General features: G+C 45.6%; 4 protein-coding genes across 14 annotated transcripts; 2 read left to right on the top strand and 2 right to left on the bottom strand.

Annotated features, from left to right (window-relative positions):
* The first annotated feature begins 3,962 nt into the window (after nucleotides 1-3,962).
* On the top strand, nucleotides 3,963-26,327 carry SLC26A2 (solute carrier family 26 member 2). 4 transcript variants are annotated; one of them, XM_047874063.1, is made up of 4 exons: nucleotides 3,963-3,974; nucleotides 15,922-15,998; nucleotides 17,076-17,805; nucleotides 19,295-26,327. In XM_047874063.1, the coding sequence occupies exons 3-4, from the start codon at nucleotides 17,101-17,103 to the stop codon at nucleotides 20,813-20,815; spliced, it is 2,226 nt and encodes a 741-aa protein (XP_047730019.1). In that variant the 5' UTR covers nucleotides 3,963-3,974; nucleotides 15,922-15,998; nucleotides 17,076-17,100; the 3' UTR covers nucleotides 20,816-26,327. The 4 variants fall into 4 exon arrangements, with proteins under 4 accessions (XP_047730019.1, XP_047730012.1, XP_047730004.1 ...); XM_047874056.1 differs by lacking the exon at nucleotides 3,963-3,974 and adding an exon at nucleotides 5,606-5,711 and having other exon boundaries at nucleotides 15,821-15,998; XM_047874048.1 differs by lacking the exon at nucleotides 3,963-3,974 and adding an exon at nucleotides 6,323-6,566 and having other exon boundaries at nucleotides 15,821-15,998.
* Nucleotides 26,328-31,671: 5,344 nt separating this feature from the next.
* TIGD6 (tigger transposable element derived 6) lies at nucleotides 31,672-38,090 on the bottom strand. Of its 2 annotated transcripts, none has more exons than XM_047874070.1 (2): nucleotides 37,981-38,090; nucleotides 31,672-35,117 (listed from the first exon to the last, which is right to left on the bottom strand). In XM_047874070.1, exon 2 carries the CDS (start codon nucleotides 35,032-35,034, stop codon nucleotides 33,460-33,462), a length of 1,575 nt encoding a protein of 524 aa, XP_047730026.1. In that variant the 5' UTR covers nucleotides 35,035-35,117; nucleotides 37,981-38,090; the 3' UTR covers nucleotides 31,672-33,459. The 2 variants fall into 2 exon arrangements, with proteins under 2 accessions (XP_047730026.1, XP_047730034.1); XM_047874078.1 differs by having other exon boundaries at nucleotides 31,672-35,139; nucleotides 37,981-38,070.
* Nucleotides 38,091-38,212: 122 nt separating this feature from the next.
* On the top strand, nucleotides 38,213-85,550 carry HMGXB3 (HMG-box containing 3). 7 transcript variants are annotated; one of them, XM_047874010.1, is made up of 20 exons: nucleotides 38,213-38,692; nucleotides 41,337-41,475; nucleotides 42,351-42,525; nucleotides 46,092-46,589; nucleotides 47,635-47,733; nucleotides 53,671-53,802; nucleotides 58,184-58,602; nucleotides 60,218-60,393; nucleotides 60,534-60,631; nucleotides 62,823-62,921; nucleotides 65,315-65,464; nucleotides 69,372-69,673; nucleotides 70,190-70,317; nucleotides 74,686-74,817; nucleotides 75,724-75,908; nucleotides 79,161-79,380; nucleotides 80,229-80,362; nucleotides 81,182-81,298; nucleotides 82,913-83,122; nucleotides 84,135-85,550. In XM_047874010.1, the coding sequence occupies exons 2-20, from the start codon at nucleotides 41,339-41,341 to the stop codon at nucleotides 84,600-84,602; spliced, it is 3,879 nt and encodes a 1,292-aa protein (XP_047729966.1). In that variant the 5' UTR covers nucleotides 38,213-38,692; nucleotides 41,337-41,338; the 3' UTR covers nucleotides 84,603-85,550. The 7 variants fall into 7 exon arrangements, with proteins under 7 accessions (XP_047729966.1, XP_047729974.1, XP_047729982.1 ...); XM_047874018.1 differs by having other exon boundaries at nucleotides 38,222-38,692; nucleotides 40,752-41,475; XM_047874015.1 differs by lacking the exon at nucleotides 38,213-38,692 and adding an exon at nucleotides 38,711-40,879.
* Nucleotides 85,551-85,709: 159 nt separating this feature from the next.
* Nucleotides 85,710-115,373, bottom strand: CSF1R (colony stimulating factor 1 receptor). Its single transcript, XM_047874046.1, has 21 exons — nucleotides 115,153-115,373; nucleotides 111,035-111,292; nucleotides 110,312-110,596; nucleotides 108,523-108,659; nucleotides 107,714-107,873; nucleotides 103,510-103,696; nucleotides 101,074-101,189; nucleotides 100,800-100,920; nucleotides 100,519-100,706; nucleotides 98,672-98,787; nucleotides 93,577-93,703; nucleotides 93,355-93,459; nucleotides 92,756-92,866; nucleotides 91,998-92,160; nucleotides 89,827-89,918; nucleotides 89,631-89,728; nucleotides 88,588-88,710; nucleotides 88,396-88,507; nucleotides 87,754-87,853; nucleotides 86,780-86,888; nucleotides 85,710-86,681 (listed from the first exon to the last, which is right to left on the bottom strand). The coding sequence occupies exons 1-21, from the start codon at nucleotides 115,298-115,300 to the stop codon at nucleotides 86,493-86,495; spliced, it is 3,045 nt and encodes a 1,014-aa protein (XP_047730002.1). The 5' UTR covers nucleotides 115,301-115,373; the 3' UTR covers nucleotides 85,710-86,492.
* Between the last annotated feature and the right edge of the window lie 9,275 nt (nucleotides 115,374-124,648).

The raw sequence follows: 124,648 nt of genomic DNA, 5'->3' as shown, positions 1-124,648 counted from the left end.
TTGTGACCACAGCAGTAGACAAGGCAACAGGCAGGAGAGTGCACCCGGGCTTTGGGTCCAACGTGGGTTGAGTTTGAATCCTCTTTCTATCATTCACAAACTTTGACATTTGGCAAAATACTTAACATTTGGTCCCAGTTTTCTCATTTGAAAATTGTGGATAACAATAATACTTATTTTATAGAGCTGTTGTGAGGATTGGAGGTAGTGTATCTATTGAACTTCATTGACGGCCAGTTCTCAATAAACGTAACCTTTAATAATAATAATATAAGCTAAGTATGAGGCAGTGGTATTTGTAGAAAGCAGAAGCAATGCAAATATGTCTATTTCCCTATTATTTTTTTAAACAAAAAGTTTTATTATTTTTCTCTTTATAATGTTATACATTTGGTGTTGTAGAAAATTGAGAAAATACAGGCAAATAAAAAGAATGTAAGAGTTACCACCCAGAGAAAACATTTCGATGTACATCTTTCTTTTATAATTATATAAATATAATTTTTATGACAAAGCTGACTATGTAATATGTATTTTTTTGTGTAATAACATATGTAAATAGCTTTCTGCGCCATTGAATATTCTTCTTTAATGGCTCATAGACTTCCATTGTGCGGCTGTACCATAATTTGTTTAACGTATTTCCAACCGTTGGTTATTTAGGCTATTTCTAATTTTTTGGTACTCCCAGTGACTATTTGCATAGTGAAATCTTTGCATACTTTCTTGGTTATTTTCTTACCTTGTTAAGAAAAAACTTTCCCAGAAAGACAAAACAACCTCACTGTTAATCCTTGAAGATATTGTCTTGGCTATCCAAAAATTCAAGAGTTTAAGTAAAGATACAATGGAAAAGTCAATATTTTAATGCAAAGATCATGTTCTATTTTGAATGATCCTCTCCCATAGCACCTAGCACATATCCCCGGAAGAATAAATCTGGGATTCTGGGGCTTGTGCTCACTGTAAAAAGTCAAATAACAGATCATTTTCTGTACCTAAATATTTGTACTAAGAGTGACTTGTGCTCCTTCATCCTGGTTAAGAATCACATTTCTTGTCTTTCTCCAAATCAAATGGTATACGTTCCAAGTCCCCATCCCACAGTGCTGGCAAGATATTAAATCCTGGTAACTATTGTGACTGCTGTCCCACCCCAGGTTCATGTGAAGGTATGTTGTTCTAACTCGATACAGACAGAAAACAACCCTCTGGCCTTTTGTTCACCCTGATACCATAAATGTACCCTTTGTTCAAGTTGGTATGGCCCCTGAAAGGCCAACCATTCTGCTCTTCACAAGGGTTCAGGAGTCCTTGCTATGACGTTAGCCTCCCAGGGCAACCCATATGGGAGGCTTCCCTACCTGCCCAGGGCAGAGAGAGGCCCAGATTCTTGCCACTCAAGCATCCTGCAAACCCTAGCCCATGTCTCAGCTGTGGGGAGGCTTTCAAATCTCCCTTCCCCCGGCCACTTGGTTCTCCATTCTTTCCTCATCTGGGACAGTTTAGCATAATTTTCCTCAGAGGCCCAAAGTGGGAAGGGATCTCTTCCTGAGCCTGAGAATGGTTACTTCGTGTTGTACCACACAGTGGCCCTGAGGGGCAAGTGATCAAAAGACCAAGCCCCTTCTAGGGAGTGGGGATAGAGGGCACAGGGAAAGCATTATAATAGGTCAAAGCACCATTTGTACAATTAGAAGAATGGAAACAACAAAAATGTCCCTCATTGCTTAAATTAACGACAGTGAACGAAACATTGAAATACTGTTCAACTGCTGTGACCAAACACAGCCACGATGATATTTCCCATCCCGCATGTCCTTCGTACAATGTGACTTTGACACTTCTCTCATGGAGACTTGGGGTCTATTGCCCACCCCCCTTGAAATTGGCCAGGCTTTTATGACTTTCAACCAACCAAGTGCAATAAAAGTGAAGCTATGTGGCTTTCGAGGCTAGATTGTAAAAGGCTGTACAGCATTCTCTTTATTAGCTGTAACACTGGCTCTTGAAGCCTTTAGCTGTCATTTAAGCACAGACTGCCCTGAGACCGCTGTGGTGTGAAGAAACCCAGGCTAGCCCACACAGAGAGCCCACAAGGAGAGGCCCTGAGACTCCATGAAGACGTCCAGACGTCCTTCATTTGCTTCATCCCCATGCACTTTCTCCAATCTGGCCGCCATCTGACTATAGGTCCATAAGAGACCATCCAGTTCAGCTCTTACCAAATTCCTGATCCACAGCAACTGTATGATTTAACAAAACAATTATTATTTTAAGCCACTAAGTTTTGAGCGATTTGTTACTCAGCAATCGACAGCCAGAAAGCATCTCTTGACATAAGGGAAAGGAAGCAAAAATAATATAAAAACAGGGAGGGGAACAAAACATAAGAGACTCTTAAATATGGAGAACAAACAGAGGGTTACTATTGGAGGGGCTTTGGGGGGGTGGGCTAAATGGGTAAGGGGCATTAAGGAATCTACTCCTGAAATCATTGTTGCACTATATGCTAACTAACTTGGATGTAAATTAAAAAAATAGAAAAGAAAAAAAAAGAAAGGATCTCTTGATGCACTGATACGGAATAGTCTTCAATGTATCATATTAATTTCTAAAAAGTGCAAAATGTGTATATTGTAGGCCCCTTTTGTTTAAAGAGATTTGGTCTTGAAAATGCATAGATCACTGGTTTGCCAACCCTCTGTGTGCATTAGAATCTCCTGGAATCCAAACATTGTTATCTTTTATTATTTTTTTATTTTTATTTTTTTAATATAATTTATTGTCCAATTGGCTAACATACAGTGTATAAAGTGTGCTCTTGGTTTTTGGGATAGATTCCCATGGTTCATCCCTTACGTAGAACAGCCAGTGCTCATCCCAACAAGTGCCCTCCTCAATGCCCATCACCCATTTTCCCTTCTCCCCACCCCCATCCACCCTCAGTTTGTTCTCTGTGTTTAAGAGTCTCTTATGGTTTCCCTCCCTTCCTCTCTGTAATTATTTTCCCCTTCCCTTCCCCCATGGTCTTCTGTTAAGTTTCTTAAGATCCACAAATGAGTGAAAATATATGATATCTGTCTTTCTCTGATTGACTTATTTCACTTAGCATAATACCTTCCAGTTCCATCCACATTGCTGCAAATGGCATGATTTCATTCTTTCTCACTGCCAAGTAGTGTGGAATACTACTTGTTATCTTTTAAAAGTTCTCCAGGAGATTCTGATGTGCAGCCAGAATTGGAAACTGCTGCTATAGAATAAACAGAAGGTAACACAGGAAACTGGTGCCGTGTCTGCCCCCAGAAGGAACAGCGGGGTAAAGAATGGCTAGTGTGGGAGAATTACTTTTCATTGAAAACTCTTTGATTTTTTGAATTTATTTATGTGTACATGTTACCTGTTTCCAAGGACAATCAAATTAAAAAAAAAAAAAAAAGGTACAACACCCATCGCAGTGAAAATAAATCAGAATAGCAAATCGGGAATAGCCTCTCCAATGATGGGAGTCAGTTTGGGGCCCACTAGGGCAAGGCCTCAGAGCAAGTGACCTGTCCCACCTGGGAAGTGTGGCTGGTCAGAAAGCACTGAGGAGGCAAATCCTCAAGTGGCCGCTGACCGGAAATGACTTATTTGCTGGCCCACAACAACCCCCACTTTAGTTACTCTTTGGAAAGCAGTTTGGGATAGAATAATGGCTATTACACGTGACCTTCCAGCTGCTAGCACCTCTGTGAACCCTGAGACCAACAGGAGGGGAAATGCCCAGACTCACATGGGAGGGGTAAAGAGACCTGGGTTCTGGCTGCCTGGGCGGCTGAACTGCTGTTACTGAGGAAAAGCAGATTAGTAGGGATTTGGTGATCTGTTTCACTTCTTAGACTCCTGCTGCAGAGAAGTAGAGCACTGATGAACTATGGTAGGAGTAGCAGACCAAAGTCTAGTTCCATGGAGCCCCTGGGGATGTGTATGTGGGGAGGCAGAGAGGGCCACAACATTAAATAGCAGTGTGAGATGCTGAACTGGAAGGGAGAGAGGCACCAATGACTGTCCCAAAGCTTCCTCTCTAGCATCTTCTCCTTGCACTGGGTCATAGCCATATGTTCTTGGGTTTTGGCATCAGGCAGCTCTCGGTTCGGAAATCCCCCACCGTTCCACCTCAAAATCCACTACTTGTCAGTTGCATGACCTTGCTGAGTAACCTAATACTGCGATCCTCAGTTTCCTCACCTGTAATGTAGATTAAAATGGATGGAATGTGGGGTGCCTGGGTGGTTTAGCTGGTTGAGTGTTGACTCTTGATTTCAGCTCAGGTCACGATCTCATGTAACATGAGATTAAGCCCTGCACTGGGCTCTGTACTGACAGCTCGGATCTTGCTTGGATTCTCTCTCTCTCTCTCCTTCTGTGCCCCTCCTCCCCCCCAAAACAAATAAATAAACTTAAAAAAGAAACATATACTGTTTTAGGGGCACCTGGGTGGCTCAGTCGGTTGAGCATCTGACTTCAGCTCAGATCATGATCTCACGGTTCATGACTTTGAGCCCTGCATCCGGCTCTCAGCTGTCAGCCCAGAGTCCGATTCAGATCCTCTGTCCCCTCTCTCTCTGCCCCTCCCCGGCTTGCATGCTCTGTCTCTCTCAAAAATAAATAAACATTAAAAAAAAAAGAAAAAAAATGTATACTATTTAAAAACTAAAATGTATGGAATAAGAGAAAGAAAATGATAGCTGTTGTTATATTAAACCAGGTTTTACTGGTGTCTGTTACATGCAAGGATGCAAGGTGTACTCTTACGTTTGACAATACGGTGGATGTAGGGGTTAAGAGTGGGCTTTGCAGTCAGGTGTAACCGGGACAAAATCATATTACTGTCACTTATTAACTGGGACCTTGGGCTAGTCACCTAACATCTCTGAGTCTAGTTTCCTTACCTATAAAGGGAGAATCATAATATAGCACCTCCTTGAAAGCTGCTCTAAGGATTAAGTAATGAATGTGAAGAGTTTTGTGCATCCAGAAATATACATCCAGAAATCAGCATCTGTTGCCATCGTATGTTCTGCAGCCTATAGGGAGTGACAAAGTACCTTACACCCACTGTCTTACTTGACCCTCTCCACGACTGGGAAGGAAGGACACATCAGGTGCGTCTGGCAGGAAGGGGGCAGGCATTAACTACCTTTGATGCCCATTGACTTATCTCCAGTCACAAGGGACAGCATCAGGAGTAAACCCAGGTGTTCTGATTCCCCATATGACTTGTGACTTCTGGAAGCTCTGAATCTGATGGTTGACAGAAACTTGAGGATCATCTCTAGGCAAGAAAGGGAGTTCCTTAAAATTAGTGTGAAGAGGTTCATTGGAAAGGGAAGGAAAGGAAGTTAACCGTTTTTGCTTCTTTCACAGGTGCTCTTGACCTTCCACTCCTGTCCAGCGAACCCCCGCAGGCTATAAACAAGAGAGAATGAATAAACATATATGTGACGTCAGATAGCGCCCAGTTACGGGGCAGATAATTAAATCAGGATGACACGTTCAGATGTGACTGGAAGGGTAGGGGAGAGAGGGTGGGAATTTAAACTGAGACCTGAGACAAGAAAGAAACCAGTCAGCAGAAACCAGTGGTCGGTCCCGAAAGAGAACAAGCTTGGCTGGCAAAGGAGGCCAGGATGGGTGGAGAGCGGAGAGAGAGGGACGGATGCCAGGTAAGAAAGGCGCCGGTCCAGAACATTCAGATCCTCGAAAGCATTGGGAGGAATTTAATTTTATCTATAAACGTCAAGAAAAGCCACTGAGGATTTTAAGCGAAGTTGGAATTACGTCTCATATTTATTTTTACATTTTTATTCACATCTTGAAAGGCGTCTCTGGCTACTTGGGGCCTTCAGTGGAGAGTAGGTTACACTAATGGTAAAGCCCCTAACTTTCCAGCTGACCTTTCCCCATTTAGGATCTTCATTCCACATCTACAAAGGGAGAGTGGGAGGGGACAGGGTCCCAAGGGATCAGTGATAAAGACCTTCCAGCTCGAAAAGGCAGAACACTTAGCCGCTCTAGACCGAAAGCTTCCGGGTCTCTCCGGACACCTTTTCCTTGCTACGCTTTCAGGGTTCAGGTGCAAAACCGCTGATAATTCCTCACAGCCCCCAGCGGAGAAGGAACCTCCCGAAGAACCAGGGACTCGCGGCCCTGCCGGGCAGCCAATCGTGAGGAGGAAAACAGCCAGGGGGCGGCACCCCCGCGGTCCGGGCCGCGTCATTGGCTGGCGGCCGCGTCGCTCGCCCGCGGGGCCACGTGACTGCCACCGTCCGGGCCGTCGTACTGGCTGGGGCTTCCGCACCTCTCCGCCGGTGCTTCCAGGCCGCTCTCCGCGGTCCCGCCCGGTGGGGCCCCGCCTTCCTCGGGGGCCGGGCGATGGGCGGGGAAGGGGACGGGCCGGTTAAAGGGAGGCCGGGCCGGGACCGGGCTACCTCTGCCGGCGCTGCTGTGTCCCCTCAGCCTCGCCACGGCGCAGGACGTGCCGCGGGGCCTCGTCGCACGGGGAGGCCAGGGACCTAGAGGTGAGAAGAGGGGAGGGGACGCGAGAAGGGGGAACCGAGCGGTGCCGGCCTCCATGCGGTCGGCGGGCCCCTCTTAGGGTCGTTCTGGCCTGTGCCGGAGACGTGGTGGCAGGAAGCCCGGACCAACGGTCGACGTGGGCGTCGTGGCCAGGCCGTTGTAGGTGGGTGTGCGTCAGGGTTGTACCCTCGGTCCGCAGACCCGGAGCAGGGTGAAAGCCCCCGTCTCTCGCTGCGGCGATTCCGACCCCACTCCTCGGCCTCAGGGCTACCCACCTTCCACCCCACATCACGCGGATGCCCCGCACCTCGTAGATAGCGGTGCTGCTCTGGTGTTGGAGCCCTCGTCTAGGCGTCTCAAACTCGGAAAACTGGGAGAAAGACCTGGGAGATAGGAGCCGCCGCCACCACCCACCGTCCCACCCTTGGACAGATGGGGAACCAGGCTTGGACACGCGAGAGGACCTCTTTCTCTTGGTTTTTAAAACCACACATCTGGTTAAGTACAAATCAGGGACTGTACTTCGAGACTCATAGACTAAGTTGTAATCTTTCACTGGATAGTTGGGAACACTGAAAGGACACAGAGAGGGAGGGCCAGGTCCTCTCCTGAAATTATACAGCATGTCATTTGCAGAGCTGGGACTTGCACCCACCTCTCCCAAACTCATAGAATATAAGACTGAGTTCCCCCCCCCTTTTTTTTTTTTTTTGCACGGATTGGGGACCACATGAGTTGGGAGCATTCAGGACTTAAACTTTCTGGCACCCATTCTAGTACCTTTTTCTCCGCCCCCCTCCTTTTCTCTAGGGCTCTTTATGTCAAATCTGGAACCAGTGTGATATCCAGTATTGGGTTAAGCAGAAGTTCTTTGTTTTTGAAAATCAAGAGAGAAAAGGAAAGCCAAACCTACTGGAAGACAGGAGCCCATTTTTTTTCCCCATCAAGAATCTCGAAGGACGGACTAGTAACTGTCGTTTATTGAACAAATGCTATGTGCCAGGCACTGTGCTGGGTGCTTGTGCTAGCTTTACAACAGCCCTGCAAGTTAGATAATGTTATCCCCATTTTACAGGTGAGAAAATGATGCTGAGTAAAAGGAGGAAGTTTTTCACCCGTGCCATACAGTTGTTGAATAGTGTGGCTGGGATCTGAATAGAGATCTGTTCAACTCCAGGACATATCCAGTGATTCTCCTAGTAGGGGCCTTACCTCACTGGCTCCGAGTCTCCAGGGATTCAGTCTTGGATCTCATCCCTGGATTTGCCTGAGAAACCGCACTTGAATATCACTGTACTATAATATGCTGCCTCCCAGGGGTAGATCTAGAGATAACACATTCAGGGCTGGGGAGAGGTCCACATTGGATTCACGAGGGGTGAGGATTTTGATCATTGACTTCACTTTTTTTTTTTTTTTAATTTTTTTTTCAACGTTTATTTATTTTTGGGACAGAGAGAGACAGAGCATGAATGGGGGAGGGGCAGAGAGAGAGGGAGACACAGAATCGGAAGCAGGCTCCAGGCTCTGAGCCATCAGCCCAGAGCCCGACGCGGGGCTCGAACTCACGGACCGCGAGATCGTGACCTGGCTGAAGTCGGACACTTAACCGACTGCGCCACCCAGGTGCCCCTGACTTCACTTTTAGTGAGCATAGACCCCCCCCCCCCCCCCCCACGCAGATGCTTGCCACACTGAAATTTCATGACATAAACTTAGTTATGGCGCATGGAGGCAGAGAGAGAGAGAGGTCACTCCTTTTTCTTTACTACATGGCTGTTCAACTGTCATTTCTCCATTCACTCAACAAATATTTGTTAAGCACTTATTAGGTGCTAGCATGGTTCAAGACCCTGGAGATAACAGCTGTGAACCAAAGAGCAAATTACTGCACTGATGAGAAAGACAATTAACCGAAAGTTAAATAAATAAATAAATAAATAAATAAATAAATAAAGTATGAGGTGGTAAGAAGGGCCATGGAGAAAAATAAAGCAAAGTAAGGGGGACAGGAGTACAGGGCAGGAATGAGGGAGGGAGGCGTGGTGGCGGCAGTGATGCTGTTTTACGTGTTGTGTCTGGGAAGGAACTGCCTAGGGTAGTATTCGAGCGGAAACCTAAAAGAAGCAAGAGGGAAAGCTATGAACACAGCCCCGAGCACCATTCTAGTTAGAGGGCCAGCAAAAGGAGACGGAGGTAGGAACAACCTGCTTGGCCTGTTTGACTCTTCGCTGGGATCTGAATTATTATTCTGGCCAAAGTACAGTTACAGAGATAAATTTTACATTGTTGCCGCTGACAGAAAAAAGAAAATGAAAACGTTACCAGCGCACGTGTGTAATGTGAAAGATAAAATTGATTTCATTCTTCATCCTCTACCAAACCCGCTTCAATAATGTTGTGCCAACAGCTTGCAAGAGTTTTGCCACCTTCACTGATTAACATTAATAAGACTCAGAACTGTGAGTTGAGCACTTGGCCACAAAATGGCAATTTGAACTAGCCCCGAAGACTTCTTAGCAAGGAAACAAATCTGGGGGGTCAGGTGGTATTTTGGAAAGAGAGGGGACCTTGGAAATTGGAAAACGAGGGTTGAGACTTTGGTCCTCCTAGTTGAGGCAGTGACTACAACTTTGGTTTTTCTCATATTGGAGGAGAGGACTCATAATCTGTTCTCAGATCTGTTGAGGAGGCAAGTGGGAGGTGTATATGAAATCTTTTTGAAAGCTGTGACTTACTCTTCAAGGAACTATTATTTGATCGTGGTTTTACATGAAGTTATTTTCCTCTTTGGTATTTTAATTTTTCGTCTTACATTGATTGGGCTTTATACCAGAAACAATACGTCATAGTGGCGTTTGAGGTGGGCCTTCAAGGATTAGGAAAAGGACCAAGATAGATGGAGATAGAAAGGAAAGGCATTCCAGACTGAGTGAACAACATGAGCAAAGGCCCAGAGGAACCAGGGATGCTTAATATTTTCCTAGATTGGTGACTAGAACACCAGAGCATGGAAGGAAGCAAAAGTAAGGCAGGTTCAGCTCGTTCAGAGAGAGAAGCCTGTGCTAAACTTTGTAGACCGTATGCAGGAGGAGGTGGGGTGCCATTGCAGATTTTCGAAGAGTGATCCAAATGGTTTGATCTCTTGTTAATGAATGCTTCTTTTGAAAAAGAGGCAACACAGCATGGTGGTTAAAAAAAACGACGGGTTCAGTTAGGTGTTTAAGGCTGAAGTACGTCTGGGGACAAAACTCCAAACCAACCAACCGGTGTGGATGGAGAGGTGCAAAAGTGCAGACGTAGCAAAACATTGACAATTGGTGAGTTGTGAAATTGTTTAATAGGTGAACTGTGAATATACCAGTGCTGCATGTATCATTCTTTCAACTTTTCTGAAGATTTGAGAAGTTTCAAAAGAAGCAGTCGAGAGACAGAGTGCGTGTGAATCACACAGGCTTTGCTTCCCGTCACAGTTCCACTACTTGCCAGCAGTGTGAGTACAGGAAAATTATTCCCAACCGCACAGTCCACACCTGTTACAGCCTAGTTGTACCTGAGATTTTTCCACGTAAGTGAAGAGAGAGAGTCTTTTGGTAGGTGACTTGTTCACATTCGTATGAGGTTAATGTTAAGACTTCAAGTTCCCCACAAACTTTAGATCTCGGTTACTTTATGGAGTCGCGATTTATTTTCCCTTCTCTGTTTTCTTTTGGATTGTTTAGTATTATTTTCTGTGATTCCGTTTTATCTCCTCTGTTGGTTTATTAGCCGTAGCTCTGTGATTAATGGAGTTGTATTAGGGTTTATAGTATGCATCCTTAATTTATCACACCCTACCTTCGCCGTTATTATACCATTTTGTGTATAAGAGCCTTTTAATACTCTGCTTCCTCTCCTCCTGGTTCTATGTTCAAATATATATTAAAAATGTAAAATAGACCACTTGAACCGTTTTCAATTTGCAGTTCAGTGCATTAGGTACGATTCACTGTGTTGTGCAACTGTCACTACTTTTATTTTTAAAACTTAAGGAGCGCCTGGGAGGCTCAGTCAGTTGAGTGTCCAATTCTTGATTTCGGCTCAAGTCATTATCTCCCGATTTGTGAGTTCGAGCCCCTTGCCAGGCTCTGCGCTGATGGTGCGGAGCCTGCTCAGGATTCTCTCTCTCTCCCTCTCTCTCTCTCTGCCTGTGCACTTTCTCTCTCTCTTAAAATAAACTTAAAAAAAAAAAACTCGGGACACCTGGGTGGCTCAGTAGGTGTTCTTCAGCTCAGGTCATGATTTCATGGTTCGTGAGTTCGAGCCCCGCATTCAACTGCGCACCGACAGTGCGGAGCCTGCTTGGGATTCTCTCTCCCTCTCTCTCTGCCCCTCCCCCACTTGTGCTCTCTTTTTTAAAATAAATGAATGGGGGCACCTGGGTGGCTCAGTTGGTTGAGCAGCTGACTTCGGCTCAGGTCACGATCTCGCGGTCCGTGAGTTCGAGCCCCGCGTCGGGCTCTGTGCTGACAGCTCAGAGCCTGGAGCCTGTTTCCGATTCTGTGTCTCCCTCTCTCTCTGCCCCTCCCCCACTTGTGCACATGCTCTTGCTTGCTCTCTCAAAAATAAATAAACATTAAAATGATAATAATAAAAACCAATCCACCCATTAACAACTTATTAAGTGCCTTCTGTGTGCCAGATTTTATGCTAGGTATTGTGAGAATACACGAAAAGTAGAAAACATCTCCTTGAACAATTCTTAATCTAGTTGGGAAGATAAAGCATCTCCCCAACAAATGTTTATTGAACATCTAAACAATGGGAGTTCAGAGAAAAAAATGAGGTACCATTTATGTGCTAATATGTTCCTTTATGTGCAATATGTTCCTCCTCTCCCCATTTACTTTTCCAGTTTTGGCTTCTCTCTTGGGCCTGATACCCCCATTTCCAGTTGCTCACTGGACGTCCTCATGTGGACATCTGATAGAAATTCCAAACCTGTGAAACCTAAAGTCAAACTTTTGTTGTCTCCTATCTTTTCGTTTCCTCCTCCGTGTTCCTATACATCATTCTTCCTTGTGCGTGTCGCACCTCACGATCCGTCTTGGATTTGTCCATCTCCTTTAGTGTCTCCGGTCTTGTCCTACCACTGAAATGTCAAGCCTCTCCCATCCCTGCCCTGCCTTGGAGTTTATGCCTTTGTCAGCCGTAGCTTACAGGATGAAATCTAGGCTTCTTGGGATCAAATACGAAACCAGTCTTTCACTCTAGTCTTAACCTCCTGCAGCTTCACCCTAGGAATTGGCATTCTAGGTGACTTTTTCCTGGGTCTTGGATTAAACTGTGACCTTTTACTTGCCTGAGTTTCCTTTCCTTTCTTGTTTACAACTTGTTCACATTGGCCCACAGCTCATCCTCCACTCTCAGAATACGCCAAACCTCTGTTAATGGCACGTAGAGTGTTATAGCTTATCTGTTTATAATTGTCTTAGTCCTTTGATTGTTGGTAGAAACTGGGTTTCTTATTCATTTTAGCAAGAACTTACTGATCTATTATGTGCTAAGTATTGTTCTTGGTACTGTGGATACGAGAAAGACTATAAATAATAGTATTTTTTATGTATAAATACTTTATATAATTTCAAAAGTCCCTGTGAAAGTGCTATGAAGAAATAAAGCCAGGTAAGGATTTAGAGAATGATGGAGTGGAGGAGTATTTTATTTGGAATGGCCAAGGAATATCTCTCTAAGGGGATGATACACCGGCTGAGCCCTGAAGGATGAGAAAAAGCCTGCAAAGGTCTGGGAGTGATTATTACAGGCAAAGAGAACTTGAGCAAGTGCAAAGACCTTAGAAAGGGAATCAACTTGGCGTGTTCCAGAACGGCAAGAAGGCCAGTAGGAAATGAGGGTAGAGAGGTAGGCAGGGTTCAGGTATTGTAGGCCACTAGAGTAGCCCAGATAAGATGTGATGGTAGAGGGGAGTGAAAAGTGATTAGGTTCAGGTACTTTGGACAGTAGGGAGCAGGTGGATATCATATTTGAGGTAGCACAGACAGGACTTACTGACGGATGATATATACGATTAGTAGGTTAGAGGAAAGAAAGATTGACCCCTTGGTTTCGGGTCTAGATTCTGAGGCAGTGTGTCTAGCACAGTGGTTAGCTTATGATGCTTAGAAGGGGCGCCTGGGTGGCTCAGTCGGTGAAGTGTCCGACTTCGGCTCAGGTCATGATTTCACGGTTTGTGGGTTCGAGCCCTGTGTTGGGCTCTGTGCTGACAGCTTGGAGCCTGGAGCCTGCTTCGGATTCTGTGTCTCCTTCTCTCTCTGCTTCTCTCTCTCTCTCTCTCTCTCTCTCTCTCTCTCTCTCTCAAAAATAAGCATTAAAAACAATAAAAATTAAAAAGAAAAAGATTGTCCTCTGAAAAGGCACTTCAGTTTCACAAATTACAGAACTGTTATACATGCATTGTTAGTTAAAAGTATGTGCTGTAATTACCAACAGCAGACATTGGTTTGCTTCTATCCAAATCTTCAAAAAGAAGTTGGCTGACTGCTATCAGGCTCATACAGAAAGGATGTAACCTCTCTTCTAGTCCAGTGCTCTAGCCTGTCAGTAATTCACACGGGAATTGTGTCAATGCTGCCTGTCTGCCACCTGGATCACACCGCTTTCTAGGTGTCACAGCTGCATGTGTGCAGCTAAAGAATAAAGTGAAGAAATGTCGTTCCTTTTTGTGTTACTCAGACTACCATTGTACTTTAATGTATGCGTAGGTAAATGCACTGTTCAGACGTTTTGTTTTTTTCTTCCCCTGTGATTCCTGCAAGGTAATGTGGAAGGTTCAAGTATTTTCCTCTTGAACCTTTCCTTTTCTCACTCTCGATTATCAATGTTAATAAAGGGAGAAACTGGCCCAGATGATACGGTAGACTTGTGTTTTATTGAACTTCATGGAAAGTATAGTTTGTATTCCAGCCTCCTTAAAATGGAAGTCTGGCTGTAGGCTCTATTCCAAGGATAAACACTGTCATGTCTTAATTTCCATGAAGCAGTTGATGAATACTATAATTGAAAGCCGTAACTGGCTTAAGGAAGTGAGAGGATTTTTGTGCAAAAAGGGGTATTTGGAAAGTATGTTCCAAAGGAGATATTTCCACTTGAAAATAAATATTGCTTTGCATTCTACTTTTCCTGTACTTGAGTTATTTGCTTAGCAAATATTTTAGCTCCTATTTTGGAAAGCATATACCTGGACATGTTGGGGGATACAAAGATGAATTAGACTGGAGCTTGCTCTCAAGGAGCTTACTGTGTGTGAAGGTCACACCTACCATTTAGTGTAAAATAATTTGTAATGTAGTTTTATGTTGCTTTGTGTTTTAAAATCTGTGTGAAAAAGGAAAAAAAAATAGTGTTGAGAGTTTTAGGAGGTGAGTAGAATAGATAAAGGAGACTATACGTGGCTTTTGGATTCAGACTGATGGCTATATCAGTTCTACTTCTAGGACTGTTTGTGAATGAATACCTAAGTTTTTGAGAGTTAGAGGTGGAAAAGGGCCACGGCCAAGAGTATAGTAAAAGGAGAGTTGGGTACACATTTGTAGGTATCAGTCCAGGTCATTTGGGGTAGCAGGTAGGTGAAACTGGGATGTGTAGAGCAGCTGAATTCTAAAGTATTTGGAATTATCTGAGGTTAGAGAAAGCTAATTAGATAGGTGATAGGAATAGTGCCTTGCTCAAAAAGAGCTATACTTAGAGTCCTAAAATCTGGATTTTATTAGCTGACTCAGTCACTTGCAAGCTAAATAAATTACTGCATTGGACAAGTCCTTTCACTTTTATAATCTATCTATATTTACAGTGGGTTTCTTATAGATAGCATATAGTTGGGTCTTAATTTTTAATCTAATCTGACACTTGCTACCTTTTCATTGGCATGTTTAGAACATTCACATTTGATGTGATTATTTTTATGTTTGTTTTAAACTCTACCATCCTGCCAGCTATTTTCAGTGTGTTCCATCTACTTTTGGTCTCTTTTTCCCCCCTCTTTTTTTTGTTTTCTTTTGGATTGAGAATTTTTTACGATCTCATTTTATCTCCACAATTAACTTACCGTTTATGCCTTTCAAAAAATTTAGTGGTTCCTCTTGGATTTACAAATACATCGTTAATCAGAGCCTACCTTCAAATAATAATGAATCACTTCACATCTAGTTTAAGACTTTACAATTCCCAATTACCCATTTTTTTGTGCTATTTTTATACATTTTATTTTCGTATGCTATAAACAAAATACATTTCTACCGTTGCTTAGATGTTTACCTTTTAGAGCAGTTTAAGATATTTTAAATTAAAACATGGATTTGACTTGATTTTCATTTGTTCCATTCCTTGACTTTATTTCTTTGTTGTGTTTTGTGTAGCCCTAGTTTCTGTCTGGTATATGTATACATGGTAGTGCTGGTCTGCTGGATATTCTTAGTGTTTGAGAAAGTCTTTGTTTCTCCTTCATCTTCTAAAAGATATTTTCTCTAGGTATAGAATTCTGGGTTGACAGCTATTTTACTGTGATAAAGGTATTACGCAGTCACCATCTGATGTTTCTAATAAGTCCACTGTAATTTTTGTCTTTATTCCTCTGTATGTAATGTATGTTTTTAATTTGGCCGTTTTTAGGCTGTTATCTTTGTTTTCAGCAGCTTGAATATGATATGTGTAGGTGTGGGATTTTGTTTGGTTTTTCTTTCTATATTTGTCGTTTTTGGTATTCTCTGAGATTCTTGGATCTATACTTTGGTGTCTGCCTTTAATTTGGGAAAATTCTTGGCCATTATGTCTTCAAATATTTCTTCTGTCCATTCTTTGTCCTCTCCTTTTGGGATTCCAAGTACACATGAGTTAGATTGTTTACTATCTTCCATAGCTCTTGGATGTTCTCTTACATTGTTGTTACTGATTTAAAAAAAAAAATCTGTTTTTCTCTTTCTTTTTAAATTTGGGTAATTTCTATTGACCTATCCTCAATTTCATGGATTCTTTCTTTGGCTCTGTCGAGTCTGTTGATGATCCTGTCAGAGGCATTCTTCATCTCTATTACTGTGTTTTTTCACTTTTAGTATTTCAATTCAATTATTTCTTATAGTTTCCATCACTCTTGTACTTTCTAGTATTAATTTTTATCTTTTTCCTTCCCGGATAGCAGCCGTGTAGGGCAAGATTTGGATTTTCTTAGTTTTTTTTCTTATGCCTCTTTTGCATATCTTAGGTTTGGAAAAGCCCTTTGACCCAGGAATCACCAAGAGCTGTTCCAAAATAAAAGGACCTAAGAAATGTACTCCAACTAGGTTGACCTAAGTAGGAAGTAAGAAGAGAGTTACAGACCAGTTGCATTGAGGAATGAAGACCTGCTGTGTGTATCCACCAATCTGATTGACTTGCTCAGGGTAAGTTGTGATCGAAATCTGTTCTTTTCTTCTTTTTCTACTTCCTGAGACCATCAAGTAACTATTATTTTACTCTTGTTCATTGGGAGGATCAGCTATAGCCCCTTCATCCAAACAAAATTAATGTGGATTACTTTGCAAGGGTGTATTTTTCTGTCAGTTCCCAAACAGGAAACTTTCTGAGTCTTCTGTCTAGTATATTTTGTCTCTGTTTGGCCACAGTCATAAAGTGTGTATTCATTTGTTCTTTGATCCATTCAAACATTTTGTAAGCCTGCTATCTCGGAATTACTATACACCTGTTGGTGATTACAATGATGAGCGAGATATCCTTTCCTCCAAGAGCTGGAGAGACTCTTACTTAACTAACACAAGAGTATTATCAGTACTATAATGAAAGTGAAAAATACTATGGGATATAGAAGTATAGTGATTCAGTTGGGCTAGGGGATTGGTCGGTGCTTTGTAGAAAGGGTAGTGTTGTTTAACTGGTATAAAAATGATTAGAATCTTGATGGGCAGAGAGGTTGATGGCCATTCTAAGCTAAGCAAACAGCTAACACAAAGACACTGATTTGTGACGTATCTGGTAAACAGTTTATGATGTATTCAAAAAGAAAAAAAAAAAAGACCATCTTCTTTGCTTCAGGGACTTGCAGGTAGCAGCAAAGTTTTGAGACTAGATCCTGTTTTGCAGTATACCTGGGGGTGAAAAACCTGGAAAGAAGATAGTGATAGTAGGAGACAGGCCACCCTGATACCTTTTCTGGAGGGAAAAACTGCAGAGGAAGCCAGGCAGAGATGGGGAAGAATCCTTGATGGTTTTTACTTTGGGGAAGTCCTATACCCAATCAATTATTTGCTCTGACTTGGCTATTTTTGGTCTATATTTGGTGTTTGTTTTTGTTTACCCTGATCAAGGCATATGAGGCTCAACTAACTAAAGAAAGTGAATATAAGACACCTACCCCCGAACTGAACTCGTCTTCACTCTCATGGATGACAAGTAGGACTGTTAAAATGTGTGAGCACTGAGAATTACTTAACCAGTTAATCCCGGTTTTTTCTTTGGGGTAGGAGGCTGAAGCATCTATCTCCAGAAATGTCTTTGGAAAGTAAAGAGCAACATGATCTGTCACTCACTGACTCATCTGAAGGAAATGACCAACACGGCCCTCTGTGTAACATCCCTCCGGAGTCTGCAAATGAATCAAGTACCGACTTCAAGCAGTTTGAAGCCAATGATCAATGCACACCTTATCGTAGGATCCATATGGAGCCTCAAGAGAAATCAAATACTAACTTCAAGAAATTTGTCATTAAAAAATTGCGGAGGACTTGCCAGTGCAGTCCAACCAAAGCCAAAAATGTGATTTTTGGTTTCCTTCCCGTTTTGCGATGGCTCCCAAAGTATGATCTGAAGAAAAACATTTTAGGGGATGTGATGTCTGGCTTGATTGTGGGCATCTTATTAGTACCCCAATCCATTGCTTATTCCCTCTTGGCTGGCCAAGAACCTATCTATGGTCTGTACACCTCTTTTTTTGCCAGCATCATTTATTTCCTATTGGGTACCTCCCGTCACATCTCTGTGGGCATTTTTGGAATATTGTGCCTTATGATTGGTGAGGTAGTTGACCGAGAACTACACAAAGCCGGCTATGACACTGCCCATACTCCTCCTTCTTTAGGGATGGTTTCAAATGGGAGCACATTATTAAACCAGACATCAGACTGGATATGTGACAGAAGTTGCTATGCAATTGCAGTTGGCAGCACTGTGACCTTTATGGCTGGAGTTTATCAGGTAAGAAACAATGGAACGGGTGGTTGCTTCTACCAAAAGAAATCACCGTACATGAAATCGCAAATCTGTAAGGGATCTCAGAGATCATAGTAGTTAAAGCTGTCATTTACTGAATGCTTAGGATATGTGAGGGATAGAGCCAAAATTCAGACCATAGTTTGACTCCACATGGAAGATAAGGCTGCTTCTCTTTTCTCAACCTTAGGCTGCCTCTGAACCAGTGAATTTCAGTCAGCCAGATTGTAATTATTTGGTTGCAAAATGTAGACCAGAAAGGGACCTCACATCACCTAGTACAACTCCTTAATTTTACATGTTGAGAAACACTGGGTTTTCTTGAGATTGTGTGTGGTTCCTTACTGGCAGAGTCAGCACTAACAAGCAGGAAGAGGGTAACAGGATGAGGGTTGGCAGAGGGAGGAGTGCAGGAGGTTTCAAACTATAGATGCCCCCCCCCCCCACCGCCACCAACCCCACTTTAGAATTGTTGCTCTAGTAAGTGACTCTCACTAAAGACAGCACTTCCCGTGGACTGCTAGGGAACAAGTTGAGAACCACTATTTCATATGATTAGCCAGAAGAAAGGATTACAAATTAAATTCTCCTTAGGTGTCCCATAGAATCCGCAAACCTACCATTATCATCACACCCCTGTCTTTTAGCATCTGGGAGTCGATGCCAGCATTAAACCTTTTCTCCATTATAGGCATCTGGTTCCAATATGGGAAAGGGAAGAGTAGCTCACTTAGTTTGGTGCCTGGGAAAGAGGAAGAGAAGGGGCTGCTGTGCAGAGTGGTGCTCTTCAGGGTCCAGTTTTGCTTTTTTGTTATTATGTCTCACCAAGAATGAGGAAGGGCTCAGGGAAATTCTGAGGAATTATTGGGAAGAGGAAAAAAATAAAGAAGTAAAAATATTGTATCTTTGACGATGCAGAATTAATATGGGAAGCAGTTTGGCATAAGCACATACACACTGAATGAGAATAGTTTCTCAGCGTGAGGTTAAAGACTGTTCTATAATTTAAATGTGATTCTATTTTGATGTGAATCAAAATTTTTTTATTAATTAAAACTTTACTTTTATGGTAACGATTTATAATTTAATGGAAATACATGCCCTTGTCGTTAGAAGAATTTTTCCAATTTGAGTTTTTGTAATTTTTTGTGGATCCTTGGAAATTGTTTTCTTGAGGTCTGAACTTTATTCACATATCAGAAACATTGTACAAGAAGGTAGGAATCCTAAGTTCTTGTCTTATCCAGGCTGAGGAACAGTGGGACTTTGGACCAGTTGCTTAACCCTCTGAGTGTCAGTAAAATGAACCCTCTCTTTGTAAAATGAGAGGGCTGATGTATGATTGTGTTTTTTTCTACCTCTGACATTTTGTGATGCTCTGATGTATGTCTCCATGCAAGGCAGTGCCGGGATATTAGAGGATTTAGAAGCTCTTTTCCATTTATATTTAACACTTGTATATCCTTCCTTCCAGGTAGCGATGGGCTTCTTTCAAGTGGGCTTTGTTTCTGTCTACCTCTCAGATGCCTTGCTGAGTGGATTTGTCACTGGTGCCTCCTTCACTATTCTTACATCTCAGGCCAAGTACCTCCTTGGGCTCAGCCTTCCTCGGAGTAATGGTGTGGGCTCACTCATCACTACTTGGATACATATCTTCAGAAACATCCATAGGACCAATATCTGTGATCTCATCACCAGCCTTTTGTGCCTTTTGGTTCTTTTGCCAACCAAAGAACTCAATGAGCACTTCAAGTCCAAGCTTAAGGCACCAATTCCTACTGAACTCATTGTCGTCGTGGCAGCCACATTAGCTTCTCATTTTGGGAAACTCCACGAGAAATACAACAGCAGTATTGCTGGACATATTCCCACGGGGTTTATGCCACCCAAAGCACCGGACTGGAACTTAATTCCCAGTTTGGCTGTAGACGCAATAGCTATTTCTATCATTGGTTTTGCTATTACTGTATCACTTTCTGAGATGTTTGCCAAGAAACATGGCTACACAGTCAGAGCTAATCAGGAAATGTATGCCATTGGCTTTTGCAATATCATCCCTTCCTTCTTCCACTGCTTTACTACTAGCGCGGCTCTTGCGAAGACTTTGGTTAAAGAATCAACAGGCTGCCAAACTCAGCTTTCTGCTGTGGTGACAGCTTTGGTTCTTTTGTTGGTCCTCCTGGTAATTGCTCCTTTATTCTATTCTCTTCAGAAAAGTGTCCTTGGTGTGATCACTATTGTAAATCTCCGGGGAGCCCTACGTAAATTTAAGGATCTACCCAAAATGTGGAAGGTTAGCAGAATGGATACAGTTATCTGGTTTGTCACTATGCTGTCCTCTGCACTGATAAGTACTGAAATAGGCCTGCTTATTGGGGTTTGTTTTTCTATGTTTTGTGTCATTCTCCGCACACAGAAGCCAAAGATTTCATTGCTTGGCTGGGTGGAAGAGTCCGAAATCTTTGAATCCATGTCTGCTTATAAGAATCTTCAGACAAAGCCGGGCGTCAAGATATTCCGTTTTGTAGCCCCTCTCTACTACGTAAACAAAGAATGTTTTAAATCTGCTTTATACAAAAAAACTCTCAACCCAGTCTTAGTAAAGGCAGCTCAGAAAAAGGCTGCCAAGACAAAGATCACAAAAGAGACAGTGATTTTCAGTGGAATCCAGGATGAAGTTTCACTGCAACTTTCCCATGATCCTTTGGATCTCCATACCATAGTAATTGACTGCAGTGCAATACAGTTTTTAGATACAGCAGGGATCCACACCCTGAAAGAAGTTCGTAGAGATTATGAAGCCATTGGCATCCAGGTTCTGTTGGCTCAGTGCAATCCCTCTGTGAGGGATTCCCTGGCCTGCGGAGAGTATTGCAAAAAGGAAGAAGAAAACCTTCTCTTTTATAGTGTGTATGAAGCAATGGCTTTTGCAGAAGAATATCAGAATCAGAAAGGACTATGTATTCCCAATGGTCTAAGTCCTTCCAGTGATTGAGAAAGTAGATGGAAAGAATACTTATGTCTAGCCAGTAGGTTAGTTTGAAGTCTGTAACACTTTCCAGTTCCACAGCAGAAAATGTTGCACACTTGAAATTTTAACCTGATGATTAGGTATTATTCCTTTGAAGCTGATGGCCTTTGTAGATATCTACACATATGCAGCAGATTAGAGCTTATAGTCAACCAGAATCAAAAAGAAGAAAATACCATGGTTTCAAGCTTTCTTGCAGATATGAGGTATTCTTGGAGTTAAATGTCTATTGAATTGAACTGTAAAGTGACCCCCAAACTTAATTACCATCGTGTGTTTTAGAAGATTCGCATTTGGATTCTTCCTTCTCCAGGAAGTAAAGCAGTCGTTGACATTCTGAGAGGTGCTGGAGCCTGCTTGATAATGGCTCTTTGGAGAGGGAGTAGAAAGGAGGCAGGGAAACAGTGCTGTGCCTGCTCTTACACCAGCAGGTCGGGAGACTTCTGGAGCACCAGGTTCGTTCTTACTTGTGTTTCTCCATTCCCAGTCTTTACTCCCTAGACAGCAGTAAGATCTCTGGCTTTTAATACGAGAGCACCATTCCTTGCCTTAAGGCAAGGAACCACGGGCACTATCTTATTAGGAGCTGGATGGCTGGGCAGGCTTGTGAAATCCTACCAGCCAGCCTCATATTACTTACAGCATTCTCTGCAATACACTTGATGTTTTTATTCATGCCTTTTTGTTTAGGGTAAGTAGATAAGCAAAGGGCTCTTGCTCATAATCAGCCAAAATAATGGGAATCTGCCCTGTCTTTTCTGTGACCTCAATCAATCCCTGTTTCTGAGTATTTCTCTACCATTAAGCTCTGGTGTAGCTTTCATTCATCCATTGTTTCCCATGGAATCTGTCTTACACTGTTGTGGATTACCAGCAACTAGCTTGCCAGGTGGAAGGCAGAATGCCAACTCCACAAGTCTAGACGGCATTTTTAATGAGCTCGAAGCAAACTGTTGGATGGATTGCAAAAAGGAATGATTGACAGTTTCCCTTAAGAATTTGTATACTTAGCAGTGAATTTTTTTCCCCTTCCCTTGGCATTTTAGTGACGGTCCACTGCGGATTGACAGTCTTTCTCAAGTAGGAGGTACTGTTCATCTTTACTCTGCAAGAATATTTTATTGTAACCAATGGAAAAGAATGCATGGAAGTGATAGCGTGCTTCCAGAAGAACATCAATAATTAATTGGTGGATGTTTTAGTGAAAACAAAGCTAATGCTTACTGTCAGGCACCCTATTGATGTCCAGTAAATATGGATGACAGTGACAGCTTTTAACTCTTTGGGCCACCTAAAGCTGTTATGCAAGAGGATTTAGAAACATCCCAAATTCTGTGGGTATATTATTTATGACAGCTGGCCACAGGTTGTGGCTCCAGGAATAGTTCCTTTTGAAAAGCAAGAATGTCTGGCATTGAAAGCTTATTGTCCTGTATGTGGACCTTGATAGACAAGGAAAAATACAGGTTTTCCAAAGTTAGGACGAGGAGACTAATGTAGAGGATGTTAAAACATTTAGCTACAGTATTTAAAGCAAGAAAAATAATTGCAAAACCACAAATCATTTTTTAACCTGCACTACATTCTAAACAATTTAAATGTGAGACCCAAACCCTATGGGTAGGGCATCTATTAGAGTGGGACACTTTAAAACATATTTAGCTTTCTTTTGGGCTCCATAAATTTCAAGTATTGCTTTTCTATTGGTGGAGCTCTGTCCATCTATTTACATGGAAAATGCCTTTCAGTTGTTAAAACAAAGCAGTTTCTCAGTAAAAAAGTTGGATTTCTGTCTTTGAGGTGATTGATTTCATGATTAAATATAATAGTACTAAATTTTGACATCCTTTTAGAACTTCAGTCTAGAATTTCAGAAATGTTAACTACCGTTTGTATTCGCGGGGTTTTTTGGTTTGCTTTCAGCCAATATTTGCCCTTTCTACCCAGTTTTAGGGATAGAAATAGTAAAATTCCAGTGTCTTCGTTGGTTATTTGTTTTTAATCCCTGTTCTCCCTCCCGCAAGGCAGGTTTGAATCCCGACCATTATAGATGTCTACTGTCATGTGAGAGAGTAAATAAGTACATGTTCAAGACGACCCTGTCTGTAATTTAGCAGACACTAGCACAGCAAAGAGAAGTGTCCACAGAATTTGGAGAATCCCTTAGGAGTAACAGGGTCTGATTTTTACCTGGCATTTCTGTCCACATGTGGATATAAGCAATTAATGGAGCTGTATGCAATTAGCAAATTCTCGAATTGTGTTCTGGTTTGTTCCTCTCCTACCCAAACAAACAAACAAACAAAGAGATTCTGCTTTTGGTAGCTACTTACAAAAACACTTCAGATTTCACTAGAATTTATAGCTCCATCCTCTGCTTTGGTTGAGGTCCACCTATACTTACACATTGTTGATGGCTAGTGTTTAAAAAAATCAAATCCGAAACCAAAATCTAGTTCACCAACAAAACTATTGTTTTCATTTTCTTTCTTGCTCAAGGGCTTAGACCTTGAGTTCAATAACTGATACTTTACATACTTTATTGATACAAAAATATCTTGCATACCTTAAACTTTAGAGTCTAAATGAAGTGTTTTCTCATTGCTTATTGACAAATGTATAAAATTCTAAATATCTTAAAATGGTCATTTAATTGAAACGTAATGTGTACATTCTTGATGGTAAAAACTGGAAGGGGAGAGTATGCCAAAAACAGAAAGAGTGAGGGTAACTGTCAAGAGGAGTGAAGGGAATACACCATCGAAAAAAGACTATCTCTGACCAAATGGGGGAGAAAGGAGAGGGACTCAGTTGAATGGAGTCCAATCCCTGGTTGGTCCTGACTTTGGGAGATCAGGATTAGGAGCCACACCTTAGTTTTGACAGCAAGGTCAGAACTGGGTTCTGTTACGAGAAAGGGAGGGTAGATTCACCAAAGCAGAAAGAGCTGAGGAGCATGTGGTACCCCGGGGCTGGGGCAAAGGCCCAGTGGACCTGCTCCGGAGCCCTAGACTGAGTGGCTATAGCCTCTGATGGTGGTAGAAGTGACAGATGTCTAGTTCACAAGTTTTGTTTAATAGGACCAAAGGAAAACAAATTTTGATAGTCTGACTTAGCTTTCAAACAGTAGTAGTCATTGAAGCCAAAATTTGTTGGTAAATTTACAGTATGGTACATGGTAATCTTTAAACATGTATCAAGAAGTTAGATGAGTTTATTAGACTAGTCTAATGCTAATGAAAATGTTTTAACCAGAACAATAATTCTCTGTAAGGGGATTTTTCTTAGCAGTGGGTCACTGAAGAATGCATTGTCTGGCTTTTAGCCCTGATCTTAATATGAAACTGAGAAAAACACCATGAATTTCTTGGGAACTTAAATTAGTCTAGAAGTTACAGTGATAAATTTGAGCTTTGTGATGCTTGTTATTGTTCTTAAGGATTGTTTTCCTTTGTGTATTGCTACAGATGAGCTATAGGGTTTTGTTTTGCTTTTTCAGCAATGTAGATAATATCTCAGTACTTACTGAGGATCCGTGCTGGAGTCTAGGGTCCTGCACCAAGTACTAGAACTATGGTACTAAATCTCGTAGATGGGCTATAATGGTAACCCTCCTAGGATAACACCCAGGACACTTGGAGGGGTTTATGGAGGGGCTAAGCTGAGCCTGGACTGAGGTCTGAGCAGAAGACCGGCAACTGAGGCAAACAAGGAGGCATTAACACTCCTGGTCTATTCAGGGAATGATTCCAGTGACATGGCAAAAATCCCATGAATAGGATTTAGACTTCGTTTAGTTTTTCTGTTCTTTGATGTTTTTCATTTTTTGCATCTGTTTTCTTTCTCTATTTTAGTGATGCCTTAATTTGAAGCTGGGTTTAAAAAACTGCAAAGAAGAGGAAATCAGATCTAGAAAGCTTTTAGCCTTTGAACTAATTTGGCTTTTTTTTCCTTTTGTACTAAGATTTTATTAGATAATCATGATTGGAATCATCAGGTGCTAATAACAAGAATGAAAATTATAATGGAACAGGCCCAAATAATAAGCCTACTGGTTTGTTATCACAGCCTATGATTAAAGTAAAACACTATTGAAATATTGTAAGTTAAAGGTACATTTTAGTTTTTAAAAAACAAACATTAGTAACTTTAGGGATGGAGAATTTAGATGTGGGAGTAGGAGAAGATTTATTTTTGTAAGGTAATTTTTATCCTGACAAGGACTATTTTTGAAAAGTGTTTTGCACCTAAAATTTTTAAGTGAACATATTAAATACAGTTGGGAAAGTTAAATAAGCAATATACTAAATAGTGAATTTTTTTGATATGAATTTTATTTTTCTCGTAATGACATAAGATAAGGAGATACTGAATTACGAAAACTAGAATAATGAAGGACACCAAATGCGTTCATTGGAGATACGATGTTTACAAGTCTGCACTGGAGCATTGTACCTTTTTTGGACTTGAATTATAGCTCTTAAAAAGGCCAAATACTTACAATGTAATTAGTATAATCTAATCCAATATAAACAAAATACCGACGGCAAAATTTCTAACTGAAGGTTTTTTAGTTGGCAAATAGACAAGCAGACTTAGCCAGAAAGGATTTTTAACTGCAGCTTTAATGGACTTATTTTATGGGGCACGTGGGTGGCTCAGTCAGTTAAGCTCTGACTTTTGATTTCGGCTCAGGTCATGATCTCATGGTTTGTGGGATCGAGCCCTGCATTGGGCTCTGCACTGACAGCACAGAGCCTGCTTGGGATTCTCTCTCTCTCTTCCTCTCTCTCTACCCCTCCCCCCACTCACAATCTTTCTGTCTCTCAAATAAACTTAGAAAAAAATTTGTTTACATTAACTTATTTTAGGGAAGTTCACACCCCCTTTTTCCCATCTCCCATCCCCCCGTCCCTCACCCCTAAAATAATAAGATGCTGGGAATCAAAAAGTTCTTGACTTTTCCATTCAAATCAGTTGGGGAATTAGTATTTGAATTCTGATGCTACCATGATTTCTCAAAAATTAGTGGGAACAAATCAATCTATATACAACGCTACCTTTTTTTGTCTCCTTTGCAATGTTATATACAAATCAAGACAATATCAGGGTGACAGGTGAATGAACGTAAATTCTCAGTTTTGTCTATCCCCTAAAAAAGTATTCTGCCCTTTTTTTCCCCAATTGTTCAAGGCTAATGACTTTTGGGAACATGTTTTATACCACATATATCTTTTTTTAATTAAAGCAAGTGCCTTGATGCCATTCTATATAAATCATGCTTAACCCTCTATGGGATGAGAATGAGTTGATGGATTGCAGTCTATTGCAGGAGGGGGGGGTGGGTAGTTGGTTAATAGCAGATGTTTTTCTTCTGGAAGGATATGTTCATGTTGTTTATTATGTAAGATCCTGTACGTGTTGAGATCTAGAGGTGTCATTTCATTCTGCTAATAAATTGTTAATGCTAATAAAATATTACTCTGTGTCTAAATTATTTAAGTGCTTCACTAAGAAATACATTTAGGTCACCAGTGATATTTAAAATACCATCTCTTTACATTTGGAGAGGGATCCGGTCATTAATTTTTCCCAACTATGACAAGAGGATCTGTCCTTACAGAAAGCCATAATGCATAAAGAAACCCAGTTCTTTTGTCTTTTCTTTGTGATCCTGAGTGAGTACATTAACCCCTTGGGGACTCAATTCTTTCATCAGTGAAGAGGGGAGGAGCACTGGATTGCTTGAGGAACCTTCTTCCAGTTCTCATGTTGCCTGACAACTACTACTCTGTACCATGTTGGAATCCAAAAATCCCAAACTGGCTAATGTCTCACTAGTCCTAACTCTGAATTTCAGTAAGTGAATTTTGCACCACATTTTCCCCGTCAGTAAGTGAAGGCTAACACCTTATACACAGAATGAAGGAGTTGGACTGAATGGTCGTCTGAGGGCCCTTCCAATCTTGCTGTCCTGTGTACTCACCCTGTCTGCACGCAGCACCTGGCATGCAGAGCCTTGTGAAGTGCCTCACACACTCTGTAGCATCTCTGCAGGTGCCTTGGAGGGCTCTGCTTCACCATCTGTCCTTTCAGTGCTCATGTTCTTGGTCTCTTCTCTCCTCATTTAGTATCATTGCTCGTTTTTAATTTTCAGATCTGATTGAGACCCATGAAAGTATGACTCTTGGAGAAATACCACATGTGCATGTAAAAATATCCACATTATTAAAAAGGTTGGTTCACAGACCCCACGTCATGACCATTTTACATTATAAACTCTCTCCAGATGACTACATCCACGTCTATGGCTTCCGTTGCTTTATTATCTGCATGCTCGTGGCAGCCAAACATGATTTCCAGCCTTTCTAGATAGAACACCAATCAGCCTGTCTATATATAAATCTCCAGAGCTGTTATTGGGCAACTGTGCCTGGGTGCCCAGAGGCACATCACATGCAACACATCCTCAAACTCCTCTTTTCCCGTTGACCTAGCTTGATCATGGCATGACCCAGCAACTCAAGCCAGAAACCTGGGAAATCCTAGAATATTCCTCTTCAATTCAATCACCAAATCCATCTCTTTCAACATCTCTTTCTTGCCCTGAATGTTCATTTATCTTCAGGACTATGCCACAGCCTGACTAGCTAATCTGTTTCTCCACCACTCAGCCTCCACACTAGTTATCAATTATTTTCTTAAAAAAAAAAAGAAAGAGGGGCGCCTGGGTGGCGCAGTCGGTTAAGCGTCCGACTTCAGCCAGGTCACGATCTCGCGGTCCGGGAGTTCGAGCCCCGCGTCAGGCTCTGGGCTGATGGCTCAGAGCCTGGAGCCTGTTTCCGATTCTGTGTCTCCCTCTCTCTCTGCCCCTCCCCCGTTCATGCTCTGTCTCTCTCTGTCCCAAAAATAAATAAACGTTGAAAAAAAAAATTAAAAAAAAAAAAAAAGAGGGGCACCTGGGTGGCGCAGTCGGTTGGGCATCCGACTTCAGCCAGGTCACGATCTCGCGGTCCGGGAGTTCGAGCCCCGCGTCAGGCTCTGGGCTGATGGCTCAGAGCCTGGAGCCTGTTTCCGATTCTGTGTCTCCCTCTCTCTCTGCCCCTCCCCCGTTCATGCTCTGTCTCTCTCTGTCCCAAAAATAAATAAACGTTGAAAAAAAAAATTAAAAAAAAAAAAAAAGAGGGGCACCTGGGTGGCGCAGTCGGTTGGGCATCCGACTTCAGCCAGGTCACGATCTTGCGGTCCGTGAGTTCGAGCCCCGCGTCAGGCTCTGGGCTGATGGCTCGGAGCCTGGAGCCTGTTTCCGATTCTGTGTCTCCCTCTCTCTCTGCCCCTCCCCCGCTCATGCTCTGTCTCTCTCTGTCCCAAAAATAAATAAAAACGTGGAAAAAAAATTTAAAAAAAAAAAAAAAAAGAAAGAAAGAAAGGACCTTTGCTATTTCTAAGTGGTTCTCTAGTGTTTTCAGAATAAGTTTAGAACTAATGCTATAGCCAACAAGGCCTTAAAAACTTTGCCCTTGGGGCACCTGGGTGGTTAGTCCGTTAAGCATCTATCGCTCAGGTCATGATCTCATGGCTCGTGGGTTCAAGCTCCACGTCGTGCTCTGTGCTGACAGCTCAGAGCCTAGAGCCTGATTCAGATTCTGTGTCTCCCTCTCTCTCTACCCCTTCCCCACTCATGCTCTGTCTCTCTCTCTAAAAAATAAACATTAAAAAAAAAAAACTTTGCCCTTGCTTACATCTTCAACCTCTTGTCCTGCCATACATCCCTTTGCTTGACATAACCTCTGACCTTAGGTGATCCCAAATGGGCCGTTTAAAAATACTGTTATATACACTCTTGTTATGCTGTTCCTTCCACCAGGAGTTGCCTCCCAGCCCCATATGCCTAGCTTTTTACTAGTCTTTCCAAATACTTCTTACTAAATGTCCCTTGCTCTTGGCAAAATTTCCCATTGAATTCCTCTTCTCTCATGCAGGGTCTCCCTTTGGGCTTCATCTCTGTATATTCTCTAAAATGGCATTTACCATTCTGTTGTTTTTTCCTCTCTCCTCTCCTAACTGGACTCCTTGAAGATAGGGCCATGTATTTCATCCTTAAAGACTTCATGGCCAGCAGTGGGTATAAGGTCCAATGTATGACTATTACAAGCATGGATATGTTTGGTGGATAGTCAATTCTCTAACATTGCCTCATTTGCAGAGCATGTCTATCTGTCCAGGGTCAATTACACGGCCTGTGGTTATCAATGGTTGGAAAAAGTCCCTGGTGAAGGGGTAGATGTGCAATGGGGTGGATCACAAGGTGGTCCAAGTCACAGTTATTTCTTAGTTGCCCGAACAAGTCTCACATCCTGTGTCTTTTCTCTCCTTGTCGTCCTTTTCAATCTCTGCCATGTCAGAGAAATTACACATGGCCGCTTCTAAGGATTCTTCGATTGGCCAAATTTTTCCATTATGTAGTCTTCCTCTGCCCTCTGGTGGCTAGAATATGCTACAACATTCCACTTCAAAGAACTATGGCCTCTGGTAGTAGGAACAATTAAGAGGTATGCAACTTTGGAATACATTATCTGAGCCTATTTGTCCTTTTGCATTGCAATTTTCTGGAAAGATTAAATGATAAGGAGTAAAACGGTTCTTGGTATATAATAGGCAATAATTCTTAGCTTCTTTCCTTTTTAATGAAAGAACCCATCTTAAGAACAGGACAAAGAAAACTTGAATTTTATCTAATGATTAGGCTGGGTGGTTCCAGAACACTAAACCCCAAGATCTGTTAGTGAAAAAAAGGTCTGGCAAGGGAGGTCCCTGCCTCTAAAAAGTACCTGTAAAGTTCCGAATAGGGATGGAAACTAATGACCATAGATAGCATTTATAAAATACATAGTCTGGGCCAGGTATACTTTATCCTCTTAACAGCTCAGCTGAGGTAGGTGCCTAGTTCCAGAATATTGGCCTACAGAGTGGATTGGTCAACTGGGGTAAAATAAATCCTCAAGTTGGGGACGAGGGACAGGAGGGTCAGGGAGAAATCATGGCCTGATAAAGACAGCAGACTCAAAAGGGATAATATTAGATTCTTTTAGTTTAAAAAGCAAAGCATCAAACAAAAACCCTAATGTCCAACAGGATCAAAGGTTTATCCAGTGTAAACCAGACCGCAAAAGTTCTGCTTTAGATATGATTTCTATCTAATAGGATCTAATTCATATGATACATTAGAGTCAAGAATGTGAGATTTAAAAAAAATGTTTATTTTTGAGAGAGAGAGAGAGTGGGGGAGAGGCAGAGAGAGAGGGAGACAGAGGATCCAAAGCAGGCTCTACACTGACAGCAGAAAGCCCGATGTGGTGTTTGAACCCACAAACCATGAGATCATGACTGATCTGAAGTCAGACACTTAACCAGTTGAGCCACCCAGGTGCCCTCTCTCTCTCTTATTTTTTAAAACAAGTTTAAGCACATATTTACTCAATACTACTATATGCAAGGCACTTAAATAAAGCCTTTCATACCAAAGTCTTGTGTGTGTAAATTCTGCAATACCTTTGTATGGAAGGAAACAGTTGAAATTCTTCATTATCAAAGAACAGATGATAACCTGGAATAATATATTTGAGGCAAAGATACTCATGGAAAACCTTTGCAAATTCTTTTAAATAGACGACAGCCCCACCCTATCTTCAAGTCATTTTCTGGTAGAATCAATGCTTCAAACAGCTTTTTTTAAAGGTGGCATTGACACATTACACGTGTATATCAATTTATACACAAATGTTTATTGAAGTGCCTATGAATGCCCAGCACAGTGCTAGGCACCATTAAGGTTACAAGGGTCCCTGCTCCCATGGAGCTTACAGTCTAGTCAAAGAGCCACAGAACATTGATAAACATTTAAGTGTTTGAGTGGTAGAGACAAAAATTGCCAAGGACCTGAGAGACAGAAGGGTGCTTAATTCCTCAAGAAAGGCTGGGAGAAAGAGGACTCCAGTTAGTTCTTGAAGGGCCTTATGTTCAGGGCCTACCTAGGGAGCAGGGCAAGACATTCAGGTAAAGGCACACCAGCAGACATGGGGTTGGAGTGGAAGAAAACGGCCTATCCAGGAGCAGCACATACACTGAATTGTAGGGAACAAGCAAGCTAGAAACGTAGGTTGTAGCTAACTCTAGAGGGTGCTAAAACTCAACTGAATGATCTAGTCTTTTTTTTTTTTTTTTTTTTTTAAGGCATTTAGGAGACACCAAAGACACGTGGGCAGGGGCCATCGCATGATGTCAATAGATCTGACATGTGCAAAGTGGACTTCAGGAGAAGAAACGTGAGGGAAGAAACTCAAAATCATGTCAGTAACCCTGACACAAAATGGTGACCACAGGTAAGGTGCTGACAGTGAGATGGAACCCCAAGACTCAGCCAGAGGGCACTGTTTTCCTCTCCTAAGTATTAAGGATTTAAAAAGATGTATAGTGCTTTTGGGGCGCCTGGATGGTTCAGTTGGTTAAGCGTCCAACTCCTGGTCTTGGCTCAGGTCATGATCTCGTGGTTCATGTGACTGAGCCCCATGTCAGGCTCTGTTCTGACAGCATGGACCTGCATGGGATTCTCTCTCCCTCTGTCTCTAAAAATAAATAAACTTTAAAAAAATTTTAAATAACGGGGCACCTGGGTGGTTCAGTTGGTTAAGCGTCCAACTTCGGCTCAGGTCATGATTTCACAGTTTGTGAGTTCAAGCCCCGCAACAGGCTCTGTGCTGACAGCTCGGAGCCTAGAGCCTGCTCCAGATTCTGTCTCCCTTTCTTTCTGCCGCTTCCCCATTCACACTCTCTGTCTTTCTCAAAAATAAATAAACATTAAAAAAAAATTTTAAATTATGTATAGTACTTTTAATTATACTAGTTTGTTGAGAAGAAAAATATCCAAAACCAGGTTTTAAAAATCCATTTAAGCATTTTTTTTTGTGATTGTTGTTGTTTTGTTCAACATGGAAGCAATACTTTCTATAATTAATCTGCTTTATGTGTGTTTCGATTAAAATGACTACAGAAATAAAAATTACTGAATTGCCATGGGTTTTTGAAGTAACCACAAAATTAAGCTGTGTGTGTAGGCCGGGGGAGGGGGTGGGCACGGGGGGGAATCTACCCGACAACACTGACAGGTATTGTACATACCTTCTAAAAATGAAACAGATGTCTCACATATTAGGAATAGATACCAGGGTTATAAAGGGTATCAAGGATATTAATAATATCCTCCTTTATGGGAAAGCAACTTTAATATTATAAATGTGGTCATAAGTTTATACAGTCCTAAATCACTTAAAATCAACTCAGCTCTAGCAGATATCTCTGAAGAACAAACATAAAGGCATAAAAGTGAAGTAATTTCAGTAAAGGTAAACATAGTGTGCCTTCATCTTAATCATAAAGTCCAGGCTGGATTATCCACAGGTGTGGAGAACAGTGCAAATGATCCAAATAGAGGATGAGCCAAACCCTGTCACACATGTTCTCGCTCCCACAAACTTCCCTCTCACTTTGTCTGGAAAGTGAGAGGTACACTGGGCCGTATGTTCTCTCCCGTGATCCTGATTAGCAGGATTTTCTGATATTATACCATGCCTCCTGCTTTGTATCGTATCTCCTCTTTAATGCACCTCGTATTCCCCTGTGCCCCAGCTCCCTATAAGCAATAAGCCTCAAGTATTACAAGATGTGTCAATATGCTAGGTGACTCCTGTTAATTCTTTGGGCACAGACAGATGTACCTCTACTGAATACCTGGCTAACTTGTGGGGCATATAGGAGAAAAGCTAGGAAGGTTGTAGATTACCAAATCAGCAGAAAGGAGTCAACAGATCTGGAATAAGAACAGCTAAGGCTTTTCTTTTTTTTCTTTTTTGCTAGTTAGTGAGTGGGAGTTTTCAGATGGCCAGACGAAAAGAGAAGTACTAGAATCCAGCTAAACCAGTGGTTCTCAAAGTATGGATCCTGGACCACATCAATATCAGCATAACCTAGGAACTTGTTAGGATTGCAAATTTGGGGGCCCCACCTAAGACCCACTGAATCAGAAAATATGGAGGTGGAACCCAGCAATCTGGGTTTTAGCAAGCCTTCCACGTGATTCTAAAGGGAGCTAGCATTTGGAAAACACTGAGCTAGACTTACTGGGAAAAGGTTGGCTCTAGCCCCACAGCGTGTTTGACTTTCCTGTGGCCAATCCAATAATCTTTTCTGCACATCGGAATTACCTGGGGAGCTCCACAAACTAATGCCTGTGACCCACCACCAGTGATTGTGATTTAATTGGTTTGGGATAAGGCCTGGGCTTTGCAAATTTCTTTGAAGATCCTCAAGAGACCCTAAGGTGCAGACAACTTGGGGAACCATCTGATGAATCAAAAGATAACACACATAGTAGTCAAATTTCATTTCCAAATACCATTCAAGGAAGTTTCCTGATTATTTCAGAGGACTGGAACGTTGTCATCAAAATCTTAAAATTTAAGTTCCGTATCCTATCTTTAAAAAAAAACCAAAACTCACTTTATTCTTGTAAACTACATTTTCTAAATTAAAAGGGACAGTTAATTCCTACATTATTTTGTTTGGAGAAAATCTGTAAGTTTGGAGTCAACAAGAGTTTGTGTCACTTTTCTCATTAAATATTCATCTATGCCATTTAGTTGTCCAAAAACGGCATCAGGAACACCTGCACAAGTGGAAAGGAACTGTCTGAGTTTCTGTACACTTGAGATGGCCTCTGTGATGGTGATTTTTGGCTGCTGTGGTGAAGATGCCTCTCCCTCATCCTCACTTCCAGCTTCATCTGTATTTTCACCAGCCTCCGTGCCCTGGATGACCTCTGTGTCCATCAGATCTTGAGAGATGATAAGGTCATCATCTGCAGTGACAAAGTCCTGGAAATTTATTTCATTTGGGACACAGGTGGCAATAGCCACGGAGTGCCACAACTCTTCAGTGGCTATCTCTGGTTCACTGGCTGCTGCTTCTGGGCCGGAATCTGTCAGTTCCATAGGGATGATGCCCGCCTTCTGCCAGCATCTCACCACCGTGGACTGCTTGACTGACCACCATGCTGCAGCGATCATGTCAATGGCCTGCCTCATGTCCACTTTTTCTTGATCCTCACTGTTGTGGCGCTTGAGGAGGATCTGTTTCAGGAGGTGGCTTCTATATAGCACTTTCATGGTGTGAATTATGCCAAGATTCAGGGGCTGCAGAACGGCAGTACAGTTGGAGGGCAGGTACCCCACCTGAATCCTTTCCAAGCGTGGCAGCATATTGTGAGCCGAGCAGTTGTCAATCAGCAGGAGGATGCGGCGTTCTGCCCGCTTCATCCTGGCATCCACTTGCATCAGCCACTCGTTAAACAGGTCCTGCGTCATCCATGCCCACCGGTTGGCTCGGTAATCACAAGGGAGGGAATGGACATTCTTGAGACAGCGTGGGTTGGCTGACCTACCAACAATCAATGGTTTCATTTTTTCAGTCCCCGAAGCATTGCAACAAAAGAGTGCTGTCAACCGCTGCTTTGCTTTCTTGCCCCCTCTACAATGGTCCCCTTTAGCAGCAAGCGTGTGCTGGGGAAGCAACTGGAAAAACACTCCTGTCTCGTCAGCATTAAAGATATCATCTGGGCTGTAGTCAGCAATCAGTTTTATAATTTCCCCTGCATGCCACTCATTAACCTTATCTATTCCTAGACCATTCATTAATCTGTCACTATCCTCTCTACAGACTGCTTTCAAAGCAATTCCGTGGCGATCCCTAAATCTGTTCAGCCAGCCCACACTTGCTTGAAAGTTGTCATAGCCAAGCATGTTGGCCAAGTTTAGTGCTTTTTTCCGAATGACAGAACCAGTCACAAGAATGTTTTTGGCATGGATTTCTCGAAACCAAGCAAAAACAGCCTTATCGATGTCGTCATAGAGAGCGTTTCTCATCCTTTTCCGCTGGGGTCCTACGGATGCCTCCCGGACCTTCTCTTCAAACTTGGCGCGGTCCTTTAAGAATGTAGACAAGGTGGAAGGAGTGATACCGAATTCTTTTGCCACGTCGCCTTTCCTCTTTCCCGAGTCTACAGCTTCCACGACTTTCATTTTCTCCTCCAGGGAGAACTGCCGACGTTTCTTGTTCCCCTTGTTTGCCATGTCCGCAGAATGAGGGCCGGGCCACGATTACCAGGGCTGTGTGTGTCCCTCCTCCTGGCTTGTATTCTCACAAGTGTAGAAAGCTGAGGAGACAAAATGGAGGACCTGTCGGGAACCAAAGATCACAGATTGCCCCTAAACGATGGGTCAGATTTTTCAAAATCCTACTAGGAAATGATAACATAAGGCCCAAATCAAGAGAAAACGGGATTCATACTACTGCTTTTGGTAGGGATTACTTATTTAGACTCGTAGCGTGTTTGAAATAGAAGAGATCTTACAGAGGATCTAGTTCACTTACACTTTCCGAGCTTCTGTAGAAATAATAATGTCTGCTCTGATATGAGAGTAGATTGAAATAATAGACGGTGAAGAGGTTTGCAAATAGCAGTGTGCCGTATAAATTCAACGGATTATTTTCTGACTCATTTTAAAAACAGAAACTAAGGCCAAGAGAAGGGCCTACCCAAGTTCATACAGCTCAGATTTCTTGATTCCGAATTCGTGGCATTTCTTCTACTCCATAGTCCTGCTTGAAATGCCAACAAAATGAGATCTTCAAAGCTCTACCCCTGTTTGGCTTGGAAGGATTTTCACTGTGAGGATGTTTGTGGTAGCCACACATTCATTTAGTGAATATTTATCGGTGCCAAGTGGCAAGGATATCGGGAAGAACAACACAGTCAAGGTCCCCGCCCTTATGGAATATACAGTATGGTGGAGGAAGATCAACAGTAACTGAACAGATAAATAAGAGAATGATAGAGTGTGATATGGCTATGAAAAAAATAAACATGATCAGGCAGTAGCAGTTTTGCTAATTGCCTGTGCAGACAGTTTATCATGAGAGGCCTCACAAGACAGGGGGCTGTGACCTTCTACTGTGACTGCAACTTTCCAAGCGCTGACTTCTATCACCACCTCCACACTTATCTATTCATTCTTGGCATCCTCTACGTGCTAAGCACTGTGCTCGATGCCAGCCATACAGAGATGGATGGAACATAGTGCTCACCATTGAGGAGCGCATCAGGGACTCAGAGAAGACAAGCACTACAGTGTATGGAAAACTATAAAAGAGGTTACAGAGTACTATGAGCTAGAACACAGAAGTGGGGATGATCAACTGGGTGGGGCATGGGCAGTGCACTTCAAAGAGGAAACCACTGATGTTGGGTCTGAAAGTATAAACAACTAGGAATTCATGAAATAGAAGGAAATGGGTGTAAAGGCAATGAAGTACTATATAAAACAAGATGGCATGGTCAGGAAAAAAAGTCTCTGGAGAAGAAAGCAAGAGCCAAATCATAGAAATTCTAGCTTGATCCTGGGACAATAAGAGGCCAGAGAGGTCTGTTTATTTGAATGACATGATCATATTTGCATTTTTTAAATGTTTATTTATTTTTAGAGAGAGAGCCAGTGTGAGCGGGGGATGGCAGAAAGAGAGAGAGAGAGAGAGAGAGAGAGAGAGAGAGAATCCCAAGCAGGCTCCATGCTGTCAGCACAGAGCCCTACGCAAGGCTTGATCCCACAAACTGTGAGATCATGACCTGAGCCAAAATCAAGAGTCAGACGCTTAACCGGCTGAGCCACCCAGGTGCCCCAGATTTGCGCTTTAGAGAGTCCTTTGGTTGCAAAGTGGAGAACCTGATGGTTAAAATCATTTCCCCAAGAGGTGGCCCTAACTCTGAAGATGAAAGCAAGCTAGTCTAATAGGCCATAGACGGTTGGGATATGTTAATTTGAATGTAAAGGGAAGCTACTGAAGGATTTTAAGTGAGGAGAAAGATGACTGTTAGGTAAAGAATGGAACTGAAGGGGGTCAGAGAAAAGGCAGGGGAGACTAGTTAGGAGGCTGCTGTGTGAGTCCCAAAGTGAGAGAATGGTGACTGGGATTACAGGAATAGTGGATATGGTGAGAAATAGTCAGTTTGGGTCTATGTTTTTGTAGATCTTGCTGATGGACTGCATGTGAGGTGCAGGGGGAGTCAAAAGGTAACTCCCAGATTTCTGGCTGGAGCACTGAGCAATCCCATGGATGGTGGTACCATTTACTGAGATGAGAACTGATTACCGAGGAGATGGAAACCAATTACTGACGATCTACTTCATAAACGTAACTTGTTACTTTGCATGCTTTACACAGCTTACACACGACAGGACTGGGATTCAACTCCTGGGAGACTCAGCACGAAGTCAGTGTTCTGAACACTTACAGAGTGCTACATACCCTGTTCTGGGAACTACCAGTATCGAGAGGAGACACGGAAAGAGAATGAAGCAAGAGCCAAGCCAAAGTCTCGTAGGTCAAGCTAAGTGTGAATTTTATTCTAAGTGAATGAAAAGACACTAAGTGATCTTAAGCAGAAAGTGACCGAATCAGACTTAACAGTGCAAAAAGATCACTCCGCCTGTTGTGTGGAGAGCAGATGGCAGAGCTACAGGAGAGGAGGTGCGAAGAGACTGCATCAGTCCAGGAGGAAACAATGGTGACCAGGATGTTGGTGACAGTGGTACATGGAGAAAAGTATGCAGATTGGAAATACATTTGCAAGACAGTGAGGGTCGTGCAGGGACTTGTACAAATGTGGAACATTCTGTGACACTGGCGGGAAAGTAGTATACCATTCTTGTCTGATTCCAGACCGTCTCCACTTGGGTCATTCGGCTAGGTTTCACTTCAGGAATTCACTATCATAACTGTGTGTGGGGCAGAAGGACGGATTGGGGGCAGATCACCCGGGTGAGAAGGACAGCTTGATGCGGCACTAACAAGTAAGCATCCTATCCTGAAAAAGCAGGGACAGACTGGGCAAGGCTGGGGTCAGGCCTTGAACACCGTGCTGAAAGGGAGGTGCTGGGGCTCCGGAGGGCCCGACGTGGCTTTGAGAGGTGAGGCGTGGCCTCGACCTCTCACGCTCGGCACAGCCCCGCCCCAGTTACCTGAGCACCCTACGGCAACGCCCGAGGGCTAAGCGGCCCCGGCGTCCCACCGCGGGCGGCCGCAGCTTCCTCCTCCTCCCGGAACTTCTAGCCGGAAGCAGTCCGTCCGCCTTACCAAGCCCCCTCTAAGCATCTAAGGAGTTCCTATGGGCCCGCCTCTCGACTAGGGCTGGACTGTTGCGCTTGCGCAAAGGATCGCACGCAGTCACGCGCAGGTGGCCGCTTCCGGCGCGCCGCGAGGGCCGCCGGGAAGGGTCTCCCTGGCGATCCGAGGTGTGCTGCTGCCGCTGCTGCCGCCGCCGCCGCGGAACCGGTGCTGCGGCGACGCCCGCGTCCCTGCTGTCTTCCTCGGGTTCCCCGGGGCTTGACCCCCGGGGCCCTCGGCAGGCGTCGGTGAAGAGCCTGCGGAGCGAACCTGTGCTCCCGTACCCGCCTTCCACGACCTCATATCGCGACTCCGAGGAGGGGGAGCGAGAGGAGCTGTCGCGACTCCGCGCCGTGTGTCGCCGGGCGGGGCCGCGGGGCCGGGGCTCCTCCAGCCCCCGGGATGCGCGCGCGAGCCCTCGCCTCCACTTCCTTGTTGCCGCTGTCACGACTGGAGCCGCTTCTCGCCGACAGCGGGGAGCGCGAGTGCGCCGGCCAGCCCCCTCGTCGAGCCCTCGGGCCGGACGCCTCCGGGAATGTGAGCCGCGCGGCGTGCACGCTCCTCCGGGTAAGTCCCGCCCTCGGGCACCTCGCTGCACTGTGCCACCGACCCGCTGGGCCACCTCGAGTCGGGTCCTGCGGCTCTCGGAGCCCTGTTGCCACTTCCACAGAATAGGTGCAGTAAGCCTTAGTGTTCTTCCGCATTCGGAAGGGACGTCTGAGACCCCGAGAGGGGAAAGAACTAGCTCAAAGGCAAGCCATGGCCCCTAGTCGAACCGTCAAAGGCCATCTCGTGAGGTTATGAGGAGCATCTGAAAGAACAAAGTGTCTCAGATTTCACGTATTGCCCTTAATCCTGTTTTACAGATGAGAACAGTGAGGCTGAGAGAGTAAGTAGGTTTCTCAAGGTCATAGAGCTCTGTGTGGATGCCGTTAAAATGGGTAACTTAGAATCCTGATCTTTTGCCTTCTAGAGCCCTTGGTTTTAACCTTTATATTATCCTGCCTTTTTTTGCACTGGTGTATTGAGGCCTAGGGTCTGAAAATCATCTTAGACCCAGGTTAAAATGGGGTAGTCAAACAAGCAAAAACCCAGGGCAATCTATTCCTGCCCCCACCCCAAGGTGGTTGTAATGACTCTGTTTCCTAAATTGTTTTTGCTCTGGGTGCTAAAACCTTATATGGCATTCTCTACAGATGCTTTCCTGCAGTTACTGCTTTTCTTTGCAAGACTCTCAAGGGCTGAAAAGTCAATTGATGAAGGGCAAAAAAAGGACAGTACCTACATAGCCTTGATTTGAATTCTAGCTACCCTTACCCTGTGAAGGCACTGGTCTGTTAACTTACCCAACCAAGTTGTGGGTTATATTCTCTTCCTGGGTTGCACTGTGACAGAATGCAGGGTTTATTTGTTTTAATGGGAAGGGAAATCATTAAAGTGACACAGAATGAGAAAGAACCTTGGGAATAATGTGTTTTTGACTGGGGGTGTCTTTAAAGTTATAGGTGACACATTGTTTGTCTGCATTTTCTAGGGGAGGGTTTTTAGCTTTCATAGCATTCTCAAAGGTATTCTTGCCTTCCCCAAATTTAGCAGCTTACCTGTTTCAGCTTTTTCATCGCACATAAGGAACAACTGAAATTCGGGGTGGAGTATCGACTTGTCTGAGATCACATGGTTAGAGTTGAGCCTTGAAGCCAGGTCTTCGTGCGCTGCTCAACATGCAGTGCTCTTTTTCTCGTTATACCTTAACCAGGTAACCTCGTCATTTGCTGAGTGAGGTTTAAATGAGATGTGAGTGGGCTTTGTAATACACAGATGTCTCCTGTGTTTTCTGCTCTGACTCCCTCCTCCCAGAAACCTAAGTTCTCTTCTGACAGATTTTCAGGAGCAACAACAGTGTATCATTTCTGTCTCATAAAATTGAAGTGGTTTCTGGAAACCTTTCTCCCTCTAAGGATGGAGTCTTTTGGGTAAAACTCCTACTAAGAACGTAGCCACAGATATACTAGCTCTTGTGGCCACAAATATACTAGCTCTTCTTGAACTCGTCATTCAGGTTTTTTTGTGCCTTTCTTTTTCTAGCAAAATCTGTTCATAGATTTTCTGTTTCTTAGGCCGGACAGTAATGTTGGTCTGTCAGATTGCCGTTTAAACCTAAGCTGTCCAATACTCTAGCCATATATGTGGCTAATTTCAATTCATTACAGTTAAACAAAACCAAATTAATTTGGTTCCTCAATCATACTAGTCATATTTCAGGTGCTTAGTAGCCGTATTGGAGAGCACAGATACAGAACATTCCCATCATTTGCAGAAAGTGTACTGAACAGTGCTGGTTTAGAGGATTGCCAGTGGAGATGGGGAGCGGTGTAGTATAATGAAAGAAGGCTCGGAGAGTTGGCTTTTTCAATTAAAAAAAAAAATCTGTTAAGTCCCTATTTGGGTGTGGTGGCCTTAGGCATGTCATGAAACCACAGATTATTAATCTTTACTAATGAACCCTTTATTTTGTGTAGCACTTGACTATTCTCAAATAGACTTACTTCTATGGTATCCTTTGAGCCTTATCACTGTAAATCTATAGCAAAGGTGGATGAGACATCTTTCTTTTTATATGTGAAAGACTCGAACCTGAACTAGCTGAAGGACCTACCTGCTCAAAGTCACACAAGCTGGCAGAGTGTAAAGAAATCTATTACATACAGCCACTTACTGCGTGTCTGAATGAATCATTGAAGCAGTTTGCTTAAGGTAATGAAACATGAGAGAGGGTCCAGAACTTCTGACTCCTGGCTAAGTATTCTTTTTACCTGTTACCATATGGAATTCTTATAATGTGGGGGCTATTCTTTGAGTTGAAGAATTATTACGTCCCATGAATGATTATAAGCAAATGGGCTGTCTAAGCTAGTGATCCTAAATTTGCCTAGTCAAAGGAATCACCTGGGACACTTGTTAAGCATGCAGATTTCCATACCCTCTTGGAGATTTCGGATTCTGAAAAGCTGAGGTGGAACCCTGGAATCTGTATGTTTGTTAAGTACTCCGCCCGCCCCCCCTCCTCCTCCCAGTGCTTCCTAGGATCTGCTGAGTTTGGGAAATGACTGAACCTTAAGGCCTGGCAGAGATAGGGGATCACTGGATCAAGTGCCTGCTGTCCTTTTTAGGATAGATTCTTGAAACTTGTTTGTGTTTGCCTTTGCTCTAGCCATGGATGCATCATATGATGGTACTGAGGTAACTGTCGTGATGGAGGAAATTGAGGAAGCCTACTGTTATACCTCTCCTGGGCCACCCAAGAAGAAGAAAAAGTATAAAATACATGGAGAAAAGGCCAAGAAACCCAGGTTAGCCAACACGTTTAGGTAGCTGACATTTATAAACACAAGCTGCTTGGAAAACTGTGTTGAGGAAGACCTTGGGCTGTGTCCAGATTCTTTGAGAGTGCCATGTCTGTTATTGAACGGGTGTGGTGTTGTGGGGAGAAGGGGATGGGAAGTAGGAAGTGATACCAGCAATTGCCATTCCTGGCCAGATTATGATCATGTTTTCCTGTCACTGGAAATTGTACTATACAAATGGTGGAAGCTATGTACAAATGAACTGTGTTATTTATTATTGTCATTGTCGATACTGAAGCATTTAAAATGGGGCATTAATAAAAATACAGAATCATAAACAGTATCAGCGATGTCTATAAAGACTATCCATACTGTAGCTCTAATCTCCCTCTTAACTAAACACTCCAAACTTCTTGCTGAAGTTACCAGTTTCAGGTTACTTTGGTAGTTCATTTACTTCCCTTTCTCAACTCTGGGGAGGTGCTGTTCACCAGTGAGATGGCCAGAGGCTGTGTAGAGGAGTAAAGCATGTGAGTGATAACCAGATTGCGATCAGCCCCCTAAGTAACCTTTCCCTGAGAGAGGAGTGACAGGGCACTTGTATATCTTTGCTCATACTGGCCTTTAAAGCCAGTCATTCCTGTAGAAAATGCGGTCCATTGAAAAGTGAATCAGACAAGCTTCTGCTTCCAGCTTTCTGGAGGGAGAAACCTGTACACCATCTGGGGCTGTTATTTAAATGTTTGTTTGCTTCAGTCCCTGTTTGGTTAAATCCTTTGAAATAAAAAGCTAGGTTTTTGCCTCCTTACTGTCAAACCCTAACACTGCAGTATTTACTGGTTGAATGAGGGAAAATCTGAAGAAGTCACTGCTTCCTTTAGGTCGGCTTACCTTCTCTACTATTACGACATCTACTTGAAAGTGCAGCAGGAGCTCCCCCACCTCCCTCAATCCGAGATCAATAAGAAGATTAGTGAAAGTTGGAGGCTCCTGAGTGTGGCTGAGAGGAGTTATTATCTGGAGAAAGCCAAACTAGAGAAAGAAGGTTTGGATCCTGTAAGTAATTTTGTTTTCCAACTAATTTCTCCACTGGGGCAATGGTGAAGGGCTTGGGAAGACCAGCCTCCTATTCTCTTGTTTCCTTTTCTTGGGAAAACTTTGAGTCCGTTTTAGCTTTTTTTAGTTTTTCTTTTTTAAGGTCTATTCATTTATTTTGAGAGAGAGAGCATGCACGTGCAAGGGAGGGGCTGGGGGGGGGGGGTGCGGAATGAATCCCAAGCAGACTTTGTGCTGTCAGTGCAGAGCTCAGCACAGGGCTCAGTCCCATGAACAGTGAGATCAAGACCTGAGCTGAAACCAAGAGTTGGATGCTTAACCGACTGAGCCACCCGGGTGCCCCAAGTTTTGTCTTCATGTAGTAGCTTATATAGGCATTTCTCCTGCACAGTGTTCATGTTACTCATTGAACGTAATGAATATGTGTCGTGCTGGTTGCTATCAGTTATAACATAATCAGCAGTTGGGCTTGCAGAGTTTAGAAGTAGATATAGCTGCTTTGTATAATGTCACATTCTTCTGTTACCCGCTGGTGGTTGTGCACTGTGCCAGAAGCAGAAATGCAAGGTTAAAGCTGAAGATGATGGAGGAGACTGAGGCTTGAATTAAAGAATACTCTAGAGTGCCTTCCAGTTTGTGCCTGTCAGCCATTGTGTATTTCTAGTTCATAGTAACAAAACACACTGGCAACTATTAATAGGGCTGGCTTATTTTTGTTTGTTTTTACTCTTTTTTAAGAGAAAGAGCTAGAGAGCACGAGTAGGTGAGAGGGGCAAAGGGAGAAAGAAAGAAAGGAAAGAGAAAATCTTAAGCAGGCTCAAAAGAAAAGAAAAGCGAAAATCTTAAGCAAGCTCCATGCTCAGTGTGGAGCCCAATGTGGGGCTTGATCCCATGACCTACGCCAAAATTAGAGTCTGGATGTTCAACCAACTGAGCCATCCGGGTGCCCCAGGGCTGTTTTTTGTTCTGTTCTGTTTGTTTTTAACAAATTCCTGCAGGAAAAATATCCTTGTTACTGCAGGGTTAACCTTAACTCTTTTTTTCAGTTGAAACATTGTTTCTGCTTTCTATTTCAGTAATATAGAGCAAAGGTTCTTCAGGAATGCAACAACTGTGTTACAGCAGAAGAGGTTGTGTTTTCCCTTAGTGGAGCCGTCTGCCAATGCCATTTAGATTATATTGTCCTTATTGGCTTGGCATTCTTCTTCTGGAAGAGTTTTGTGCTGTCTACGGTCTTGGAGATACCACTTTGTATCCCCTCCTTTAGATGATTTGTTTATAAATGATCTGGGAGACAATTCCTGTTGGAGATGGAAAGTGGAATTTAGGAATTAAGTGCATATACCCCTGTGGTTTCCCCATTATAAATTCAGCAACCTTTTGCCCTGATACGAGAAAATTTTCCCTATTCCCAGAGTGATAATAGCATTTAAAGGTAGACAGTAATATAGGTCCTTATTAAGACTTTAAAAAAAATTTTGTTTTTGAATGTTTGTTTATTTATTTTGAGAGAGAGAGAGATGGAGAGCGAGCAGGGCAGAGCCACAGAGAGAAGGAGACAGAGAATCCGAAGCAGGTTCTGCACTGTCAGGGCAGAGCCCAACGTGGAGCTCAAACTCACAAACTGTGAGATCATGACCTGAGCTGAAATCGAGTTGGACTGAGCCATCCAGGCACCCCTTGTCCTTATTAAGACTTTAAATTTTTTTTTTTTAAGTAAATCATCTGCAGTATCCACATGGGATTTTATATATTTACCGTCATCTCTGCCACTACTGCCAAGAACATGAATAGATTATCTCTGATATTAACTAGCTGTGACCTTGGAAGAATCACTTAATCTTTGAGTCTTAGTTTCCTCATTTATAAAGTGGGGAGTAATAGTAACTGCTGACAGTGTTTAAAATAGATAACATAAAGCATCTAGCTGAGTCCTTGGCACACACTGCCTTGGTCAATAAATATCACTCTTTACTAGGTTAAGTGTCCAGTGGCCACATAATAAGAAAAGGTGGTATTTCATGAGCATCTGAACGTGCCAAGACTGGGGAAGGCTTTAGGTGCTGTGTTTGAACTCTCCCATGTTGCCTGGTGTGAAGGTGAGACCCTCCTGCCTGCATACTTTGAAAGCCTGTCAGAGACTTTGTGGCAGCTCGTCGTCTCGGCAGCCCTTCCTGTGTATTGCCAAGTGGCAAGACCCGTGGTTCCAGCGTCATTCAGGCCGGCCTGGTTTCTCTGTGCTCGGATTTGTTGATTAAGTCCAGATCATTCTTTGCATTTGCTACCACTTAATCTTGTTCTCCTGACCTGTCTGCTTCAAAGGGTGACTTGAGAATGTCATTTCTCCATTATCTCTCCAGTAAAGGCTCCATAAAGGATTTGGCCTGTCTGCTTTTATGTTTCATCTGAGTGCTTCTTTTAACTTTCATCTCTGAGTGCTTCCTTTGTACCTTAAGTAGTCTCATCGACTTCTTGCTTTTGATTTATTTAAGGATCCTTTTGTAATGGACTTAGTGTTCCTTTTAAAAGATGCATCTGAAATTATTTCCATTTAATTTCAGTTCTCACTTAACTGTTGACTTTGAACTTTTCTGTTTTACTTATTGGGTAACTTTCAGTTTAATTTGAAAAAAGAAAACAAAAGCACCTTTTTCTTGGGTACCAATTAGCCATGAAGGGTTGTGCTTTTAATACCTGGTTTCCTTGCTCCTTAGAAGAGCTGGCTTAGAGTCCTAGCTTTATTACTTTCTAATTTTGTATTTTAAGAAAATTTACCTCCCTAAGTTTTGGTAGGAATAATAATAGTACCCAACTTGATAGTGTTGTTTTTAAGGTCGGGAAAGTGTTTTCTAAACTTTAAGATCCTAGTCAGTGTTCATATTTCTATCTGGCCCACTCCCCCACCCCCACCAGTATATTCAGGTCCTTGTCAGATATCCCCATCCACACACACTTTGTCTCATGATGTGATCGGTTCATCTTTGTAAGTCTGGGAGAAACCAGTGTTATCAGAATCCTTGCTTGCTGCCTTGAGTTCCAGTTTGACCTGTTGACTTGTATTTTAGGCTTTTTGGGATTTTACTGAACATTGTACATTCTCATGTTTCAATCTTCTGCCACTTTGGAATCCTAAAGTACCAGAGCTGGGAAGAACTCATAAATAGCTAAATTCCGCTTCTTCATTTTATAGATGGGGCAGCAAGACCTAAAAAGTGGAAAGTATTTGCTCAAAACTCTGCAGATCTGGGATTCCAGCTCACAGTTGCAAATGCCAAGATCAGTGCCCTTTCAGAGTCTGATCTATTTTATCTGTCTGTCTCCTGTGTGACTGAGCAAGTAAGCTACATTGGTAGCTTCAGATGAGGGTTTCATCTGAATCTGTGATTCAGATGAGGGTGACATTGCTGTTGACGGAGGCTGACCCTAACTAAGTCTTGGGGTCAAGAGAGGAGTCTTTCTGGTACCCTTTTACAGGGGGGAAAAAAAATCATCATACATGTATGTCCATGCGGTCTCATGCCATTTATCTCTGCTTGTCTTCCCCTTCCTGGCTTACTCATCCTCAGAACTCTAAGCTCTCTGCACTGACTGCTGTGGTTCCGGACATCCCAGGTTTCCGCAAGATCCTCCCCCGCTCAGATTACATCATCATCCCCAAGAGCAGCCTACAGGAGGATCGGAACTGCCCTCAGCTAGAGCTTTGTGTGGCCCAGAACCAGATATCCCCTAAAGGGCCATCTCTTGTGTCCAGTGCTGCCCCGGAGGCAGTGCCCAGCCATGCAGGCATGGCAGAGCAGTGCCTGGCTGTGGAGGCCCTAGCTGAGGAGGTGGGAGCCCTTGCCCAGCCAGGTGCTGTACAAGAGATCGCTACCTCAGAGATCCTCAGCCAGGATGTGCTCCTGGAGGAGGCTTCCCTGGAGGTAGGAGAGAGCCACCAACCGTACCAGACAAGCCTGGTGATTGAAGAGACCTTAGTGAATGGCTCACCAGACCTCCCCACCGGAAGCCTGGCTGTGCCCCACCCCCAGGTTGGGGAGAGCATGTCAGTGGTAACTGTCATGAGGGTAAGTGACTTTGGTATTGATGTCTCTATTGCTTTATCTGAAATTCCTCCAAAGGCAGCAAGTGCCATGCGGTGGTAATTAAGAGTACTGGTGTGGACTTATAGTAGGACTACAGTCCTCTTGAACCTTTTTGCCCCCGGGCTTACTCTAAAGTTCTCTTCAGTTTCTTAGGCACTCTTACCAACTCCTCTTGCCCAATGTAGTTAGGGTTTTCTTCACATGAGATAGTCCAGAGGTACATTAACAGCATTTAAATGATATGGGCTATCCATGAATCGAAGCCAGGATCTGTCAAGCTGTTAGGATTTTATGTTCCCTGAAGATTGTTTTGGCAAACACAACAGTACCTTGAACTGTTGAGGAGAGTTTTCAGATGGTCTTCCTGGGCATAGAGTGTGTAGGAAAAAGGAAGCTCTACTTAAGGCCAGATCGATGGGACTTACAGTTAAGAGGAGTCTCTCCAGTGGCATAAGTGTCATGCCCAGCTGAGGGGAAAGAGCAGCTTCAGTGATCCCACTGCGTGGCTCCCCTCTATTACCCTGGGTAGTGTTGCATCCTTAGAGAGTAGGAGTTCTGCTTAGGCTGAGAGGAATGTAGGATGGCCTACATGTATGAGAGGAGAGCAGGTACCCCCTTGCGGAGGAATCTATGGTAGGCCTAAGTCCATTTTGTTTGTTGCCTCCCTGCTATTTATGATAATGAAGCATGCCACCTGCCTGCTTAAGGCAGATTGATAGGGTGTTAAGAACATGTGACAGGGTCAGAAGAGTTGGATTCTTTCACTAAGTGCTTATGTGATTTTAGGAATCCTAAGTCTGTTAGAACCTCAGTTTTCTCATCTGTGAAATGAGGATAGCACATTCTCTGCAGTAACAGTTTTCTCTTTATTCTAAATTAAAGTTTTGAGATGATCATAGATTCGTTTTTTTGGGCAAGCACATTGTTGTTATTGGACTTGATCAGTCTTTCAGTGTTGTGGGTGGCCCTGGGTGTTTGTTCTTTATTCCATCTCAGTAAAACCGTCCTTCTCTCCGTGTGCCCACAGGATCCCAGTGAGAGTAGCTCCTCTGCGCCAGCCACGCAATTCATCATGTTGCCTCTTCCTGCCTACTCAGTTGTGGAGAACCCCACCTCCATCAAACTGGTCAGTGTGTGGGGAGCTGATGGAGATTAGGGCTCCGTAAGAATTCTCTTCCAGGTAGTTTTGTAAAAGTCCTAGTAACGTTAAGACAGTAGTACCACTGGCAAACTCAAATTATCTGGTCCAGGTATTTACTGGGCAGAGGGGTATGGGGAGGGTCTGTGAATGGGGTGCTGCAGGACCCTTAAACTCCTCAAGTTACATACGAACTTTTCTTCTTAAGAGCATTTACCTAGGATAGGTTCAGTACCTCTTTCCAAATTCTCAGAAGCATACATGATATAGAAAAATTGAGGGGCCACTGATCTGATTCAATCTTATTACTGTACCGATTAGAAAAAAGGGCCAGAGAAGAGAAAGGACTTGTTCTCCTAAGTATTCAAAACCACTGGGCTGCAAAACAAGCCAGAACCAGGACCCTAGTCTTTTGATTCTCAGTTAATGTTATTTTCCATCACATACTGCAGCATATGGGCTGAGATTTATCCCTAAATATTTCATGTTTTTTTATGCTATTGTAATGTTATTCCAAAGCTTTTTTCTTTTTTTTTTTTAAGTTTACCTATTTATTTTGAGAGAGACAGCGAGAGTGAGGGAGGAGCAGAGAGAAGGAGAGAGAGAATCCCAAGCAGGCTCTGTGCTGTCAGCACAGAGCCCAATGTGGGGTTCAAGCTCACAAAACTGCAAGATCATGACCTGAGCCAAAATCAAGAGTCAGACACTTAACTGACTGAGCCACCCAGGCACCCCAAAACTGTTTTCAGTATCTGATTGTTCACTACTAGTATATGATAATATAATTGATTTTTTTTGTATTTTGCAACTTTGTTAAACTCATGTTTCCAGGTAGCCTTTTTGTAGTTTCTGTTGCATTTTCTACATAGATGATCATGTTGTCTGTGAATAAGGACAGTTTTATTTCCTCCTTTCTGATCTGGATTCCTTATTTCTTATCACCCTGTCTAGGACCTCCAGTATAATTGAATAGAAATGGTGAGAGCAGATATCTTTGTCTTGTTCCTTGTCTTATGAGGAAAGCATTCAGTCTTTCACCACTAGGTGTAATATTAGTTATAGGTTTTTCAAAGATACCCTAATCAAATTTAAGAAGTTCTCTTATATTCCTAATTTGCTGGGAGCTTTTATCGGGAATGGATGTTGGATTGTGTCAAATGTTTTTCCTATGTTTGTTGAGATGGTTGTAGGAATTTTCTTTTTTAGTTTGTTAACGTGGTTAATTTCATTGTTTTTCAAATGTTAAACCAACCCTACATTCCTGGAATAAACCCCACTTGGCATTGAGGTGTTATTCTTCCAGCATATCGTTGGATTTGTTTTGCTGAAGTTTTGCGCAGAAATTTTGTGTCTATATTCATGAAGGATGTTCTCTAATTTTCTTGTATATTGCTTATCTGGCTTTAGTATCAGGGTAATGCTTACCTAATAGAGCTAGGAAGTACTTTTTCCTCTTCATTTTTCTGGAAGAGTTTGTATAGTATTGGCATTATTTCTTCTTTAAACATTTGGTAATTGCTGGTGAAGTCATTCTGGACCTGGAGACTTCTTTGTGGGAAGATTTTTAACTGCAAGTCCAATTTTTAAAATATGTATTGGACTATTTCGATTATTTTTTTTAAATGTTTGTTTATTTTGATAGCGCGTCCATGAGTGGGGAAGAGGGGCAGAGAGAGAGAGGAAGAGAGAGAATCCCAGACAGGCCCCATGCTCAGTGCAGAGTCTGATTTGGGCTCTGAGGTCGTGACCTGAGCGGAAATCAAGAGTCGGATGCTCACCCGACTGAGCCACCCAGGCACCCCTAAATTATCTGTTTTTGAGTGAGCTTTGGTAGTTCGTCTTTCAGGGAATTTGTTCATCTCAAAAAAGTTGTGAAATTTATTGATGTAAAATTGTTCGAAACATTCCTTTATTTTTTTTTTAAACTGTGGTAAAGTAGGCATAACATAAAATTTATCATTTTATCCATTTTTAAGGGTATAATTCGGTGTCATTAAGTATATTGACATTGTTGTGGAGTCATTACCAGTATCTATTTCCAGAAGTTTCATCATCCCAAACAGAAACCTTGTACCTATTAAACTATAACTCTCCTTTCTTCCCTCCCGCGACCCCTGGTAACCTCTATTTTATTTTCTGTCTCTGAATTTGCATGGTTTAGGTACCTCATATAATTGGAGTCATGCAAATATTGTCCTCATGGTCTCTCCTTTTTTCACTTAGCATAATGTTGTCAAGGTTCACCTATCTTGTACCATGTATCAGAATTTCATTCCTTTTTATGGCTGAATGATATTCCATTGTGTGTATATGCTATATTTATCCATTCTTAAACATTGATGGACATCTAGTGTGTTTTCACCTTTCGGCTGTTGTGAATATTGCTCCTATGAACTTTAGTGGATAAGTGTCTGCTTGAGTCCTTGATTTCAGTTGTTTTGGGTATATACCTAAGAGTGGAATTGCTGGATCATGTGGTAATTCTGTGTTTAAAATGCTGAAGAATGCTTATCCTTCTAATATCTATAGACTCTACTGCTTTTACTTCTCTCATCACTGGTAGCAGAAATTTGGGTCTCTCTCTCTCCGCCCCGCCCCCCCCCCCAACAAGCCTGACTAGAGGTTATCAATTTTATTGACCTTCGAAGAACCAGCTTTTAGTTTCATTGATTTTCTCTATTGTTTTTTCTATGTTCTGTTTCACTGATTTTTGCCCAGGTCTTTATTATCTTTCTTCTTACTTTGGGTTTCATTTATTCTTTTCTAGTTTCTTAAGATAGAAGCTGAGGTCATTGATTTGAGACCTTTTTTTTCTAATATAGGTGCTTAGTGTTATAAGTTTCCCTCTAAGCACTACTTTAGTGGCATCCCACAAATTTTGATATACTTTCATTTTCATTTTGTTCAAAATACTTCTAACTTATTCTTTGACCCAGAAGTTACTTAAAAGTTTTTTTAATGTTTATTTATTTTTGAGACAGAGACAGAGCATGAGCGGGGGAGGGGCAGAGAAAGGGCGACACAGAATCTGAAGCAGGCTCCAGGCTCCGAGCTGTCAACACAGAGCCCGACGCGGGGCTCGAACTCGCCAACTGCGAGATCATGACCTGAGCCGAAGTCAGACGCTCAACCGACTGAGCGACCCAGGTGCCCTGACCCAGAAGTTATTTAAAAGTATATTATTTGCTTTCCAAATATTTGGGAGTTTTCAGATATCTTGTCTTTTATTGATTTCTGATTTAATTCCATTATAGTCAGAACTTTGTAGTTTGTAAGACAATCCTTTTAAATTTATTGAGACTTATTTTATGGCCCAGGTTATGGTTTGTCTTGATAAATGTTCTGTGTGCACTTGAAAAGAATGCGTATTTTGCTTTTGAGTGGAATATTATACACAGATTAGGTCACATTGATTGATAGTATTCAACTCTTACATCCTTAATGATTTTCTGTTGCCTTGTTTCATCAGTTATTAAGAGAAGACATCCACCTATCACTATAAATAGTATTTATTTCTTTTTCCATCTTTATTAATTTTTGTGTCATATGTTGACTCTTTTATTAAGTACTTAAACTTTTAGGATTGTTATGTCTTCTTGGTAAATTGACCCCTTCATCATTATGAAATGACCTTCTTTATCTCTGGCAATATTGTCTGCTATGAAATTTACTTTTTTTTAATGTTTGTTTATTTTGAGAGAGAGAGAGAGAGAGAGTGTGTGTGTGTGTGTGTGTGTGTGTGTGTGCACACATGAGCAGTGGTGGGTAGGGAGGAAGAGGGGGAGGGAGAGAATCCCAAGCAGGCCCCACACTGTCAGTGTGAAGCCCGACAGAGGGCTCGATCTCAGGAACCATGGGGTCATGACCTGAGCTGAAATCAAGAGTCAGATGCTTAACTGAGCCACCCAGATGCCTTGTCAGTCTGAAATTTGAATATTGAGCTTTCTTTGCATTGTTGTTATTAGCAAGTTTTACCTTTTTCCAGCATTTTACTTTTAACCTATTTATCTTTGTATTTAAAGTACTTTTTTTTTTTTGCAGCAGTATATAGTTTGGCTCTAAGAGCAAGACTTTATGACAACCTTCTATTTTTTAATTGTGGTATTTGGGCCATATACATTTAATGTGATTAATTATATGTTTAAGTTTAAATTTGTCATTTTACTGTTTTTTTATTCTGTTTAATTTTGCTTTATTTTGAATTGGATGTTTTTGATGAATCCATTTTATCTCCTTTATTGGCTTACTAGCCGTTAACTTTGTATTAGTTATTATGGTGGCTTTTTAGGATTAATATTGTACATTGTAACTTATCACGGTCTATCTTCTAAAACCTTGGATAAACAATATATTTTTAGATGAGAAAGTTGTATCTTAAACAGGAACAACCCCTGCAACCCAATTCAAAGGCCTGAGCCTTTGCTTTCCTGGAAATTGTTATTCTCTCATAATTTAATAAGTGTCAGCCAGACTCTTCCAGAAAAGCTTTTATAGATAATACTTAAGAATGAAACACCAGCCTTGAAAACTAGCATTTTTTTCCTAAAGTTCTTTCTATAAGCTGCTGTTTAGGAGTCTTTCCAAGTTCATGGGAATTTATTTATAGAACTGACCTAACTTAGATTTTTACTCTGCTTTCTGGTGGTATTCAGAATGAATATTCTGTATGGAGCCACAGTCGGAGTGAAGATCAGAGAAGTTTTATATCCCAGTAATAATAATTTCTCACAAACCTATAGAATCTTCTACAGTTTACTGAGCGACATGTTTCCTTATTTCTTACCTCATTTGTTTTTCAAGAGATATCCATGAAATAGGAAGAATAGGAAGGGCTGGTGATTTTACAGAAGAGGGGATAAGGTGACTTACCCCCAGGTCATCCCGTGTGTCAGTAGTGGAGTTGGAACTTGAAACCCGGTCTCTTTCCCTCTTACCACACTACTTCACCCTCAGCCTTGACTTGCTACTATTAGAATCACCTTTTCCCTAGGCATTCTGGCACAGGTAGCCTAGTGGCAGCTTGGTGTTTCTCCAAGGGAGGTTTTTGCTTTTTGGCCAGGCTAGGAAAAATGGGATTAATATCTTGAGTAAACATCTGTAAGACACAACAAATCTGACAGGAAAATGTCTCCTTTGCGGCATTAATCAAGAAATGGAGCTTGGCTAATTTCTATTTGTAGCCGAAAATAAAAACCCATTGTAAGCATTCTGTTCAAAGGGAAATCATTGGAGATGGTGAGAGCCAGTAGCTGAATATATTCGTATGCCGATAATTAAATTCAGTTGCATATCAAAGGACTTGATTTCTGTTGGAATTCCCTTTTTTTTTTTTTAAGTGGCCATACTCTATTTTTATATCTCTGAACCCTAAGTCCTAGGTTCTCTGATTTTTAACTAACAGGAACGAAGAGGAAGCAAATTCTTCGAAGTATTTAGGGCTGTAGTGTGCAGCCAAGTGCGTGGAAGGAATCTAGGACCAAGAATCAAAGACCTCTGGGTTCTAAGTCTAGGTGTGCCCTAGATTCACTATACAACTTGAGGTAAAGCATTTAACTGCTCTGAACCTCAGTAGTTACAAATACCTACTTCATAGAATTGCTGAAAGCGTTAAATGAGATATTGGTAAAGTGTTCAGCGCTGTGTGGTGCTTCATTAATTAGTAGCAGTTATTGCTGTGTCTATTCTTCTGATACCTGTGTAATCCTAGGCAGCTGTCTTTCCTCATTTGAACCCAGTTTCTTCATTTCTCAAAAGTGAACTAATTGTATCTTAGAGCCTTTCCAATTCTGACCTTTTAAGATACCACGAATTGGCTATTCTTCTACAAACTGGTATCCTCCTGGCAGTTTTGTGCTTATAATGGTCTTCAGGATCTGAGAGGGCTTGCACTGTGGTGTTGATTCTGACCCACTCTTTTCCTTACAGACCACTACATACACCCGCCGGGGCCATGGGACATGCACCAGCCCAGGTTGCTCCTTTACCTATGTCACCAGGCACAAACCACCCAAGTGCCCTATCTGTGGTAACTTCCTAGGAGGGAAGTGGATCCCAAAGGTAAGGTCCATTGGCCATTGCTGCTTTGGAAACCCCATAAAGTAGGCTCCCTGTTCCCCTTTAGAGCAAAGGACTTAAAAAATAAATATTTGTTTTTACTTTCTGACTATACAAGTAAGTCATTTTCATAAAATGTCATCCATAATCTTACACCATCCAAAGAAAAGTCATTATTAACATTTTGTTGTATCTTCTTCTAGTCTTTTTTCTGTGAATACACAAGTTCTGTAGCTTGACCTTTTTTTTTTTTTTACTTCACATATCATGCCATTAAATATTCAAGACCATTATCTTTAATTGCTTTATAACTTCCTATGAATGACTACACTATGTCAGTTTATTCATTTCCTGTTAAATTTTTAACAATCCACCCTCCACACTGACTGCTTAGTTACTCAGATGCGTAGCTCACATCTGCTCACTTTTTAGCTCAAAGTCCTTTCAGTATCCTATAGCTGCTATTAAAAGTAGAGGTCCTTAACCAGATATCTAGGTCTTTCATAGTTAACTCTCCAAATGTATACTTCTGTCTCTGTTTCTAAGTAATTGATGCTTGATAAATAAATGAGCATCAGAGCTATGCCCCTGTGAAGTTCAGTTCAACACATTGTTACTTGTTTTATACTTCACATTGACTATATAAATCATACATAACTTGTCACATTTTTGTATGAGACTGTAAATTGTTTAGGGTCAAAAGAACTAGAATCGTCCAGGATGGGATATAGAGGAGATGGTCTTGAAGGATCAGTGGAATTTGGGTAGGTAGAAAAGGAAAGAGAGATCATTGTTTTTGTGACAATAACTTAGGCTAGGTTTGTGTTTGTTAGGTGTCTAGCTCAGCAGGGTCCACGTTTATCTGTATAGAGAAAACTTCTATAGTGCCATACCTTTTAAGTTCCTTGGGGGCAGTTTCCATAGAACATCTCTGAAAAATACTGGGATGGTGACTTTTGCCCTCTGGCTGAATGTTGGGAGTTCAGGGCATCACTAATTCCAGGAGACAGAATAAGTTAATACTTAAAAATACACTTCTGGGGGTGCCTGGCTGGCTCATTTGGGAGAGCATGAGACTCTTGATCTCGGGGTCGTGAGTTTGAGCCCTACATTGGGTGTGGAGACTATGTATGTATGTATATACATACATAAATACATAAGTAAACGCATAAATACATAAACTTCTAAAGGGAAAGAAAGAAAGAGGTATTTGATCTCTGTACCGGATTCCTGGCACTGAGTTCCTAAAACCCTAGAAATTTCCAGAGTGTTAGGAGAGAGAAGAGTGTCTTTGGGAGGATAAGAAAAAAAAAGTACACTTCTGGAGTCTGCTTTTCTCCGTTTGAACTTCTGTCTCTCAAGGATTTTAGCTATATAATCTTGGGCAAGTCATTTTATGTCTATTCTTGATTTGGTTTTTCTTTCATTTGTAAATGGAAATGAACAATAGTGCCTACCTCATTAGGGCTTTTGGATGGATCAAATGAGATTATCCCTGTAAAGTGGATGGTGCATTCCTAGTATAGATTAAATCCTCAGCGAGAGGTCACTGCTATCATTATTGGCAGTAATAGAATTACAGTCTCTATGACTGCTTTTTACACTACCAGTTCTCAGGGCAGGAAGGGCCCAGTGCTTGTGTGTTTCAGATTTTGTTGAGTTTCTTGTGCTCACCATCTGTCTTGTGCTGCTGTGCAGCCATTCAGTTTCCTCCCATCCTAATTATCCTCCCCAAAATGTACTTCCTCATCTGCAGTAGGGAGATTGAATAGGGTAGTTGGACTCCTCCTTGACCCTTCTTTACAGATGCACAGCAGGTTTGTCACATGACCTTATTTCTGATGCTTTTTTATGGAAGAGTCTAACTCATTCTGTAGCCTTGTCTCCTTCAGGTTCTCTTTTTACTTTGGCTTTCTTTTTTTCTTTTTCATTTATGTCTTTTTCCCTCCTTTGATTGAAATAACTTGAGCCATGGTTCTCTTTCTGAGAGCAAATTCACGTTGTGAAATCAAATTTTTTTTATTAGCTACTTGTCCCCCATCTTTAAAAAAAAAATTTTTTTTAATGGTTATTTTTGAGAGAGAGAGACAGAGACAGAGTGTGAGCAGGGGAGGAGCAGAGAGAAAGGGAGACTCAGAATCTGAAGCAGGTTTCAGGCTCTGAACCATCAGTACAGAGCCTGATGCAGGGCTCAAACCCACGAACTGTGAAATCATGACCTGAGTCGAGGTTGGACGCTTAACCGATTGAGCCACCCGGGCGCCCGTAGGTACTTGTCCCCCATCTTGATTTGTTAAGTCAGATTCTTTTCTCCAGAGGTTTTTATAGAATTGCCATGTAAAGAGTAAATACTATGATTTCAGAATTTCATAGGATCAGAGTGAGTGAGTGTAAGAAAAAAAAGGGTAACATTTTAGCATCAGTGCACTTGGAATTTTAGGGAAAAAAGTGACTTTGGTTATCAGGCAGTTCAATTTCCAAGTCTCTAGTTCAGGAAAGATAGATTCAAGAGAAGTGACTTGTTAAGTTCATGTAGCTAATTATGTCAGTGCTTTTCCACTAAATCACATTTCTCAGGCATTGCTATGCTGTTTAGCTGCAGAATTTTAAGATTTCTGGAGTTCTGATTTTTGAAGCTGCAAGTATAAATAGTTTCTAAAAGCTCCAAATGTGTTCATGCCTGTCAGGAAATGACTCACCTTTTCTTGTATTGTTCCAGAGTTTCATACTGGCTAAAATTAGCCCAAGAAACGTTTGGCACAGTTCCCAATGAGTTGGATGGAACAAAAGATAGTATATAAAGCTCTGTAGCCCAAGGCCTCACTCCTTTGGCTCTCTGATGGTGGTAATTGAGGTCTCTGAGCAGGCAACTGGTGGTATTTACCTTCTATCTTGAAAGAAAGTGAAATCTCAAAAGGGTAGGCTGAGTTAAGGAAATGTGAGCTCATTAGCTAGTTATTTTGCTCTGATTCCTTAAATTATTCAGTCTCCCTGAAGAGAATTTTTATCTGCAACAGCCTACTTAGTGGGCAGTGTTTTGCTCAGAGATTTCATTGCAGAGATTTAGCTTGTCTCCTGTTTTTCTACCAACTTTTCCCTCTCCAACAGTCAGTAAGCTCAGTGCAGTTTACTAGGAATTTTTCTCTGTATTTAACTTGTCTTCACGGACTTATTAAAGTCTAATAAGTCTAATAAAGTCACACTTATTGTGTATTAGAATCGGAGAATGCTTTACAGGAGATTTCTTAGGTCATCTATGTTGGTTCTTAACCAGAGGCAGTGTGCTGCCCAGGCCCCTTTGGAAGTGAAGGCGTTTTGGTAGTCTGTGACTGGGAGAGAATACTAAACGGTAATAACATCAGCCACAGATGCTAGACTTCTGCAGCATGCAGGGGAATCCTGCACCATGAATTGAGCCCCCCGAAAGACTGTTGTACTGCTGTTGACGAATGGTGAGAGGCCGACCCTCTTGTTTCTTGGTAGCAAAGTGAGAGTTCAGGTGAAGGTTGTCTGAGGTGACATAAGTCATTAGATGTGGAGCACAACCTAGATAGAACCCAGCTTCTATGTTTATATCTCTTCATTTATAGCACTTTTCACTATTCACATGGAGTTAAAAGAACCTTCCTGAGACAATCGCGGTTTTAAAAAAATTGCTTGTGTATGTAGGTAAATGTATGTGTATGTACGTACGTGTGTGTATAAATAATAGTATATTTCCACAGCATAAAAGCTAAGGCACCAAGGAATTTTTAAAGTAGGCTGACCTGAAATAGTGGCTGGGACTTATAGTGAGTTTGAATATTTTCTAGTAAGTAATTAATATACGTATGAGTTAATTTGACTGAGTGAGAAGTTTGTGGCGTGTGTGTAAGCCAGCCTTAAGACTCACCTGAAAGAATCTGGGACAAAAGATAGAGTTTTCCCTAACAGAATTGGAATTTTTGAGTCTCATCACGTGAGATGTGACTGCATTGGGATAAAGGGAACACCAAGATAAAGAGCTTGGGACTTCTGGGCCCAAATATGGCAACATATCAGCTTCTTTCTAGACCTAGAGAAGCAGGCTTTGAACAAAGGTCAGGTTCAAAATGCCAACTTCATTTGCTGAAACCTAAAGAGGCTATCAATGAGAAATTTGTTAGAACAGCTGTGTGCTAACCTGGGTGTTGAATACTATAGTGAAGGGGACCTGAAGTCTGAAGACTTGGATTCTGGCCAGCTTTGTCTTGACACCTGACATTAGCCTGTTCCTGCCTCTGGGTCTCAGTTTCCTAGTCTGTTGCCCATACGTTGTTGTTGTGAGGAGCGAACGAGAAAAGATTTGTGATGTGTTGTCCATTGTAAAATGCCAGATGCCTACAGGCATTCTTATTTTTTTTAGGAAAAGCCAGCCAAAGTCAAAGTGGAATTGGCTCCTGGTGTCTCCTCCAAAGGTTCGGTGGTTAAAAGAAATCAGCAGCCTGTCACCACTGAGCAAAACTCCTCTAAGGAAAATGCCTCCAAACTGACTCTGGAGAACTCAGAAGCTGTAAGCCAGCTCCTAAGTGTAGCTCCTCCGAGAGAAGTGGGTGAGGAGAATGAGTGGGAGGAAGTGATCATCTCAGATGCCCATGTTTTGGTCAAGGAAGCTCCTGGGAATCGTGGTACGGCAGCCACGAAGACGCCGGTGGTCAAGAATGGTGTGCCGCCTGAGGTCTCTCTGGGGACAACTGAGAATGACAGTCCAGGACCAGACATACCACCACCAGCTGAGAGGACCAGCACCTCCAGTCCTCTCCCTGCTCCCAAAAAGCCTGCAGGGTAAATGTGTTTATATGTTACAGGATTGTTTTTAGAATAGCAGGTTGGGAAATGTTCCTTGTTTTGTTTTATGTCGTTATTAGCATTACTGAGAGAGGCAGCAGAGCCCAATTAATGTTTCCTATTTTAGAGATATGGAAACTAAGGCCCAGAGCCACAGAATGATTTGCCTTTCCTCTTACACTCTGCTGTCTGTGCGTTGCTGGCACATTCCTGTGCATCCCTTCTTGTCATTTTCCCAGAAGCACTTGCTAGGATCCTGTTGGTACAGGCTGAGGCCAGTGTTAGAAGCTAGTATCCAATCCTGGATAGTAGATTTGGAAAGAGAAGCCTTATCAAGGTATAGAAAGATTCTTGTCCTGGTGATCAGAGAATTCAGTTCTGGTTGTAATCTGTCTCTGACTTCTGTTTGACCTTGCGCATAGTCACCTCATGCCCGTTCTTTCCTCTGAAAAATCTTGAGTTGGATATTAGAAAAATCTAATCCTTAATGGCTGACCTCATAGACTTTAGATTGTGTGTGAAGCATGCATAGCCCAGTGCATTGCAGATAGGAGGTGGTCCATAAATATGGGCTATTTTTCCTCCCCATGCCCTCCCTAAAGGCTTGACTGCATTTTTCATGTGGCCCCTTCCCAGAGGCAGTTGTGGTCTTGTAACTAAAGGTCCTTATTTGTTTATATTAGTGGTTCTCAGTGGGGAGCAGTTTGCCCCCAGGGGACATTGTGGCAATGTTTAGAGACATTTTTGGTTGTTAACAACTGTGGGGGAGAAGGGTGCTGCAGGCATCTAGTTGGTAGAGGCCAGAGATACTGCTAAACATTCACAGGACAGGCTCCTACAAAGAATTACCCAGCCCAAAATGTCGATAGTGCCAAGGCTTAGAAATTCTGGTTTCTGTTATTTGATTTAAAATTGTTTATTGTTGAATAGGAGATATATTCACGTGATTCAAACTCAAAGGGTGTAAGGAATATACACTGAAAAAAAATCTCTTCTAGCCTATCCTTAAGTCATCCATTTCCATTTTCCAGACAATCCGTTTTCTCAAATTTCTGTTTTCAGAGATAATTTTAGACATATACTACAAATATGTGTATGTGTATATATATTTTTTCCTACCTTTTTTTATACAAATGGTAGCATAACTTATGTATCTCTACATCTTGCCTGTTTTTATTTATAGTATACTTTGGGATGGTTCTGTATCTTTAGAGCATGAAGCTGTGTAGTGTCGACTGTTCGTTTTAGGCAAGCGTGTCACTTGACAAGAGCCTTCTGTGATGTAGGCTCTCTGCTCAGCATTGGAGCTGCAAGAAAATGTGGATTTTGTTCTGCGGGTGTTTTAGCCTCCCTCATCTGGGAGACTGATATACTTTAAATACTAATTAGAGGCAGATCAGATATTATAACTACACTAGCTGTTTGTATTCCTCACAGTGGGCGCTATTTTGTATTTATCTTCGTAATGACCCCTGAAATAATCTACCCTGAGTTTACTACACTATCCCTCTGCTAAAATGCTATTTGGAGATTGTGCTTTGGTTTCTTCCACTTGGTCCAGAATTTTTAGGTTTCCCTTCTTTTTTTTTTTTTTTTTTTTTTTTTTTTCCAGAGTTGACCCGCTCACCCCTGGGCTCAGAGCCCCTGAGCTTAAGGGCAAAGCTCGGGGCAAGCCCTCATTACTGGCTGCGGCAAGACCCATGAGAGCAATTCTCCCAGCCCCATCTAATGTGGGCCGAGGCAACAGCATGGGACTGTCCAGGGCCAGGCAGGCCTTTCCCCTGAGTGGTAAGGGCTGGGACAAACCCGGGAGCGGGGAGCTGTCAGATAGGAAGGGGACAGCAGTGGGGTTGTTGAGAACGGAGATGAGAGAATGAGGGGGACTCTGAATGCATTTAAGTCACCAGTTTGACTTCTGATTGTCTCAGATAAAACGCCCTCTGTGAGGACTTGTGGCCTGAAGCCAAGCACGCTGAAGCAGCTGGGCCAGCCAATCCAACAGTCATCACACAGCAACGAAGTGAAGGTAAGACCCGTTTTCCAGAGGTAGGGCATCCTGGGGGCAGGCCTGCTGCTCCGAGAACAGGGCTTCTATTTAGTGTCTCAGAGCCATAGGCAGAAGCCTATTACATTGGAAAGTGACCTCTGGAATGAAGTTGAGCATGAATGAGTTACTTATTTTTACTTACTTTTTTTCTTATTATAAAATGAATGCACGTTTAAACTTTTGACTTGGAAATAATTTTTTTAAGTTTATTTTGTGAGAGAGTGTGCAGAAGGGATAGAAAGAGAAGGACAGAGAGAGAGGGGGAGAGAGAATCCCAAGGAGGCTCTGCACCCTCAGCAAGGAGTCCAATGTAAGGCTCTAACTCATGAACTGTGAGATCATGACCTGAGTTGAAGTTGGATACTTAACCCACTGAGCCACCCAGGCGTCCCTTAATTTAGAAACAATTTAAAATTTAGGAAAATAATTGCAAGAGTGAAGACAGTACAAAGAAAGTACCCATGTACTTTTCACTCATAGTTGCTTATTGGTAAGGTATCACCCATTTTGCTTCATCATTTGTGCTCATGTATGTTTCAAAAGTACATGTAATTTAAGGGAAAGTTACATGGCCTTTTGCTTCTTAATACTTCAGTGTGCATTTTCTAAGAATAAGGATATTCTGTTACTGAAACATTGATACAATACTTAAGTCTGTCATTTGTATTCCAGTTTTGACAATTTTACCCAGTTATGTTCTTTATAGCATTTTTGCACTCCAGTACAGGGTTCATTGTAGGATTAGATACTGCATTTAGTTGTCTTGTTTTTTTAGCCTCTTGAGAAAATGAACGCGCAGTTGTTGTAGAAAATACAGAGAATTCAGTAAGGCAGAAAGAAAGTCAGTCTCTTGTAATCCTGCCACCCAGAACTATTATTTGCGTTCTGTGCCCATTCAGCCTCTGAGGCTTTTCCTAGGTTTGTGGGCATTTTTTTAATATAATTTTTTAAAACCAAAACCATGGCTCTTCACGTTCTAGTTTGTAGCCAGTACAGTCCATTCATATTAATGACAGAGGGGTTTTTTTGGTTTTTTATCGATATGTGACCAGAATAGTTACTATCAAAATTCCCTAAATCAGCATTTTTTTACTAGACCTCTTTTTTTGGGCCATGACCCTCAATAACACATTTTTACATCACAGCCCAGTAAACATCCATACCTGTATACATGAAAAGAATAAGGAAGCTATGCCCTTACTATATGTGGTTATTTTGGTATTTTCCATTTTGCAAATGGAAATGGTTTCAACTCATTAAATTAATTTCATGACCTGTCAGTGGATTTTGTGGCCTGTAGTTCAAAAACCCTGTTAGACCAAAATGGAATAGGAAACTCGGGCTGCCTTCTCCCTTGCAGGGTGTTCTGCCAGGCAACTCCCTTTGTTCCAAATTTGCCCCAAATAGAGTATCAACTGGCTTTTACTTTGAAGGCTGATCTGTCACCCAGATGTGGTGTCAGCACTGGATGCATGTGTGATTTAGATCTAGAAGGATCTAGTCTGCTTTTCTGCTTTGTAGATTTCCAGCCTTTAGAGTCCCTTTACTTGGGTAAACTCCCAGTCTTCTCTGTAAATAGTTTCCTTTTGACTGGTAACATTGGGTATTTGTTAAAAGTTGCAAGTCCTTTTGCTAGTCTTAGGCCGGTTAAGTTACATGAAATTTTATGTTCTGAATATCAACTTAAATTCGGTATTACAGAATAATTACTAATGCTGTCTTCATCTTTTTTTTCTTTAATAGTATAGAACATTTGAAAAGTTCATAGATAGTGGTGAAAGGGGAAAAAGTCACGATCTTCCTCTCAACCTGTGACATTTTAGTGAACAATCTTTTCGAGTTCTTTCTATGCCAACATTATTCAACCACATATTTGTGTGGTATATGACTATTATAAGTTTTTCTCACTTGGTAGCAGTTGTAAATCTGATTCAGTGTTTCTGGTATGCAGTGTTAGAAGCTGCACAGAAGAATGTGGCAACCCTGGACTTGAAAGTGACATTTAAACTTTTGGCGGGCTGGTGACTGCTGACTAGCATCCTAGAGCTCACATGGAGTGTGGCTCTACAAAGTCCCTGGGAAACTGTTTCCTCAAGCTCTTTCAGGACACAGGCCCTCAGGAGTGTGAGGTTTTATAGAAAAGCACTAAATCACTGGTTCTGATCCACAGCTAACAAATGGCCCGGGCAGTCGGACGTCACAAGTAAAAGTTGTAGAAGTCAAGCCTGATCTGTTTCCTCCATACAAGTACAGCTGCACTGTAACGCTGGTAAGTGTGGCCAGGTGATGGGTTGACAGGGACATGGGTTTTGGTTTTAGGTGGAGGGCGAGTAGAAGTCTGAGGGAGGTGGGGAGTGGTAGTTAGGAGTGAGAGTAGGGTCAGGGATAGATCATTGGTTCTGAAGATCCCTTCACTGATCCAGATGGTAGCCGCTGGGTGAATTAGCTAGGTGTTTTGCAGGTGAGATCTATAGTGTGTAGGCCAGCTGAGACCTGGATGTTTCTTGGAGTAATTGGACATGAGAATCCAGTCCAGCTGTAGCATTCAACAGTCTTTGGACCTTTTAGCCTCAAAAGTCTGTTATCCACTGGTAAGTGTGAGAAAGGTCTATTTTTCCTCCTCAAAATAGAGTCACAGTCAGTACTGGCCTCTTAAAGGATTTGAGAAATGCTTTGGTAAAGCATCTTTGTTTAGCCTCGCATTTCCCACAAACCTTTTCCCTCCCCACCCACCTTTTATTTTTATCCTTATTTACTTATTTTATATATCTTTTTAAAAAAAAATTTTTTTTTTAACGTTTATTTATTTTTGAGACAGAGAGACAAAGCATGAACGGGGGAGGGTCAGAGAGAGGGAGACACAGAATCCGAAACAGGCTCCAGGCTCTGAGCTGTCAGCACAGAGCCCGACACGGGGCTTGAATTCACGGACCGCGAGACCATGACCCGAGCCGAAGTCGGCTGCTTAACCGACTGAGCCACCCAGGCGCCCCTTATATATCTTTTAATGCTTGTTTGTTTTTGACAGAGACAGAGCAGGAGTGGGGGAGGGGCAGAGAGAGGGAGGGATAGAGAATCCCAAGCAGGCTCCAGGCTCTGAGCTGTCAGCACAGCGCCGCAGGGGCTCGAACTCACGGACTGCGAGATCATGACCTGAGCCGAAGTTGGACACCTAACCGTCTGAGCGACCCAGGCACCTCATCACCTTTTATTTTTAACACAGCATATATTAACATCCCAATAAACATCCCAGTAAACAAACAGAGTGGGACTCTGGAGTCATCCTTTTACAGGGGAAGCCACATGGAGCAGTGGAATAAGCACTCAAAGGACTTAGTCCCAAAGTGGTTCTGGCTCTGCTGCCAGCATGCACATGACTTGGGGCAAGTAGGCATCTTTGCTTCTCTGGTCCTCAGTTTTCACCGTCTGTAAAATGCTGCATCAGTTTAGATATCATGTTGGGGCTCTTTTTTTGCTTCTAGCATTCTCTAATTTTATTGATCCTTAGATACCGATTAACCAGGTAACTTTTGGCAGGTTCTCTGCCTGAATTGAGTAAGATACACAGATTTTGAGAGAGCAGCTGGATTTTTAAAAACTCTTACCTGATAAAGGCAGACAGGTACAGAACCATTCATTCCTTCATTCAGAAAATATTTACTGAGAGCCTGCTCTGGCCAGACCCTCTGCTAGGGATTCTGTAGTAACAAGACAGGACAGTATGGTGGACTAGTGCATAGACTGGCCTGATCCTTAAGGAGAATATCTCCTTTATCCTGAATATCTGCTCAGGTTTCTTTTCTCGGAGACTAATTACTACCTTCTCCATGCCATCTATACCGTCACCTCCCTGTCCCTTTGACTACAGAAGGCCACTAGGGTTACTATCTGGGGGGAGCTTCCCAGGACCTTCTCTTTTTTGATTAGATAGCAGCATGTCACAGGAGCCTAGATGCCAGAGATTTGAGCTTAGGTAGTCCAGAGGTCCTGATTGCCTTCAGGAAGGGTGTGGATGCTTGTTCACCACAGTCTTCAGCCTTCTGCTAGAATAGGCCTGCTTCTCTCTGCCAGTAGTCTGGACCCTGAGGGCATTTGAATTTCTAACATTTTTTAAAAATATTGATTTATTTATTTTTTTGAGAGAGTGAGTGAATGTATAGGAGCATGTGTGAAATTGTGTGGGGGGGGGGGGCGGGGGGAGAGAGAGAGAGAGACAGAGACAGAGAGAGAGAGAGAGAGAAAGGGAGGGAGAGAGAAAGAGAAATCAGTCCCAAGCAGGCTCGGCACTGACAGCACAGAGCTGGACCCGGGGCTTGAACTCACAAACCATGAGATCATGACTTGAACTGAAACCGGGAGTCAGACACTTAGCTGACTGAGCCACCCAGGTGTTCCATGGCATTTGAATTTCTGACACTAAAGAGTCAGCTCACTTGTTTCACAGATGGGGAGGGACTTGCCAAAATTATACAGGCTGTATTAAGATTGAAAGGAGGTAACCGCAGAGTAAGGATCTTGCATCAAGGCTCTTTGGAAGTTAGTCTAAATCTGGTTTTGCCATTGTCACTTTCTTCTCTGGTTTACTGATAGCTGGTCATCCTGGTTTTTGACTCTGCCCAGGTGTAACTTTTGTGGAATTGAATATTGGTTTTCCTTTTTTAGGATTTGGGCCTCGCTACTTCAAGAGGCCGGGGAAAGTGCAAGAATCCCTCTTGTAACTACGTCTACACCAACCGACATAAACCGCGGATTTGTCCCAGCTGTGGTTTTAACCTTGCTAAAGACCGGACTGAGAAAACCACCAAGGCTCTTGTGAGTTCCTCCCCTAAACACATCCCCTAGCCTTGTGTTGGGCTTTGTTAGTGGACCTATTTTAGTAGAAATAAAATGATTTCTTGGTACATGATCATAATTAGAATACCACAACTGGAACCAGTTTTAAATTCTGGACCTCCCCTTCTCTTTGGGCTTCCTTGTCCTCATTATTAAGTTGAGAGAATTGGAGAACGTTCTAGCCCAGTGGATCAAGAGTTCATTCACCAAAGAGAATGGGAATACAGGCTTTACAGAGGATTCTTAAGGGGTGCCTCGTGGCTCAGTTGGTTAAGCATCCCCTCTTGATTTCAGGTCAGGTCATGATCTCACAGTTTATGAGTTTGACCCCGGCTGGTTGCACGGAGCCTGCTTGGGATTCTTTCGCTCCCTCTCTTTCTGCCTCTCTCCCTCTCCTGTCTCTAAAAACTAAATAAACTTAAAAAAGTTTTTTCTTTAAATAGGATTTTGAAGAGAGGGACGGAAGAGTTACATTCTTTTAGTTCTGAGACCTGGTGGAGCACTGGTAAATAGTATTTTGGTAAACAGAGAATGCCAGTCCTAAGACTTTGTAGATTAGATCACTGCCTCTCAGGTTCCTTATAGAGCTTTTGGCTCAATACAAAGCTTCACTTCTAGCAGTTTTGGCAAATCTCTGAAGTTGGACCAAACTGTTTGGAGTGTAAAACACATTCCATTTGCCTCATTAGGGCTCATTTTTTATTTATTAGAACCAGGAAAAAATTGGTATTTTCAGAGGTCCTCAGACTTTACACGTGAATTTTTTTTTTTTTAATGTTTATTTTGAGAGTGTGTACATGCATGTTCTAGTCGGGGAAAGGGAGAGAGAATCCCAAGCAGGGTCCACACTGTCAGCGCAGAGCCCAGCATGAAGCAGAGCCCAGCATGACGCTTAATCCCACAAACTGTGAGATCATGACCTGAGTTGAAATCAAGAGTCGGGCGCTTAACCGACTGAGCCATCCAGGCGCCCCTCCACGTGTGAATTTCTTTAAGTGTATAGAACGTTACAGTACCTCAGGCAGCAGATGGAATGACTAGGTTGAAGGTAAGAAGATAGATCTCCCTGATCTGCCTTGGGAGGAAAGAGGATGGCGTACAGAACAGGTCAGGATCCAAGGTGGAGTCTGGCCACTCCAGATCTAAGCTGGACTTTGCAGGGTGGATACGATTTGGATGGAAGAGGAAGGCATGCCATACTCCAGGATAAGCATGGGTACAAGCGAAACGCTAGGGAGCCTGGTGCTCTAATCACCTAGAAGAGAAAGGTGTATATATATATATATGTGTGTGTGTATATATATATATATATATATATGTATATATATATATATATATACACACACACACACACATATATATACGTATATATATATGTATATATAGGGAGGAGTATGCAAAATAAGCTGCTTGAAAGGCATATTGTGGCCATATTGTGGAAGATCTTTAACATTAGACCAGACAATTTGTATTTTAGGCGATGAGGTCACATTGAATGTCCTTCATTCATTGTGAGGGCTAGAAGGTTGTGTCAGGAAGGAGGCATATGGGGGTTTGGGAATGGACAGGACTACCGAGGTGGTGAGAACCATTTCAAGCTAAGTTTTCTATGGATATGGCGGGCAGGGCAGGGGAGCTCCTGGCAGATAAATCTCACCCCCTGGTCCCAGGTTTGTTTCCATACTTGAGGTGGTGTTCTGAGGTTATCCTTGTGAGAAAGGGAAATAGAACTAAAGTATGTGGGCACTGATGGCTTAGTGGAAAACACATGGGGACTGGGAATAGACAGCTGGGAGGACCCTCAGCTGGATGCCATCCCTCTTCTGAGTTTTAGTTTCTTCAGTGACAAAAGCGGGCCAGGTAGATTGTATCTGGACATTTTATTCTCAGGGCCGTGAACCCCAGAGAAGACTCAGAATTGAGCTTCAAATAATCTGTAAATCCCTGAAATAGCATGTAAAATGGGTCCATAGCTTCCATCACATTCTGTTCCATTGGCTGCTCTCTGCTGGCAGTCAGCTTCCTGGATCTTCTATGCCTTTAATGGGAGGAAAGAGGAGGTTTTCACTTAGTGTTGACCATATTCTGCCTTGACTCTGTCTTAGCTCCCTGTGACACCGTAATCTCTTTTAGGACAGGTGTATCTGTTCCCCCATGCCTTCTGACCTTGGAGTGTGCATACTCAATGTATTGATCATGATCATGGAATGGAATTGAGTCCTGTATAAGTAGATGCTATGAACATTCCTTTCTCCTATTTGATTGTAGCAATTGGTGTGGTTTGCAGAGTGGAAATGGATGTTGGTTCCCTGGATCGAGGATGATGAGGTGAACTAACTTTCCAGGTCAGACAGGAATTGTTCAGGGACTTCTAGCCAATTGATTTCAAATCCTACTCTTGGAATTTTATATTCTTTTGTCTTTGGTTGACAGCTGCCTACCTCCAGTATCCTTCTGACATTATGTCACCTTTCAACTTCCTAAGTTTTAGAGAAATAAAATGTAATTACTATTTTTCTGTAAACTAAAACAATGGTCTGAGACCCAAGGACCTTAGTGTGTAATGCTCTCTGGAGCCCCCTGGTGGCCATATGCTTCCTGCGCCGTTTGTCATTGGTAGCTGTAATTAAGACTGCAGCAACTCTGGGCTGGAATGGTCTTCATTCCTGTCTTTCACTGTGGTTCAGAGTAGAAGGATAGTATCCCTGCCAGCTACTCTTCCAGCCCATAGTTCAACATAGACAGGGCTGGGAACACACTGTCTCCCAGGGCAACTCATTCTAGTGTCAGTCAGCTCTCTGCAGTTGTTCTTTTTCTTCCAGCAAGCATGCATTTGAATGCCTACTGTAGGTCAGGCCTTTGGAGATACAAAGATAAATAGAACATGGTCCCTTCCCTTGAGGAACACACAGTCTCGTGGGGGAGAAAAGTAAGTAGCCAAACTACAGATAAATGAGATGAGAGCTGTAGGTGTGCAGAGTTCATAGAAAGTTCCTTCTTGTTATTAGGCAATTAACTTCTGCAAAGCAACATATTATATGTCCAGCAAATAGGAATTAGAATCTTTAGTGTGCTCTCATGCTGGTTTTGGGAATCAGCAAATAAACAGGAACCTTATACTCACTGAAAATAGGGGAACAGTCTCACCAGCTGTGAGACAGTGAATTCTGCAGTAAAAGGATGGACTCTGGAAACACGAGGGAGGGAGTGATTCCTGTTGCATTTATGTAAGGGATCTCGGAGGAACCTCCATTTTTTAATGAGCATTTCAGGACCTTAGTCCTGAAAGCCTTTAATTGATATATGAAATAGTTCCCTTGTACCCAGAAGATAAAAGTGTTAAAGACAAATACCTTAAGTAGTACAGATATTTGGTGACATATCAAAACTACCATTTGTAGAGCTTTCATTGTCTACCAGGTACTAGGCTAAGTGCTTTACTTGCAATATTTTGTTTACTCTGCATGATAACTCTAGGAGATTACTAGTACTTCATCCTTCATTTCATAGATAAGAAAATTGAGGCTCAGAAAGATTCAGTAGATTGCTTTGGGTCCCAAATGTATGGCTATTAAGTGGCATATCCAGGATTGAGACCCGGGTCTGTTATTCTCTAAACCTGGTGAATGGGAGCTTACCTCTGAAACCATTTCTGAGTGATGTGTATAATCCTCTCCTTTTACTGGTAGAGAACTTTGTGCCAGAGAGAGAACACCTGCCTCGAGTCACGCAGCGAGTTACTAACTGAGGTGGTTTGGAAACTAGGTTTCCTACCCTCAGCCACGGATGGGCCCATCCCTCTGCCGCTTGCAGCCTCTCAGCATTTTAGACCAAGGCTGGCGGTGCCCTGGCTGTTTGCTGATCATTCAATCTGCTCCTTTCCCAGGAGGTCAGCTCACCGCTCCCAGATGTGCTGAGTGCCACAGAGCCCCTGAGCCTGGCCCAGAGGGAGGTCCAGCGCCAGTCCACTCTGCAGCTGCTGCGCAAAGTCCTGCAGATTCCTGAGAACGAGTCTGAGCTGGCTGAGGTCTTCGCCTTGATTCACGAACTCAACAGCTCTCGACTCATTCTGTCCAACGTGAGTGAAGAGACGGTCACCATCGAGCAGACCTCTTGGTCGAATTATTATGAGTCTCCATCCACGCAGTGCCTACTCTGTAGCAGCCCATTATTCAAAGGGGGACAAAAGTAAGCACCCCTTTCAGATTTACCCTGTCCCTAGCTGCCATATCTTACTTGGCCCATCTTGCCCCTTTTTCCAAACTTCTGTAAAGCTATATCCTTTGAAGATGTTATTATTCTCTGCTTCTCTTAGGTTTCCTTTGCTTTTTCAATTGCCTAAAGTAAAATCATAGTGATTAGTAATGATCCATTATTTCTATTGAAAATGCCTGAAAGTTGTTGTCACCAAGTTAGGATTTCATTTACATCTGGACTGCCCGGCACAGTGCTTGGATTTGGGAGTTCAGGGGGATTGGTTAAAGTAGGTAATGAATCCAGAGTAGTATTAACTTAAGGGGTGATTCCACAGACCACATGCCACCAGAGCAGACACCCACCTAGAAAACCTTGGAACACGAGCTCCAGCATCTTCGTTTGCCTACTTCATTAAAATCTTGAGAACTTTGCCGTTGATCACTGAGCCCTGGAACTGCATAAGTTGATTTCCTTTATGTTTTTCTGTCGGTGATGTTTTGGTACTAGCTCCCTGGCCGGGCCCCAGGAGTGCTGGCTGCTGACAGCCAGCCGGCTACAGGTGGTGACTGCCCAGGTGAAGATGTGTCTGAACCCTCATTGTCTGGCCCTGCACAGCTTCACGGACATCTATGCAGGTGGGTGTCATTGTCTGGCCCTGCACAGCTTCACGGACATCTATGTAGGTGGTATCAGCCTTTCTTCCTTCAAAGGGCCCCAAAACAGGCTTGGGAACAGCCTCTGTTGGTCAGACCTCTGGCTCTTTGAGCACTGCACCTTCCCTCAGATGTGGCTTCTGAGAAAGAGGGGATTTTTTCTCGTGGATGTCTTGGTGCCAGAAGATTACTTCTGGGCTCTTATATTAGGGCTCTTGTATCTTGGATCTTTAGACAAAGTTAATTTTTAAATAACAGATCTTCATTGTGGAAAAAAATAGAAAATGCTGACAGGTACAAGGAAGAAAATAAAAGGGAATATGGGATTTATGGGTTTATGGTTTTTCTTTCAGCAAAAGTGGGGTCGTGCCAGATATTGTTTTGGGATATTCTTATTTTTTTTATGTTTATTTTCAGAGAGAGAAAGCGTGAGCCTGAGTGGGGGAGAGGAACAGAGGGGGTGAAAGAATCCCAAGCAAGCTTCACACGGGGCTTGATCTCATGACCATGAGATTGTGACATGAACCAAAATCAAGAGTTAGATGCTTGGGGCGCCTGCGTGGCTCAGTCGGTAGAGCGTCTGACTTCGGCTCGGGTCATGATCTCATGGCTCGTGACTTCGAGCCCCGCGTCGGGCTCTGTGCTGACAGCTCAGAGCCTGGAGTCTGCTTCCGATTCTGTATCTCCCTCTCTCTGCCCCTAACCCACTCGCATTCTGTCTCTGTCTCTCTCAAAAATAATTAAAAACATTAAAAAACAAATTTTTTAAAAAAGAGTTAGATGCTTAACCGACTGAGCCACCCACATGCCCCGGAATATTCTTTTTAAGTTTGGCAGTGTACCATGGGCATCTTCCTGTGCCAGCAAGTGGGGAAATACATGACCATAATTAGAGAGTGTATGGGACTCCATTTTAGAATTCTCATTATAATTAACTCTTTGTGTATAGCCTTAATTATTTCCTTTGGACAAGTGCTCAAAACGGAATTGCTGCGTGTTCACCCATTCTCCCTGTATGTTCATCAGCATCAGACATTTCTGGAACATTCACCATGTACCACCGTTGTAAGAATTTGGAATTTGAATTTCATACGTACACTTGAGTGCCAAAGATTAGAGTATTTGTGATTTATTCTTGTCTTCAGAGCCTTACACTGCCTTGTTTCGTATTCACGCTCTCAATGTCTTGTATTGCCCAACTGAGTTTGTATTATTTTATGCTTTTGCCAGTAGATAATGAGAGTGCCATTTCCCTGCAGTCTATCTGGGTCAGTAGTACCTAGGATTATATATATTTTTGATTTTAGCTTTAATTTTAAATTTACATCAACAATAACATTTACTTCATTGTCGTACAGTCACATGAGTTCTGACAGGTGCACCGAGTTGTGTACCTGCCACCACAATCCGTATATAGGACAGTTCCATGGCCTAAAACATTCCTCCTGTGTGTAATCACCCCTGACCTCTAGCAGCCATCTGATCTCTTCTTCATTCCTATAGCTCCATCTTTCTAGAATGTCATTTAATCCAATCATAGTATGTAGTATTTTTTAAAAATATGTTTTAAAGATTAAAATTCTTTTGAGTGTAGTTGATACACAATGTATGCAGTATTTTAAGTGAGTCTGGCTTCTTTCGTTAAACATCATGCCTTTGAAAGTCATCCACGTTGTTGCATGTATCAGCAGTTTGTTCCTCCTTCTTGTTGAGTAGTTTTGCATTGTGTGAAGTACCACAGTTAGTTTATCTGTTCACTTTTTGAAGGACATTTGTGTTGTTACCAGTTTTGGGCACTTTTGAAGAGAGCTGCTATGAACACTCATGTACGGGCTTTTGTGTAAACACAAATTTCCATCTTTTGGATGAATACCGAGGAGTCAGACTGCTGGGCCATATGCTAAGTGTATCTTTATTTTTGTAAAGGAATTGCCAAACTGTTTACTTAAATGTTTGTACCATTTTGCATTATGTCCAACAGGGAATAGGAGGGTTTTTTTGTTCTTGTTTTTCTTAGCCATTCTGATGGCTGTGTGTAGTGGTATTTCTTTGTGGTTTTAATTTGTGTCTCCTCAATGACTAGTGATGTTGAGCATCTTTTCATGGGTTTATTTGCCATCCACATGTCGTCTTTGGTGAAGTATCTGTTCCATCTTTGGTCTGTTGGAGTAGATTGTTTTCTTACTGTTAAATTCTTTATAATTCTGGACCCATAAGTCCTTTGTCAGATAAGTGATTTACAAGTGTTTTCTCATGATTTTTGGCTTGATTTTTCATTCTTTTAAAGAAATCATCCACAGAGCAGAAGTTCTTAATTATGACAAAGACTACTTCATCAGTTGTTTCTTTTAGGGATTATGCTTTTCACAGTCTACGGTCTCTCTACGTCGGTGAAGACCATATATATTTTTCTGTGTTTTCTTCTAATTTTTATAAGTTTATGGATTACATTTAAGTTTGTAATTCATTTTGAGTTAATTTTTATATAAAGTGTGAGTATAACGTGTGAGGCCCAGATTGAGTTCTTTCTTTCTTTTTTTTTTTTTTTTTTTTTTTTTGCTTGTGGACATCCAGTTGTACCACCATTTGTTGAAAGATAGTCTTTTCTCCATTGAATTGCCTTTGCTTCTTTGTTGAAAAACAGTTGATCATATGTACGGGTTTATTTCTGTTCTCTGTTCTCTTACGTTGTTTTATGTTGTCTGTCCTTTTGCCAATACCACACTGGTCTTGATTACTACAGCTGGATAGTAGGTCTTAAAATCAGTTAGTGTGAGTCCTCCAACCTTGTTCTTCCTAGTTGTTTTGGCTATTTTAGTTCCTTTGCATTTCCTTTTTTTTCTTTTTTTTTAAATTATTTTTTTAATTTTTATTTTGAGAGAGAGCGCGTGCCAGTTGGAGAGGGGCAGAGGGAGGGAGAATTCCAAGCAGGCTCCGCACTGTCAGCACAGAGTTCTGGGCTCAAACCCACTTACCATGAGATCATGACCTGAGCCGAAATGAAGAGTTGGACACTCAACAGACTGAGCCACCCAGGTGCCCCTCCTTTGCATTTCCATGTAAATTTTAGAATCAGCTTCTCAGTATCTGCAGAGTCCTACTGGAATTTTAATTGGCATTACATTGAATCTATAGATCAATTTGAAAGTTTAACACGGTTAAAAATATTGAGTCTTCCAATCCGTAAACATGTCAATCTGTCTTATTAGGGTTTCTTTTATTTCTTTCATCAGTGTTTCGTAGTTTTCAGCGTGTAGATCCTGCACATATTTTGTTAAGTATTTCATTTTGTTCAATTCTAAATGACATGGTTTTAATTTCTGACTGTTCAGTGTTAGTGTAGAAATACTGTTGGGTTTTGTCTATTGAGTTTTTACCCAGTGACCTTGCTAAATTTCCTTACCAGCTTTAGGAACTTTTTGCAGATTGGTATTATAATTTTTTAAAGTTTTGCCAATTTGATAGGTAAAAACTGGTGTATCATTTCCTAATTTGTTGCACTTCTTTGATTCTTAAGAGGATTGTATGTGGTTTTTTCTTAAATCTCTTTTGTGAATTTCTTTTGTTTCCATCCTTCATTTGAATATTTTGTTGTTGACAGAGTTGTTCCCCAGTTTATCAGTTGTCTTTTAATTGTGGTTAAATTTGTGGTTTTTTGGGTTTTGTTTTATTTTGGGACACAAAGGTGTTTTTTTGTTTTTTGTGGTTTTTTTTTCTTTTTTTAATTTTTATGTAACCAGATTTGGTATTCTCCTTTATGGATTCAGCCTTTGGTATCATGCTCAGAAGAGCCTTCCCCACTCCTTTATACCCTTCTGTAATGAGAACACATATTCTAGAACTTGCTTTTGTGCAAATTTATGCTTTATGTTTTGTGCAAATATAAAATCACCCTCTTTTATTTGTCTTCAATTGATTGTATTTAAATTTTTCTGACTCTTTCATCTTCGGATTTTGTTAGGGGTGATTTTATAGTTTTTGTTACATCCCTGGGCTAGAGGGTACTCCTGGCCTTCCCCCACAGTGTGGCTGTTGAGAAGTAGAGGAAGGGCAGCCCCGCTGGTAATGAAGACTGAGCTGGGCCACAGGGATGGGTTTCTGTTTTTATGAAAATATTCTCTACACATTTAATTGCGTGCTTTTTTCATTTAACTGTGTATTACGGACGGCTCCCATGTCAGAGCATTTAGGTTTACCTTACTCCTTCTAATGCATAATTTTCTATTTGAGAAATGTACCATAATTAATTTAGCTCTTACGCTATTGCTGGACATTTAGTTTGTTTCTAATTTTTTGCCATTGTAGATGTTTTACCATGAGTTTCTGTGTTGCTTCTTTTTAACTCTGCAGGTCTCTTTAATGTGGGGAACAAGCTACTAGTGAGCCTGGACTTGCTCTTTGCAATCCGAAACCAGATCAAGTTGGGGGAGGACCCCAGAGTGTCCATCAGCACTGTTCTGAAGTCAGTGCAGGAGCAGACAGGTACAGGTTGTCGTTCTCCCTTTTCCGTGCTAGTTCTGAGTTCCCTGGGAATTTTCAGCGCTGGGCTTCGGTTGAAAGAATCATCTTGCAGAAGAATCTGATAGTTCGGAAAGGAGACATTCTTGACTTCCCTGGTACTCTCCTCCTCTTGAATTTTACGAATGCCAAATTAACTTTGGGAAGAATGAGTCTTTCCATCCAGCCAGGGACCCCCAGCACGAGGTTAAGCTGACTCTTTAGAAGTTCATCCTCTGATCATATGGGTAGACAAGGCCTCACTGCATATTGATCAGACTCACTCTGAGTACATAGCTTCTGGAGGTCTGCTACCGGTCCCAGGGCTCATGTTGAGACCTGAGGGTGGTGACCACCCTCCTTATTATTAGCAATTATTTTCTCCCTTGCTTTCCTTCTCTCTGTTGGTGCTTTTCCCTTCCTATCCCTGCAGTTTCCGTACCCTTGCACCTTGCTTGCTAGGAGGTCATATAGAGTACTGCAGAGGTTCTGGGGTCAAACAGGCTTGTGTTTGAGTCTTGGCACTGCTACTTAGTGGCAGTGTATTTTTGAGCAAGTTATTCTCTGTGCCTCAGTTTCTCCAGTTGTAAAATGAGGATGAGAATAGCTTCTATTTCATAAAGATGTGAGAGTTAAATGAGTAACGTATTTGAAGTTGTTTGCACTGTGTTTAGTGCCTAGTAGGTACTTAGTGCGAGGTGGTTACAACTCTGATTGGAATTGCCCTTTGGGGTTGCCACCCGAGCCCTTAGGGCCAGGGTGCTTGACCCTGGGGTGTTCTTAGGGGAGAAGCAGTCTTGCAGAGTTGCTGTTCTTGCTGGCCATTGGCTCGTGCCCAGTGGCCTCACGGTCTTTTGCTGTGACTTCTCAGAACTCTTGCTCTCCTTGCAGAAAAGACCCTGACCTTGGAGGAGCTGAGCCAGCTGCAGGAGCTGCTGTGCAATGGCTATTGGGCTTTCGAGTGCCTCACTGTCCGAGACTACAATGACATGATCTGTGGCATCTGTGGTGTGGCTCCCAAAGTGGAAATGGCCCAGAGGAATGAAGAAAATGTGTTGGCACTGAAGAGTGTGGAAGTAAGTATCTCCTGCCGCCTTTAGAACTGTCCTCACACTTCGGCAGCCACCTTCTTCATGCTGTCCCAGGCACAGATGGCTCCAGTCCTGCCTGAGAGAGGGGAGTGGCATTTTTATCTAAGGAAGGCTGGATGGAAATTACGGCATTTGTTACTTGCCAACAAATTTATTAAACATGAACCAGGTACACTTTTTAGACACTTGGGACATGGCAGTAAAAAACCTATAAAGTTCCTGTGCTCATGGGGCTCAAATCCTGCTTTGGGAATGTGGGAAATCCCCAAATTTGAGAATTTAACAGGAAACAAACATTGTTAATAATTGTACGTTATATCAGTCAGTGTCTATATTATATGTAGTAAGTAGTAATTAAAAGTAGCATAGTGACAGTAAAGCAGGTGAGGAGAAGAGAGCAGTTTGGTGGAGAGCGGGATTCCTGTTTTCTAGAGGGTAGTAGGGGGAGGCGTCTCTGATATGGTGGCATTTGAGGAGAGATCTGAAGCCCACGTAGCTCTCAGGGGAGGAATATTCCAGGCAGAGAGAGCAGCAAAACATGGTCTGAGGTGGGCTTCCTCTGCCTGGTTGAGGAATGGCAAGGAGGCTGGTGGAGAGCGGTGGAGAGAGTGGTGGGATGTGTGAGTTCAAGAGGCTTTGGGAGGCCAGACTCCATGGGGGCACATGGGCCCCTGTGAGGACTTACACCAAGTGAGATGAGAGCCATGGAAAGAAAGTGTGGAAAAGAGTGACCTGATCGGGGACTTAGGTCCTTAAATAAAAAGCGTTCGCAGAGGTAATACTAAACTCAGATGGGTTTTATACAATTCTAACATCTCCAAGAAATCTATGATTCTGATCAGAGAATGGTAAAAGCAGATGTATTTCTCCACCTCATTGTATAAGACCAAATAACCTTGAAAATAAAACCAGCCATTTACTATAAGAACAAATCGGAGCTGATTGTATTCATGAATATAGATGACACAGTGCTCTATAGGATAATAACAGTGAGTAGAGTAACACATCATGACTAAGCGTATCCCGGGAAACCAAGATTGTTTCAACGTTAGAAAATATACTAATGTAATTTGCTGCCATACAGGTAAAAGGTAGAAACCCATATGATCATTTCATTAGATGTAAAAAAGGCTTTCATTATTATTTAACACCAGTTTTTTTTTTATATTTTTATATTTTTTAATGTTTGTTTATTTTTGAGATAGAGACAGAGCATGAGTGGGGGAGGGGCAGGGAGAGAGGGTGATACAGAATCTGAAGCAGGCTCCAGGCTCTGAGCTGTCAGCACAGAGCCTGATGTGGGGCTCAAACCCACACACCGCGAGATCATGACCTGAACCAAAGTCAGATGCTTAACTGAGCCACCCAGGCGCCCCAACCCCAATTTCTGATAAAACTCTAAGTAAACTCAGAAGAATAGGAATTTTTCTTAACCTGGTTACATGGTGTTTCAAAAAATCCCATAGGTTCCTGAACTCTCTCCCACGATCATGCTGAGAGGTCTGGTCTGCATGCCTGTGAGTAGGCTAGCAGTAGTGTAGTGGTGGGGTGTGAGCTCCCCATCCCTGAACTTGCAACATGAAGTGTCTCTTGAGGCGCTGGACCTTCAGCTCATCTGTTCTCTACCAGGGGTGGGTGCGGGCCCTCTAGAGAAAAGCTTGGGTGCATTTTGGCATGGCCAGCTGAGCCTATTAGGGATTTAATGCACATGCCTCTGTTTCTTCCCAATTAAAAAAAAAAAAACAAAAACAACATATATTTTGATAACGTATTCCTTTGAAGGATGGTGGTACATAACAAGACATGTGAACGTAAGCATAGTGCTTTTTGGAGTCTTGTAAGTGTTGTTTGTAGATAAAGTAAACTATAAAAAAATTTTTGCTGTTGTGTGTTATGTCATCAAGAGGCTATTGCCAAACTTCTTCAGATCTGTTCATCTCATGGTTTTATAGTGTAGTGTTAATAGTAATGCAGCTAGGGTTTATTGAGCATGTTACTGCATTTGCCAAGTTCTTTGGCTCTGCTCAGTGCTTTATTATAGGACTTACTTCTCCAAGCCTGTGAGATTTTTATAGATGAAGGGACTGAAGCCCAGGGGTTTTGTCCAAGCTCACCCTGCCAGGAGGGGTAGAACTGGACCTTGGTGTTGGCTGTCTGACTCCAGAGTCTGAGTTTGTAAGTACTGCTGTGCTCACTCCTGGGACCCTGAGCTCCAATTTTTGTTGTTGTTGTTGTTGTTGTTCTTGTTTTTTGTTTTTAAACACATCTGGCTTCGGAGACCATTTGGTTTCCAGAAGTAAACAGATGTCCACCTCCCTGCAGAGCTTAAGTCTCGTAGACCTGCCTGGTACCTGCTTGGTCAGATCAAGGCTTTTTCTCAGAGAATGGCGTAGAATTCCCTTCACTCTCAGTATAGGCATCTCTTCTGTGGTACTTTCTAGAGACCAGGACTTACTTTATTCCCTCCCTTTTGTGTGTGCAGGGTGGTGTGACGGATGTGTGAGGGAAGCAGGTGGAGGCTCTTCTGATGTCAGGGAAATGGAACAAGAAGTTTCTGAACAGAACTTAAATTTGCATTTGTCCCTGAGGAGACTGTCTGGTGGCCTCTCCCCTCAGGGACCGTATAGAGGAAGACCGTTTGGACTGATGACAGTCACCACATCAGTTTGCACACACAGCAGCACAGTCAGCTGGCATTTCTCACCCCCTTGTTTTGTGGAGAGGGTGTGCTCAGTAGCTGTAAAGTGTGGTGGGACATCTGTGCTCTTTGCTCACAGCGTGCACTAGCGCCCTGGGTGGCAGGAACACAAGGCTTAGGCTTTGGAACTGGACCTTTGTTCGCATTCTTACTCTGTCCCTTACTGCACTAGTGTCACCTCAGACAGACTCCCAGACTTACAGAGCAGTAATCAGTGTCCAGCACATAGCGGGTAGTCAGTGGTAGTCCCCCTTTCCTTGCGAGTCACGGAGAGGACTAGACTATAGATGGATGCAGAAGGGACATAGGATTGTTCGGGTGTTGGGGAGTGCTGTAGTATGGGAGAGAGGAATGCGGCCAAAAGGCAGTTGGGTACTAAGATGTCAGGTCTGGGGGTGCCCTGGCCGTGCATGGCCGTCAGATGCCCCCCCCCCCCGCCCCCCACTTTTGTTGTCCGGAGTGTATCAAGAAGGGGGGCTGTTCTGTTGCTAATACTCTGTGGCTCCTACAGTTTGATCGTTTTTATCCTTATCTTTTAGTTCACCTGGCCCGAGTTCTTGGGCCCTAGTGAGGTAAACGTGGAGGACTTTTGGGCCACAATGGAGACAGAGGTGATTGAGCAGGTGGCCTTCCCTGCCAGCATCCCTATCACCAAGTTTGATGCGTCTGTTATTGCCCCCTTCTTTCCACCGCTCATGAGAGGAGCTGTGGTCGTCAACACTGAGAAAGACAAAAACCTGGATGTGCAGCCAGTACCTGGTGAGATCACCTGACTCAGGTCAGGGGAGGGCCCAGTCCAGAGTCTGGGACATTTTCATGGCCAGACCGCATAAGTGGGGGGCGGGGCGGTGCGATGGGCAGGCTCGCCTAGAGGGCTCTTTGGAGAAAGATAGTGACAATCTGTGACAAAATTCCCTAGAGATTAAAGTCATGGTGCAGAATTTTGGAGAGCTGCCAGCCAACTTTCACAAAACGGTACTTTTCCTTACCAAGTGGAATACATTTCCTATTTTATTTCATTTTTTAAATTCTGGACGTGACCTCAGATGATCTTAAAAGTATTTTAATACGTTGTGATCGGCTGGTTCTCAAACAGTGCTTCCTAACATTAGTTGCTGAGGTCTCACCTCATGTTTACTGTTTCAAGACCCAGAAACTGGTTTTCTTTTCTAAGACCTCCACATAGTTCTCTGTTGGCCAGGCAGGTTCAGGAACACAGTGTACAGAGAGTGTTCTTGAAATGAGCGCTACTGCTCATCTGCTGCTGCCCTTGTGGTAAGCATCCGAGATCTTGGTTCTTAAATACCCATTTTGGGGTTCTTTGAGGACACTCTACTGGATCTCTTCCCTAGATGTTCAAGGGTAGAAAGCCGGTTCTGAGAGACTTCAGGTATCTGCAGAAGTTAGAAGACCTTCTTTGAGTCTACCTCCTCCAGCACCCGGGGCAGTGCTTGGGGCAGAGCCTGCTTCCACCGCCTGCTGTACTTAGGCCTCGTTCCCCCCCCGCTTCTCATCCTCACACATGAGGGGCTACCTGTGACGTCTGTTGGCTGGCAGCAGCCCCCCCCCCCCCCCCCCCCCCACTTCAACAGGGCTGTCTCTTGCAGGCCATGGCAGTGCCTTGGTGAGGCTACTCCACGAGGGCACCTGCAAGCTTGAGGAGATTGGCTCCTACAGTGAGGAGGAGCTACGGCACTTGCTGAGGCAGTGTGGCATTCCCTTTGGGACAGAAGACTCCAAGGTGAGTGTCGGGGGTGGCAGTGCAGATAGGGACTTTGCGAGCAGGCTGGCTGCCCTTTCTGGGCAAGGATACGAGCACCCGTGACAAGTGCCTTCACCGGACAGAAGGTGCGGGCAGTCAGGGAGGCCTGGGATGTGGTTCGCAGCCAGAGCATAACAGGAATGGGAGGCCTTTGCCTCCAGTCAGTTCCTCTGTGGGCCCAGACTCTGGGGTCAGGAATCCTGGCTCTCCCACTTACTGGGCATGATCTTGGATAAGCTCCCCTACGTTTCTCAGCCTCATTTTCCTGGTTTACAAAGTGGCAATAACCAAACTACCAACCCATGAAATTGTTGTAAGGGAGGCACTTTGCAGTATGTGGTTATCACCTCTCCTGGCTCTTAGAAAGTGAATGCTGTTACATGCATGAAGAGAGACAGTGTGTGTATGCATGTGTGCGTGCGTGCACACGTGTATGTGAATGTGTGTGTTTTACGCATATACTATTTCCTTTTTTTTATACTAATAATGCTGTTGAAAATGTTACGCTTTCTTCAAGTTCAGACTCACATGTTAGCTTTTTTTGAAGCATTCCCTGCCCTGTAAAAAGTAGGAAGACCCCAGGCTTCAAGAGTCTGGCACTTTGGTCATTCTGGCTGGCTCTGTGACCTGGTCCTTTCACGGCCCTCAGAGGACTTTGGGCTAGTGAGGCTCCAAGGCCCACTCTGGCCTTGACAGTTTAGTCTTTTGCTTTGGATATTGAAGTGAGCATTTGGTGCTGCACACCAGGCCTGGTCCCTTAGCATTTACTGCTCTGTTTTTAATCTTGTCTTGCTCCAGGAACAGCTCTGCTTCTCCTTGTTGGCCCTCTATGAATCTGTACAGAATGGAACCAGAGTTAGACAGCCCCCACCTCATCTCACGGGGGGTAAAATCTACAAGGTGTGCCCCCATCAGGTAAGAGGATAAGAAAAATACTGTGAATTTGTCCACACCAGATTGTCCACACAGGGAATCTGGTTGATCCAGCTCATCCTGTGGGAGCTGGCACTTAGGTCACTGGGCAGCCTGCGGAGTAGCTCCTTAGGGGTCAGTTGCCAGCGTTTGCACTAGGAAGGGAGCCTGCATTGTCACCAGTGAGGATTAATCCCCTTTCCACATGCTGGTGGCCCTGCATAGCCGTTGAGGATTCAGAGGTGAGCGCTGAAGATGTCATTCCTCCACTAGATGATCTCATTCTAGAGTGGAAATAAAGCCACCATGGCTTATGGCGCTAACTCTGAAGGAACTAGATGAGACCTGAGATAGAAGATAACAGAGAGGGACCTGCTGTCTGGAGCAGCCAGTGATAAGCTGTGGAAGTAATGTTCCAGCAGAGGGAGGGGTTGACCACTAAGTCCTGAGTGGGGAAGCCTAGTGAGCCCAGAGGAGGAAGGTTGGAAGGGTCACCAGAGGCCAGATCATGTAGAGCTTTGTAGGCCACAGTAGCAGTCTGGGTTTCCTTCTGAGAGTGATGAAGGGCCCACTGGACAGTTCTGAGTGGGAACTGGGGAGGCCGTAGTACAGATTTTGGTTTAAGAAGAGCACGCCTTATGTCAGTAGAGCCTGAACAGGGTAGACACTGGGATGACTCTGGGAAGGTTGCGCGCCGTATGACAAAGCAGGCCAAGGAAGACGCTGGGGTTGAAAACCCCTTGAATGAGTATTTAAACAGGGCAGAGATTGCCAGCACAGCCTTCCGTTAATTCAGGTGTGTGAGCGGACATGGCGACTGGCTAGCCAAAGAGAATCTGATTATCAGCTTCTTTGACAAAAGCTGCGTCTGAAGGACAGACTTGGTGTCTCTCCCTGGCAGAACAGAGCCTGCTCAGAGGACTGTGCTCATGTGACTGGGGACTGTCTCGTGGGAAGCATTTGACCACACAGGGCTGTGAGAGCTGCAGAGCTCAGGGCTGTGATAGGCGAGCAGGGTTACTAGGAGGTGATAGCCAGGACTGGTAGGGGTGAAGGTAGGGAGGTGGAGGCAGATGCAGGATTCCCCACTGTACACAGAGTTCCTCAGCAATGAAGTGGCATCTGGGGGCGGGGGGCCCTGTTGGTGGAGGTGTTTCCTGGTTAACATTGGGCAACATATCCGGGTCTGCCGGAGAGCTGCTCAAAATACAGATGCTCAGGCCCCACCCCCAGAGGTTAATTCCTTAGGTTTGGAGTGGGGCCCTGGAACCTCCATCTTGAACCAGCTGTTAGCTGGCGGTGCTGTGTGGCTGGGAATCGGAGCCACTGGACTCGACAGTGCTTGTTAGTGTGGAGGGTGGGGTTTGGAGCAGATGCCCTTGGGGCCTCTCAGCCTCAGTTGAAGACCAAACGGTCCCAGCTATTCTCTCAGAAAGTCGGGGACGAACTAACAACTTCAATTAGGGACAGAAGTAGGAAGCAGGATGTGACGGGCTCTGGCAGGACGGCCATGGCTTTAGTCACAAAACCTGATTATTCCTGGGAAGAAGGCAGTGAAGACTCAACTCAGTCTGTCTGCTGATTGGCTGTGCTGTGTCCTCCCATCTCCCTGCCCAGGTGATCTGTGGCTCCAAGTATCTCGTGCGGGGCGAAAGTGCCCGCGACCATGTGGATCTGCTGGTCTCTTCCCGCCATTGGCCACCTGTCTACGTGGTAGACATGGCCACACCAGTGGCCCTGTGTGCTGACCTCTGCTACCCAGAGCTGACCAACCAGATGTGGGGGAGGAACCAGGGCTGCTTCTCTAGTCCTGCGGAGCCACCTGTGGTGAGTTCCCTTCTGAGGAACTGGAATAAATCCCACAGACTCACCATGTTTCACCTCCTGGTTCTTTGGGAAGGCCTTACGGGAACCATCTCCAGCATCCTTTGTCTCTGCTACTATTTTGTCTTGATGCTCTGAACCAGCATGTACTCCACAAATTTTTACTGACCAATCCCTGTACGTGTGAGGCCACAGCATGTCACTGAAGAGTGCCCAGGATGTCCCAAACACAGATATTTTGGAGTCAAAGGAGTTGCCCTCCAGATAAGCCTAGAAAATTGCCGCTTTTTGGAGACATCATGCGTGTTGGTGTACTAAAGACCCAGACCAGCCAGGTGTTGGATTTGACCATGAATATACCGCATGGCATACCTGTTATGATCTAGAGGTACAGAGGCTTAGAAAACACCGGTCGTATCCAATCTACTCTTCTTACTAAAAGGGTAGAGTAAGGTCCAGAGAAGGGAGGTGGACTTATCCAGTGTCACAAAAGGAGATTAGAGGCAGAGCCCTTGTCTCTGCTTTTTGGTGCTTTGAACCAGGCAGTGATTCTTACCAGACACATTTGCCCTTTGCTGGAAGACATGTTAGGACCGGCAACAGGAAAAAGGGGGACATCATTGTCATCATTCATCTTTTCCTTATTCCCTGGACTCACTGGCTCTGCGAGCTTGTGCTGGGCACTGCCGAAAGGCGAGTGAGCCTCAGCGAGGGCCCCCTTCTCCCCACTCCCCGCAGCCCCAGCCTGAATTGACTAGGCACAGTAGTAAGTGATAACAGCTCAGGATATCCAACATCTGTTCTGGGAGGTGGCCTCTGTTGCTGTCCCCGTCCTCACGAGGAGACAGAGGCACCGAGGAAGAAGAGAGGGGACTTGCCCCAGGAGATGTAGGCATATGTGGAGACGTGAGGGTTTACTGGGCTGACTGACCCCACAGCCTTCATTCTCCCCCACCACACAGCTTATGCCTCAGTCATTCCCTCATGTCAGAGTGGTTTCTTCTCTCTCCTCTAGAGCGTATCCTGCCCAGAGCTCTTGGACCAGCATTATACTGTGGACGTGATGGAGGCTGAGCACTCCGTCCAGCACCCGGCCACCAAGACTGCCGCACGGCATATTGTCCATATAGACACACAGTCCAGTCTTGGTGACCCCAGTACCGGGCACCACTCTTCAGCCCTATGCCCTGAGTTAGCACCCTACGCAGCCATCCTGGCCTCCATTGCAGACAGCAAACCAAACAGTGTCCGCCAGCGGCCCATTGCCTTTGACAATGCCACCCACTATTACCTCTACAACCGCCTCATGGACTTCCTCACCAGCCGCGAAATCGTCAACCGGCAGATCCATGACATCGTGCAGAGCTGCCAGCCTGGCGAGGTGGTCATCCGCGACACCCTCTACCGCCTTGGGGTTGCTCAGATCAAGACAGAGGCTGAGGAAGAGGGTGAGGAAGAGGAGGTGGCTGCAGTGACAGTATAAGCCAGGCTCTTGCACCGGGACTGGGACTGCACCATCTCAAGCCATAGTGAGGTCTTTGCCCGAGGCAGATCCATCCAGGGAACCAGCGGGAATGTTCACCTTTGGGGAGGCCTCTGATGCTGGGACTGACCAAAGAGCTTCCCTTTCTGAGCATGGTGGGGCACGGGAGCCATGGTTCTCAATCTCCTGGGGGTCAGGAGAAGCACCAGGACACTCCTTACTAGCCCCAGAGAGCACTTAGGGGATATAGGATGTTCAACAGAGGGGAACGGAGGCTGAGAGAATGCTGGTAGCGGATGGCTTCCCTGGGGCCTGCTGCGGGTCCGGGTCGAGGTCCTGGGGTGGGCTGAAGCGGAGTCCGGCCTTCCGGGGGGGAAGGCCACTGAGGTAGCTCTTCCCACCCCAGGGAACACTCTTTCCAGCCCCTGTGGCCACACAACTTCCTTTTAGCCTGTTGCCTTTGACTTGGGGGCCTTTGGGGCCTCATTAGCTCTAGGGGTCCCTTTGGGCTCTTGATTTTCCCAGAGGGGGGATGCATTTCCTTCCTACTCTTCCTGCACCCAGATTTGGGGGAAGCTGAGGAAGGAGAAACAGCCACCGCTCTCTTCCAGGACTGTCTTCTCTGCCCTGAGCTTTAAGGAAGAGGACCCCCTTCCTCCTTTCCCTGGCCACTGCTGCTGCACCCCACATCTTTTCTGGGCCCTGGATCCTCACCACAGAAGGGATGTGGCCCACTGGCATGACATAACCTGGCGGCAGTAGGAAAAACTCCCTTCTGTGAAGGGGAAGCAGACTGGGCCATAAGGAAACAGCGGGACTGGCTCAAGTGCCTAAGGTTTGCTTAGGGCACGGGAATTGGCCGTGTGTTATTTAATTTATTGAGAGGAGTGGAGTAGGTGGCTTTTTTCCCCTCCTTCCCCTGCCAAGAATAAAATTTATTAAATTATCTGTTTTGGTGAAGCAAGAATCAATTCCACGCTCCTTGTGTGGGGCACAGTGTGGTTGAATGGCCAAGGTGCTGAGCTGGTCACTGGACATGAAGAAGGATGGAAGGAGGTCCCAGGGAATCCGCAGGCCCTCGTGTGGCGCAAAGAACCAGAGGCCAGCTGTGTTAATGCTGTTAGTTTAATGACAGAGACGTCCTGCAGTGTGACTGTTAGTTAAGAGGAGTCAGCTTGTCGGAGTGTGTGCTGCTTGCTTGGTGTGGCCAGCCACACGGGTCCCCTGCCTTCCAGCTCAGAACGACAGGGTGGGGGGGGGCAGAACCCCGAACTTTTAGCTGCCACCTGGCTCGTTCTAGGGACCAGATCCAGGGAGGGTGGGGCTGTAGAGAGAAGGCCAAAGGGCAGGGACTAGGAGGTACAGTTCATTCTTAAAAAAGAGCCCCCCCCTGCTCTCAGGCACTGGGCCAGGCACAGTCTCTGAGCACCTGTCTGCTCTTGCCGTTTCACTTGGCTACAGGGGGGGGTCCTCTGCCAAGGCCTAAGGAGCCTTGTCTTCTCAATGTTAGGGCACTTCATGGCCGTAAAATCAGTCCATTTCCAGTGAGACAAGGGAGTTAGGGAAAGGGGTTCCTGGAAGTGAGAACAAGGTTAAGAGTGAGCTGGGGGTTCTCCCAGTCGGCATAACAAACATGAGGCCATAGCATTGAGAACAGTGGGCGGGGTGGGGGGCTCAGCCGTAGCCCCTGATTGGCAGTGATGGCCCAGGCCCTGGAAGCGGGGTCCTCCCGAGACCCCCGTGGATCTCACGTTCCTGAGTTTCAGAGCTGGGCTGGGCTGTTGAGTGAAATGACCAAGGGCAGAGTCTGTAGGTTCTCCCCGTGGTGCCCCATCCACGGAGGAGTTGAAGCTTGGAGGAAGGGGAAAGCGGCGCTTCCCTGTTGTCCCCTCAGCAGAACTGGTAGTTGTTGGGCTGCAGCAGGGGCTGGGCGATATCCCCCTGCTCACAGCAGGCCAGGTGCTCGCTAGAGCTCTCCTCCTCGGGCTCACTACTGCTGCCACCGCCACTGCCAGTGCGGCAGCTGCTGCTGCTGCTGCTGCTGCTGCTGCTGCTGCTGCTTGGTAAGTTGGTGTAGTTCTGAGGGTGGGAGAGTCGGGGGTGGTCAGTCCTGACCTCTCAGGCCCAGCCCGGCCCTGCTGGAGCCAGCCACCCACCCTGAGGCCAGCCCCACTCACCGGCACTCTCCTGTCCTCTTGGGCCTGCTTCTGGAGGAGGGAGCAGATCTGCTGGAACGTGGGTCTGCGGGTGGGCTCCAGGGCCCAGCAGGCCTGCATGATGCTATATCTAAGGTAGGACAGAAGCTGCCCGTGGGTCTGGGGATCCAATATGCACACATGCACACGTGGGCACATGCACACATACCCTTAAAGTCTTGCCCAGCAGAGGTCCTGAAACCTAGTGAAAAGTGTGCCTGACACAAGGCCTGTGCTAAGTTCTTGATATGCATTATCTCATTTAATCTCCCCAGTAACCCTTGGAAGCTATTTTCATCACGCCCATTTGACAGCTGAGGGGAGAAAAAGCTCAGAGATGCTATCTTGCCCAGGCTCCTAGAACTGAGAAGGGGCACTCCCACTGCCTGCAGGTAGGTCTGAGAGGCGGGCTGAGATGACTGTAACAAAAGACGAACATGGCAGTGAGCCGGCCACAAGTGCCTGGCCAGACACGGGAGCGGCTCTGTCGAGAGTGGCTGGGGAAAGGTGTGCTGGGCGAGTTCATGGCCTGCCAGCCCACGGGAAGGCCATGGAGAGGGTAGGGAGGCGGCAATTCTCGGTGGGCCAGCTGTAGTGAGATGGTTAGGAGGCTGCATTGCAGGCTGGCTGGTTACACAGTGAAGGAGTGGCTGACACCACAGAGAGCCAAGATAAGAAATGAGAAGAGTCTGCCTCGACATAATAATAGAGTCTGACTTCAAAGTCTATCATTTGAGTTAGCACCAGTCCCATTTCAGAGACCTCTGAGAACAGCTACTTGGAAACCAGCGGAAATCCTGCACTCCCTAAAATGGGCTTGTTTTGGCCCACTGTGGGGGAGATGAAGCCTGGCCCTGGAACACTGTGGACAGGGAGAGACTAGGACCACACACCTTTCCATCCCCTTCAGCCAAAGCCTGGGGAGTCCTCTCTCCTCCCTGGGGTCCCTCACTTACATGTTCTTTGGGGCGAATGCAGGCTGGGCCATTTGGTATCCATCCTTCACCAGTTTGTAGAACTTGCTGTTCACCAGGATGCCAGGGTAGGGGTTCAGCCCTGCAAAGGCCAAGAGCACGTAGGAGCCCATGCTCGGGGCTCATATTCACCTGCCCCCACACCCACACCTACATAAGAGTTACAGTAGGCATAGGCTTCAGTGAAATTTGGGAATTTCAGTGAAATTCACCCCGGCCTCATCACACCACACAAAGAATTCCAGCACAGGCTTGGAATAAGAGGTTACAGGAGCTCGCTGAAGGGCTTAGCCCAAGTCTCTGTGCCTAGCACTCCAGAAGTGAGATGTGCACACTTCAGACAAGGAGGGAAAACTTCATCTGAGGAAGCAGCAACTGCACTGGCAGGCAGATGAAGGAACAGCCCAGAGGGAATGCCTGGCAGCATGGAGCATCTGCCCGGCCCACACGGGAGCTGCACTGCTTGGTTTTCAGACGTTTTGCCCGTCACTTCACTCCCACCAGCCTTTCCTCTGCCCTGGGCAGCAAACACCCTTGGCTGGCATCCTTCGTGAGGTATAGGACACCATGGTAACCAAACACGGGTCAGCCCCAGCCTGAGCCTGCACTGGCCCAGTGGCTTACCGAGTGAGAAGATTTCCCAGAGCAAGATGCCATAGGACCAGACGTCGCTCTGAACCGTGTAGACACAGTCGAAGATGCTCTCCGGAGCCATCCACTTCACAGGCAGGCGGGCCTGGCACGGAAGACCCCGGTCACCTCGGACCCTGGCTCACTGCCCCCTCCCCAGCCCAGCCCACCCTCCCCAGCACTCACATTGCCCTTGACGATGTAGTTGGAGTCATTCATGATGTCCCTAGCCAGCCCGAAGTCCCCAATCTTGGCCACACGCCCACTGGTCAGCAGGACGTTTCGGGCTGCCACGTCCCGGTGGATGCACTGACAGAAAGTACTTACAGAGTTAGTCTCGGCCCGTCCCCCACTTGAGCCTGAGGTGCAGGGGGAACAGCCAGGGTCCCCCCAGAATGCCTTGGGCTCCTCGTCGAGGGAGTGAGCATCAGTTTTGGTCCTGTACCCTGGCTCCCGTCCCTACCTGCTACCAAGATCCAGGTCTGAGGAAGTTTCATATGGCTGGAAAGTTGGGTGTTTAGAAACCACCATCACTGTGGCCCACTGGGCCTGAGCAGTGGGAGCTGACTCAGAGCCAGGCGACCCGCTTGTGCTCAGCAGCTATGAGCCCTGGTGCTGGAAACAGCCTCTGAGCCCACCGGCTGTTGATAATAGCAGCTGCCACTTCAGGGCCCAACCGTGCCAGGCTTTTCCCTAAGCATCTGCACACACCGTAACCCTGTTTTGCCCTCCCAAATCTGCTGTGAGGGGGGCGGTCACAGCCCCCACCTGCTGGGAACCTCCTGAGTTGGGCCTATTGTACACATCATCTCCTACCCTCACGACAACTCAGGGAGCTTCCTTTATGGGCCCCACGAGACCGTGTGCTTCACAAGAGGACATAGTCGTCTTGTTCACGCTGTTGACCAAAACTGAAGGAACAAGGCCTGTTCTTGGAAACGGGGTCCTCCGTGGCCTGCTGCACCCCAGGGAAACAGGTCTGCTCAGGCTGGGGCCCTCACCGTCCTGAGTTTGAGGAACTCTTCAGGCATGGGTTTCTCCCACTCACCCCTAGAGGCTGTGTGGCCGCTGCCCACTTGCTCTCTGGCACCCTGGCTCCTCCTTGCCTTCACCACGTGCTCCCCTTTCCTCCCCTTCATCCTTAATCACCCAGCCTCACGGGAGATGTGGGGGTTCAGCCACCTCCCACCTCCCTGGATGACCACATTTGGACCCAGTTTCCAACTCACGTTCTTAGAGGCAAGGAAGGCCATCCCCTGGGCCACCTGGCTCGAGAAGTGGAGCAGGTCCCGTAGCTCCAGTGGCCTCCCGTCCTCCTTGCCCAGGTCTGGTGTGGGGAGAGGTGTCAGGGCAGCCCCACCACACCCCAGCCCCCAGCGGCCCCTGTCCTCCGCCCTCCGCACCTGCCACCCAGCGCCTCCTCACCTTCTTCAGAGAAGGAGTCGTTTGAAGAAGAAGTGGAGACAGGCCTCATCTCCACATAGGTGTCTACACCCTGACTGGAGAAACCGCTGTCTCTATATAGGAAAAAGGATGTGGGGGCGGGTAGGTCCCCATTGCTATACTAACCAGCGCGGGCCTTGGCCTCCAGCTCCCCGTGTCCTCTCCAATCAGCAGGGAAGGGCAGGGACCTCAAGGTCAACTTGAACATCCCTTTCTGACAAGGAACCCCCCCAACCCTAACTGCCACCACATTCTGTGTAAGCGATCATTGATCCCTGCTTGGCCATCCCAGGGAGGAAGCTTACAATTTGTTCTGTCGTTGGGCAGCTCTCTGCCTATTACAAAGTTCTGCACTTTTCCTAATGCCAGTCTGCCCCTGGGGTTTTCCTCCTGCTGGTCCTTGCTCTGCCCTCAAGGGCCACACAGAAGTAGGCTCCCTTTTCCCGTAACAGCCCTGCAGGGATTTGAGGATATTCTAGGGCCCCTTCTTTGAGCTTTCCCCACCTGGACAGTGGCTCTCACCACTGGCCAGCTTCACATTCAATCACCTGGGGAGTTGTCAACTCTCCCCATGCCCAGAACACCTCAGAAATTAGGGGTGAAACCCAGTCATTCACACTTTGAAACCTCTCCAGGCAGTTCCTGTGTGCAGCCTGAGTGGAGGCCTCTGGTCTAGAGGAGGGCTTCCTAAACTGTAACTCATGAGTGTAGGAGTCACCTGGGCAGTCTCATCTAAATGCTGATTCTGATTCAGCAGGTCTGGCGGGCCCGAGCTGTGTCTCTAACAGCTCTTAGGTGATGGCTGTGAGCATAGGCTTTCAGTTGTAGGTAGGTTGGAGAAACACTTCTCTAGATTGAATAGCCACTACTGTTTCTAGTATTCTAACAGGTGTGATTTCTGGCCGTCTCCCCTTCCTGTCCCCTCTGCGATGGAGATGCACACCTTGACCATGCCCATACTCTAGTGTTCCCAGAAAGAGAAGGGAGTGTCTTGTCTATGCTCTGACCGTGGCAAAACCATCCCCTCCCCTGGTCTAGAAACTATACTTCTAGCCTGGGAACCCGTTGGCAGGATTGGTTCCCATGCCATTTGCCCTTGAAGTGACCCCACTGTATGAAACCTTTCCCCATCTGCACATTTGAAGATAAGAAGTTAATACTTCACTTTAGTTCTCATTTTGATTTGACCTGGCCTGAGGTTCCAGCCTGCAGAGGCCCAGTGTGAGCCGCCCTTTCAGAGGGGTGTCAGAGAACCAGAAGAGGAAGCAGATCCTGCCAGCCCTCCTATTCGAGGATACTGGATGGAGTTAAATGGCCTCCTTCCCCTTTTGCCTCCCCGGGCTTGGCAGCTGACAGTGGCTAAAATAGGGGTTCATTGTACACCCTTCTTGTTCTGATCCTGTCTCAGCAGCCTGGCCCTGAGGCCCCACAACCCCCAAGACTGAGACTTCCAGGACACCACTGTGGCTTAGGTGAGCACTGGACCAGGAGTCAAGGGAGCAGAATCCGAGCCCAGGCTCCACCCCTGCCCCTGACTCATGTGTGACATGAAACTGGCCACTTCCTCTCTCTGGTTCCCCATGTGGCTTTGTCCATTTGTCTCCGAGTGGCTTCCAGGAATCACAGCAGTACAGAATAACAGAGACGGAAAGTCTCTGAGAGGCTCAACCCCCCAATGGCTTGCCTGGGGAAACCGAGGCCCAAGTAGATCAGGGACCTGGCCACAGACTGTTTTGCCCCTTCTCACCCAACAACAAACAGACTCTGTCCAGGTGCTCTGCAGCCCCTGACGGCATGGGAAAAACAGGGCCATTACCCCCAAGATCTGCCCATCTCTTGCTAGAGCCCTGAACGGATCTTGGCTGACCTTTTACGTACATTCAAGTGACGATACCATTAACGCCTGTCTCCACCAGACCATGAGCCCCCCATCTTTGCCCAACATGCTCCTAGAATATAGTAGGTCCTCAATTATTTGTTGGATGACAGAAATAAGTAGTAGAAAAACTGAGTTAGCCCACAGAAGCTGGGGTGACTACTCCCCGTGGAACGTGAGGGCCACACAGCCACCGAAGCCTGAGTTCACTTTAGGGACAGACCCTGGGGCTTCCTCCCAGTCCCAGCCTCTTTCCTGTCCTTTGCCAGGGTACTACCTGCGAACATATTTCTTCTCCAGGTGGATGTTCTTGTAGCCAGCGCCTGCCTCGGGGTCCTGGCCCACACTCAGGCTGGGGCCCAGCATGGCCTCAGCCTGCCTTCGCAGGAAGTTGAGCAGGTCGCCGTAGCAACAGTACTCAGTGATGACCAGAACAGGGCCTAGAGCAGCCAAGAGAGTGGGGTAAGTGCACTCCTTATCCCCCCCACCCCCGTGTGAACAGACATGGGGTAGGGCAACAGGACACCCTGGAATGGGGATTCAAGAGCCCTGAGTTCTAATCCTGACTGACTGTGAGCAGCTTTTTCTGCTTTCTGTGCCTCAGTAACCCCATCTGTCTAAAGCAGAGGAACCTCAAAAAACCGTAGTAGCATTCCTTCTTCAAAGGATATCTGTGACAGTTCCGTAGAGGTCAAGGCCCTGGGGTACCTCTGTGGACCCTGTGGTGAATGTCCAAGTGTCTTTGGGTGGGATCTTCCCTCCGGACCCCCGGAATCAGACTCCCTGCAGCAGGGCCTGGGGACCTGCACTCTTATTCCCCTCTCTGGCTGACTCTGATACCCACCAAAGTCTGAGAGCCACTGATCAGAGCTCCCAGAACTATCTATCATTCATAAACAGCTTCTGACCCATCCAGGCACCTGGTGTGGGAATTTGAGGAATGCTGAGATAGATAGGGATCCTTCCAGAACTTGGGGGAGATGGGAAGATGGGGTGGGGTGGCCATGGGCCCCGATGCCTGCCAGGACCCCTCACCTCCGTGGGTACAGGCTCCCAGAAGGTTGACTATGTTCTCGTGTTGGCCCAGGTGACTCATGATCTTCAGTTCTGACATGAGGGCCTCCTTCTCATCTGCATGAGCAGTGGCTGGGAGATGGAGCCACAGGTCCCATCGATGGGGAAGGGCAGGACATACAGAGCCACACGGACAGATGGGAGACACCCAGGAGAGCAAGCAGGGCGTACCCAGGGCCCCAGAGTGACCAGGGACCAAAAGAGGGAAGAGGAGAAATGCGGGCACACAGATAGGAGTTAGGGAGGGAGAGAGGAGAGATGGCCTGTCACTGAGCTGCTCTCGAGTGGCAGGCAGCCAAGCTGTGGGCAGGCCATGGCCCAGGGTGGCCTCTGTGCACCCCAGCCTCTTTGGGGCTCCAAAGAGCCCCTCCACACCCAGGAGCTAAGGGGAGGCTGGGGCTCACTCAAGAAGCCAAGAGTCCTTGCCCCCAATCCCAGGCCCTGTCCCCCAGGCTGTGATGGGCCGAAAATGTGTCTCTCATGGCAGGGCAGCCCCTCCCCTAGGTACCTGGGCTCCTACCCACTCCCCCAGATTCCCGAAGCCCCTGCCCCTCACTCACACTTCAGCATCTTCACAGCCACCTTCAGGACGGCATCTTCCTTGCCCAGACCAAAGGCTGTGGCCTCTACCACCTTCCCGAAGGCACCGGCTCCAAGAGTCTTACCTGCCACACACACACACATGTACACACACACACACAGAGTCTCCTTAGGTCCCCGCCGACAAAGGGCCCATAGGCTCCTGCAATGTATGCATGGGGGGTGCCAAGACCTCATCTCACCAAACTGCAGGTTGTTTCGGGGGAACTCCCACTTCTCATTGTAGGGCAGCTGGGTGGGGTCGATGAAGGTGTAGCTGTTGCCCTCGTAGCTCTCGATGATCTTCCAGCGCACCTGGTACTTGGGCTTCTGCAGAGGAAGTGGGGGGAAAGTCAACCAGGCCTGCAGGCAGATGTGGGATCTCATCCCCAACCCCCAAGAGCAGGGGGTGTGGGCAGTCCCAAGGCATGGTGGGAGGAGGCAGGGGTGGCCTGAGATGTGGTGAGAGGGCCCGGGTCATCCCATGTCCAAGGCACTGAGAGCCCCGTCCTTGACTGGTTTGGCCTCACCATGTGACCTGCCCTTCTCTAAGCCTTGGTTTTCCCCACCTGTGCACTGAAAGATGTGAGCAGGGTCACCTCTGAGAGCCTTGACAGCTCTGAGAACTTGGTAATTCTCGAGCCAGGAGGGTGGGGGGACCTTGAAGTATGTCCGTCTGTCCATGCATCCATCCCCCCATCCTCCCATCCAAATAGTGTCTGGGTTTATTTTTAATTGTGGCAAGATGCATACAACAGAAAATTTATCATCTCAAATTTCTCAGTCTCATTATTTGAGTGTACAGTTATGTTCATTCCCATTGTTATGCAACCAGTCTCCAGAATTCTTTTCACCTTGCACGACTAAAACTCCTTACTCATTAAGCAGCTCCCCTTTCCTACCTCCCCTGAGCCCCGGGCCACGTATCCCTTGAATCTGCCTACTCTAGGTACCTCATTTAGTTGGAATCACACAGTATGTGTCCTTTTGTGACTGGCTTATTTCACTTAGTATAATGTCTTCAAGGCTCCTCCGTGTGTCAGAACTTCCTGCCTTTCTAAGGCTGAATAACATTTCCAGACAAATATTTCACCAAACTCCTATTTGTGCCAGACGCCACGGATTCAGAATTAAAGAAGAGAAAGCCCTGCCCCCGTGGCGTTTGCATTCAGGGGGCTAAGACAGGCATTCAACTCAAATTAAACAGATAAATAGATAAATAGATAAATAAATAAATAAATAAATAAATAAAGAGAGGACATTTTCAACTAGTGCCGTGAAAAAAATAAAGCAAAGTGATGGAACAGAGAGAGCCAGGTGCAACTGAAGGTGTAGGGCAGGGAAGGCCTGAGGAGGAACCAGCCAGGTGACTGGCAGACGAAGCACTTTGCAGGTAAAGCCAATAGCAGATGCATTGGCCTGCAGGTGGGCAAAGTCCTGGCAAGTCCGAGGGACTGGCCGGTGCCCGTGTGGCTGGAGGGAGGTGAGGGCTGTTCCAGAGACAGGAAGGTCTTGAGCGCTAGGATGAGCGGATTCCCTCCTAGCTGCAATGAGAAGCCCTCGAGGGCTTGACGCCGGTCTTTACACGGACTTTGCACTGCGTTTGTTTTAAGCTAGAGGGAGAGGGAGAGGGCAGAGCCAGATCTAGGAGGAGGAGGGACTGCCTCTCTCTTTCCTGCCCAGGGTGGCAGCTGCTTGGGGGCATCATGCCAGGGGGTGGTGCCCAGGAGAAGTGCTGATGGAAGATGGGCTTTAGGTGGAAAGTGGAAGCTGGGCTTGGGCGGTGGAGGACACTGAGGCCTTGGGTCAGCAGTCCACCTCTTTCCGGTCAGCCCTAGGGGACAAGGACCAGCTGGGCTGTGCTTAGCCGCTGGGCTCCTTCTCGGGTCACCCAGCCCAGGGGAGCTAAAGGGTATGTGAGTGGGTGTTGGGGAGGAAGGCAGCCTGTGGCTGTAAGTTGTGTCAGGTTAAGAGAAAAGACTCCAGATAGCTGTAGGGGAGAGCTTCCAGATGGTAGTTTGGGAGACGAGACTGCAGTTAGACATAAGGAAGAACTTCCAGGTTCTGATTCAGGAGAGAGACTATAGCTAAACTTAACATCCATGCTGTGACTTGGGAGGAGAGTCTGAAACGGGACAAAAGGAGGAACCTCCTGAGGCACAGAGGATTCAGGACCTGCGTGTGGGTGCCTCCCCAAACCAAAACATGGAGAGAAAGCCGGGAAGGGATTCTTTGACCTCCCCTGGCCACTTCCGTCCCCAGGGGGCTTCTGTGGCCAAAGCTGTTTTTCCTCCTCACCACTTCTCCTTCTTCTGGCCCATGCAGCTGGGCCTGAGTCAGCCCCCTCCCCAGAGCTGCTCTCCTTTCCCCACCCCCAGCCAGGCAGGGGATATTGGGGAAAGGGAGGGGGATCACAGGAGGAAGAGATTGTCTGGCTGGATCTCACAGATCTCTGAATCCCAGACTCTACCAGGAGGAAGACACAGCTCTCTCCCCGCCACAACTCAGGCATCCCTATCCCTTCCTCTTCTTCTGTGCCACCTTGGCTCCCCAGGGCTTCTATGTAGAGGGTCTCCTCGGAGGGAGAGCCCTTACAGGGAAGGTGGGATGGGCCACCTCAACCAGGTTTGCTAACAGGAGTAGTTCCAAAGAGAGTAGGGAGTGCTCCTTGAGCACCCCTGTGAGCTGCGTTCAGCCAAGCTGAACACTCAGTGTGCTCCATGTTTCTTATTCCTCGCGGCGGGCCCAGGCCCAGGCTCACCCCCACTGCCCCTCGGCGACTGAGATGGGCAGGGAGACATCAAAGTCCTGTGGCCCTCCCTGTCTAGGCCTGCTGTTTCTGGGCTGGTGGATGGTCTCTGTCTTAGGAAGGTAGTGACCTCAACATGTCCCACTGGAAACCTTGGAGACCCTCCTGTCCGGCCCCAATAGGCCTCCAGTCCCCAGAGGTCGGTTCTGACTCCAGAATCCCAGCTTGCACTCCTCCCTATCTCATCCTTTCCTCTTTGAGTCCCTCCTACCAGCCTGCTGACTCCTGACCTTTTCTCCTCCCCCTTTGGCCCCCCTGTGGTCTGGCTGGGGACAGAAAGGCATGACTCAGCCCTGAGGCAGAAACAGCCCTTCCCCCCACCCCCAGCTAGAGCCACCCCTTAGTCCAGGCTGAATTCTCAGTGCAGAGGCAAATCTCAGAACCCCAGGGGGCAAAGCAGAGGGGAATTGGGTGGAAGGCCCTGAGGCAAGGCCAAGGCCATCTTGACCCCTCAAGGTCTTGTCTCATGGGATGCCCTCCTTTTCTTGGCCTTGGATGGGCTCAGGGGGCAGCTGAGTTTCTTGGATGGGAAATGAGGTGTTTCCACATTCCAAAAATGGTCCCATGGAGAGAAGATAAGGTGCCCTCAAACCAACACTGGGCAAGGGCTGGACAGCTCAAGGTAGAAAGGGCTGGAGAGGGAACTGGACCCTTCTCTGGAATCTCAGCAGGGGTGTCATGGGCTGAGGAGGCAGCTCTGTGGGGCACTGGGAGCAGTTTTCAGCTCCGTATAAAGAAGAAGTTGGCAATAATCAGAGCTGCTCAGAGAAGGAACAGGCAGCCACAAGAGTGAGTTAAGTCCTGTCCATAGAGGTGGACGAGCAGGGCCCGCTGTGTGTGTGTAGTCAAGGAGATGCCCAACCTCAGACACCCCTCCAGTCCCAAGATGCGTGAGCTAACTCAGGTTCCCCAGTCAGCTTCCTCCTGGGACAAGGGCGGGCAGCTTCCGTCCGCTTCCGTCCTGAGCTCTGTCTGTGCCCAGCACCCTGCTAAGTCCCCTACCTACATTCCGTTGTTGAATCCTCACGACAGCCTGGTAGGCTGGCTGCCATTATTAACCCCATTTCACGGTTGGAGAAACAGAGACAGAGACACTCCCAACTTCCCCAGAGTTCTAATAGCTGGAGACTGGCAGAGACAGGACCCACATCTATCCAACTCCCAACCCCAGACTCTCAGGAGGCTCTTGGAATGTCAAAGGAAGAAGACGTTACCATGGTACAGGTGGGGAAACTGAGGACAAGAGTGGGCAGTGAGTCAGCCAAGGTCTCATGGCAAAACAGTTTTGGAGCTGGACGCAGGTCCCTGAAGTCTTGGTCTGAGGCCTTCGTTTGCTGGGTGCTGGCATGAGCATGAGAGCTGACCCCATGGCCCCCAGGGTGCCCAAATATCCTGTCCACACTGCCTACTCCAAGCCCTCTTCTCATACTAAAACCCCCGAGGTGGGGAAGAGAAGGCAGCAGAGGAGGCCCACCAGGTGGTTATTCACCCCTAAATCACATTGCTCCCTTGTTCAAACCCACGGATGGATCTGAGCCTGCAGGATGGGGTCCAACTTCTTGGACCCTTCAACCTGCCCCACCTGCCTCCTCCCTCTTCCAGGGACCAGTATTTTCAGAACTCGCCTCTGTCTTTCCCCCCTCCCTCCCCTTTGCACACATTACCCTTCCCCGGAGATACCCTTTCCCCGAGCCTTGTCTCCCCCTGCTGCACACCCCCCACCCCCATTCTCCAAGGTCTGTCCCACCCATGCCAACCACCTCCTCCAAGCAGGCTCCCTTCCTCACCAACAGAAGAGACCCTTCTACCTCTGACCTCCCACAGGCCTCAGTATCTATTGCAGCGGCCACCATCTTTTGTGTAGGAAGGCAGCTAGGCAAGGTGGCAGAGGCCTCGGGCTGGCACGTGGGAGGCACCTGGGACCCTCGGGCAGATTCTTCAACCTTGCCACCCCCCAGTTTCCTTACTGTAAAATGCTGGCTGCTACACTCCCTGCTTCCAGGTTGTCGCGAGGGAAAGATAAGATGATTCAGTGTTTCACGTGATGGTTAAAAAACGTTTTTTTTTTTAAAACCCAGCCTCTGCCACTGACTGGCTGTAGACTAGAGCACTGTCTAAACCTCTCAGAACTTCAGCTTCCAACTCTGTAAGATGGGGTTAGTGATGCTATCTACATGCTGCCATTGTTGAGGGCATTAAGCTCTGTAATCCATACCCTGTCTTTTCCGGTTATTTGACTTGCAGCCATCTCCTGCTCTAGACGGTCAACCCTACGAGGCAAGAGCCTCAGAGGCTCTGAGTTTGGGCTCACTTGGCACCCAGACACTCACACTTGCATACAGTTGGCGCCCGCTGAAGAGCGGCTGGCTGAATGGGTGACAGAACGACTGGGTGTGCGGGGGCTAAAGGCTAGATCCTTGCAACCCGGTGACACTCCCCCAGGTCACCAGGCGCCTGGCTCCCCACCCCGCCACCCTGCCCAGGCTCACCTGCTTATACTTGTACAAAAGCAGCAAGAGCAGCAGCAGCAGCAAGGCCATGATGGACATGCAAGTGAGCAGCACGGGCGTGAAGAGCAGCTCGTCGGGGAGCTGCGTGTGGGCTCCTGGAAAGGGAGAGCAGAGGAGGGAGCCGGCAGAGGGGGCCTTCAGGACCCTCCGCCACCACTGAGAGCAGGCCACTGCACTGCCTGGAGCACAGTAGGTGCTCAGTAAATGCCTGTTGACTGAGCAGTCTTCTCCCCCAGAAGCCCCAGACCCTTGCAAAGCCTTCCTGTAGACCCGCCCCCAGCCAGGGGCGGGGAGGACGGCCTCTCCAGTTCTGCTCATGCCTCGCCCCAAACCCTGCCCGAAGTCACAGCATCTGTGGCTGGGGAACCCCTCAGGTCGTGCAGTACCCACTCCTGCCAGTGCAAGGAGCCTCTGCAACAAGCTGGCTTAGTACCGGCTGTGGCTTCCACGCGCGCGCGCGCGCACACACACACACACACACACACACACACACAAGTGATGGGTGTTCAGCTCCTACGCCTTTGGGCAGCTCAGACAGACAGACCTGGAGGTTAGACTGAACTCTGCCTTCCCAGCATTTCCCTGCTGCTTCCTCAAGGGCCCTTTGGAACCACACAGCCCTTCTAAGGGTCTGAAAGCCTGGCTCATGGCCACTGGCTCTCTTCTTCCCAGACCAATAACCTTAGTTCTTTCAATGCGTTTGAAGGACGTAACTTCCATTTTCCACATCAACACCAGCATGGTTCTGAGGCCAGATCTCACCTCTGCCACTTAGGAGGTGTGTGACATTGAACGTGTGTGACTTCTCCCTAAGCCTCAGGTTCATCATCTCCCAAACGGGAAGGAAAATAGTGCCAACCTCCTGGGGTCATGTGAGCTCGCTGAGATAATGACTGTAAGGTGCTTAGCACAATGCCTGGCACAGGGTAAGCATGCAGTGAAATGTCAGTATGGTCTTTTTAATATATGATCACCAGCAGTGAGACAGAGCAGCCACGGGCAGCTGCACGCGGAATCTGGCCCTGGTTGCAGCTGCCCCAAGGCACCTGAGGGGCCACCTCTGAGCCAGTCTGAGGCTCCCAATCTGTCCGTCTGCCCAGAGGGTCTCGCCAGGGCTTGCCACACAGTGGTGCTGAAACCTGGCTGTTGGAAGTCGGAAGGTGCAGTGGGTCTCTACGGCTCTGGGCCTCTCAGACCCAGACCTGGAGCCTTTGTGCGACACAGAGAAAGGCACCCCTTCCTCTAAATGGACACAGCCTGCGTCAGTGCCCAGTGCTGGCCATCAGCCCCACCCTCCGACAGTGGCCCTGAATGGACTGGGCTTGTCTCTCTGGAGGGAAGAGTCCAAGAGGGATGGAGAAGGCTGTCAAGGCTGGCCCTGGGGTGGGGATGGACTGTGTTCACTTGTTGCCTGTCTCTGTCACCAGGCTCTAAGCCCCATGGAGGCACTGCTCACCCGAGTGAGTGCTGGGCACATAGCAGATGCCAAATATCCACACTTGTGAATTAGTGAGTGAGTTAAAGCGCAGGAAGATGAGCGGAGGGGCCAGACGAGGCCACGCTCCAGGCTGCTTTCTTTCTGGCCTCACGGCTTGCTGCCCTTTGCCCTTCTCCTCCCTGTGTCTAGTCCCATGCGGTCCAGACTCCTCCACCTGGCCTCTTCAGGAGACCTTTGGTCAGGAGGCGCCTGGAATCAGACCCCAAGAGGTGGAACACGATGGGGCTGGGATCTGCTCCACTCTGGCACTCTGGCCCTGGCCTCCAGGGGGCTGGGGCAGTTTCCCGAGCCCGCCTCCCACCATGGGCTGGGAGGGGCAAAGGCTCACCTATAGAGATGGGCCAGAAGGTCTGGGAGCTGTTCCCCACGCTGTTGAAGGCTCTACACTCATATGTCCTGTTGTGTTCCAAGGTCCCGATGGCCAGCAGGCTATGGACGATCACCTCGTGGAAGGGCACTTGGCTCAGGACCTCAGAGTGTGAGTCCTCTAGGACCAGCCCTGCAGACTCATCACACCTGGGAAGAGCAGAGTGTGGCTTAGAGCTTTGGGATGCCCAGCCCCCCTTGGCTCCGCAGCCCGGGGTGAAGAAGGTAAGCAGAGCCACTTACCTATCGGTGTGGCTCCTGCACTGCACCCACGTCACACTGGGCTGGGGGTACCCGGAGGCTTCACAGAGTAGTGTGTCAGAGCCATTGATGAGGGTCATCGTGACCCTTACCTCCGGGGGGTCTGAGGAGAAAGAGAGGAGCGGTAGAGGGAGGGATCAGCCCCAGAGGCCCTAACTCCCCTGTGTGACCACCCTGCACTGAGCTGCTATCCCTCCATCACCCCCACCTGCAAGCCCCAGGGACCTTAGTGCCCAGCCCTCGCTCCATCACTCACATCGCAGGGTGAGCTCAAAGGTCAGGGCATTCTGGCCTCCAGCGTTTCGGGCCAAGAAGGAGTAGCGACCGGCCTCCGAGCGCTTCAGGCGAGGCAGGGAGAGGGTCGAGGTGTACCTGCACGAAAGGGGCAGGCCGTCTGGCGTGAACCCCAGTCCTGGTATGGCCCCTGCAGGACAGTGGGCTCAGACAACCTCCCTAAAGGGCTTTGTTTTATTTTTGGTAAAGCGTCCAGGGCACAAAGGCCTTGGCTAAGCCAGGTCCCCAGGCTGAGTGCCATTGAGACATGGGAAAACCAATCCAATTCCCTTAATTCCTTCTCTCGTTTATGAAGTGGTTTTGTTCTGAGGTTTAGTAGAAATGATGTCTGTGAGGTGCCGACCCTGGAAGGCACATTAGCTGCTATCTCTAAAGCACCAGCCCTACCAGGAGGGACCGTGAGAGGGACGAGAGGCAGGATGTAGCCATGGGGCTACAGCAACCAGGGCTCAAGTCCTGGGGCTATCATTTCTTAGCTGTGTGATCTTAGACAAGTACTCGCCCTCTCTGACCCTCTGTCTCCTTTTCTGTGAGGGCAACACTGATGGTAATTAATGCACAGATTTGGCCTGAGGATTAAAGGGACATATATTCAGGGTACTTGACACAGAGCCCGACTCATTGTAGGTACGCAGTTTAATGGTACCTTTTGCTGCAGAAAAGACCTGGAAGCAAATGAGAAAAATGTCAGTTATCCTCAGCTGATTCCAGGTAATTTTTTGTTTTTTTCTTTTCTTAAGCCCTATTTTGGCATTTGTCCGTAACGGACGTGCATAATTTAGGTAATAAATAAGTTGTTTAAAAATACATTATAGCATCTAATTATAAATCCTACTAGACTAAAACCCATGGTATGCAAAGGGCAATCTCTTCCAGCCAGAACTTTGGTGTCCAGAACCCCTGCACTCATCTGCTTGGTAAGCTGAAAGAATTTAACTTCTTTTTGCCGGACTCAAAGTCACCGTTATGAACACATCCATCACATGAGCTAAGTTTGGTGGCTGTTTGGTGCCCCGGGTTATCTGCCCTGTGCTGGATGGCCCCACGCTACTGCATTTTGGGGGAGCTCCATGGTTTCTTTCCACAATGTCCCTGTTGCTTATGGACCAATGTTTCACCTGTCCCTGGACTGTCCCCCTCCCAGGGGTCTGTACGTTCCAGATTCAGAACTTCTGCTTTAGACAAGGGGAGGCTTGAAATCCTGACCAGAATGGGTGAGAAGGAAACTGAGAAGAGAAAAATGAGGACAAGGAAACATTTTTGTTCTGTTGAACATTTCGTTCTGTGCTGATTCTGACAACTGGAAAGCAGGAGTCCAGGATTTAATGAGGTCTGGGCTTTAGCAGCTAGAAAGAGAACCCCAGAGAGTTCTGGAGTTGGAAGATGGCTGAAGGATTATCTGCCCCAGGGGATGGTAAAAACATTGCCTTGCCTGAGTCAGTTATAATGAAAACACTGTTTGGGACTGTGTCAAGAAGGACTCCGAGGCTGCATTTGGACCCTGAGGGAAAGAGTTCAAAAATGGATTAGAATTAGAGATATCTATCAAGAGTGTGGGAGGGGAAGCGGTTGCACGCACAGCGCACGCTTGCTGTCCTTGAATGCTGGACTCTCGTTCAAATAGAAGCGGGTGAAGCAACTATCGTTTTAACACGTGCCATGGTGTTTCTCCCGTGGAGGAGACTCTCTTGTGTAGAAGTCTACGCTGGTGAGGCCACTTTGGATGGGAAAGTAACACCCTGAGGACGTAAGGAGACAGGAAAAAGGGACTTCTAACATGTTGTGTTTGCGGGAGAAGCAAGAGTCTGGAAGTGGAGAGATGGGAGAAAAGAGGAGATACAGTGAGATGGCACTTTGTGAGAAGAGTTTTGAGCCTGTGGACAAGAATAGCTAGTGAGAAATTCTCAGAAGCGGGCCACCACAGGCCTTTCAAGAACTTTTGATGTATACGTGATCATGTGATGTGAATTCTCTCTACCCCCCAAACCCATGTATGTGGCAGAGTCCCTGTGCAGTCCTTATTACGAGTGTGTTTAGTAGAAATCATGGAGCAGTGGTCTTCTGTATTTGGATCGGCCGCAAAAGAAGAGAATGAGATTAAGAGTTCTTGAGTGAGCAAGAGAGTGCACACCCCCAAGAAATGGTAGAGCTCTTGAGGAGGGCATTGGATCTCCTAAGGATGTGGGACAGAGGGGCAAGCCAATTTGATTTCAATCTCAAACACAGATGATTGATATCGAGGTTCTAAGATCAGGGAAAGTGAGACAGAGAAAGGGGAAGGGGTTTACTCAAGGTCACCAGCAAGGTTGAGACGTGACCCAGTCAGTGTCCTGCCTCCTGGCGGAAGCATTCCCCTTCTGGATGTGGGGCTCTCCAGATGGGAGCTGATAGGTGGTACCTGTATGTGTCCTTGATGGTGACAAAATCGAGCTCGTCCTGGTAGTCAGAGAAGGGTCCCAGATAGGTCCAGTTAAAACTTTCTAGGCCTGGGTAGGCCTCCACCTTGACTTGGAGATCAACCTTCTCACCCACAGTCACCTCCTGGAGGAGACTCTGCTCAGAGGTCAAGTTCAAGTAGGCACTCTCTGGAAAGCGTAACACATAAAGATCTGGCATTAGTGGGAAGATGTCTCAGTTGTTTTGTTCACTGGTGATCTACCCATTCATTCAGCCATTCAGCTGGACCCTTCCTGAGTGCCTACTATGTGCCAGGCACACAGCCCTCACCTCTAACCAAAACTTTCCCTCTGACATCTTCCTTCTTACCACTGCCCCATAGAAGCCCAAACTCTTCTCTTCACTGAGTCCCTGGGAGAACCTGGACAAATTTTGATTCTCCTTGCTACCTCTGCCTCCTTATCTGTATAACAAAGAGATTGAGTATATTTGTGTTGTTGTAACTTTTTGAAACTTTTTCAGTAGCAAAAACATAAAAATCTGCTGTTTTTTTCAGATGCCCTCACCTATTTCCCCTTCTCCTGGTAATAGTTCAGGCAGCGAGGCTTCCACATCCAGCTCTAAGCGAGTATGTGACTCAGGCCAGCCAGTCAAGGTGATGCCCCCTTTACACCTGTGAGTGGTTTGGGGTAGGCACTTGTGCCCATGGGTCCATGACACTTATTTCCATGATTTTTGTTAGAGCTCTGAGAAAGGAGAAGCCCTAATTCCACTCGGGTTGTCAAGCCTGATGCTGCTAGGGGTCCCACAAGAAAAATGTACAGCTGAGAGTTGAGAAACAACTAGAAGCAACTAGATCCAATTTACCCGAAGCTCATATCCATGGGCTTTTTAGCTATAAGGCTGATGAAAATCCCCCTGTGATTAGGCCAGCTTAAGTTGGTTTCTGTTACCTGTGCCTGAAAGAGTCCTGCCTAGTTTCTTCTAATTAAATCTTGCGTGAATTAAAATCAAGTTGCCGTGGTTGAATCTCAGGCAGAGGAGCTATGGCAAGAATCCCCATGTACTCAGCTTCTCCATGCCTCTAATGGAAGCCCCTGAAATGCTTTCTTAAATCCCCCAAGACTTTGCAAAAAGCTCTGGACTAGATGATACACAGGGGCTCCTCTCCTTACTCAGCTCCGTGAAATCTAATATTCACTCTTCTACCCTGTGATGTACCTGTTCCAAAGCCCCTGTGGGTCCCCATCACCTCCACTATACAGATACGCGTTTAAGGCTCTCTTCAATCAATTCTCCTCCTCAGGCCCATCTAGCTGTTTCCCCTCTTCCTACATACACACACACACACACACACACACACACACACACACACAATGCTCCACCCCACCCATCTGGGTCTCCTAACATCCCATGAACACACCACACCCCAGCCATTCCAGCCAAGCTTGGAGGTTTTGTTCAAGCCACTTTCTCCGCCAGGAACACTGTCCTCTTCCTTTTTTCTGTTTAGATCCTTCTCATCCTTCAAGGCTCCTCCCCATCAGGGGGTCTCCACCCACCACTCCAGGCCACAGGGAGCTCTCCCTCCTCTGGACTCCTGCCACCCTTCTAGACGACACATTCATGACATACCACATCAACACTACTTTGCGCATCTGCTTCTCCCTTCGGCTGGTCATCTTTTCTATCCAACTAATCTGTGAGCTTCCTGGGTGAGGCTTTCGTCTTCTCTCTCCGACAGAGAATGTCTATCTATCCATCCAGCATCCAACCTCTCACCTCCTTCAGCACCACCCTTAACAAGCCACCGTAACCTCTAGCTTCGGCGACTGCAGTAGCTTCCTAACTGCCCACCCCCCCTCCATTTCCACCCTCAACAAAGTGGGTGAGAGTACGTGTCACATTCCTTTACTCAAACCCACCAATGGGCACCCCATCTTTCTCAAGGGGAAAAGCCCAATTCCTTACATTGGCTTACCGAGCCGAGCCCTGTGGAATCTGCCACCTTGCCCCCTCCCTCTTTGACTTCACCTTGTGCCACTCTTCCTCCCGAACTCTGCGCCAGCCACACCGGCTGACCTGTGCCTTGCGCGTGGTGAGCACAGTCCTGTCTTAAGGACAGTGCTTGCCGTCTGCCCGGAGCTCTGTTCTGCAGGATATCTGCCTGGCTTACCCCTTCCCCAACTTCAAGTCATTGCTCAAGTGTCAGCTTCCCAGTGAGACCTTCCTTGATGACTACCCGATTTAAAATTCTTTTTTAACGTTTATTCATTTTTGAGAGACAGAGATAGAGCATGAGTGGGGGAGAGGAAGAGACAGAGGGAGACACAGAATCCGAAGCAGTCTCCAGGCTCCGAGCTGTCAGCACAGAGCCCGACACGGGGCTCAAACCCACAAACTGTGAGATCATGACCTGAGCTGAAGCCAGACACTTAACCTACTGAGCCGCCCAGGTGCCCCTTTTTTTACTATTATTTTTCACGTTTATTCATTTTTGAGAGAGCACGAGTGGGGGGGGGGCAGAGAGAGAGGGGGTGACCACCCGATTTTAAATAGCAACCCTATAGAATTGATTTGGTTTTCAGGATTTATTTTGCTCATTGCTGTCTTTTCCCAACTAAAGCACAAACTTCATGTGGGCAGGGGTCTCTGTGTCTTTGCAGCTATATCCTCAGCATCCAGAACACTGTCTGACCAGAAGTGTTCATGGACACAAACGTTTATTGAGTGACTACTATAGACATGCACTAGAAAACACATAGGATTAGAACTCTTAACTGGGGAACAATTCTTTGTGCTCCTCTCCTCCTTTACCCCCCACAGCTCCCAGCACAGAGTGGGGCCCACAGCAGAGGTCGCGTCTACTGTGCATCTAGCCTAGTGCAGGTGCCATCATGGTGGTGACTGTCATGCTTTTCTCCCCTCCACCCCTCGTTTAATACACGAGTCATGGCCAGACCCAAATGACTCAGCCTGTCTTGACCTTTGCTTCTCCAGCCTCTGATCTCCCATCCAGTGCAAAGGCGTCAGACTGGCCTTCTCAGATAACATCTCCTGTGCACACTTAGGCAGCATTTACTCTGTGCCAGGGTATATCTACAGATTCACTTAATTCTCACAACAAACCTCTGAGACAGTTCCTGCTCATACCGTTAGTATCCCATTTTGCAGTGGAGCAAGCTGCTGGTCGTTAGCAGGGTCAGCTTGGAGTGCTGCCTGGGAGTGTGGGCTCCCGGCCGCCACGAAGCACCCCATCGCAGCCTGATCCCGCCATTCTCCTCTAAAGCTCTCAATGACTTCCAACCGGATATGACGCAAACTACCCGCCCATTTTACTGGCTGGATACCGCCTCCATCTCTGCGCCTCCTTGGCCACTTGTCACACGCCTCCACATCCCTGCCATTGTCAACTTCTTTTGATGCCTGAAATGCCCTCCGCTCCCTTTACCTTTGGGCCTGACATACGCGGTGTGGTTCCTCTTCCTTTCCCACCCTTCTACCTAGCTAACCTACCTCCATTCTTTTGGGCCTAGCTTAGGCCACACTGTCCAAGCCAGGATTGGGGGACCCCCTTGGTGTTCCCAGGACACCCCGTACTTCCTGCCTGATCACACTGGGTGAGCATTGTCTGCTCCTGTGTCCATCTGACGTGAGTGTTGCAGGCATGAAGGAATGCATGAGGGAGTGAGCCGCAAAGTAGGTCCCTCCTGGACACCGATCACAAAACAAAATGCAGTAATGCACTGTAGGAGCTCCAGGGAGGAAGCAAGGGATTCTGGGGGAGGATCTGGGAAGGATTCCAGAGGTGTGGCTCCTTAGCCAGGCCCAAGATAAGGGAAATCTAGCGCAGGTGTTCTTTTTTTTTTTTTTTTTTCAACGTTTATTTATTTTTGGGACAGAGAGAGACAGAGCATGAATGGGGGAGGGGCAGAGGGAGAGGGAGACACAGAATCGGAAACAGGCTCCAGGCTCTGAGCCATCAGCCCAGAGCCCGACTGCGGGGCTCAAACTCACGGACCGCGAGATCGTGACCTGGCTGAAGTCGGACGCTTAACCGACTGCGCCACCCAGGCGCCCCTAGCGCAGGTGTTCTTAACAGCGTCTCCTTATTCTCCACCATCAGTCCCCTCCTTCCCAATCCCCTTATACACCCCCTCACCTCAGGATGCCCGTCAACCCTCCCCCATCACCCTAATGCTCACCTACCACCCGGAAGACCATGGAGGCGGAGTGGTTGCCCCAGGCGTTGGTGGCCGTGCAGGAGTAGTTGCCAGCATCTTGGAAGCTCACGTGATCGAGGTTGAGGGTCAGGACTTTTTGGTAACGGTTGTCATGGAAGTCGGATTGTTGAGAGATTGTGAGCTGTAGCCAGAAGGAATGGAAATGCTATACCAGGGTTGTTGAGGGATTAGAAAACTCTAGGTTCAAATCCTCAGCCTTTAAAGATTACTATCTGCCTTTTCTTGGGCAAGGGACTGAACTCTGAGCCTCAGTTTCTTCATCTGTAAAATGGCACTAACACTGGCCCTTGCTCCTAGGGTTGTAGTGAAGAACAATGAACGATTACACGTAAATGGGGGTAGAGTTGTGCTTGGCACAACATAGGCACAGTGGGACAGGAAGGGGCTCTTAGATGCAGCCCCAAACCATTCCCTTTTACTCCCTCTGCTTCCCTCTCACCTTTATATTCCTGGGCTTCAAGGTGGCCTAGGAACCCCTTGCTAAGTCAGAAATGAACTGACCTCTGACTCTTGTCAACAGGCTGGGGCAAAGGTCATGGGTCAAGGGGGTAGAGTACCACCTCCCTTCACCTACAAGATTCAATGACATGAGCCTGAATCCTGGTCCTGAATCAGCTGTTGACGAGCAACGGGTGCACTCCCCTCTCTGGGCCTGGCCCATGCCCTCAGGCTAGAGAGCCAGCTCCCAGCGAGGCTGGGCTGGGTCCTGCCAGGCCTGGTGTGCTGGCAGGGTGGGCACACTTCAACCTGCTGTCTCCCCAGGGACTGACCTTGGTGTCTCCATGACGGAGGGAGACGTCAAAGTTAACATCAATGTTGCTGGCTGAGCACACGATCTGGGCAGCCTCTCCTTGAATCCGCACCAGCTCTGTAGGCTCCAGCGTCAAGGTTGCAGGCCCGGAGATGTCTGAGGCCAAGGGAAGCAACCCATGAACACCCAGGCCTGAGCCGTTGCTCTGCTCAGGGCCAGGCTACTGGCTGGGGCCCCCACCATGCTCCCATCCCAAATCCTGGGCGTGGAGGGTCAGACTTGAGGACCCAGACAGCAAATCCTGTCTTTTGTACAGACTCTCTGAAGCCCACTTCCCTTCATCACCTCACCTCTCCCCAGTGTCACCCCATTTTCTGCTTTGAATTCCTGCAACAGCCACTTGGAAGGCCCCCACTCCCCCTCTGACCCCTGTACAACCCAGATGCCTCACGGCAGCCCAAGTGAGCTCTTAAGAATGTAGATTGCATCACGTCTGTGTCCTGGGCCAGTATCGGGCGGCTTCCCACTACTCTCGGGATACAAACCCAGGCCCATTACTGACCGCTGAGCGCCTGCCACCTGGTGCTCACCACCCTGCAGCCGCACCGGCCTTCCCACCTCACACACTGTACACTCGCCCGCCCTCCCGGAGCTTTCCCTTCAACGCTGCGAGTGGGTGGCCGCTCTCTTCCTTCAGATCTTTCGCTCAGAGAAGCCGTCTGAGACCAGTCAGCTGAATTTGCTTCACCCCACCCCACACACATCCAGCTTTCTCCAGCTTGGTTGGTTTCTTGTTCATCCCAGTTGAAACGTTATTTGCTCTCTAGTCTGTTTCTCCTGGAAAGATGTCAAATCCCCAAAGGCGACATCCCCAGCGGCCAGGACAGTGCCTGATATAGAGCAGGTGTTGAATTAAAGTTCATGGCCATTGCTGTCATTGGAAGAAGATCTAATCCAGTTTCGCAAGGTCCAGAGACACTAAGGGACTCATCCAAGGTCACCAGGGCTCCAGGGCCCTGCCAGATGGAGTGCGGGGAAAGAGACCTAAGGACTTCCTCTGTCCACATAGTGGGGTCCTGTGACTTACTGAACAGGTTTCATGGCCTTAAAACCCCAGGGCATTGGGCCAACCATGCCACTCTTACCCTGGCCCTCATTGCAGGGACCTGATTCCTGTCTCAAGCCCAGGTGTCGAGCCTGTTACTCACACCAATCATTCCAGAAACCAGAATCCAGTCCATCAGCCTAGCCAGGGCAAGGGAGAAAGGAGTGAAATTTCACCACACCACTGTCACCCCCACAGTGAGAGCCTTCCTGTGTGCCCACGCCCACCTCCCCAGCACTCAGCTCCCCACCCTTCTTGCGTGTGCCCAGCACCTGGCACCAGGCCGGCACCGAGTGGGAAATCCATGTCTGAGGGTGTGGGGCCGCTTTGGGCCCTCCTTCTGTTCCTGGAACATTCAGGGCCTGTTCCCACTTCATGGCTTTGTACCTGCTGTTTCCTCTGCCGAGGCACAGCTTCGCACAGCCACCTGCTCCCCATCATCATAGTTCAGCTCGAATAAAATGGCACCCTCTCAGAGAGCCTCCCCTCCCACACACACCCTCTCCTCCATCACCTTGTGAGACCATCTGCATAGCATGTCTCATGAGCTGAGGTCACTTCCCAGCAGGTGCCCCATGGGCGACCATGGTACAATTGGAAGGAAGAAGCCCAAGAAGGGGGCACCCCGTTACTCTCCATCAGGCCCAGGCCCTGCCGCAGCTCGTACATCTGCCGGCTCTCTGGCCCTCCCGGCCCCACGCACCTTTCTGCACTTTAAGCCAGATGCCCATCGATGTCACCGTCCTGCCGTCTACTCGCGCACTGCATTGGTAGACGTGATTCTCAATGAACTTGGCCTTGTGGATGGTGAAGCCATGCCAGGGCGAGAAGGAATAGTTGGTTTGGCGCAAGACGGGCCGGCCACGCACCCGCACCAGCGAGACGCCTGCCTCCAACGCTGGGTCAGTAAGCAGGCAGGGCAGCAACGCATCCTGACCTTCCAACACCGTCACTTCCTGGGCCAGCACCTTCCAAGGCCGAGCAGGGTCTGGGGCAGAGGGGATACAGGGTTACAACTGTCCTCCCTCCACAGGCCGAGTGGTCCCTGAACCCTGGGGACAGGGAGGCTCAGAGAAGCTGATCGTTTGCCTGAGGTCATACAATACCAGAGAAGCTCAGCCGGTGCTTTAGAGTGGGGACACTGGAGCCAGGTTCAGCCCTATTACTTGATGCTGTGCGACTGTGGGCAAATGACTCAACCCCACCAGCCTCTGGAAAATGGCTGTAATCATGGAGCCTACCTCACAGAGTTATTATGAGGACTACATCAAACTGGAAGGACTGCACAGGCTTTTGTTAATGGCAGGCACTCAGTACATGTGGAACTGGCTTTTTACAGCTGTGAATATTAGGGCCCAGCCCTCCCACCCATTCCCAGTGGGACCTGTTGGGCCAGGCCTCTTGGGGGTGGGCTCAGAGTCCTCACCTTTGACATAGAGGTGGATGGTGGCATTGCCCCCCTGGGGGTTTCCAGGCTCAGTGCAGTGATAAGTCCCCGTGTTTTGGAAGGTGGCATTATTCGTGGTCAGGATGCTGCTGGGGGGATCGAGGTCCAGGTTCCAGTGCGGGGAGATGGGGCCGTCCCATTCCACGCTGCCGTTGCCCGCACATCGCAGGGTCACTGTTGTGCCTGGCTCCACGACCAGCTCAGGGCCGCTGGGCTGTATCACTGGGACCCCTTGAGCTGGGGTTGGGGGGTGGCAAATAGACAGAAGTGAGGCCTGAGGAGACACTTCCTGGTCTGATGATCCTGGCCTCTGAGATGGGGAGTGCCCTGGCAGGGGTGGTGCGAGTGCTGGCATTCAGCTGTGATTTGGAATCACCTTACACAAGTCCCTGTCTCCTCTGTCATGTGCTCAGCACCCCCCCCCCCCCACCTCAAACCTGCTTGGGGATGGCTTGATGTCCAGCAGCCCCCTCCTCTGAGAAACGGAGACTGGGAGCTTTCTCAGCTTCTAGTCACCTGCTGTCCCACGGGGTCTCCCCCAGACTCCTGCCTCAGTCTTCCCAGCCTCCCCAGGGGTTGACCCCTTCAGCCCCATGGACAAAGCGAGCCGTGTCCCTTGTGCCAAGCCCAGGACCTGGCCCCAAGCAGGGGACTCAAACAAGCAAAGGAAAAGACAAATGGATGGAATGTTCATGGCAAAGTCCTCCGACTTAATCTATATGGGAAAGAAGAAAAGGGTCATAGGATCTCAGCCCAGCAGTGTTAGAAGGGTTCTGAGAGTCTTCTGTCATGCCCGCTCCCACCATTGGACATCTGGTCTGCAGCACAGGGGGATGGTTCAGAGGCTCTGTGCCTCAATTGCCTCACCTATAAAATGGAGGCAATAATTTGTACCCATTTATTGGGATGCCGGGAGGTTTAAATGCATGGAAAGCCTTTGGGACCTCACCTGTCACCAAATAAATAGTAAGGATTGGTCAGCAGTCCAGCCCAGCACCCCCAGCACTGCTCTGTTTACTAGGAAGCCAATCTCTTTTAAGGAAAATTTGCTTGAAGGAGAAAAGAGAACTTGCAGCCCATATCAGGCCCTCCGGGAAGAAGGCCCGCTGCCTCTGCAGTGTCAGCATTTTTCCAGGGCTGAAAATAGGGGCAAAGGAGGGAAGTGAGAGCTGATTCAAGGCCTTGGGGGGGCTGCCAGGCGCCCCTGAGCCTGTGTGGGCGGAAGCACATTGCTGGCGTCCAGCCCGGCCCCCGGTTTCCGCTCAGCCTGCAGCCCTTCCCCCCACGGACGCTCTCACTTCTGTTTCCTGGCCCTCCTGGCTACTGTCCCCTCTCCAGGGGTGAGACCCCCAGGAGAGGGAGTGCCGCCTGCCGCACACTGGAACATTCTGGGTTGCAGGGCCTGGCTCTCCCACTGACCAGCTGGGTGCTCCCGATGAATCTGACCCCTCTACTCTAGGGACAGGGACAGGGACAGGGACACTCCTCCCCCCAGGGAATTGGCTGAATTCAGGGTGTCTCACTGTCCTGCACGAAAGTCCCTCAAATGGTTATTTCCACCCCATCCCCACCACAGACTTCAGAATTGGAAAGATCTTCCCTGTCAAATTATTTCAGGATGACTCAAGTTCTGTTTTGATTTTATACCCATCAGAGGCGCGGGTTGCCTCTCTGCCTGAGGCTCTGATCAGCATGAAGAATTGAGCGAACTGGTGAATTCTGCCAAGCCTGCTCAACACCTGGGGGTTTTTATCCCTCCTGGGCCGTGTGACCACCAGAGAGAGGGGCAGGTGCCATTTCTGGCAGGCTGTCCCCAAATCCCAACAGAGCTGGTGCTGCCCCATTACAGCCACAGCAGTGCGGCGACCCCCACCCCGGGGTTTTACTGCAGGTGAGAGCTTGGACTATGGGGTCACACCCCCTTGGTCTGAAACTTGGTTCTCCCTGATGCTGGGTAGGTTACTTATTCTCTCTGACCCTCAGCTACTGTTCCATCCAATGGGATTAGTCCGTTTCCACCTCTGAGGTCTTGGGAGGATTCGATGAGGTAATACGCAGTCCTTGTCTCAGTCAACTGCTGGTGGCCTGGACTACTGCTTCAGTGGAGACATTTCTAACCCCCCTTCTGGTCCTGACACTCTAATATCTAAAGTTTTGAACCTTTAAAGGTCACAGTCTGTGACCGTACCATCGGTGATCTCGGATTCTGTGATTCTTGCTGTGGTCCCCTTCTGCACCCATTTGGTCTCACAAGCACCTTCTCCCTTCCCCTCCCCTGCCCTGTCTCTCTAGTGGCTGTCTCGGCTTCCTGGAAATGTGGTCAGAGAAATGTGTTCTGTTTTGTCTTGTCCTGTTGTCCCGGATATTCATGCAGAGCAAGGCTGACACCCTCAACTTCTGCCCCTAACTTCCCCCTGCTGGCTTGGCCAGTGGGGAGAGCCTGCTCAGGCCAGTCCTCCTTGGGCTGGGGGCTGGGGCTTGGCAGACACTGACCAAGGTCCCCTTCTGTGCCTGTCTCTCATCTCAGCTCCCAGGGTGTCCCCCAACCTCCACTCTTCTCCCTCAACCCACACACACATGGCACTCCAAGACCTGGGACGTAACCCCCTCATCAGACCGGGATCTTAAGGAGCCTCTAACCATCTCTAGGGTGTTCAGAGCCTGGCCCTTGACTCCCTCACAGCAGCCCTCACCCGCCACTCACTCATGACTGGTCTGTTGGGCTAAAAGCTGAGGCTTCCAGCTTGCTGCCTCCCATCTTTTCCTTCTTCTGGGTCTGGAGGCTGGACAACCTCCCCACCCCCAACAGGGTTCCACGGGCAAATTCTGGGCATGAAGACAGGACAAGGCAGTGAAATAAAACCCATAGAACGTTCTAGAGAGAGGGGAATAGTTTTATCTTAATTGGGATGGTGGGTACAGAAACGTATATGTTTGTCAAACCTCATCAGGCTGTATATTTAAGAATCTGTACATTCTACTGCAAGTAAATTACATCTCAATTAAAAAAACAAAAACAACCAGACACACTCAAGCCCAGAGACGTTGGGCCAGAAAAAGACCTTCAGTGGGGTGGGCCATCTCCTCATCAGGGACTAGACGTACCTCCTCCCCAGGATCCTGCAGCCCCAGAACTGTGAGGAGGCCAGAGCTGATGCTGCCTTCCCACCCTACTCCAGCCCTATCCTGGCCCAAGATACCTCCAAATAAGCATGTGATCAAATAGAACTGTAGCTACAAGCCAGGCCGCCAGTCCCTCACCTCCAGTTAGGCACCCTCCTGGGAAGGAGATTCTTACCAGTGTGGCTCTACCAGCGAGTTGGAGGCAGGGTAGCAGCCTATGTCTGGGAGGGTTCTGGCCAGGGAGTCCCTCACTGCCCTCCCCCCCCAGGCCCTCCTCTCATCTCCTCCTAAATTCACCTCACATGAGCCCTGGGCCAGAGAGGGTAACCTCTTATCTCTCCTTCCAGCCCCTTCCCCAAGCCTCTGGAGGAATGACCCTCCCCCCTCTGGTCTTTCCAAGTTGGGTCCTGCCTACTCTCCACGGCTCATGGGCTGGCAGAATTGGCAGAGCCTCAGGAGCTCTCTAGGGCCTCCCTACTAGGCATTGGTCTGGACCAGCAGCTTTGGCCTCTCCTAGGAGCTTGTTAGAAGTGCAGAATCTCACATTGTACCTGGGACCCACTGAGTCAGGATGTGCATTGTGACAAGATCCCCAGGTAATCTGTATGCATAGCAAAGTTTGAAAAGCATCGTTTTAGTCTAGTTCACCACTGCCCCGAACACCTGCCATTGGATAGATGAGGACACAGCAGCCCTGAGAGCATCAGGGGCTTGTTCAGGACACATGGTGAGCCAACATCTTAGCTGGAATGGATCCACAGCCCTGGCTGGGCTGGTTCCACCCCACCCATACCCTCTTTTCCTCCGCTGCCTTTCCAAAGCAGATACCTGCAAACCTGTAGTCCAGGCTGGGAGAGATGCAGGCACAGAGTGGGGACACCCATGAGGAGCAGGGGTTTACAGAGTCCTTGCACAGGGGCCGCCTGTGTCACTCATTTCTGCCCCCTCCCAACCCCCAGAGTCCCTGGTCTTACCATGCCAAGCTGTGGCCACCAGCAGGACCAGCAGAGCCCTTGGGCCCATGGCCTCAGTGGGGAGGCAGCAGGATGATGCAGGGCAGAGGGGTGGGCAAGGCCCTGGAGTCTCAGCGCTAGCTCCGTAGTGACCAGGACCACTGGGCATACGTTCCTCTCTGCTGTACTGGCTGTTTCTCTTGTTTTCCTCTTCCTCCTCCTCCTCCTTGGGCTGATCCCCTTCTTCCCCTTTTAGCTAGGCAAGGCAACCACAGAGTTTGGAAATCTTGGGTCTTTAGAAGAAAACAAAGCCATGACCCCCAGGGGGAGGGGTTGGAGTCTAGGACAGGGCCAGTCTGAGCCTGGGGGAGCTGGCTAAGTTTAAGGCCCTTCTGAAACCACCTCCCAAGGATCCTGGCAGAAGAGACATGCCCGAGGTCAAGCAGACAGTCAGTAGCACAAAGGGAGGGGTCTCCAGAGTGGCCAGGCACCTCTGGCTTAGCCAGAAGGAAAGTTAGGTTGGTCTGGGAGAGCTTCATGATAGAAGCAAGAAACTTCTATTTACAGGACACTCCCCAGCTGTGCCCTTTACATTCACTGATTCCTCTGGTTCCTGTAGAACCTTTATGTGATGGGTACTATTGCCATTCCCATTTTGCAAATGGAAAGACTGAGGCTCGGAGAGATCAAGCATCTTAAACTTCTCCATAGTTACATGGCTACCGAATGGCAGAGGTGGGATTTTGATCTAGGCAGCCTGGTTGTAGAACTCCCTTTACGTTGCTTAATTATTTGTTTGTTTATTTGTTTATTTTTACAAAGAGTCAAATTGTGTTGCTATATTTCTTCAGAAAAATAGCATTCCTCTGCCCCTTTCTTTCCTGGAGTCAATTGCTTTTACTCCTTTTAATTGATTGCTGTAGTATTTTCCTTCTTATTTCTAAGTAACATGGTTCTAGAGTTAATTCTTGAAAGTAAAAAAATTCCAATACAACATTAATCCAGGAAAGTGATCATTCTTTCCATGTACTCGGGTATATGTAATATATTTCATATATACTTTTTTTTTTTCCAGGAAAGTGTTCTGAACCTCAAGTAGTCATGAATACTAAACAAAACTGACTCAAGAAGAAATAGAAAATCTGAATAGACTTATAACTAGCAAAGAGAGTAAATCTGTAAACAAAAACCCCCCAACAAAGAAAAACCCTCGATTAGATGGATTCACTGGTGACTTCTACAAAATATGTAAAGAATTAACCCCAATTCTTCTCAAATTCATTCACAAAATAGAAGAGGAAGGAACACTTCTCAACTCATTCATTGAGGACCTTTATACTAAAGCCAGACAAAGACATCACAAGAAAAAAAAAAAACTACAGACCCATATCTCTGATGAATACAGATGCAAACATCTTCAGCAAAATACTAGGAAACCAAATATAACAGCACGTTAAAGTGGGATCCCAGAAATACAAAGATGGTTCAACACGTGAAAATCGATCTAATACACTACCTTGATAGAGTAAACACAACCCACATTATCATCCCAATTGATGCAGAAGAAAACCTTTGACAAAATTTATGTTAAACACACACACACACACACACACACACACACACACAAAACTAGGAACATGAGGCAACATCTTTAACATGATTAATTAAAACCAAGGATGAAAAACTCGCAGCTAACTCAAAGGTGAAAGATTGAAAACTTCTCCCTTTAAATCAGGAACAAGACAAGGATACCACTTTCACTGCTTCCATTTAACACTGTACTGGACGTTCAAGGCAGAGCAATCACAAGGAAAAATAAATATCCAAATTAAAAAGGAAGAAGTATTTGACATAATCCTATGTATTGAAAAAGCCTAATGAGTCTATAAGAAAAACCCTATGTATAGAAAATACATAATCCTATGCATAGAAAAATCCTAAAGAATCTACAAGAAAAAAAACCCTCTTAGAGCTAATACATTCAGCAAAGTTGCAGGGTACAAGATCAACACCCAAAACTCAGTCGTATTTCTATACACTGACCATGAGCAATCTAAAAAAGAAGTTTAAAAAACAATTGTATCTGGAATAACACCAAAATGAATAAAAATACTTGAGAATAACTTTAACCAAAAAGATGCAAGACATATACCCTGAAAACCACAAAACACTGCTGAAAGAAATAAACAAGACTAAACAAATGGAAAGACATCCCGTGTTCATGAATTGGAATATTTAATATTCCAGTGGCAACACTCCCCTGGGTGATCTGTAAATTCAATGCAGTCCCTATTGAAAGCCCAGTGGCTATTTTTTCAGAAATGGAAAAGCTGATTCTCAAATTCATGTGGAATTTCAAGGGACTCCAAGTAGATAAAACAATATTAAAAAAGATCAAAGCTGGAGGAGTCACACTTCCCAGTTTCAAAACTTACTACAAAGCTACAGGTATCAAAACAGTGAAGTATCGACACAAGGAGAGGCATATAGGTCAACAGAATAACGTTGAAAGTCCAGAAATAAACCTTTACATCTATGGCTAATTGATTTTCAACAAGGGTGCCCAGGCCATTAATGTGGAAAAGATAATCTTTTCAACAGATTGTGTCAAGAGAACTGGATATCCACATACAAAGGAATGGAGTTAGACCCTTCGCACCATATAGAAAAATCATAAAGGATCAAAGATTTAAATACAAAAGCTAAAGCTATGAAACTCTTAGAAGAAAACCTAGGGGTAAATATGCATGACCTGAGCATGGAAATGGTTTCTTAGATATGTCAGATGTGCAAGCAACCAAAGAAAAATTCAGTAAGTTGGGCTTCAGCGAAATGAAACATTCTGGTCATCAAAGGACATTATCAAGAGAACAAATGAGGCGCCTGGGTGGCTCAGTCAGTTGAGCGTCCGACTTCGGCTCAGGTCATGATCTCACGGCTGGTGAGTTCAGGCTCCGCATCGGGCTCTGGGCTGACAGCTCAGAGCCTGGGGCCTGCTTCGGATTCTGTGTCTCCCTCTCTCTCTGCCCCTCCCCCACTCACATTCTGTCTCTCTCTGCCTCTCAAAAAAATAAAGAAAACTAATAAAAAAAAATTAAGAGAATAAAAAGGCAACACACAGATTGGGAGAAAATATTTGCAAATTATATATATGATGACAATTAGGTTTCCAGAATATATATATGTATGTCTTCTAACTCATCAACAAAAAGGCAAACAACTCCATTAAAAGTGAGCAAAAACGTTGAGTAGATATTTCATCAAAAAAGACCTACAAAGGACCAACAAGCACATGAAAAGATGCTCAACGTCATTAGTCATGAGGGAAATGCAAATCAAAACTGCAGTGAGATAGCACCTCACACCAACCAGGTTGTCCATAATTTAAAAATCAGAAAATAACAAATGGACAACGGGGAAAAACGTGAGCCCTTGCACGTTGCCGGTGAGAATGCAAAATGGTGCAGCTGCTTGTGGCAACGGTTTGATGATTCCTCAAGAAGTTCCACAGAATTACCTACCATATGAGCCAGCAACCCCAGTCCTAGATGGATCCAGAAGAATGAAAAACAGGTACTGGAACAAATACTTGCACACGAATGTTTAATGCAGCACTATTCGTAATAACTAAAAGGTGGAAACAGTTGATTCATAGGTAGACAAAAATGAGGCACAGCCATACAACGGAGGGTTATTCAGCCATAAAAAGACAATGAAGCGCTGATACGTGTCACAACACGAATGCATCTCCAAACGCTATGATCAGCGAAGAAAGCCAGACGCAAAATCGCATATCGCATGAGTACATTCAGATGGAACATCCAGAATACCTAAATCCACAGAGGCAGAACGCTGACTGGTGGTTGCCAGGAGCTGGAGGCAGGGGGAACAGGGAGTGACTGCTCGATGGGCACAGCATTTCCTTTCAGGGTGATGAGAATGTCTTAGAACTAGATAGAGGAGATGCCTGCCCAACATTATGAGGGTATGAGACGTCACTGGATTGTACCCTGAAATAGTCGATGTTTAAGTTATGTGAATTTTACCTCAATTTAAAACAAAAGAGGAAGAAGAAGAAAGAATGCAGACTTTCTTAGAAAAGCAAAAACGGAATTCATTGCCGGGAGACCGCGCTGCAAAAGAAGAAAATGTTGAGGGAAGCTCTTCAGGCCACAAGAATACGATACCAAACAGAGCTTAGCTATGCACACAAAAATAAAGAGTGCTGGAGATGAAAAAAATGAAGGTAAATATAAAGAATACTTTAATCTTACTTTTAATTGCTTGAAAGATAACAGACTGTCTAAAGCAGACGTGGGCAAAATTTTTTGTAAAGAACCAGATGGCCTATATTTTAGGTTCTGTGGGCCATAAAGGTTGTGTGACAACTGCTTAAGGCTGCCATTGTCACGCAGAAGCAGCCACAGCCAACACCTACTACGCTGTTGAGTGTAGCTGTGTTCCAATGATACCTTATTTACAAAAACAAGTGGCAGGCTAGGTTTGGGCTGTAGTTTGCCAACCCCTGACTTAAGGCTAAAATAGCAGCCATGTATTATATGTTCATAGCATATGTAAAAGTGCAATGTATGACAACAATATTACAAAAAGCTGGATGGGAAGGATATGCTGTGTACTCTTGTAAGATGCTTATACTATATTTGGAGCAGTATAATATTATTTTAGAGTAGATTGTGATTAATTAAAGATATATATATATTTTTAAGTTTATTTATTTTATTTTTGAGAGGGAAAGAGACAGCGTGAGCAGGGGAAGGGCAGAGAGAGGGAGAGAGAATCCCAAGCAGGCTCTGCGCTGTCAGCACAGAACCTGAGGCGGGGCTCAAACTCACAAACCGTGAGATCATGATCTGGGCCGACATCAAGAGTCAGAGGCTAAACCGACTAAGCCACCCACGCACCCCTAAAGGTATATATTTTAAAACCTAGGATAACCACTAACATTTTTTAAAAGGTGTGAGTTATAAGCCAATATGGAGATAAAATAGGGTCATAATAGAGTCATAAAACATACTCAGTTAATCCAAAGAAAGAAAAAGAGTACAAGGGAGAGACCAGATGAAACAAATAGAAACATCTAACAAGATGGTAGACTTGTCTTATTATCTTACGTGTAAGCTATTATCATATATGTAAGCAGCCTAAAGACTTAACTAAAGACTTAGGTTGTCTGATTGGATAAAAAAGCAAACTGCAGCTATTTGCTTTCTATAAGAAACCCACTTTAAATATAAAGACACAGGTAGGATAAAAGTAAATGGAAAAAGATATCCATACAAACAATAATCAAAAGTGCTGGGGTGCTGTATTGATATCAGATGAAGTAGACTTCAGAACAAGGAATACTTTTTTTAAAAAAAATTTTTTAACGTTTATTTATTTTTGAGATAGAGAGAGACAGAGCATGAACGGGGGAGGGGCAGAGAGAGAGGGAGACACAGAATCAGAAGCAGGCTCCAGGCTCTGAGCCATCAGCCCAGAGCCCGACGCGGGGCTCAAACTCACGGACCGCGAGATCGTGACCTGAGCTGAAGTCGGACGCTTAACCGACTGTGCCACCCAGGCGCCCCAAGGAATACTTCTAAGGATAATGAAGGGCATTACATAATGACAAAGGAGTCAGTTATCCAAAATGACATAACAATTCTAAATGTATATGCACCTTAGAACAGAGCTTCAAAATAGAGGAAACAAAACCAATAGAGCTGAAAGAACAGATAGACAAATCTCTGGTAAACACTTCTCTCTCAATAATAAATAGTACAAGTAGAGAGAAAATAGTAAGAATATAGACCTGAACAAAACTATAAACCAATTTGACCTAATTGATATTTATAGCACAATCCACTTAAACAGGTGCAGAATACACATTCTTATTCAAGGCACATGAAACATTCACCAAGATTACTATATTCTGGGCCATAAAAAGAAAATAATAAAAAAGCACAAATACCTAAACTTTACAAATTATTTCTTGCATTATAACAGAATTAAACTTGAATTCTTTGGGACGTATGGGTGGCTCAGCCAGTTGAGCGTCCAACTCTTGATTTCATTTCAGGTCGTGATCCCAGGGTCCTGGGATCAAGTCCCACATCTTGAATTCTCTCTCTCTCTCTCCAACTCTCTTTTGCTCTCTCTAAAATAAAATAATTAATTAACTTGAATTTATTAACAGAAAGATATCTGGGAAATCCCAAATATTGGAAATTGAGTAACACACTTATTAACAACCCTTGAATCAAAGAGGAAATCACCAGGATAATTAGAAAATATTTTGAATTGAGTGAAAAAATAATCAGTGATCTGAACTTCTACCTTAAGAAACTAGAGAGAGAAGAACAAATTAAACCCAAAGCAACTGTGAGGAAGAAACTAAAGATACCATCAGAAATCAGTGATATCCAGAACAAAAGTGTTGGAGAAAAAGCAGTAAAACCATTGAAAAAAATCAATAAAATATACAAGGGAAAAAAAACAAAACAAGAAAGACACAAATTATTAATATCAAGAATGAAAGCGGGACGTTACTACTAACCCTATGGACAGGGTTACAAGAAAATCGCATAAACAACCCTAAGCCCATAGATTCATCAGGTTAGATAAAATAGATAAATAGGTAAAATAGACTAATCCCTTGAGAGACACAAAGTGCCAAATCTCACATGAATGGCCCCGTATTGATTTAAATCTTTCCAATGAAAAAAACAAACCCCTAGAAAACAAAAACCAAATTCTAGGACCAGATGTTTTTGCTGGCAAGTTCTACAAAACAAGGAAGAGATAATACCAATTCTATACAAACTTTTCCACAATGTAGCAAAGGAGAGAACACTTTCCAACACATTGTATTATGCCAGCACTACCCTAATATCATAACTATACAAAGACATTACAAGAAAATAAAACTACAGGCCAATGTCCTTAATGAACACAGATGCAAAAAATCCTCAACAAAATATTAGCAAACCAAATCCGACAATACATTAAAAAAATTATTCACCATGATCAAGTGGAATGTATTCCCAGGATACAAGCTGTTCAGTATTTGCAAATCAATAAACGTGCTATGTCTGTCACATTAACAAGAGAAAAGACAAAAACTGTATGATCCTCTCAATAGATACAGAAAAAGCATTTGGCAATGTACAATGTCCGTTCATGATAAAAAAAAAAACACAGTAGGTTTAGTGGGAACATACCTCAACATAATAAAGGCCATATATGAAAAACCCATAGCTAGCGTCATATTCAATGGTGAGAGCTTTTCCTCTAAGATCAGGAACAAGACAAGGATGTCACTCTCATTACTTTTATTCAACACAGTAGTGCAAGTCCTGGCCCCAGCAGTCAGAGTAGAAAGAGAAATAATACACATCCAGATTGGTAAGCAAGAAGTAAACTTTCACTATTTGCAGATGACATGATATTATATATAGAAAACCCTAAAGACTCTACCAAAAAATTATTAGAACTGATAAACGAAGTCCAGGAAGTCACAGGATACAAAATTAATGGACAGAAATCTGTAGCATTTCTGTACACTAACAATGAAGTGGCAGAAGGGGAAGTCAAGAAAACGCTCCCACTTATAATTGCACCAAAAATAATAAAATACCTAGGAATAAACCTAAGCAAGAAGGTAAAAGACATGAACTCTGAAAACTATAAAGCACTGATGAAAGAAATAGAAAATGACACAAATGGAAAGACATTCCGTGCTCATAGACTCGAAGAACCAATATTGTTAAAATGTCCACACTACCCAAAGCATTCTACAGATTTAATGCAACCCTTATCAGAATACCAACAACATTTTTTTTAAACAGAACTAAAGCAAACAATATTGAAACTTGTATGGAACCAACAAAGACCCTGAATAGGCAAAGCAATCGTGAGAAAGAAGAATGAAGCTGGAGGTATCACAATCCCGGAATTCAAGACAGACGAGAAAGCTGTAGTTATCAAAACAGTATGGCACTGGCACTAAACAGACACACAGAACAATGGAACAGAATAGAGAGCCACAAAAATAAACCCATGCTTATATCGTCAATTAATCTATGACAAAGTAGGCAAGAATATCCAATGGGGAAATGACAGTCCCTTCAACAAATGGTGTTGGGAAAACTGGACAGCAACATGCAAAAGAATGAAACTGGACCACTTTCCTACATCATACACAAAAATAAACTTGAAATGGATTAAAGCCTCAAATGTGAGATCTGAAGCCATAGAAGTCCTAGAAGAAAACACAAGCAGTAACTTCTTTGACATCAGCCATAGAAACATTTTTCTAGATACATCTCCTCGGGCAAGGGAAGCAAAAGTAAACTATTGGGACTACTCCAAGATAAAAAGCTTTTGCCAGAGAAGGAAACCATCAACAAAATGAAAAAACAACCTACTGAATGGGAGAAGATACTGGCACATGACATATCTGATAAGGGGTGATGGAACTATATCTTTTTTTTTAAGTTTATTTATTTTGAGAGAGACAGCATAAGTGGGGGGGGGAGGGGTGGGCACGCAGAGAGAAAGGGAGAGAGAGAGAATCCCAAGTAGGCTCCACAACTGCCAGCTAAGGGACCCGACTTGGGGCTCGAATTCACCACCCTGGGATCATGACCTAAGCGGAAACCAAGAGTCGATCACTTAACCATCTGAGCCACCCAGACACCCCTGATGGAACTATATCTTAATTGTGGTAGTGGTAACATGACTATATACATTGTCAAATGGAGCACTACAGGGCTGCCTCGCTGGCCCAGTTCAAAGAGCAATGCAACTCTTGATCTCCAGGAATCGAGTTTGAGCCCTACGATGGGTGCAGAGATAACACAAACAAAACAAAATAAAATGGACTACTATAAGGAACTGTAGATTTGAAAGGACGGATTCCACTCTGTGTTACTTAAACCTTAACAAAACAAATGGGGAATAAAAGTATAGGACTGAGAATAGCCAAGACAATCTCGAAGAAGATGAAAAAGAAAAATGGAAAGTCTTGTTCTACTATGTATCAACACATGCTCTGAAGACACTATGTTGAGGTTGATATTGACTCACAGATGGACAAATGGTACAAAGTAAAGATCCTAGAAATAGATCTCTATCTACAGGCACTTGATAAATGATAGAGGTGACCCTGCAAGATTGGGGGGGGGGGGAGGGGAAACACACAGTCTTTCCAAGACACGGATGAGGTAATTGGCTACGTTCACATTTTTTGAAGTGTATTTGTTCTACAGAGATCCTTTGTCCGTGTTTCTATTTGCCCTTGTCTTTTATTGACTTGTTGGGACTATTTTTATTCTGTATGATGTCTATTAACCCTGTTCTCGTGTATGTTGAAAGTATTTCCCACTAGTCTACCACTTCTGTTTCAACTTTCTTTTTTGGTGTCTCTGTACACTCTGTTTACTTGATATGTAGTAAAATCTGTTGGTCTTTTCATTTCTGGCTTCTGGGTTTCATGTCTTGGTTGGGCAGGGTG

This window comes from Prionailurus viverrinus, chromosome A1 (genome assembly GCF_022837055.1).
Source record: "Prionailurus viverrinus isolate Anna chromosome A1, UM_Priviv_1.0, whole genome shotgun sequence".
NCBI classification, from domain to species: Eukaryota; Metazoa; Chordata; class Mammalia; order Carnivora; family Felidae; genus Prionailurus; species Prionailurus viverrinus.
This window is presented reverse-complemented; position numbering and strand designations above follow the sequence as displayed.

Bases quoted from the DNA above. Each gene is read 5' to 3' on its own strand.
- SLC26A2 (XM_047874063.1), top strand. From the start codon at position 17,101: ATGTCTTTGGAAAGTAAAGAGCAACATGATCTGTCACTCACTGACTCA. The intron at 17,806-19,294 runs GTAAGAAACAAT...CCTTCCTTCCAG, and splicing joins TTATGGCTGGAGTTTATCAG to GTAGCGATGGGCTTCTTTCA.
- TIGD6 (XM_047874070.1), bottom strand. From the start codon at position 35,034: ATGGCAAACAAGGGGAACAAGAAACGTCGGCAGTTCTCCCTGGAGGAG.
- HMGXB3 (XM_047874010.1), top strand. From the start codon at position 41,339: ATGGATGCATCATATGATGGTACTGAGGTAACTGTCGTGATGGAGGAA. The intron at 70,318-74,685 runs GTGGGTGTCATT...TTAACTCTGCAG, and splicing joins CTTCACGGACATCTATGCAG to GTCTCTTTAATGTGGGGAAC. The intron at 74,818-75,723 runs GTACAGGTTGTC...CTCTCCTTGCAG, and splicing joins GTCAGTGCAGGAGCAGACAG to AAAAGACCCTGACCTTGGAG.
- CSF1R (XM_047874046.1), bottom strand. From the start codon at position 115,300: ATGCCCAGTGGTCCTGGTCACTACGGAGCTAGCGCTGAGACTCCAGGG. The intron at 108,660-110,311 runs GTGCGTGGGGCC...CCTTGGCCTCAG, and splicing joins CTGGCTTAAAGTGCAGAAAG to ACATCTCCGGGCCTGCAACC. The intron at 107,874-108,522 runs GTCAGTCCCTGG...TTCTGGCTACAG, and splicing joins TCCGTCATGGAGACACCAAG to CTCACAATCTCTCAACAATC.